Source organism: Sinohyriopsis cumingii, chromosome 6 (assembly GCF_028554795.1).
Source record: "Sinohyriopsis cumingii isolate HCF-2022 chromosome 6, ASM2855479v2, whole genome shotgun sequence".
NCBI classification, from domain to species: domain Eukaryota; kingdom Metazoa; phylum Mollusca; class Bivalvia; order Unionida; family Unionidae; genus Sinohyriopsis; species Sinohyriopsis cumingii.
In genome coordinates this window covers 44,894,222-45,038,400 of record NC_142966.1, presented here as the reverse complement: position 1 = coordinate 45,038,400, position 144,179 = coordinate 44,894,222, and the positions used below count along the sequence as shown (strand labels likewise).

The following is a 144,179-nucleotide window of genomic DNA, read 5'->3' as shown; positions in this document are numbered from 1 at the left end:
ATATCACATATATATCAATTCAAATCATGATAACGTTCAAACTTTGCAACGGCTTTTCATGGATTACATACACAGTAATTTATAGAAAATACGTGCACATCAAACCAGTAAACAAGACATGTTGACCGAACCTAGGATTACCCCAAAGCTTTATGGGGCTTATTTCCAACGGAGTCCTAGTTGTCTCTCAGAATCTCAGGTGCAAATTTCATTGCAATGAACATAAGCAGTTTGAAAGAATCGGTTAAAATCACGCATAAAATATCACAAGTCGTACAAATAAGTTACAGAATACAGCGACAATCAAAACAAAATAGCACACAATCCAACCGGATGGTAATTACTACAAAGTGAACGATCATGGGATTAAACTTGGCTCATGGCGTTCCTTGGAGGGGAGTGGGGTATGTTTCATAAATTCATTATTTGTTCAAGACACAAGGCGGTTACCTGAAATCTTGTTTCAGACATTTCAGCTTGTTTGGGTGAGATTTAGCTGCAATTTTAAGTTTGCTTAAGTTTGCAATTCTTCTAATAATCAGTGGTAAGACATTGCAATCTTTTACTGCATGATATTTGTAAACAAATTGAAAAGGACACGCTATTTATTCATGGTACTACAAAGCTATAATTACTACATCTAAGTGCTACACTAAATGAATCGTCTGTTCTCTGTCTGGCCATTTGATAAATAACCCTTGTGTTCAGTGGTTTCGACTCAGTCATTAATGGAAACAAGTCAATAGCATGCTCTCTATATATTTTGCTGTCATGGTAACAGATCTACACCATACATTTAAATAGTCTGAGCTGCACCCAGACACACCTTTTGAACGTAGCATTCGATGAAACTATAGGAAGCGTTCCAGATTATAAATGGGCCCCTTAAAAGAGAATAATAACAAAGATCAAATAAAACATATACAACGCAGGAATTGCAAACTCCGGAATACGGCCAGACATCAACCGTTCTGTAGTTCCCAGTGTCAATTGACAGGTAAGATCACAAGTACAGCTTACGTACGTGCAAGGTTGCAGTTAGCTGCAACGGCAGAGTTCAGTTGGAAGAGCATCCTATATTTTCTATCTTTCCTATATTAAATTAAGACCTAATATTTTGATAACATATATGCCAAAAGAAGCATCAACACATACCCTTTTTCCGATATTTTGTGAAAAGATAATATCAGTGAGAAGACAGTATTTCTACTTGCAAGTTAACATTGATTTTCAATTTTAAAGTATAACAATTGGAATTCGAAACAAACTATTAAATTAAAATTAGTAGCAATGCCATTTTCAATGTATTGAGAGTATATAAAGACATAATTTACTAGTGTTTCTCGCAAACAAACTTTGCAAAATGGTATGCAAATAGCCATGGTGCAAATTTTCTAATGGTATACAAATAGCCATGGTGCAAATTTTCTAATGGTATACAAATAGTCATGATACAAATTTTCTAATTGTATGCAAATAGCCATAGTTCAAATTTTCTAATGGTATGCAAATAGCCATGCTGCAAATTTTCTAATGGTATACAAATAGTCATGGTGCAAATTTTCTAATGGTATACAAATAGCCATGTTTCAAATTTTATAATGGTATACAAATAGCCATGGTACAAATTTTTTATTTAAATTCAAAGCATAGGAGCAGAGTGGTTTGCAAAATATGTATCGTGAATGAATGGCTTATATGACCCCTTCAATAAATCCAGCTTATGGTCTTACAGTGCAATGGGAACCATAGATCCAGAAGAATTCGGAGCATGTGAAATAATAATAATAATAATAACAATAATAATAATAATAATAATAATAATAATAATGTCTTTATTTTCTTATTGTCTTCATAGAAATGTATGCAAACTACATACTTGAATTTGCAATAAGAAATTTAATTTCTAATTTCATTTGACATTGTATTCATAAATGTTGAATATTGAAGACCTTTTGGAAATCCACAAAGACAACCCCTGTGATTTTATTTGCGTTAATTGCAAATAGTCATTCAGTTATGAGTTTAAACAGGAAGTATTTTTAACTGAACCCAGATTAATGTAGAAGATAAGATTATGGGATAACTAAATAGGTAGATAGAAATATGTTTCTCGTTTGTTTTTAAATGACGGGCAAGATATAAACCGGTCTAAAATATGATGGTTCATTTTTGCAGTCCTACATTATAAATATGACAAACTTTGGCTTGCTTCAATGCATAAGGGAATACACCAGTTTCCAAACAATTATTGAGATATGTGAGAGATGGAGCTATAATTGGTGCAGAAAGCTTCATTGTGTTGGCAGTTATCTCATCTGGCGCGATAGTTTTTTTTTATCAAATCAAGACCAAAACTAAAGCCAATGTCACCAACTTCTAGATCAAGGTTTAGGAAATATCAGAAGGTACTCGTTCTGTTACAAAATCAAAAAAAAGGAGGAAAAGTCATTTGAAGTGGGAATAACCTTTTTATTCAGGCCATTGCTGATAGATACGAAAACTTCAGTTATCCTATATGGTACAGTTTTATTGTTTTATGTAATTTCATCGAGGATGGAGAATTATTTCGATACGTACGTGTCTTCGAAATGCTTCCAAATGAACTTTGCGCCTTCGTTACTAAAACTATAACTACAGCAATTTTTTTTTTCCTGGACAAGAGACGTTGTCCAGTTACTCAAGTTTTATAAGTCTTTCAATCTTCGTTTTGGAGATCAAATTTACACAATTTACAAGTGTTTTTCATATCATCAGTGTACCATTCCATGTGTGTGTGTGTGTGTGTGTGTGTGTGTGTGTGTGTGTGTGTGTGTGTGTGTAGCTTACGCATGTTTATTAAGTAAAGATAAATATCCGAGGCCAAACTTCTAACGCATTGTCCGGATCGAGATCCGTCCTGTTCGGTTGATTATATGGAGAGTTTCCTGTCTCCTGAATAACATGTACACTGTATAAGTAAATCATAGGTAAAAGTTTATATTTGCTTTCACTGCTCATTAACGTCCGTGCTTCTGGAACGAAAACATTCTAAAACTTGTTGGATTAAATATAGAGTTGGACTAATCTTCCAGCTCTGGGGGATTCTGCATGCAGACCAAACAATAATTCATTATATAGACGTATTTTATAGATATCTCTTATCATTGTAAATTGTACACATTGACCCCATGTCAATGCAATACATTTATTTGGAGCGTATAATTTGCAAGGACATTATATAATACCTGGATTGGAACTGCAGAGAGTTGACATACATAATCAGTTCCCTTTTGGTATGCAAATGAGAATCCCTGTTGTTGTTTGAGCAGGGAGATAAAAGGAACAGCAGGGAAGAATTTGTTCTCATGTGTCAATTTGTACCCTGCCGAGATAACAGGTTGGAGGCAGCTCTGACAAGAAAACTTTTCTTCCTTACCTATTTCAAATGAAGGTTTTCTATACTGTTCTCATCCGAACCAACAGCCCCCCCCCCCCTTCTGATATACTGTTTGGTCAATTTAAGATACGTGTGATAAAGATAACCTAATCTTTAGTGAACTTTGATTTTCAATTTTAAACTATCAAAATGGGAAAATGAAGTAAATTCATTGAGCTTAAATAAACAGTAATGTTTCTGTCATTGACGTCAGAGAAAATAAATGCAATCTTTATGAATGTGTCTTCCATGCAATCTTTGTAAAGTAATTAATCAAAATCTTTGGTTAGATTTTTATTCGCAAACTCAAAATGCATTGTTTATATTTCATTTTTTCACATATTTGTTTCATGTACCAATAAATTACACCAAGTCACACTGACCTATTTAGCCAGCAACAGGTTACATTTTTTATGCTGATCATGAAATATATAACAGTGTGGTTTTAGAAAATATGTACCATGTATTTTTGTGTATCTGGTACTACATTTGTACCACGAATGAGTGTATCTGGACCCTTCATTGCATCCACCAAATGATCCCACCGCACACCGGAAACTTCATTAGGTAGATAATTCAAAATCTCCCAGTATGTTCGTCTCAAGTAGTTTGGAGAATCACAAACCATGGAATCCTGACAGAGACACATTCTGTTTCTGTAAATATATTTTAATGCTACAAATATTAACAAATTTGATCGGGCTTCAAGTTTCACAACTTGGAATAAGTCCTACTCTACAATCGATAACAAATTTACATGGATAGCCGAGTACATTTGTGTAATTTCATACAATTATATGGAAACATACATGATTCAAAACAAAAAAGGTATCCTACAGACAGACAGACAGACAAAATTAATAAATTAATGATCGTGGCCGAATTCGGACAAGAGCACATTCACCAAAATGAATACAGTGGCAAAAACTAACTACATTATATCTTTCTTTATTAAAATTGGCAGTAATTCTTTGAGTACATAAATAAAAATTGTAATACACTTTAATTACGTAAAGCGTTTTGTGTCTTTCATACATGTTTGGAACAAGTAAACTAAACTAAATTGCGTTCATTGCAAATTGAGATGATTCGTGTAACAAATTATTTGCAGTAGCTTGTATATAGAGATCATTTAGATTTTGAACCAATTTTCTACGTTCCTCAGTATAGAATTTACAAGTAAAGATGTGATGACTTTTTTTATATCATCACCACAAGCACACAATTGATTGCCTCTCAAATTATTAGAATATAAATCATTATGTACATTACTACAGTTATTTATAATTCGAATACATCGAATATATAATGTTTTTACTGTATAAATATATTTTAATTTAGAGGTATGGACTTTGTAGTCTGAAATAAAGATTTCTTATTATTCTTATTCTTATTCTTATAATGTTATGTCATCAACGAAAGAATGGGTAGGTACTTGTGTCTTTGCTTCCTTTTTATTTCTGAAAATATGATAGTTACTTTCGCCTTTAATGCTGGATCGGGGAGTGCGCTCCAAACATTAATAGAAGACTGTAGGAACAAGGTACTGGCATTTGCAGTCCGGTATTACTTCCAATTAAAGTATTCCTATATCCAAGATCTTACATACTTGACATAACCTCAAGCCCATAACTTAGTTGTCCAGTCTATAGCTGTTATGCGATTATTTAATGTTTTGAAATCCACACTGTTACAAGGCCATACTCTCTCTCTCTCTCTCTCTCTCTCTCTCTCTCGTGTAACAGGTGGAAGATTCATAATGCAGCTGAGTAATTAAATAGGAGGCCATAGGTTAACTTCCATTTGCATCAACTATATAAATCCAGAGTGAAGGACATCTATGGTAGGAGATATAATCTCTTGGCATCCGTCCGTCTTAGGGAGACGATGGTGTAAATTCCGGTTGTGTGTCTGACTCACGGGAAGCTGATTGGCAAGCTTTCTCACATACCCACATAGGCCGCGCCCGAGACTCGAACCCACACGGACAAAGTTGAGATGTCAGTGACCGGTAAGGCAAGCGATTTAGACCACTTGGTCATGAAGGGGATGGGGGCTGGGAGAGAGAGAGAGGAGGACATTCCTTGGTATGCACGTATTGAGTAAAGAATGAAAGTCAACATCCATTTTAAAAAGGCACATACGGGAACTTAGCTGAAACTTGATTTACCAAAGCAAAAAAAACAGTTCACCCACTCATCACCTGTGTACTAATACAGTAACATATGATGAAAACAATACATATTTATGTGAACAAAAAAAGAGAAAAAAAGTCAGTAAATGAAAGTTAATATCAGATCACCGCTCCGGTGGCCCTAGTGGTTAGAGCGTCCGCCTCGAATGCTGGAGGTCGCAGGTTCGAACTGCTGCTGAGTAATACCAAAGGCTTATAAAAATGGTACGAGCAGCTGCCTCACTTGGTGCTCAGCATTAAGAGGTTAGTGTTAGGACTGGACGGGACATGATGTTACATGTTTGCGGCATGATGTCCCAATGTTAGACATCGCTAGAAGATGGGACACTGCAGACATCGTAGCGATGATTGAAACATTCTTATTACAAACATGAAATACAGACTAATTAAAATTTCAAAACAGAATCAAGTAAATAGTTGATAAACAATGACTGAAAATTAGAACGGGTGGAACTAGATGAGATAACATGAATTTAAAAGCCAACGGGTGTATTTTAAAGCCAAATAATTGCTGTCGTTGCTCCAAAAAGTACTGTGTACTACAATTACTTTTTCAAGCAATCGGGTTTACATGGGAAGACATCATTTAAAATACAATTGTTATGAAGGCACAAATTATTTTGCTAACTGTGCCTGTATCTTTAATCATTTCCAGGGACTTGATAGTTATCCATTTCAGTCCTTTGAGAGGGTGTTGGTGAAAGTGCTTGCGGGATATCGTCAAGGACTGACACTTCACTTTGTACATTTTAAACAAGAGACCATAGCATGGCAGAGTTCTTTTTTCCTATCATCATCTTTATTATCAGATGCATTATTGTACATAACCAATTCCAAAACGTTGGTTATGTAACTCCAAAACTTATTGTTACATAGTTCTATCTTGAAAGCGAGTGTTTGATAAGAATGAAAAAGCCCTATCCCACGTGATATTGTTTTAACATTACAATGGGGTTTTTATGGCATTTTTCGATGTGCATTGTTGTTTTCTGTTGGTTTTTTTTATTATGAAAAAATAATCATTATGGAGAATATTATAGCTCCTTTCACTTTAATACAAAAATTAGAGCTTTTTGCAATTGCATAACGTTTGTAAAAGGTTTTCTACTAGTTTATAATGACGTCATACAATAGACAATTCATCTCCTATTAATGGACTGTAATCAAGTGATAACCGACAACACGAGTGTTTGGGTGACTTCTTCTTCGGTTAAGTTATTATAAACGATTTTAAAGATCCTGTTAATATATTATCCCAAGGAATAGCAAGATAGCTTATTTTTATGGTCAACATTTGTGTCTAATAAATACCCCGCATCGCTTTTGTGCAAACAAAGGTTTAGCATGTCGAGACATTTTCGTTAGAGGTGAGATATTCAACAGTACCGTTTTCGCATGCTGTTGTATAAATATGGGCCAGTTACGGTCATTTCAAGCACCATTACAGTTGACATAAAGCAAAGTCTTGAATACAACTAAAAGAAGACACAAAGACACTAATCTGTTCTGAACGAAGGCGACATGTCGCCCTTTTGTAATACTCGTAATGTTATCTTTCATTTACACAAACGTGCAAATGTCATTTTCATCATTAATTTGATCAGGCAATGATAAGCGGACACTGACACGAGGTCATGTTCTGCTGACCTTACAATTTTCCAGGGCAATCACTCTCCTTTCGCATTAAATTTCTAACGTTATGTATCACTAACACGAAAAACTGTTTTATCTGAATTCCCAAAATGACCAGAACATGAATTCAATATGTGGCTGTCAGATGCATGTATTATACGTCGAACTCATTTTTAATGAGATTGATTGCTTTGATGTCATTGGAACTGGCCTTTTTCAGATTTGGTATATGCAACATAATCAAGTATATATTTATCTTTATAACACTTTAAACAAGTCCCCCTGCCCCATTGAATATTTTGTTAGAAACGTGTATGCTGTTTGTCACCAATATGTATTGTATAGCTATAAATATTATATATGCCACCTGTGTATAACAGAAACTTTTCCTTCAAATAGAATTTGCATTCTGTTCTGGAATTTACCTCACGACAGGGTGCAGCAGATGTCAATCAATTACTACATTACAGCTTTCATTCCCATTCACCTCTGAATAATCTGATCACACAGGCAGGTATCAATATTTACCTAACTACGTGAACATCCTTGCTCACATCAACGTGAAATATTTTATATGTATGTATGTATGTATGTATGTATGTATGTATGTATGTATGTATGTATGCATGTATGTATGTATGTATGTATGTATGTATGTATGTATGTATGTATGTATGTATGTATGTATGTGTGTGTGTATGTGTATGCATGTATTTATGTGTGTGTGTGTGTGTGTGTGTGTGTGTGTGTGTTTATACATACACACACTCTATTTGGTGAAAGACATAGTACATTAGCAAGCATTTTTTCCACGAAGAATTTACTTCAAGTTCAGAGCAAATATATCAACAAGGAGGCAAAGTTGTTTTGATTATATAAATGTCATTTTCAGTACGTTTTGAATTTATCTGAGATGAAAATGAAAACGTTCATACATAAATAAATGTTTTCACTGATCCATTTGATACGAAACTCAAATAATTGCCAGTCATAAACAGGTAACCCTTCGATATCTATCTAAAATGAACATCTAATTATAGCGAAATTTCAGTCAGGAAAGGTGTAAGAAATTATTGTTTAATGTGAATGTTTTGTAACCATGGTTACAAAAGATCTTGTCATGACAAACTCGTCGTTCAAAGACAACAATTCAATGAATTTAAATGAATTCAAACATGTTTGAGTTCCTTGTAAAGTAGGTATGTACATTTGTGTTGAGTTTCATGAGGAAATACAGAAAGTGTAGGGGGAAAATGTATAAGTACATCAGCCACAACGAAATGACTGTAACATAAGTATAAGAGGGTTTTTACAAACAAAAATTAATTTAAAAAATATTAGAACATAGTTACGGGTATTGTTTTGGTGCGCATACAAGGGTGTTCTTCCAAGTGGGTCACGTGACATTTTAGGCAGTAGGTTTATATGTACGATTTCAAATCATTGTAACTCGTTCATTTGTCATGAAACTTTCACAGCTTTCTTAAATTTATTCAGCCAAGACCCATATGTTTTTTCAGAGAGAAAGACGGCGATTTCAGATAGGTATTATACTCAGGGTGAGGGGTTTTCTTTTCAAATCTGAGTGGGCAATTAAGTAATACCGGTGCATCTGAGTCGTGCTTTCGTTTGTTAGTTCTCACGCATTGTTATTCGTTGTGGAAGAAAACGACACCTGGAGATATAGGCCAATCTTATTTATACTACATCTGGATGTTTTCCTGTCAGGTCTGTCTTTATGTGCTGCTTTTTTAGTATCAGCTAAAGAATTATCGAGCGTTCGAGCCACGATTTGCTTCAATGACCATTGGTCAGGAATTCCAAATACGACATTTGAGCTGTTTATAGTTAGATAATGGCGGGTTCAAATATCAGACGAATGTGTTTCAGTTTTAGGAGAGAGGGGAATGTTCCACAAATTAAATTTAAGGAATGCATTGGATAGAAAAATAATAGAAAACAAATGAGTCATATCTTAATTATTCTCACTAGAAAATTAATAATCAATACCCTTTCAATACCTCTAGAGACAAGCAAAATGATGAGATATCGGATATGTCCCTCATTTAATTAAAAAGAATGAATTCACCCACAAGATGCCATGAAAGTTTCACTTTGATTTTTTTTTTTTTAACTTTGGTCAAATTCAGTGCCGGATTAAACCCCGTGGAGGCCCTTTGGCCCTTAGGTAGTAGAAATCTTGGGGCCCCCTCGCAAATTATATCCTAATACGTTTTATCAATATTATTTTGATCCGTTGTCGCGGAGCCCCTAGGCCGGTGCCTGCTCTGCCTAACTGGTAATCCGGCACTGGTCATATTAATGTCTGATGCTGGAGAAAATGGAGTGGAGTTTTTTTAACATGTGTTTAGTTAACAGTGAAATTTTTATTCATTTAATTTTGGCTGATGACCGATAGATACAAGTCACATTCATACAGCACATAACAGCACTCTGTTTACTTTTAAAAGGCGGAGAGCCTCAACTACCCTGGTTTCAGGTACAAATACAAATTTTTATGTTTGTATACTTTGTAAATCTGATTGTATATTACCAATGTGATAATTTGTAAAACAATATGTACATAATATATTACGTTGTTCACATAATTAATATACATTGAATCATTAAGTTGTATCTAAAATGTTTAATAAGTTTTGAGTTCTACACTCTGCATATATTGTTTCAGTAATTGTTTCGACTCTTTCAGCTTTAAAACGGTTTCATTTGATTACAATATTCATTGTGTTCTTGTACTTTCTAAGATAATATAAAATATTTCAGTCCCAAAGTTTAGAGGTGGAAGTCGGCATTTGCACGTGCCGTCACAAATAACTGCGAGGGCTCGTCATTATCTATAGGATTTGCTTACAGACAGCAAATTTGTGGATGTAAATTCCACGATTAACTGTTTGAAATTTGTAAGATAATGACGCTCTGTAGGGCTTAGTCTCACAGACAAAAGCTTTAGTTTTCCATAACTTTAAGATATAAGCTTTTAATAAATTGTATCAGAATTGGCAAAACACTGGTTTGAAGACAATTTTTATGTTAGTATTTGTAAAAAAAAATTAATTTTTTGCAACTATCGATTTTACTTGCTATGAGACTCCAACTATAATACCACTATTAATGTCTTGAAGGTTTCAAAATCCCCTAGTGGAAGGTTGTTGTCAATGCTTGGGTTTATTTGGATTTCACTTAGGCTAATCTCTTGTTGATTCTGAATCCCCTACCGACCCTATTTTCTCCTGCCGACACTATATTTAAACAAATATAAAATTTGAAGAAAAAAAACAGAGAGAACAAAATCTACACAAAAAAAAGATGTAACTATGATGGAAGTTATATTCAGGATGCGAATAATGCCTATTTTCTAGTTTATGCTTCGGTAAAAAGTCAGTCTGGACCAAAACATAATTTTTTTAAAAACTAGTTTCTACCGACCTACCTAACATACTATTTGTAATGTATTAAATAAGTCCAAAACGTTTTGTGATCTGAAACAAAAAGCTTGCATAGTTATAGAGACAGCTGCAAAGATCATCATCAAATTCCTTGAGAAAATATTGTCAGAATCTGTATGTGTTTGCATATTTACTGTAAAAAGCAAAAAAGTACAGAAAAGGACTTTGAAATGAAGAAAAATCGGTATAATCTGTACTTCCGGTCATCCTGTTTCTTCTGCTGTGACAAACATCTGGTAAGAATTATCACATTGCTCCTCGAGTAATTATTATCAAAGTTAAGAAATTATTTGTTACCAACATCACATCACCAGAAATCTAAATATATGGGTTTACCCACATTTCTTCATCAAGTGTGTTGATATTGCAATTTTCAATCGATAGGCTGGTTAGCCACACACAGGGAGATCTACTGAGTCATTTCCTGTCTGCCCAGTGACGTACCGGAAATACGACGGCAACTTGTTTCTCGACAAATAATGCTACATTTTTCGATAGCCACATACAAAATAAATCTTATTTCGATTATGTGACAAGGCGTAGTGTCTGAGACGGTAATTATTGAGAGGAACCAAATGAATATGTTCCGCTAACTGCAAAAATTAAATGGCATTAAAGATTACAAAGGACTGCCAGATCCATATTAACTAAAATCAAGACGGATAATATTTGCTATATTTGTGTTTGGTTATTGCAAGGTATATTTTTCGCCTGGTTAAAGTTTATACGGCCATTTTGGTATTTAGATCAAAACCATCGGTTATTATTTGTATTACCTATTGGAATGCTTTTATTTATTACAAAATATTTTGAAGCAGTGTTTCACTACATAATGACGAGGATATAGACTGTTGATGACACTCGTATAGGTATCCTATGCTATTATGTGAGTTTTCTTTAATATTTCTTTTAGACTATCAATATTTCTCATAAAATCAGCACTAAAACTAGTATTTGACTAGGAGTGACCAACTGTAAAATCTGGATTAAGTTCATAGAGAAATTATTATAATAGAAACAACACCATAGTCAATTACAGGGGTATTTCGGGAAATTGCACAACCAACACTCGTATGGTCACTATACAGTCCATTTAATATACTAAGAACATTGTTTATACGCATGTTTGTCAGTATTTTCCCAGTGATATTAATTTCTTGATTTAGTGATATTCTTTTCTTAGGCAATATATACTTGTCGAGAATTTTTCGCGGATTTATTGAAAAACTTAATAGAACCAAAATAGAAGTGTTTGAGATGGACAGTAAACTGCGCCAGCAAGTTCGTCCGATTCTGGTGGCATTATTCTACCTCAGTGACTTACCATCGACACATTTATTCTATTTTTCAAAAGAACTGAGATTTTGGGATCATTTGATTTCAAACCGTAGTTTTGTATTCAAACAATAACACACACACACAAACACACACACACACACACACACATACACACACACACACACATAACAACGTTTATAGAAGTGACTTGACTTTCTCTTCATGCAATTTAAAGGCACTTTTACAATTTTATTTTGTAATAAATATGATAAATAAATAGTATTTCCTTTACCACAACACCACATTTCACATTTCGAATTTGAAAACTCTTCCATGGGTTTCAAAAGTGAAGTGATTGGTAAGCACATACAAAATGTATACAGTGGTTTGCAACTAAACAAATTTATTTTTCAACATAACTGCCTTAAATATTCAACATAAATTACACGAATAAGTACTTACCTTTAGCCAATGAGAGATTATCTTTATTTTGCATGTTAATTAAATATATGGTCAACAAAAATGCATAGCAAGTGCGCTTCATTGAACCTTTCAGTAAGATGAAAAGCTGATTTACATTTAGCTGACAGGCCACCAGCAAGTATATGCATTTAGGTTTCTTACGGAAATCGACGGTATAGTCCATGCACACAGTACAACAAATCTATTATATGTGTAACGGTTCAATCAATAATAATGATATATGATGCAACATATGCATATATACAAGCAAATACACCTACTACATGCATATGTGCACACTTGCACATTACATATGCATATACATATACTCATACAAAGGCACGCACCCACATACATGCATACATACATAGTAATGTCATGCATTTGTCTAACATTCATGATAGATAGTAATGCATGAAGGGCTGTCGTAAATGGCTTGCGATATGGCCAGGTTTTTTTGGGGGGAGGGGCTTCCCTTTAAGGAGTTTAAGGTATATTTCTAGGTGCTTGGGACTCCTAAGGCAAAGGAGCCGTTACCGTCCAGCGCAGTCTGGTGATAGCCCTGAATGCATATATTAAAACAATAATAATAATAATAACAACAACAACAACAACAACAACAACAATAATAATAATAATAATAATAATAATAATAATAATAATAATAATAATAATAATAATAATAATAATTATGTTTATTATTATTATTTTAATTAATTTAATTAATTAATTAAATAATTATTCAATTAATTAATTAAATAAATTGCCCAAGGCAGATTTGATGTAATTTAGTTAAGAAATAAATCTTACATTATTCGGGTTTTCCAAATTATATATAATTCATAGTGAGAATCTAACACAGGGTGCAAAAATTACGCCCTTTGATGTAGTGGGATAGATTGTGGCATCTTCCTATTGTGACCTCTTCCTACTTCCTAATTCGGTAGGTAAAGTATGGGCAGACATCCTTATTGTTAAAGTTTTTATTTTTTAAGTGTTAATAAAGCCAAAATACATATTATTGTTAAGATGGTATCACAATTTTCCATATAATCTAGCTCTTGAAGATCTCCTTACTTACTTTCGATTTCCAGTTTCTAATAAACTGATTAACTAGACGTTGTTTGATCAAAGATACGAAAACCTTTATGTTCCCAACAGCTTGATCTATTCGCACACTACACAGACTAAGACTACTTAATAAATCCCGTGCTAAATATATTCAGTGATACATACTGATCTGTAAGGGTGTACACACCCTAATCCCCATGTAAAATAAATCATTCCGTGCAGAATCTGAACCAACAGAATATTTGTAAAACAATGTTGAGCAACTGTTCAACGGCATTTTTGTTACTTCAGTGCATCTCCAAACTACTGATATTTTTTTTTATTAGGGTGTCAAAATTTTAATATTTTACCTTTATGGGCACATTTCCAAGATTGTATCAAATTTATCGATTGCAAATAACGCCTTTGAAGATTATGTACCTAACGTTTGTCAAGCAAGTATAAAAGAACCCATGTTGTACAATTCCAAAAAATTAAACATTTATTAACAATAGGTAGATCACCTGTGCATAAAATATAAACAGTTGTAGCAAACCTATGGTACCTTGAAAACGGCTGTTTACAAATTATTATTCAATGATATTTAATAAAAATTGAAAATAAAATGGGCGATAGGCACTCTCCTTGGCGTATGCCAATTAGAAATACAAATGTTCCAAGAAGGTATTTGTAGGTTACTGCATTTGTATGGGAAAATGTGAACGAGTTTGTTTGGAATAATACTGCATGATCTTTGGGAGTGTAGTATTATTACGAGAAAATGAGTTCATATTTTCCCATACAAATGCAATAACCTTTTTATTATCTATTCGTTTTGTTATTCTGCCAAAGGCAGAAGTATAAATAAATACACTATAAGAAAAACGTAATGAAATGTATGCTGTATTTTAAAATAAAATACACATCCGTAGATTCATCAATGCACAATAAAATATTAATGCGCAGACAGCACAGTCCAGCGACCTTTGAATTTCTTCACGCTCATAGTAGTATTTTCAAACAGAATTGTCCTTTTGGACTACTTAAAATTAAATCGAGAGTCATATTGTGAATGAATGCACATTACAACAAATTTTCCATTTGATCGGGAATGAATGGATATTGCATTTATGTTGATCAAACCCAATTCTACTTTTCTGAGTATGATGGACTGGATTATTGAGTCAATTCATTTTATATTTCGGTTAGAAACGTGCTCCAAATTTCACTACAGTTTCTATGTGTATTAAGTTTTTGCAGAACATGTCATTCGGATTTGCAGAACTAACTAGGAAAGTACATTTTGAGGAAATTCAAGCTGCTTAAATGCAAATATATTTAATATCATTCTTATTACCAGCTAAAGAAGACATATGTTTCTGTCCTGTCAATTGCATCTCGCGGTTGGAGGGACCTCAGCTATGACCTGTATCATACAGCGCGTGTCTGCCATCGCTAGCCTAAAATTGTATCAAAATAGTTACCTGGTTAAAAAAAAAATGCTAAGCAGCTGTTCTGTGACAATCCATTTAGCCCGTAAAAATAATGCCTTTTCGCCGTCTTGGCCTGTTGGCTATGAGGCTCAAGGTTTCATACCTAAACCTTTAGACCTGATAGATATGTAATAGCCCTTGGCCTCAGTATGCTTATATGTGCTATATCTTTATAGACCCTAGGGAGCACTGGTCATAGTCTGAACCATTCTATTTGCGAAAAGATAATAGTATTTTTCCTAAGTAACTGTTTCAATGATCAGAACGGTATTTTCAATAACCGTGTCTCTCACATTTATTGTTGACATTGCGAATGTCATGTTCATTCGTGTACATGTTTCAAGGTTTTGTTTCTGACTCACTGAACTTGTTAAATTTATCATATATACTTTCAAATGGACGAAACGGCTTGTTTAGTTCATTCACAATAATTATATCAACCAAAACCGAAAGCATCTACTAAACGAATTTGCATGGTTCGTTTACGAAGTAGTTCCTAATACACTATATTATTTTTAGGCACACGTGCGTGCAATATCATGGTGTTCAGTATCGTAAAATACTGCACAATTAGGATAATGTGAATTTAACGGAGACAAAATGAGATAATAATAATAATAATGAATCTCACTTTGCTTTTTTAAACTCAATTGACAAAATGAGTTATCAGTTCACGTAATGTAATGGTGTCAGTTGAGGACATATTTGTCCTAAAACTAGCTTGGAATTTGACAAATACCTGATGATTTAACAAGTCTATAATTTAAGATCCATGTAACCAGTTTACCCATGACACTTTGTTTCTTTTCGAAACACTTGCTGTTTTACTTCTAGAAATTAAAGTCTATTTTTAATAAACTTTCTTATTTTTTGGGGATAAAATAGTATCACTTGGACTTTTTTACACTATGTTTGTGTTCAGAGACGATCCCATCTTGTCACGTTTTCAGAACCGAGGTTAAGGTCTGGTTACATTTTGACCCGAAAAATGACGTAACACGACTCGAATAAATCACCAAAACGGCCAGGCAACGATCGAAACGAAGCATGTTTTTCGATAGAACACCTCCCAAACACAGCCCAGAACGAACCGAACTTGAATCTCGCTCAAGTAATGAAGCCTGGAACCTTACCACATAATGACCTCTGCCTCAAACGTTATACATGATGAACTCTCAGAACGGGTAACCTGATAGCCAGGACACCATAAGGAATGCAAGGGTGTGTGTGTGTGTGTGTGTGTGTGTGTGTGTGTGTGTGTGTGTGTGTGTGTGTTTTGGATTTTTAACGTATCTTCAACGATTTTTCAGTCATATCGCTACGATGTCTGCAGTGTGGCAGCTATAGTGATGTCTAGCACTGGGGCATCATGCCTCAGACATGTAGCATGATGTCCCACCCAGTCACATTATCCTGACACCAGGCCGACCAGACCTAATACTAACATTTTAATGCTGAGCGCCAAGCAAAGCAACTGTTAGTACCATTTTTGTAAGTCTTTGGTATGACTCGGCCGGGGATCGAACCCACGACCTCCCGCATCTGAAATGGACGCTCTAACCACTAGGCCCCCGGAGCGGTCGGGAATGAAAGGGGAAACAATCATTGTAATCTCAAATATGCAGAACATGCTGCACAATAAAACACTTAACAAGGCAAAGACAAAGTTAAAGTACTTATATAAAAATTAAGCCACACCTAATTTATTCAAACGTAGCAAATATTGTAATGGAACCATGAACTTCTTTGTAAGAAAAAATAATTGCAAAACGCCGAATAATTTACTCAATCTGCAATATTAACGGCTCTATGATTTACAACAAAAAAAAAAAAATAATGAACAGTATTGACAAAAAGAAAGATGATCGAAATTAAGGCATTATTTTTATTCTTTAACAACAAAATTCAGCAGATAATACGAGCATTATTAGACTGTCATGAAATAGAAATCCTCAAATGTTACTCTTATTGTGATGAAATGTGTATATATATATATATATATATATATATATATATATATATATATATATATATATATATATATATATATATATATATATATATATATATATATATATATATATATATATATATATATATATATATATATATACCTACAAATCTATCTATCTATCTATCTGGCTCCCTACCTACCCACCTTCCTACCTACCTACATAGGTGTACCGGGAGGCCGAGTGGTCTAAGTCTCTGGCCTTTACATATCAACGACATCGCACCTCTGTCCGCGCGTGTTCGAATATTAGGATCAGCCAACTTGGGTACGTTAGAAAGCTTCCCATCAGTTCTCGTGGGTCAGTAATTCGTCTAGGTATTTTCCGGGTTCTTCCTCCAAGGGATATATTGGCCGCCAATTACCTTTCAATATGTTCAGACAATATTAACACATTACCCCTGGTGACGAGTTTACGTGGCAGGAGGTAGTAGCCTACTGCCGAGCTCCGTAGCGTCAAGGTTATGTATGATACACTAAAGTGGGTGGTAGTATAGAAAGGTAGACAGATATATAGCTCTACAATGATACCAGATAATCTGGAAGTCCTAGTTGCACTACAAAATACAGAGGGAAAAACCTCATTTTTGGACCCGATTTTTTTCCATCCAGAATTCGCCCGTGGAAGGAATCAGATTTTGTGTCCGGATTTTAGACTTTTTGGTCTCAGATCTAAGGCAGACCGGTATGAACTGCAAACAGACAGATGAACCTTTGCAAACAGTAGGATAAGTAGGGCATTTGAAATAAAGATTGGTCTCGATACGAAAATAATTGGTCCGTTAAGCAACAAAAAAATACCCTTCTGCTCATGCGCGACCTAAATAGCCAATGAAAAACGATGTTTCTTACACAACTAGGCATTATGTTATTGGAAAATCACCTGGAAGTTGATTTATTAGGATTTATTCAGAAATAGCTTTCAGAATATGTTTCCTACTCGATTTTCAGGCGAAAACGACAAAAACCTCAAGGGGTTAATGTGTTAAATACGAAGGAATGATGACACCTGAAGATTTAAACTTTGTCGGATTACTGTTTACTGAACTACATGCCGACAAACAAGAAACAAGACAGGAAAGTAAAATGAGAGCAAGGAAATCGAAATTTTCTTTGCTATTATCTGTACCGACCACAAGTGTACTTTCAATATAGAAACTTTGAGACCCATCTGGGTTACAAGTATTCGTGTAATATGACTGTCAGTCCAATCCAACTAAAATGAGGTCTCCTCTGTCCTGCGTGAAAATCATCTGACAATGACCGCTTAGGGGTCATGTTCTGCTGATCTTTGTTATGAACATAATCGCTTATATCTTTGCGTTTGGAAGACTGAGCAGCATGGCTGTGGACCATCAATATGTGCCGAACGATTTTATTTACTTTCAGATTTATGAAAGCTGCATTTCCATTTGCTAATTCAAAGGTCACCTGAACATCTCCTTTAAGTGGACGCTGTCATATCTTCACTTAGGACAGTGGAGATCTGATTTTAATCAGATTGACTGTCAGTCAATGGACCGGTTTGACTGGAAGAATGCCAATATAGCAGTCCCCATTACGTGGCATTGCGATGTTTACCAGGCATTGTGCGCAAGGCCCAACGTACAGGTATATGAAAATAATCTAGCTCGTTGCATCTTGCTTATTATTCATGCAACAAGATAAGTAACGCTCACTATTATGTTATGATCTATTGCACGCAAAATGAAATATCGAATCGAGTATTTTAGCTGATATAGATACATTTCAGTAAACTAGACTGTCCCTGAACATTTTAGTTTTATTTCACTTAACGATTTATAACTGTTCACTTATTACTTATACGTGATATCTGTTCATACTACATCCACCCACCCTGTTTAGATTATTCGCATCAACAATAGAACTTAATTTACACTTTAGAGAGGTCATACTCTTCCACACTAGTCACACTGATCTATAAATCTATTAATGTCTTTATTTGCCTTGCATTCAACCGTCTTAACTTCATATCCTCCTACCGGTCTGTTGGATTAAGCTCACAATTTAATTAAAATCGAAACATATGACATCACGAAGATCTGACAAACACTGATACGAGGTTATATTCTGATGACCTTTGATCAGATTACAGTTTAACATTTATTAAACTGAAACTAAGAATGTATTGTTTCTAACGATAAAGCACTCCCAAAACACGAAATGCGACGTTTTATCTGAAATGTTACTAAAAATAAGTTCACCCAGATTTCCAAAGGTAACCAGAACACGAAACTATACTGGTGTCAGTCAGATTTTATCGATTACAAGTAGATCTCAGTTTCCTTGACCTAGATATGGCTTTTAACTGGCCCATTCTCTGACTAAGTGCTCGTAACATAATCATGTACCTCAATATATCTCCATATTAATTTAAACAATTATGTTGTTTTTGTTAACCCCGAATAGTTCATCTCGAATCCAGGCATGTGCACTCTTTGTTTGTCACCCATATCCACGGCAAAACTGTAAATATCAAGCTTTAATATGCCTCCTGCGTGTGACCTGGAATACGTTTCATTTAATAAATATTATGTTCTCTTCCGTTCTGGAGCTGACTTGGCGACTGGGCGCACCAAATGTCATTTAAACATTCGGTATATAAAAAAATTGTAATTAATCTTTGCCCACTCTTGTCACCCAGATCAGAGTCAATATTGATTTGCACACTCTTGTCACCCAGATCAGAGTCAATATTGATTTGCACATTCTTGTCACCCAGATCAGAGTCAATATTGATTTGCACATTCTTGTCACCCAGATCAGGGTCAATATTGATTTGCACACTCTTGTCACCCAGATCAGAGTCAATATTGATTTGCACACTCTTGTCACCCAGATCAGAGTCAATATTGATTTGAACATTCTTGAGTACACGAACATACTAATTGTATATCCTAATTGTACTAACTGGTCTATTTATTTCAATTCCAATTTCTCTTTCGGTCTCTTTGTGACAGTATAGACAAAGCATCACGGACATAAATGAATGCCAGTTCAATGATTTGTATGATTGTAGGATATCATACAACTAAACGTAATGATAATGACAAGACATACGTGCATACGTGTTTAGTTTTTATGAGAAACTCATCCTTATTGAACCAATTTACAACGTGATAGCATAGAAAATATAGTATTTTAGTAAATTATCAAAAACCTAATGACTGTAGCAGAAACATTAAATAGTGCTGAGTACCTTGGACTGAAAAGTAAAAACGCTGTCACGTTATACCATGTTTTGTTTGTTTCCCAAAGAAGACTTTTCACATGCGAGTGGGTCACTTTGATACTTTGGGATATACACGTCAAATTTCAAATAATTATAGTACGTTAAATTGTCATGAAATCGTCATAACATAGTTAAATTTAATCTGCCAAACTCCATGACTTTGTTTCAGGGAGAAAAATGCCATTTAAACAAATAGCAATGCTTGTTTTGGGACGAAGCATTATTCTACAATCTAAAATGTGAATTAAGCAATACATGTGCATCGTTCAAGGAGAAAGAATAGTGTCGCTCGAGACACAAGTCAAGTTTGTTTTTAGTGCATGTAGAAGCCATGTTAATCTTTTTTTAAGCTATTTATTTGGTATTATCCCCCAGCAGGTGCGGCCACGATTAGTTTCATTTACCATTGATTAGGAATTCAAAATAAGAAAAGTAAGCAGCACCAAACGAATTTATTTTAATTTTAGGTGTGAAGGTCAATTAGAGAAACTAAATTTAAGGAATGCATTTGAAAGAACAGCAGGAGGAGAAATTAGTCATTTGTGTCGTATTTTCCCCTGCAAGTTAATCATTATTTGTGGAGGTAATTGTTCAATATCTATAAGGTCCGTTAACAATAGCCACGTTTGTGCAGGTAATTGTTCACTTTTAAAAAGATCCGTTTATCAACAGCAAGTCGGTGGTTGGGGGATGGGGTGGATATACAACCTAATGACCATCTAAATTCAGCTACTAAACGAGTTGCTCCTCAAAATGGCATAACAATTAAGTGCAAATAAGATCTTGAATCGCCTGTCTCTACTTCTTAAAGCATAACAAAATTTGGCGGAGATAAAACAGCTCGTCATATGATTGATAAACTATCCGTCTCTCGAGAATTCTATGTGCAAAAGACACGTTACATGAGTAATAATTTTCTATCAACCTTAAATTCAACGTAATTCTTGGAATGTTTCCTTCCGTAAATAGGAGAATCGTGAAGGAAATACCCGCTTATTGTGAACCCTGCATCAGTGAAATTTTAAATCACAACGACGCACTCACTCTGGTCCCGATAACTTTTATTTCAGTATGATGTTCACATGTTAACAAATTCATATCTCTTGCATATTTTTACACATTTGGTGTGCATCCTGAAAAAGAAAAAATAGATGTTGTAACCTTTAAACGTTATGTAAATTATTATCTTTTGGATTAAAATGTACATTTCATATATGCCATAATTTTATTAGAATTCATTTATTGAATACATTTCTGGGATCCTTATCGAAGAGTTACATACGCCACTCCAGCGAACACCTGGAAATTGGTTTTTCACGGCATTAAACTAGTGTCCTTATGCTTTCCTTGGTTACCCTGCATTGGAATTTGGGAGAATGAAGTTCAGCCGTTTAGGACATCGGACCAGTTTGCTCCAGCTTTATCTTTGGGTCACCATCCTACACGTCTTGTGCATTTTGTGTTGTTATTTTGTTTTTACTTTAGTCGGGGACTGGGTAACGCTATAGTATTACGGCTATTTCATTATCGTTACATTTTCAAGCAATTATGCCTGTTGCGTATTGCCGAAAATTTTTAATGTAGATTTCTCTGAAAACATTACAGTGTTGGTCATTAATTCGACTAAATACAGTGTTAGTTTCTTAAATTGTGATGTGTACTTAACTCGTAATTTATGTAGATATACTGATCTGCCGAGAAAATTCGTTTGAAGTTTGAACCTTTAAGATTTGGAATTTCTTCTTAAAAATCATAACTATTGTTTTAAAACTTTTACCCGTGGTAGATACAAATGAACTAAAATATGGAAAATACACCGAGAAATCTATATGTCCAGTCATCCTGGATTTCGAGTCTCAAGTTTGTTCTTCCTCATAAAATCTGCGTTAAAAGTAATATCCTAATTAGCACGGAGGTTTTTAATTATAGTTTGGGTTTATGCTAATTATAAATACATAGGTTCATTGAAGTGTCGGTTAGCCACAGATGTTGTTCGTCCTTCTAGTTCGAAGATCACCATGACATCAATAACTGATAAGGTTTCTGAGAGAACATGAAGGGCCGATCAGGACGATTTGTGCTCCGAAGTGAATGTGGCTTGTATTTGCTCGATCAACAAAGGATGTGCTGCATTTCTGGGATTAACGCTTCTAGCGCTTCTGCAGTGCCTATGCAATTCTCTTAAGTTCAACGTCTGTAACTCCAGCATAGATGAGACTGCGCCAGCTGGAGCGGTCTTATGCGAGATATTACCAGACTCAGGGTCAACGTTGAAATGTTTAAAGGATGACTTGAAGGAATCTTTGAAGCGTTTCTTCTGACCATCCTGAGATCTCTCTTCCTCCTTTGGCTTCCCATAGAAGATCTTTGGTAGTTGCTCTGCTAACATTCTGGTCAAGCGGCCTGCCCATCTCAACTCTGATTTCATCAGTAGAGTGATGACGCTTGAAATGCCTGCCCGAGTCAAAACCTTAGTGTCTGAGATCTTGTCCTGCCAATTTACCCTCATTAGACTCCTCAGGCATCCTGTGTGAAGATGGTTTAGCCTCAGGACGTGGTGTTTGTACACTGTTTTTAATCCATTGTAAGGCTTTCTGGTGCAGGTTGGTGTCATACCTCTGTCTTATTGAATCTGACTGTCGGACCAAACTTCTCACAGAATGAAGAGAAGTGGTGCATATTCTGTTGCATGTCAAACCCAGATCTAGTACTCCGGGAGCAGCGGTCTAACATAGTAGATCACAATCACTTCCTCCGCAGAGTGAAGCTCTTACAATCAGTGCGGTATCTGATGTCGATTCCAGTGTCATAGCCGCGGAATTCACCAGTAAGAGTCGCAGAGAATACCATATTAAAGAGGGTTGAGGTCAACATACCGTCTTGCTTGACTCCATTTGTGACTGAGTATGGTTGAGACGCCATCATGAAATTATCGAAACATCACTATGAATTTCCCTGGGCAACCATAACTTGTCATGATCTGACAAGATTCATCCAGATCGATGAATGTCGTTTTCAGATTGGAGTTCTGTTCCTTACATTACTCTTGGAGCTGGCGAGATGGAAAAAAAAATATGTCTTAAATCCCCCGTCCATTTTCCTAAAACCACACTGATTCTCAGGCAGTAGCCCTACATCGAGGTGCTTCACAAGGTGAATCAGCTGAATTCTAGCAAATTTAGACGGTTTTTGATATCTAGGAGATACCCTGATGGTTATCGCAGGACTGTATGCCCCGCATAGACAAGTGGACGATGGGTGAATCATTGTTTTCACAGGCACAGTCACTTGATTTCATGTTAACTGGAATATTTAATGTGTCATGTGCCAGCCTCCGGCTTTAAAGAGATCTGCTGGTATAGTGTCTGCTCCAACTGATTTGCCGTTGGGCAGCTGGTCGATTACTTTCTCAATTTCAGAGAGCACTGGGGGATCAGAAAATAATAAGTTGATTCAACTTGAGGCAGTTCGATCAATTGCTTCCTCAATGAGAGCTGACTGTGGACTAAGGATACTGTTGAAGTGTTCTGCCCATCATTTATATGAAGTATATTGTCTTTTGCAGTGAGCAATGTGGTTCAGTCCTCACTCAGCATTTTAAATGTTCCTGATCACTGTGACCAATAGATTGTCTTCAACGGATCATAGAAGTTCTGCATGTCTTACCTGTCTGCTGTTGTTGTTGTTGTTGTGAGATTTAACGCCATCCTTCAGCACACGATAGGCTATACATGGCGGCCAGTATTAATGGTGGAGGAAGAACCCAGGAAAACCCCGGAAAGAACCACCGACCCACGAGAAGCTACTGGTAAGCTTTCTCACATACCCATTGGACGAATCCGAGACTAGAACCGCCGCAGACAGAGGTGAGATGGCAGTGATCCGTAATGGAGAGCGCTTTAGACCACTCGGCCACTCGGAGCCCCTTTCCTGTCTTCATAGGACTAAATCTCAACTACCTTACTACTCAGCCACGGTCTTGCAACGCTCTGAGTTCCCACTGGACAGACCTTTAGATGTTCTTGATGGCCCTCTTCTTAGATGACGAGATGCTGGGCTGACTCTGGATATTGAATTTAGAAATCGTGAACCTTTGGCCAATCTAATATTGTACATTTGTCAAGGCCTTCATCACTCTGACATCCACCTTTTCTCTTCTCCTTACGTAGTCAACGAAATGCCAGTACTGGAACGTGGGTGCATGCACGTTCATCTTGCACTTTAGCAAACGTGTGTTGGTGATTATGAGGTCATGTCCGGCGCATTTCCTTCGCAGGAAGAGTCTATATAGAGTATTTCCGATCCAATTATCGCCTCATTCAACCAGACCCCTGCACACCCCAGTGACATTTCGCTTGATCGAGTACAGTCTCAAGAGTGTGATTATCCGACAAAATAAAGGAGGCACGGCGATATAGCAGATATTTCTTTCACTTTAAGAGGAATTTATTCCGTAATGGAGGTTAACTTCATATTTACTACTAAATGGGTATATGAGTAAATAAAGAGATGCATGTTTTTACAATGGTAGACGTCAGCTTTGTACTATGTTTTAATAGTAAAACTAAATTTTTCACTCTTTTGGTGAACAAGAAGGTATCGAGAAGTTACAAAGAAATGATACAGTCGAAATTTGGTCTGTTTGCACATGTACACAAAAGCAAAAATTTAAAATAGAACATGTTGGTTTTCAAATATTCGATGCCTAATTCTTCTTGTCCAGTTTTCTTTAGCTTTGCTTCTGGGGGTTGAATTAGTGGGGAAATTTCGAATGATTCGAAAATGAATTCCTGTGGGAGCTATCTTAGCACCATCAGTAATCGAGTACAAATTTAATATAAGATGTTTCATAAATGTGGTCTGATCGCAGATCACCCGTATCAGATGGCATGCAAGTAAAGCTTGATAAATCAGTAGTCAGTAGAAATAAACGAAAGGTAAAACATCTGTATAAGATGGAAAACAACTAACTAGTTTATATACAATAACAGTCCTTTTTATTCAAAATGAGTTCACCACAGATTTCTCGACATTAACATGCTTGGCTAATAGAAGGCAGTGCTTCCGCGGGGAATTGGCCCATTTGATTACCCGTTTGATATGAAAGAAAGATTGCTGCCGATGGCAAATCAACAAATCTGTGTCTTATCGATCAGTTATGAACATCTACATAAAGTAGTTACAGCCAAGTTATGACGTTTATGATTTGTGCGTGGATATTCATCTAACTGATTATTCATAGCGCGAATGTGTAAATCGAATATTGAAGTCAAGCACTGACCACCGTAGTTATACCCATACAAGCCACAGCAACGAACGTCTCACGAAAGTGCCAGAAAAGTTTGAAAACCATAACACAGAAAAAGCGTAATATATATTATGTCGTCTGTATAAAGACCTAACTAAATAGACTGGTCCCCTCGCTCTGTATGAAGTCCCAGCTGAAAAGACTAGTACCCTCGCGATCTTCAGCTGGCACTAAAACTATGGACGACTTGATGGGGTGGATCAGTCTGAAAATAGATAATATCAGTCACAACGTTTTATCAGGAATGTCAACTAAATCAAACATATTCCATATAAAATCTCAAAAATATACGTGATAGGAAAACGGAAAATGGATCCATGTATGACTGTGACATTATATTAGGTGAAAAAGTAATAATTTATGTTGCTGATTTCTACTCCAAACCTTCCTATATTTTGATGTATTATTTAAGCAATTCTTCAATCATGAATGAGTGCTAGGGTTTAATAGATGTAATGTAAGTTGTCATTTACATTATTGCCAGTATGCTTTTACTTACGTTAAAAAACAACAATTACAATGCTGCATACCTGTTCAGAGACATAAATATAGGTGTGACAAAGGCTATTAATTAAGAAAGCAGGTACGGTTTGCTTGTTATGTCTATTTAAATCCATATTTAGCTCAGTCATATTTGTAAACGACTAAAAAAATATAGGAACAGGCAAAATCTTATGGAATGCTTATTCTTGTCGTGGAGTTCTACCATGTTAGTGATGATGTATTATCTGTAGAGAGCTCAAAGGTTGTAGGGCAAATGGAAAGGACCATACATGTCAAATCCTTCCGTATTGCTATAAATGGGAAGTGAGAAATAGTTTCCTCTGGTATAATCATGCACTTGTCAAGACGGGCTTCATTGTATTACGTGAAGTTACAGCGATATATCACCTCAACCGTCCTCATCTTAAAACGTCCTCAACCGTACATATGTCACGCAGATATTCAAATTACATTTAAGCCGATGTATACTTCTGTTTTATTTACTGACGCTAAGTAACTTGTCTTGAGGCCCCACATCACAAACTCGAATCTTTATCATTTTTGCAGATACTACATTTATTTTATTTTGAATCTTTACCAATTCTAGAAAAAAAATGCTCCAAAAAGCAGTACTTTCAGAGAAATAAGACTATATACGTGATCGATCGCCTATGAGACTGCGAATTTTAATCTTTCGGGGTGGGGGCACTAAGATTCCAGCAAGGATATTTGTATTTCTCATATCTCAAGATGATTTTTCAACAAGTGTCATGAACAGAATCAGTTCGCTTTGTCTACAAATCAAAGCATTTATGGAAGCTGATTGAAGGCCTGAATTTTTCTTCTCAAATATTCGCCAACCCCACCCGCCTCCGTTGAAAACTTTAACGGATGTTCACTAAAGCCCTTCACGTACTAGTATCACGTGAGAAGTTGTTGTTGTTGTTGTTCGGTTTAACGGCATTTTTTAGGCTATGCATGGCGGCCAGTATTAATGGTTGAGGAAGAACCCGAGAAAACCCCCAGGAAGAACCACCGACCCACGAGAAGCTACTGGCAAGCTTTCTCACATACCCACATTAGCCGAATCCTAGACTCGAACCCACGCAGACTGACGTGAGAAGGCAGTGATCCGTAACGGAGAGTGTTTTAGACCACTCGGGGTCCCTCACTTAAGAAGTATAACCGGATCTAACTCGACGGCTTTACAGGAAAAACCGTCTGCACTCAATTGACATCCTAACTTAGAATAAGAAATTGCATATCTAACAAGGACAGATTACTCTAAATCTCATCAGGATGTCGTGTTCTGTATTTGTAACTGAAAAAAACTCGTGCAAAGTCGCGGTAAATTCATTTTCGTAAAATCCCACTTTCTTATGGTGGTTAACAGTGTCGACAGCTTAGAGGCTTATTCCACAGGCACTTGATTCCGGGGTAAACTAATGTGTACACTCACCAATTAACACAAGGTAACTAACTGACCCCTCGATGACTCCGATCGAATTTTCCGATACTATCTGCACATTTAGTCACTCATAACGTACACCACTGTCAAGAAGACACTCCACACCTTTCATTCATTACCATTTAAGTAACCTTGCTGATTCTGAAGGGCCAATTTTGCGAAACGTTTATCCGTTGCTTCGTGTCTTCCACACACAGGCGACCATTCCAAAGATCAACTTACGGTCTACTTCGGAGTGAATGCGACTATTGGGCAGGATGGATATAAACAACGAATACATATAAATAAGACCGATCAGAATTAAAATTAAAATTAAGTTCACTTTCTTTCAGGATCATTTAGTTAATATTATTTCGTAGAATTGTTTCAACTAATCCGTTCATTTAATATATTTTACGTGTATCATAGCGGTCACGACACTTTAACATTTGCATAAAAGGAGAGACATCCCAAATTTGATATCTCGAAAGAGGGAAATTCAACACATTTTTTTTTAATTCGGAAATCGCTAAAACCCAAGCGTTTAGCACGACATAAAGCTTAAGAAAATCTGGTTAATACAGGGAAATGGCAGAAATTACAATCACAACGTAGTATGTGCTGGCTAGTAGACTAAAGTTAAAAAATCACCCCCCCCCCATTCCTTGTCAATCACAGGTACTCGATTTTGTGTTGCCAATGTAGCAATTTGTAACTTTTTTTATAAAAATGGGTGGGGTTAAAGTACTGGAAGTTATTGGAACCCCATTTCGAGTTGCCGAATAGATTTACATATATTTCTTGCTCTGATTTATGGACGAAAACGTCTCAATGAACTGTATTATTCTGAGAGAAAAAAAATGTTGATGGAACACCACCACCCCCACCACCCCCACCCCCGCCCAACAATATTAAATTTCCCTCCACTTGTCTCGATCATGTGCCAATGCCTGTGTCTCCGCAAAACTTTTCCTGGTCTATTCTGTGATGTTGTCAGTCCACTTTTTTCTGTCTACCTCTCCTTCTCCCACCCTGGACGCTGCCCTGCAGGACTGTTGTGGATAGACTGTTGGCTCTAGTGACATGGCCATACCATTTCAGCTTTCTCTGAAAATACAAAAATGAAAATATTCGGATATTTTGGTCGCTTTCATATTATTTACTAGCAACCATAATGGTAACAACGAAAAGAAATACACATTTTCATCATTACTCCCTTTTGTCGATTATAAGCGACATTTCTACAAGTTTTAGGCAATAACTGAGGAATAACGATGTTTATTTTCCTAATTGAAAAGAGAAACTGCCGAGGAAACCTCTGTGTGCACGCTGTACAGCTCTAATAAGATAGCGTATATGACCATAGCTAATTCGATAATGTAAATGACCATAGCTAATTCGATAAGGTTAATGACCACAGCTCGCAAGTGTGGAAACGTGTCAATTTCCTTAAGATCAAATGATTTGTCATTGCCCGGTTAGAAACTCGTTGAATGGAACCGTTTCAAGACTGATTCATTCAGTAATTTAATCAATTCATCGGATGAGGTACACAATTTTTGAGAAAATAAATCTGCATGGTTCTTAACATCCCTACTTGAGATTCGTTTGTATCGTGTTGGTGTTAAGCGTGTCATTGCGACATTTTTTAGGGTGCTGGAGAAGACGAAACTACTGCTAACGATGTATGGGTGTAATGAAAAGAATATAACATGTCAGTTTTACACTGAAAAACAATGAATAAGTGTCGGGGGTGGGAGTGAATGACACTGTTAATTATGACATTTGTCACCAAATATATTATTTTACCATTTCATTTCTTGGTCTGAATACCAAGGTAAAACAACAGAATAAGTCTGCATAATCGAATGAGCCATGGCCACGTCATTATTTATGGCCCCAAGAGTAATGCTCAACCAACAAGACAAAATGAGCCCTTTCGACTCGAACGTACACTTTAAACAAAAAAAAAAAATGTTTCTTTCATTTCAAAGAACTGTGCAATACTTGCTTGTTGTTCAAATGGCCATAAGGTCACTTTGATAGAAACCCACACTGCTTAACTTTGCGTTCTATTTTTTTTAAAGTGTTTTCTTCTTATGACCAGTTAGTGGTCACGGTATAGTATTTTTTATTAGCTTCTCTTTATTGTCATTAGGAAAAGAAGTGATGTCCCACGATTCGTTCATTTTATTACCAGCCTGGAACGAGATACAGTGAACAATTTTAAGCACAGTGTCTGCTGTACTAAAAAGCATGACCTGGTATGCAAATAAGCAGCTGAGTATACGTAGATCAAGAAGGAAATAAATAAATATGTAATTGTAAGGCCGCTGCACCAGCTCTTGCCCAGTAAAAATCACCAGAATATACCATTAGTTCCTCATTTCTTCAAAATTGTCCTGGTGGCTCCATCTCCCATGCACCATACAAGTTTAAACGGGCACACACACACACACACACACACACACGTGCGCTTCCTTTCCCCCAGATCGGCCCTTCACGCCTCGCAATTTGCGTACATTTATTACGACTATGTGGTCTTAAACTAAGAAACAGACAAGAGCAAAATCCGACAAGTTTTGAAATATTCAACAAGTAATTTATTTTCCCGAGAATACAAAGTGAAACTTTTTTTAAAAATTACAATATTGTGATTTAGATTCCAAATAGTCATTAAAGTTATATCGCAAGTCAAAATGTATTACGCTCCGATTGAATTCCAGTTGTATTCAAAATAAATTCCAATAATTTATATGTTGATGTGCCTGATGTCTCCAATTTGATAACGTACCAATAGCCTGGAAAGTGATGGTGTGTTAACAGATTTTTTATGTATTACAATAACATAATCCAAAATGTCCTTGTCTAATGTTTACTATAATTCCAAAATAATGTTTTAGTCCAGATAATTCCTATCTTAGACATGATACTCTTTTCAGATTTAGTCGGAAGTCAATATCTACTCCAAGAAGTCACACAGTCATATATAATCTATGTTGGGGTTTTGACAGAGACAAGGAAATCCCAGTCAAGGGGTTATATTATTTGTCACCCCACGAGGCTTGCCCGAGTGGGGAGACATATAATGTAACCCCGCGACTTGGAATTCCTTGTCTCGGTCCAAACCCCAACGTAGATTATTTTTCTCACCCAATAGTTTCCTTTAAAGTATAAAGAATTCATCAGTAGTGTTCACGTCCAATGTTTACATGTGGCGCATGAATATAAATGTTAATGAGGGCTGTGGTGTGACCGTTGCGTCCGAAGTACACAGTTGATACGCGTGAGCAAAGAAAAATAAGAACATAAAACGTGGCATAGTAATGAGGTATTACCACATTTAATATATGGATGTTATATGAAATTGACAATAAATAATTAATATTTATTACAAAAAAAACTGTTTTATTTTCATTAGTTCCAATTTTGAAAAGTTATATTGTAAATAATAAAACGATATTGGCCGCTCAGCTCTACTGTAGTTATACTTAGTACAAGCTGTAACAAAGAGTAACATCTTGCTTTATCATTCATGGGTAATTAGAAATCTGTGTCATTATCGTATATAACTATTCTTTTCTTTGTAGGAGGTGAAACTGTTTGTGACATACTTGTGTTATCCTTAACATTGATTGTAAAATTACCCCCGTGCATAATAGACCCTCCAAAAACGGACTCAGCGGATAACCATGTCCTAAACTTTAAGTTCACATATTCTTTGAACGTTTATTTTTCTTTCCTGGAAATATGGCAAGTGCTACAGTGAAATTTGCTTATGGATTAATGTGATGACGGAAAAATTATTCCTTCTGGCTGGTAAGTGCATTTTTTGTCAATAAATATTGTAGGTATATTTTTGATTCAGCCGGGGCACAATGGAGATGCTTAACAAAATTAGAATAAAGCATGTTTTATATAAACATTTCTGGCTGTTACTAAGTTTTACGTAGTTGTTAAGAGAGTTGGGAGATTATGAAGTGTGCAAGTCTATAGGCTATGTGCATGGATCAGTGTTTTCTGTCATAGTTAATTTCACACAGCATTGAGAATTTTATCCTATCTGTAGCTTTCATTTTTCAGGTCAGCGTCATTAAATGTAGCTAACAGTATATAATTTGTTTCACACGAAGTATTTAAAACTAGTTTGGTAGCTTTAGTTACATTAATGACGCTGACCTGAAAATGTACTGAGCTAGTCCTGTATATAGGATAAAATTGACCATGTTGTGTGGAACCAACTAGCATAATACCAAAAAGCTCGACATCGTATGCGTTTGTGTCTTTGTCTCTCCTGAAATGTTTTTGTATGGTGTGTTCTCAAAGATGGATTTACCTTAAATTACCATGTTTTTGTTATATATTTGTGGCTGTTGTTGTTGTTGTTTGATTTTAGTACAACTACGTCAGGCACAGAACAGCTAGATTTCTCTGTCACATGGGTGAGAAACATTTCCTTCTTCAACACAGATATTAAAAACTATGCAAAATCTGAAGCAAAAAAAAAAAAAATGATGAATATACTTGGAGAACAATAGGGGGTCTTAATAAACGAATAGTTTTGCTTTTTCGGCGCCTGACTGTCAGTGATATCAAATAGGAGCTTTCCATCTGCCCAATATCTGTCATCGGTATCACCAAATGTATAAATGACGTGAAATAGTATTTTACAAACATCGTGCAATAAGTGTTATCATTAAACTGTACGAAACTCCCGAAACTAATATTCCTATGTCTATTTGGGAAATTGTTATTTTAGTGTTATGGCTGTCGCATGATACCGGTCATTTACGCCAAAGTCGAAATGCATCAAATGGTAAAAGAAATGTGGATTGTTAGTAGCAATGAAATCTATCAGGGAAGCTGTGGGGGGGGGGGGTTACCTATTTCAATATAGCAAATGATTTTGTCTTCCCTCCGTCCTTTAAAAGTCATAGTTGAGATCACCAATTAAACAGACATTTTCGTACTTAGCAGTAACAGTATATCTAAATATATACCGAACTGAACGGAAAGTATACCCCTGGATTCTATAGGAGAATGCTTGATAATACAAACAGAATTGTTTTTTTTTTAAATACGAATAAATAACATTATTAAGCAGAGAGTTTTAATTTGTACTCAACGGAGATTCGAACCCGGTTACGCGGGTAAACTGTACATCTCTCTCTCTCTCTCTCTCTCTCTCTCTCTCTCTCAACAGAGTGGAACGTTCTATCCCTTGGTTGCGGAACCACACACCAACCCCAATACCATTTTCACCACGCATACGTAACAAAGTCTACAAAGTCGTTGATACAGGCATTCGTACGTGGTAGATACACCCTCATATCGACCCAGTAACTAATTTATGGATTCCTACGACAGACATCAAGGTATACAGACGTAATTCTAGACAAACACAAACAAAACAGTGCAAATGTAACATATCCCTTGGTATTCCTGGAAAATGCTTGACAAAAATGGCAATGTTCTCTAGTGGTGCCCCTTCTTTGTTTCCGAGAACAGATATTGACAGTTGCCACCCCACCCCCTTAATGTAACTTCTGTGTAGAATTGCCCCCGTTACCCTACGATGACGGTGAAATAATATGTCAATTTCAGATGCAAAGATAAGCTTCCGAAGGCGTCCCCTTCGACTGGCGCCTAAAGGCAACTACCCCATCCCAACCTCTTTGGGTCTCTACTGACTTCATTCTGGACTTTAAAGCGCGTCGAATGGGTAGACAGTACATATGGTACACAAATAGACATCCAACATTACAATTAATGTATTTCCTTTCAAGATTGTACCTTAACCTTCAATAAATTGGCGCTAAAAGAATTTCCAAATTTTAATCTCAAATAACACAAATAGATCTGCTAACTGCCCTATAAGGTAGTCCTATTTGTAAGACCTGACGCTGATATTTATGTTTTGGGCGTCAGGTCTTACAGCCTAACTAATGGCGCTGTGTAGTGTGTTTTGATGTCGACTAACATCGTTATGAAAGTAAAATTTTAGGAATATTTCACACAACTGACAACTAAAATATCGACGCTTTTCTACAAAGTAAAGTTATAATGTTTTAGTCAGACTTTACTTACTATGATGCCTTTTCTCGAATAAATTCAAATTCTCACAAAAGAAACGGACCCGTTTTCAAGTTTCTTTGGCCTACATTTCAGTTGGCTGGAAAGCGATGAAAGCCGAGAATGCCGAAATCGAATAAAGTTGAAATATTATTTTTAACGAAACAAATAAAAAATATATTATGCCTAATGGAACAGTAAGCAACGGTTCGTTTCGTTCAAGAAACATATCCCCAACATGAACCTACTGGAACTTACTTCGGCATACCTCGACTACCGTCGCATTGCAACAAATTAAAATGTATGTCAACGGAACGTGAAAATGCATCCATTTGCTAGTGTCATATTTTCATTCCACCAGGATAAAGACAGTACAGTAAGTATATTAATTACACATAAATTAGTGGGAAAATGTCGATATAGGCTGCCAAGTGTGTGAGATGTTCCTGAAACTGTGATTACTCATTCCGATGTCAATGACATCGAAACACACTATACAAGGCCGTTATTTGGATAGTAAGGCATAGCACCTAAACAAAATCAAAATGTGCTATGTCTTACATGTAGGACTACCCTATAAGGCTGTTACAATGTCAATAAAATAATATTTTAATCCAGATAAAGATATGTTGGATTAGACTAACGTAAATTTCTGATCCACAATGGTTCTGGATCTTCACTCACAACGTCAGCATTACCCTCTTCCGTGCCATCAAAATTCTTTCCGCGTGAATAACTGTCAGTATCATCGCTGAGACTGACGGCATAAAGTGGGATTTTTGCAAGTGATGAGCTGACGTACCGCCATAATCAGTCGAAAGTACACCTATGTCCCCAGAAATGTATATAGGAATATGCGGATGGTGTAGATAGAAAACAAGATTCCCTGAGATTTGGCAACAAACAATTTGTGCATATCCAGGACTCTACATTATCGGCATGGTTTATAAATGGTGCTAAACATAGATACCAACTTGGATGATACCACAGATCACACCGTACATGTTGCATGCAATGCGCTTTGGATTTCTTGTTACGGATTTACTGCAGATATCACAAATATATTCGTTTGGAGCTAGATTAAACGAAACATCTTAAAAAATTAAAATGTGAGAGGGTAAATAGAGAATGGAATTGTCTTTATCTCTTAAAACATTTGAAAAGAATTAAAAAAACAAAGTTTGTGCTCGCACAAAATCTCCTCTTTAAATTTAATATTTATAAGTTTTGTATTATTCTCGCGTTGCAAATCACAAGAGGCAAAACAAAAGATTAGCTGCTTGATAAATGCCTCAAATACAACGCGAAGCAAATTAACCAGATAAATACCTCCCCTACAACGCGAAGTAAACTAACCAGATAAATGCCTCCCCTACAGCGCGAAGTAAACTAACCAGATAAATGGCATGTAGGTTTCATGTTTCAGCTGATGATTGCTGATATTGGTAAATTTGATGACTAGTGACAGAAGAGGGTTATTTGAACGTGTGTTTAGCTCAAGTTGACATTTTGATTAATACTGTCATGACTAACGTATGTCATCTCCACTTAACAATAATTGTCACCTGTGTCTTCGAGAAATCGTTGTTAAGATGCTACTATGAAAACACGAGGTTAATTTTCCTACCATAGATATTGGACATGCATGACGTAGTGTTGACTTACGGAAACCAGGCGTGGATTGTGTCGGCTGAATTCGAATGCAAACGCTATTCTCGCTTACAGCAAACTGGCTTTGCTATGAGGCACCGTAGAGGACAAAAGCTGGTCCAATCAGAAACGTTGCCGCTGAGAATTTAATGTCATATGTCCAGAATTCCAATTTCACGTGCTGTATCAAAAATGCTTGTCCTTAAAATTCCATTTTCTAGTTCGAGATTTTAGATTGTATCTGTTGAATTAAACAGTAGTGGTCGAAAGTTATGTTTTCTATGTCGGTGTTTTAGATTGTGTCGTTGGAGTTTCACGGCGGTGGTTGAAATTTCAACGTCATACGTTGAGAATTCCTAATTTATGTATTGGTTCAAAGAGTTCATGTTAAAAGCTCCATTTCATATGTTGAATATTTAGATTTCATCTGTTGAATTACACAGGGCTGGTTGAAAATTCGATGTCCAATGTCGAGTTTTTAGATTGTATATTCTGAATTACACGGCGGTTGTTGAAATGTTAATGTCATATGTCTCGAGTTTCAATTTAACATGTTCAATCACATTGATTGTGCTGAACGTTCCATTTCGTATGTTGATTTTTTTTAATTGTATCTCTTGAAATACACAGCGGTGATTGGACATTTAATTGTGCTTGTCAAACTTGTTGTTTTTATATGGTGAAATGATGTGTTGGTGCTAAAAGTAATATTACACAACGTCCATTGTAACAATTCAAAATAATGAGTATTAAGATACATCATTTGTGTATTCAATTATTAGTTGCCATTACATTTCATGTATTTACAGTTTGAAAGTTACCATTCACAGATCGAGAATTACAATGAATTTCTTCGCTAGAGGTCGCTCTCGTGAACGGACCGCTTTATTTTGAAACAAGGGGGCTGCTTCTCGTTGCTGTGAAATGCAACAAATGAGATCTGAATATTCGCCATATGAAATGGAACTTTCATCACAAATAGTTACATACAACGTTTGAATTAGGGATTCTCGACATCTGATATTGAAATTTCAACCACCGCTGTGTAATTCAGAATATACACCGTAAAACGTCGACATATGAAATAGAACTTTAAACCGCCACTGTATAATTCAAGATATAAAATCTAAAATCTCGATCTAGAAAATGGAACTTTAAGGACATGCAATTTGATCCAACACGTGGTATTGGAGTTCTCGACATAACGACATCCACATTTCAACTGCAACTTTCTCATTGGGCCAGCTTTTGTCCGCTACGGGGCCTCATACTTTCCTAACTTTGCGGCTCATGTCAGTCATGTGATTAATACCTTGCTGATTTTATTCACTGCTAAAACAAGCACCTTTGCGAAAATCAAGCATTTGGATAGTCGAAGTCACATTAAAGTTTTCTGAAGCTTTTCTGTCGTATTTGGTGTTGTGACAGTACCCGTAACATGCGGTTCACTCATCTGGACTTAACGTCCAATGCATGTTTTTCTCTTATGTTCTGCATCTCACCCAAAATTTTGAAATCACGTTTGAATGTCGCTTTGATTCCTCAGATAATTATCGACTTGGAAATGTGTTTGAACCATTCATTTTTCTTATATTTAATGTTCATTATTTTCAGGTTGACATTAAACGTTTGTAACTTTGCCATTGTTGGAGGTGATAATTCAGTTCTGAGTGCATTCGGTTAAAATGTACAACTATTATTTTAAGCGACTTTCATATTACCTTTCATATTTCTGATTACCTTTGGAATTAGTTAAATAATCTTAGGTTGTATTTAGCTGGTGATTTTTATGAGATTGCAAAGATAATATGAGATGGTGAAATTCTGGCATGAAGTAAAAAGGTAAAATATTAGCATTTTTCAACCATTAAAAATTCCGCATTACCGTAGAAATGTTGTTAATACTGAAAAATGCGATATCAGTCATCCTAGACATCCGAGTCTTCTTACGCTTCAGGTTTCAATAATGTCCTTCCCCTCCATAAAATAATATTTGCTGTATTATATCTTATCAACATAATACAGAATATTGACGATTCAATAGCTTTCCACGCAGGTCTTTAACAGTTTAGGTTCGATATGTTCATTTCACACTTTAAGTCGTTTTAGTCCATGGATTACCCAGTTACACTGTCGAAATTAGGATATTAAAGCATAAGTTTCATAACACCTGATGCTTCATTTCACTACTCAAAAAGGAAAGTAACCTTATGTTTATAAATTGTATGACTAATCGTCCGTCAGAAACATTGAATATGTAACCAACAGACATGTATCAATTGATGGTACTAGGTGACATGGGGGATGATATTTTTCTACCTTGAATGGTTTGTTTTATGGTCCGATTTCATTGTCTTCAAATACCTCTTACTTTGAAAAGATATATATTCTGTTTAGTACGTACACACAAATGCATATATATATGTATGTATGTATGTATGTATGTATATATATATATATATATATATATATATATATATATATATATATATATATATATATATATATATATATATATATATATATATATATATATATATATGTGTGTGTGTGTGTGTGTGTGTGTGCTCTATCTGGCGAAGGGCGTAGAACAATAACAAGCGTTTTCTTTCACGAAAATTTACTTCAAGTTCATTGCAAATATATCAACAAGGAGGCAACGTTGTTTCGATTTATTACCCATTTAATAAGAAATAAATGTCCTTTCCAGTGACAAGTACATTTTGAATTTATTTGACAGGAAAATAAAAACTTTCGGATATAATTAACTTTTTTCGCTGATCCATTTGATACGAAAATGAAATAATTGCCAGTCATAAACAGCAAACCCTTAGATATGGATCTAACATGAACATCTAATTATAGCGAACAGGCATGACTGCCGTTCTCTCTTGGATATCCCACTGTATCTGCTCGGTTATTCGGGAGGCAATTAATGTGGTGAAAATTGAATTTGGGAGTCAAAATTACAAATACCACTGTATTTATTACCCTACTAGACAAACAGTGCCCTGTATGTTGTGTGTTCATTCCTTTGGCAGACCTGGATATAAGCCAATCATTTTACTGTAGAATCTTCAGGGCAAACTTTCTTAAAAATTAATTTTCTCAGGACAATTTACAAACAGCCGATTTTAGTCTAAGGTTTTCAAAACAAGCACATCCTGTAACTACTCTGTTGACTTCTATGGCTTGAGGCCATTTAGTCATAATCCCACATATCGCATTATATTATTGTTTGTGGCGACACGGCGAAAATGCAAACTGAGAAAACTTTGTTCCCCTCGGATTTTTCAAAAAGATATTTTCATCAAACGATGTCTCAAGCACGAGAAGTCCCATGTTCCGCTGTAAACAGCTCAGGGAAAGATATCGCGTGGTAGCTATGAGAGGAACTCAAGACTTCAGGAAGTAGCGTTTTGGGGTGTCATTCATTACAAACAGTTTATAAAAAATCACGTCATCCCATTTTCATTGGCTGTGTAGAGAGAGATTTTAGCGAACTTGAGGATTTAGTGAAAAGAAAACATGTGTATATACAGCAAGATCACCGGACAATCCATCAGAATATTGCTAATGAAAAGTTCCATCATAGGCTTGTTTAGATGAGTGCAAAAGGCAGGAACAACGCCCTTAATTAAATCACGTGTGTTTGGTTTCTGAAAAGTTTAACCGTAAGTAATTTCACATCGCATCAGGGGCATTCCACTTCTGTTGCACAGGAAAGCTTAAAGTTGTCTCTCCAAAGCTTACACTAGAATATATACAACACAGTGTTTTTGTTTATTACACCTCTGTTTTCTTAACCGTAAATAACCGTAGCAAGCCGTAGTAAAGCCTTTCTCGTGTATCTACATAACTTAATTTTGACGACAATGCCTACAAGTTAGGGAAGTGTGTGTCTGTTTGTCTGTGTTTTCAAACGTTTGTTGTTTGTTTTGTTTTTTCATTTATTTTTTTGTATTCTTCACACACAATATTAGTCACTCTGTGATGGATGGCTCACTGTGACGTTTATATATTCGGAGTGTCTAAAGACGTCTTAGAGCTGAATATGGACGTTGAGTCTCTAGTTTTGGATATAAGTATTCGTGACGTTGCAAAAATTGTGTATGATTCCAGATGTCTTACACCAATCAGTTTCCTATATGACCGAATCGTTAAAGAAAGAAGCCCTGTCAATCAACTCCACTGTAATGTTCACCAACCACTGGAGCAGCGATGGCTCAGTGGTTAGCGTGCCGGATTCACAAACAAATGGATGCGGGTTCGAATCATCGGACCAGCCTGTGTCAGCTACCGTGTTCTTGGCACTTTACTCCAATTTCTTCGGCACTGAATAATTTATTTGTGTTACTGTACCGTAAAGCACCAAACTAAATCCACAACCATTTCTTTGCACATTCATGGCTTGAAGAGGAGGCTGTGTGAAGTGACTTCCCTTGAGAAATTTCAAAATTGCGATGAATTGGTGCATACAAAATTTCGGTTAGCTCGATAAACAAAATATAAGTGACTGTTTATTCGTGTGCTAAACAGTGACGTCACTGGAGGGGCGGGGGGGGATTTCTCCCCCTAGAATTTGCATGTGCTGTAAAATTGATGTAGCATATATACGAAAATTAACAAGCCCGTCAAGTTTTGCCCTCCCCCCCCCCCGCCGAAAAAATTGGAATGACGTCCCTGCTCTAATCTGTTATTCAGCCTGAGCCAGCGCGTTGATATTTGTATGAATCAAGTTTTGCCCCCACCCCCACCCCCTTAAATAAGTTCTAATGACGTCCCTGGTGCTAAATAACTAAGAAATACAAAATCATGACGTTTTCCTTCTGCTAAAAATGGTTGGAGGACATAGTTATGGAGTTTCTAAGTCAGTGGCATGGCAAGATTTTCATAACCTCGTCCACTATCCATTTAATTACTTAATTATGGGTCCCCTTCCCAATAACAAAATTTTTGATGGGAATTTTGGGACACCACTGGGCCTGCATTCCCCCACCCCCACCCACCCCCCAGCTCAAATAGTTTCTGAGGTTGCTATGCATCTGCTCTCGAATTTTCGAACCTTACGAATGCATCGTATCTGAATCTCAGAATTGAGCGATTTGGAATCCTCCACAATTTTGATGAACCTAGTGGCCTACTGGTTAGAGCGTCTGCCTCATATGCGGGAGGTCGTGGATTCGATCCCCGGCCAAGTCATACCAAAGACTTATAAAAATGGTACTAACAGCTGCCTCGTTTGGCGCTCAGCATTAAGAGGTTAGTGTTAGGACTGGTCGGCCTGGTGTCAGGATAATGTGTCTGGGTGGGACATCATGCTTCATATCTGCGGCATGATGATCCAGTGCTAGACATCACTATAAACTGTCACACTGAAGACATCGTAGCGATATGACTGATTTTTTTTTTAAAGCTACGTTAAAAATCCAAATCAAACACACACACAATTTTGAACGTCCGACGCAAAAATTCGGAGGTCAGTTATTTAACTCTGTGATGCTCCTTTCAGAGATGTGTATTTAATAATAATTGTTCATGACATCTGAGTGCCTTCCACATTTTTCACTGGTAGCCATGACGGGAATAGGAAGAGATTCTCAATATGCTCCATTTAATGGAATGCGAATGTAAAGCAACATTCTGCACAGACGATGTCACCAGTACCTGATTTGGATTTGTACCCCCCCCGTTGGGGGGGGGGGAGGGAGAATGGGAGGTGAGACTGCTGAGAAAACCATTTCGAGCACTGTTTACATTTGCAAAATAGTTTCTCAAACATAAAAAACAATTACGGGAACGTGTCTAAGATCGAAAAACATTGTGTGCTTGGTTTAGAAACACCTGTGTGAGAGCTAAGAACAGTTATGATTAGCCGGATAACTGAATCAACTCGTCACTGGGATAATACAATTTTTAGGATAAAATATTCATTCGTTTATTTAATATGGAATTAATATTTTTTGATCCGTAGACAGATATACAAAATAAAAATACGCAACATGTGATAAGGACATGGGAATCAGTTTGTTCAGTGTCACCATGTCTAGTTTAATGTTTACATTTTTATTTGTAGGCGGCATCAGTTCGTATGGACAAGTCACCAGATAGGAAAAGTGTCCGAATAATTGTATAGTGCCCTTGATAAGTGTCTGAATGATTGTACAGAGCCTTTGCTGGATTTTTTTTTTTTTTACTTCAATATGATAAATATGGAGAAAGTGAAAGCGGGATTGAAGCTAATATATTGCACCAAATTTGGACTCGAACTATATTTCTCGAAGTTATCGACATGTTGAATCGGGCAATGCGTTGTATTTCTTCCTTTGTGGGTGTGGTGACTGGAAAGAAAGAAAAACAAAATTGTACTAGTCGTATTCCTGCTTTCTGTGTTTGCCGACCAACATGTAAGTCCTGCAGATACAACCTGGAAAATGACCTTTGGCATTTTCGATATTTTCGGATACCATGCAGTACTTTCTTAAATAAATAATGTACATCGCGTATGGCGATTTTGTGATTTCCCTGTATTCTTTTACTTTTATGTTGATGGGAATTGTGTTAATAATATAATCCCGAAACTGCATCGTAATAAGGACTGGCAATAATAAAACTCCTGGGCTAAGTTTGAGTTGATCATGAAATTTTATTTCAACCAATTATTAATGACGTTACTTTTGAAATGTCGTTTATGATTGGATGATTGGCTGATAGTATAAACTCAAACTCAAGAGTTTTAGGATCTCCAATCAAGGGCCCTTACGATATAGTCGTGTATCGAAGGGGAAAAAATACCTCTGAAATAGTTTTCAATGGCACCAAAGAAATGATAAAGGGCGCAAATAGGCATCTCTCAGAGAGAAGAATCAGACGTAAAATATTGATATGGAAATCTAGTATACAATCTTAAATCTGCCGCCAGTGCTCATTAACGTCTGTGCTGAGGGGCCGGTGAACACAGGGTCAGTGTAATTACCCATCTCTCTGGAGTTCGGCATGTAGATAAAACGTCATAAACACCGGTCCACCTGGATCTAGTCATCGTTTCTGATCAACAGCTAAATGTAATAACCAGGTGTTTATGCTTTATTAAGTTACTATTAATGTATCGCGCACATCTACCTACTAACACATTAGACAAGGCAACTTCATCCAGGGCTAGGGCCGGATAAGTAATATTTAAAACCACACACTATAATGTCAATAAGCGGATAAAACCAGTGTTCATGGACCGTAGTTTGCCCACCGCTGCCATAGACCCTAATCTGTCATCACATAATGTGGTAACAGATGATATTCAGTGTTATTCGTTGACACAGTTTAGCAGATTTTATAAAATCCCGATTTTCCGCCGCATTATGTAATCCGAGTCTACGAGTATTATGACGATTATGCAATATAGCGCATCCAGTCTGAGCAGGCCGTGTGTTCTAAGTAAGCGAACGCGGTAAATATAGACAGAGATCGGGTGCCGAATGCAGTAAGACAAACAGAAGGCAAACGACTCTCAATAAGTCGGATTCAACTGCAAACGTCACTGACCCTGATCTGACGTCGCATACTGCGTCTGCAGATCACGGTTTACATTGTTTGTTCTATTAATTTGTTATAACAAACAGCATAGACCCAGATAGACCTGTTCATAATGCGCCTGTAGTTCTGGGTGTGCTGTTCGCAAGTTGGACGAGACTTGCTCGCGATATGTACGGTATTTGTTGAAACAGCAACTCCATTTTGATTTGAATTTTCGTACCTAAACCATCCTTAATTAGTCACCTTTAAATAAGCAGTCGTTGCATACAGTTTTGAAATTGAGTGGGAGTTATTGATTCATGCGCTTGCGTCCCATTTCGTCGACGCTCTTCCATCAACTGTGTTCGTATTATTCAAATAAATAACTTTTGAAAGATTGTAAGGTCTTCCATCTCAAACTGACAAAAACTGTGCTTATAAGTTTAAAAAGGGGAAGCAGCACGCGAACTTCTAAAACTGCAGGAATTTTTTAGTCGTAGAGGCCAATAAGTTGTGTTTTTATTGTGTTTTTTTTTCTCCTTCCATTATTATCTTTATAGTTCAATAGAACATTACAACAAAGTAAAATGGTAAGAAAAGAGGAGACAGAAAATAGGTCTAAATGGAGAACTGATTCGGTTTCAGGAGATAGTTTTCAATGCTTTACCAAATAAACGAGAAACGCTAAACATGGTTTCTAACTTAGGTCAATGAATGTTAGAAAGGAATACTTTTACTGTACTTTGCAAAGCATTCACATAGAATCATAGTAAACATGAGAAAGAAAGGATAAGAGACAGACACATACACAGACATAAACAGGACAGAAACAAATTTACAGCAGAACAGAACTAAACAGAATAGAACTGAACAGAATGGAACAGGAAATAAAATATCGTTACTATTGAGCTAGTAATTCAGCATATACATAACACGTGATATTGGTTGCAGCAGTATGCAAATTATTTTTGTTCTAGTAGCTGGAGATATCTCTGTATCGGACACCTTTTATCACCATTCCTTTGTTTACCCATTGCAGGGAGCGTACGACGTTTCGTTTACTTGATCATTGAGATGGGTAAACACATAAGGCAAACAACGTGTAGAAGACTGTCGCATTTAGCGGTTTGTTTATCGTGCACATTTTTAGTGCAGCGTGAAAATGTTTGCTTTATACACAGGACTGGCTGGTGAATAAACAGGCTCGGCTCTAACGTTAAACAAAATGCAAGATTTAAAATTATCATGTTAATTATTTTTTTGATATATTTTACGTCGCAAAGGTAAATTTATCAAAAGTTTCCATTCAAAAAGTGCCCTTTAAAAAAAAAGAATTGTAAGGACATAATTTTAAAGAACCGTAGTCAGACCCGGAAGTAAACGAAACAATATCTAATAATGTCTCAGTTTTCAAATTAAGTTGCTACGGTGTTGTATTTGTCCTCTTTCATATCAAGCATCCTTTATTTAAACGAGTTCTGTTCCAAATAATCGATCTAGTGGAGCATTCTACTTTCAGTGACATGATGAATTAATCGATTAAAATTGATGTGATCGGTTTTGGTCCAAATAAGTTATGTAGCATCCCCGTTGCTTCATCCTTCAGGTAAAAAACATAATAAAAACCAAGTCTTGGTTCTGACAAGACATCATATGGACAAATTGTTTAATAATTGATCATTGATTGGTTAGCAGAAACTGATAATTGATTGTGACGCTCTAGCTGATTTCCAATACGAACTAAAATAAATAGAATGTATCAGATTTAATTCTTTTTTGAATAATTGACGCGCCATATATTTATAAACGTACATTTTAAATAAGGTAGTGACATTGTCTAATGATGAATCTACTGCTCCGTTTTAATTCTGCCAACAGTTTTCATAACAGCACTTAACGTGAGTATACCCTCCATTCAAGAACCCCTCCCCCATAAATGTATTAAAACCATTCGCTACCTTACTAACGATGCTGCCGCCTAAGTACTACATTTTATAAATGACAACAGTATATATATATATATATATATATATATATATATATATATATATATATATATATATATATGCACACACACAAGAGCCAGGCGATCAGCACTATTAAGTGACAATTTAATTAAAACCCACGCAGTCACTTTCCATTATGTGATACATGATGGTAGAATGTTTTCAAATCACATATTAAATGTTTTAGTGCACGTGCAATTTCATTAGAAAAAAATTGTAACATCTGTGAAGTGAAATACTTAAAAAATAATAAATAAGTGGACACAGATGTTATTATTTTCTTTTAATTACAATCACAAGAAAAGACACCACTAAATAGTATCTATGTCTTATGTAATTACTATGTATCCATGTATTCCGGTATATGAAGGTAAAAAAATAATTTTAAAAAAAACAAACAAAAGTAGTCTTTGAATCTTAAAGCAAAGCCTAGGAGTTCTCTCTCTCTCTCTCTCCCTCCGAAAATAGCTTATGCAAGCATTAGAACTTCGCAAATCGTGTATGGTGTTAATTCCACAAAATCAATCGCCAAATACGTAGATTATTTACAAATTACCCCTAACATAGCACCAGAGGCGTAGCGGGGGGGGGGGGGGGGCAGGGGGGTACATATGTCCCCGGGCGCCAAGGTACAGGGGCGCCAAAATGAGGCTTACAACGTTACATTATAATAAGTAAACAAGGGTAATATTCAAAAATGTGATTAAACGGGCAGGGGGCTGGGGCGCCAATTTTATAGTTCGTCCCCGGGCGCAAAATATCATAGCTACGCCTCTGCATAACACTGTTCAATCATTAACTGTAATTGCAATGTTTTAAAAAAAAAATGTTTTTGATAACAAATCATACCCGGTGAACCAGATAGAACTGGCATAATTCCATTAGAAGACTGATTCTACTAAATGTTTTTGCGTATGGGGGTCCTTGCAGGCGATAAATGCGGCAAATCTGAAAACAGTTTTTTTTAAACGTGAGACACTCCCTTTGTTGTGTAAAATTATAACCACTAAAGACAACTACATATTATTGCAATGGTCTGTTGACTGTCACCTGAAGGACAAAACATGTATGTGACAAATTCTTGGAAATGTATTTTCAGAAAAATCTGTTTGGGACCGCAGATATTGAAAGTGCAACTACAGCTGTTTATCACAATGGAATAAATTAATTTTCAAAGCTCCTATATATTGTATATATTCAACATAAAACAAAACGTTAATGACTAAGAAAAACGAGGCTTACAAAATTCTATTTTTTTTTTTTAAGGATTATCCGTAACTGTGCCATATTCCTATTAAAGGCTACCAAAAATCTCAAATACTTAACATTTCATGTCGACTTATAATTTTGACATCAGCATGGTAGGATGAGTTTTCAGCGGTGCCTGTGTGTGTGTGTGTGCGCGCGCGCGCGCGCACTCGCGCGTGTGTGTGTGTGCGCGCCTGTGTGTGTGATATTTTGATTGTTAACGTAGCTAAAACAACTGGAGTGATATCACTAAGATATCTGCGGTTTGTCAGTTTATAGTTATGTCTAGCACTGGGGCATCATACGGCGGACATGTAACATCATGTCCCACCCAGTCACGTTATTTTGACACTGTATCGCTTGGCGCTCAGCATGAACAGGTAACTGAACCATATTTATAAGTCTTTGATATGACTCGGCCGGGGTTTAGACCAGCGACCTCCGGCATCCGAGGCGGACGCTCTAACCAATTAGGCAACAGGAACGTTATCATAACAGGGAAAATATAAAGCAACACGTCATTACTTACGAGAATGGCAATGAGTTATATGACAAAGCATTATGTTAAAATTAATGATCGCCCATGGGGCAAAGGTGTATGTCAAAGTTACTTGTTGTCCATATGCCAAAGCTATATATAAAATTTAATAGGTGTCTATATTCGTTTTTTTTAATCACTGTCCAGAAGTGAATGAGTAGACCCTTTATGAATCAGATAAAATCACTATCCAGAAGTGAATGAGTAGACCCTTTATGATTCGGATAAAAGAATCACTTCAGCCTCTAATTCTCAATGCATTATACATGCCAGCGGCAGGAAAGAAGAGAGGAGTGTTCTGTTCTACCAAATTATCCATCCGGGAAATGAAGAACGGCATTAAATCCTGGAGGGTTTTAAAAATATGTCAAGATATAAACGGTTTCTTTTACAGCCATACCACAACTTTTGCATGCACCTAATAGTTGCCTATGTGCAGGACTGAATGTATTAAACATGATTTGTTTTTGACAAACCTATTATGTCATTACTCCTGTTTGGAATCCTGCAGAAAACTACAATTTCATTGTTTAGTGTAGGCAGTAAGATAATCAAAACCATATTTTTCATGAACTCATCATCGGAGAATTGTGATATTGCCATATCTACCTCTTCGTTTGGAAACGACTCGTATAAAGAATTTAAACAAAAAAACACCTGTCTCGACATTTACAAAGCAAATGTAGAATTTCATTATCGAAACAACAATATTTTTTCAACACAATTACTTCAACTTGTGTTCCTATACTATAGTCAACTAAGTTCACATAACTAGTAAATTAGAACGTATGCACGATACTAATTGACAAAAAATCAGCACGTTCATCTATATATATATATATATATATATATATATATATATATATATATATATATATATATATATATATATATATATATATATATATATATTAGATAGATAGAAGCATTTTACCATCGCTTTGAAAATGAAATTTATTTATCGATTTATTTATTTATTTATTCATAAATGAGGGGATAACAATTGGTTTTAAAGAGATATGGACCATCTGTTCTGAAAGTACTAGAAGAATGACTAGATATAAACACGGACATTGCAATAGATCTATATTTAACGTTTGAGAAGGAAATCATTATCATGCCGCTGTTTAAAATAATACTGGGCCCAAACAAAGGGTCATAATTGGATTGAAGTAAAGTCACATACCAAACGCACGTTAGTAGGTTGCAGACTGGCCGCTGCATTCCTTCCCAGAAAGACCGGTCTTCTTTTTTCTTCCTCTTCGTGCTTTCTGTCTAGACATGTACATATCCTTATGAAACACCTGATCAGCCGATAGAACGAACTTTATAAATTTCTTATTACTACCTATGTAAAGATAGTCTGATTGTTTTCGAATTTGTTTAACAGAAATAAGCCACTCATTTTGCAATCACGATATCCTCCTTGTCACAGAGGTCCAAGACTCATTCGGAGTGAAGGAGCGAGTATTTGGACAGAAAAGAACAAATTTAATTGTTATCTATTATTGCTATGATTTTGGTTATAAATGGAAAATTCGTAGTCATCCAAGCGAAAACAGATGTCGTATGTTGAAATCGTTTTCATTAAGCCAATCTCTTTAACTTCATCAAAATGAAAATTAGTATAGATTAATCGAATCATGGTATATTGCATCGTTAATACGATAGATTTTTTTTTAGAGGAGATGCCTATTGCTGCGTTCAAGAACATAAGAGCATTAAGAACTGTGTTAATTGAGGCGAAAGAAAAAATTATTTAAAGCCAAAATATAACAACAATTAAGATTAATTCAGGCGCGGCCCTATGGCAAGGCGAACGTGGCAACCGCCTTGAGCCCCGCGCTTTGAGGAAATCAAATCAACTCCACAATGCATTTATTTATTTTTTGCGTTGGGCCCCGCTCATCGCTGGCTGCGTTGGGTCTCGCATGCTGTCTTGGGCCCTGCACATCCTAGGGCCGGGACTGGGTTAATCACTCATCTTTCCTCAAACTCTTCTAATTTTGATGTTAGGATTCGATCTGCACAAAAGTTCGTTACATTTGTAATTCCTTTTACTTAATCGCTATGATACGAAACTCTACGTAGAACAGTAGAATATCCTTAATCGACTCACCTTCAATGTAGACATACACTGCAGAACATCAAACACACACACACACACACACGCACGCGCGCGTATATATCCTCCCACACACACCCCCACTGGAAGAGCATCGAACTCGTAATCCACTCGATACCAGCCCAGACCAGCATCACCTCTGATGCTGCAGTACGTTCTTGGGAATAATATTGTGTGTGTGTGTGTGTGTGTGTGTGAGAGAGAGAGAGAGAGAGAGAGAGAGAGAGGGAGAGAGAGAGTTATGTTTCTATATGGTGCGCAATATCTTCAGTCCAAAATTTGGATTGTGACCTGTTGATTTCTGAATGAGTTTTTCCACAGTTAAACCTATTCCAAATTAAGTGTTCCTGTTTCGAGTGTAAATTCATTGTCGGAATGACCTTAAACGGGACGTAACGTGCTAAAACTAGAAAGAAAAAAAATATAGTAGTTAAAATTGCTTTATGTTGAACAAGCCGTAAGTAAATAATTAAAAATCATGTTTCATTGTTATGATATTTTATCATGGAACAATGACAGGCACATAAATTTGCGTAAACAAGCACGAGTTTGAACCATATTGAATGGCAACTATCATGCTCAAGGTCAGTACTAGGACTTTTCGGTTATTAACGTATTATTCCTCCTAATTTTGTCAAGGTACTAAAATAGAGATTACGCGGTGTGCGAAATTTGATATCCTTCATGTCTGTAATAACTGTGAATGGACATTGTTTTACCGTACAATGCAACACAAGACGCTTAATTGGAGATGTCTATGTCGTCTGTTACCTATTGATGATTATCTGCCATGCAGTTAAAATATACATTCTTTGTGCCAAGAATTCCGGACATTCCAGTGGTATTTTTAACGCTAGCTCTGGCAGGTAATTTTAACAATTATAGCTAAGTCTTAAAAAAAGCATTAATGTGTTTGTATGTTTTCCCAAATGAATTCAAGTTCAGGTCGTATGCACTGTATTTATGCTTTTCCTTACAAAAGGTTGGTTGTGCAATGCATTTTCTTCATTTTTGTCTCAATTGTCACCTAGATATATACATTTCCGTGTATTACTTCCTCATTTTTATGTGATGCAATACTGTTTCTCCGAAATTTTGCAGTGCGAAAGAAAGAATGATCTTTAACATAATGCGGTGTGCTTTAAATACGACCTTCTTAAAATGTCAAGTAAAACGTACAATTCAAAGTTGAGATATCTGCAGTGTGGCAGTTTATAGTGATGTTAATACTGGGGCATCATGCCGCAGACATATAACATGATGTTCCACCCAGTCATATTATCCTGACACCAGGTCGACCAGACCTAACACTAACCTCTTAATGCTGAGCGCCAAGCGAAGCAGCTGTTAGTACCATTTTTATAAGTCTTTGGTATGACTCGGCCGGGGATCGAACCCAGGACCTCCCGCATCCGAGGCGGACGGTCTAACCACTAGGCCACCAGAGCGGGAAGTTGAAATAGGTGCATTTAAGATTTAACAATTATGCATAAATATTGTGATCCTTTTATTTAGTGGATTTAATTACAAGGCACATCTGACCAATACCGCCGGCACTAGGTTCGTCCCTGCTGATTTTGTTGCTACTTCCTTGAGGGGAGGGGTACCAGACAGATGCCCCACCCTAATCCCCCCCCCAAAAAAAAAACAAAACATAAAGGTGTTTTTATTTGTTCATATATCCCCCTAAGTTGTGTGTGTTTGGATTTTTTTCTTCTAAAAAGAATTTTGATCAAACGTTTAGTTATAACTAAAATTTTTGATGGGGTATTTATTGTCCCTAATGTATTCTAAAGGGTTGTTCCTCCGATTTTGGCTTCAATCTGCATGATCGGAATCCCTTCCCTTATACATTCGAGTGATCTTTGCTAAAGATCTCCTATGTCCTGTGTATGTTGTGTGTGTGTTGGCTATATTGTTTGTGTGCTATAGATTTGTATGTAAGGACAGCAATAATATCAAGGTTACTCCCCAGTTATCTTATCATTGAAAAAATTATTTATTTTTTTCGTTATTTGGACATTGTCAGTTTCATTTATTTTGTCCAAAATTTAATTTTCTATCATTTGGTTAACAAATATTGAAATTGAATGGGAAACGGATGCATTCTACAAAAGAAAAACATTCCTAGTGTTTTATATGTGTGTTCATTGTGAGACGTTGCTATTTCCGTCTCTGTTGATGATGTTGCTTCTTCTTCCACCAATATGGCTATTCTAATTAGCGCAGCAGTCACTGTTGCTTCGAAATAGTATTACCGTATGTACTCGCTTATAAGCCAGATCCAACTTCAATCTGCAGGGACCCAGATAATGTGACGGCAGACCTGGATCGGTGCTGTTTGGTAGGACTAATATGTAGAACAAACAACACAGACCCAGATATGCAGGCCGCATTATGTGCCGTCAGATCAGAGTCAATGTTTACAGTGAGACCTGACTTATACCCTAATATATACGGTAATTTTTACCACATGTTAAAAATCTTAAATAATAATAATAATAATAATAATAATGATAAGTATTCCCGTAATTTTTTCCAGCGTTTATTAAGACACACTGATACTACTGGGCATATTTACTTTCCTTTTAACGTTTTGTGTCTTAGACAATGTATTAGTGATTGCCAATGCTACTTACAGTCGGACTATGCCTTTACAAACAGCAAGAAAACATAAGACCAGCGACAGTTCAATAGAACTTTGCATTCAAAACAAGTAATCATCTTAGTACACTTAAGCGAAAAATTATAATAATAACCATCATCTCCCTTAAACAATCACCTGTCGTATCCAGCCAATTCATATTCTCCCTTTTGAAACATGTATTTTGTTCATACAACTGTTTTGTTTGGTTTGTGAGTTTTTTTTCTAGTTGTTTTTTTTTTTTTTGTCTTCTTCTCAGTAACGACCTCCCTTGACAAAGCCAAACGTCTTTCCCAATGCTTAATAAATGTTTCGCTTTACTGACGTTCCCAACTTCACACACTGTACGAGGGAAGTTATCCATAAAAAAAAAAAGTATTGAAAAAGACTGAATCAATCTATCCGAATAAAAACACTACACACAAGAGAGTATGCCGTGTTGTTCTAATGGCGTGGGAATGTCTCGCAAAGAATGCACGAATAAAGCTACATTGATCAATGGACTATAATGCTTTTGATTGGCCAAGAAGTGGACGCTTCTCTATTGCACACAACAATAAACATTTACAGACGGCTGCATCACAGTTTGATCAGCAGACCATTTATGTCTTTTGACTATTCAAATACAGTAAAAGTGACAGCTTGCATTATTTGTGGGATTTTACTTGACTGGCAGTGGTCAAACATTCGTTGAGGACGCTAAGCGCCGAGGTAGGTTCTGCAGCCGAATGTGCATATTGGTGACGGTTCGGCAAACGTTAGCATAGTTTCCTCTTGGACTCTACACCCCGACATTAAGATGGGGTGGGAAGGGTCATAGAAAACTCGGAGTAGGGCAAACAGTACTTTGTTTTTCGTCCGTGATACAAAATTCGATTGCAGGTCATTTGTGTCTTTCACGTTTTCCTGCCCGTTAAAATTAACAGCTTTCAGTTATGTGTAGCTTTTGCTTGACATGATGTGGTCTAACATTTGTTCTGTAAGGTCATTACGAGCCGCTTTGGGTTTTGTAGTCAATCAATGTTTTCTGATTGTAAAAATCTATTGTTAGACCATATTTTTATCAAATGTGTATGATTCAGTGTTTACCCATGACTAAATTATATTCTGAACAGACTAATCATGCCGACTTTAAATAAATCTTATCTTTTCTTTAAGGTCTCAATAATAATAATAATAATAATAACAAATAATAATAACAAAACGAAATCAAATTTTAAAAAAGCAACTTGTGTCAGCTTTGCACATGTTTTCATAAAAATGGGGAACGAAAATGTCTGCCGAAAGTCAGCTTAACCACCTTAATTTGGTCCATTACAAACAATTTCCACAACTGGCCCACGTTTTTTTTTTTTTTTTCTCCAACTCCATGCTGTAATGATGACAATTATACAACTAGGTTGGCACATTCGGTCACGACTCTGGTAGTTATGTCAGAAAGCACCTCGTTATTAGTATTACAAAGGTATAAAGGAAAAGGGCACATAAGGTCGCATAGAGTTTAACGTAATCGAGAGAGATGACCGAGTGGATGTCAAGGTTTGACGTACTGATATATAATTATTACATTTTGCAGTTGTCGGTCATTAGGATGGACGTCAGGGCCAGTGTATAGAAGCCTTTAAGCACCATTGCTTGCATGTAGATGCCTTTAAGCATTTATGGTTGCATAGAGATGCCTATGAGCATATTGCTTGTATATAGATGTCATTAAGCACAACTGCTTGTATGTAGATGCCTTTAAGCACCATTGCTTTGATGTAGATGCAAGCACTATTGCTTGTATGTAGATGCCTTTAAGCACAATTGCTTTTGTGTAAATGCCTTTAAGCACAATTGCTTGTATGTAGATGCCTTTAAGCACAATTACTTTTGTGTAAATGCCTTTAAGCACCATTGCTTGTATGTAGATGCCTTTAAGCACCATTGCTTGGATGTAGATGCAAGCACTATTGCTTGTATGTCCCCCATTACCAACATTTAGGAGGACATCATTCGTATTTCATTGCTTTGCTGTGTAATTTTCGAATGGCATGGTGATTTAGCCGATGCATGATGCTTCGATAAAGTGATCAGAGAAGCTATTAAATAATTAAATTATGATTAATACATACATGCATACACACATACATACATACATACATACATACATACATACATACATACATACACACACACATACATGCATACATACATACATACATACATACACATACATACATACATACATACACACACACATATAAACACATACATACACACACATACACACACATACATATATACACACACAGAGACATACATACATACATACATACATACATACATACATACATACACACACAGAGACATACATACATACATACATACATACATACATACATAGACTGCCCCTCCCCCCTCCACCTCGATCGGGGACGTAGAATAACCCAAGTATACCGTCCTGCATGTCTTACAAGAGGCAGCTAATGAAGGCAAAAGCCGCTGGTGTTTCTTTAGGCAAAGCATGTTACTTCAATTGCCTAGGCACTAAATAACCTGTTTGCATTGCTGATAACATCCAATTATAACTAACCACGTAATGTTAGTCTGGCGAGTTCCATATCCACCCAGCCCAGGTCGGCTGACTTCTTCTTATTGGCAGATTACATTTTTCACGCAAATACATTCATTTTTTTTTTGTTAAAATCAATTTTCTTTTAACTTTCAGGACTTATGCCTTTTGGGACACAAACCATATAAGTAAGTAAAAATTATTTGAGTTCGACAAATGAAATTTGAAAGACATACTTGTATTGATATGTAGATGATATGAAATTTGAAAGACATACTTGTATTGATATGCAGATGGTATGAAATTTGAAAGACATACTTGTATTGATATGCAGATGGTATGAAATTTGAAAGACATACTTGTATTGATATGCAGATGGTATGAAATTTGAAAGACATACTTGTATTGATATGTAGATGATATGAAATTTGAAAGACATACTTGTATTGATATGTAGATGATATGAAATTTGAAAGACATACTTGTATTGATATGCAGATGGTATGAAATTTGAAAGACATACTTGTATTGATATGTAGATGATATGAAATTTGAAAGACATACTTGTATTGATATGTAGATGATATGAAATTTGAAAGACATACTTGTATTGATATGTAGATGGTATGAAATTTGAAAGACATACTTGTATTGATATGCAGATGGTATGAAATTTGAAAGACATACTTGTATTGATATGTAGATGATATGAAATTTGAAAGACATACTTGTATTGATATGTAGATGATATGAAATTTGAAAGACATACTTGTATTGATATGCAGATGGTATGAAATTTGAAAGACATACTTGTATTGATATGTAGATGATATGAAATTTGAAAGACATACTTGTATTGATATGTAGATGATATGAAATTTGAAAGACATACTTGTATTGATATGCAGATGGTATGAAATTTGAAAGACATACTTGTATTGATATGTAGATGATATGAAATTTGAAAGACATACTTGTATTGATATGTAGATGATATGAAATTTGAAAGACATACTTGTATTGATATGCAGATGGTATGAAATTTGAAAGACATACTTGTATTGATATGCAGATGGTATGAAATTTGAAAGACATACTTGTATTGATATGTAGATGATATGAAATTTGAAAGACATACTTGTATTGATATGTAGATGATATGAAATTTGAAAGACATACTTGTATTGATATGCAGATGGTATGAAATTTGAAAGACATACTTGTATTGATATGTAGATGGTATGATTGCAAGTGTACAACAGTTCTAGATAGTTGCTTAATACTTTGGACACCAACATTTATTTGGTGTTGACACAACCACACTAGGTAGACAAATGAAATTTGACAGCATAAGTAGATGACATTTTGATTTTTATGTAAATCGAGCAATATTTTCAAATTTTCGAAAATGTTCCTATTTTTCAGAAATCAACTACTTAGTGGTTGTTATGTTTCCAGTGGAAGCGTGTTTGCTTTACAAACTCAAAACTAGCTGTGTGTTTATGCCTTCAGCACTAAATGTTGTCTTCATAAAGAAAACGATTGCAGAAAATGTTGTCAGAAGCAGTAGAATTTAACAAAAATTAATTACTGATGAGCGATCAGTTCGTGACTATGTGGGTTGAGTGCCTTATTTTTTTCCTAACGTTCTAATAGTAATCTACACGTAGTGGATACAGAGCAGTCATTCATATGTAAATAGGACCATTGAAGACGATGGCTATGGGCTGATCACATATGTGAAATTTTCCACATAATACAAATTTCTCTTCGTTACGAATATAAGGACTGATTGTTGTTATGTTAAAAATTATATCGTCAAACTGGCAATTCCATTTTCGATTTCCTGCATATACGTTTTTTATTTTCAGAACATTGCTGTTATTTAAAAATAATGCAAATCAGTGCGTTGATTTACATAAAAATACCATGAAAAGTATAAATATCACGATTGTTGTGCATTTTCGAAACGTTTGCTCATTGGCTTCATTTCAATTTAGATTTAAACTTAGGATAAAAGGTGGGGATTTAAAAATAAAAAAATCTGTTTCGTTATCTTGCATCCAGTATCAATATGATACCAGTAAAGGTGCAAAGTCGATAGAAGAAAAAAATATATCTAGACTGGAAGCTAGGTGGGTGTGTTGATATGCAATGATATAGTTATATTGTCACCAAGCTGAATAGTTTTAAACCCTGTCAACCCTTTTCTTTTTTGTTAATTAAAGTGTTAGGTGTGATTTGTTTATTGAGTTTATATTTGACATGCATTAAAGTAGAACCATCCAATATGTTCTTAGGGTCAAACCCATGTTTACATTATATAGGTAAATGGTGTAATTGAAATACAATTAACTAAAGTTCGATATGTAAGATAAAAAAATATCAAAGAGAACACTTGTTTCTAGAGGAGCTACATGAAATTGTGCGTGTGTCTTTGGGCATGTGCTGGAGAGAGAGAGAGAGAGAGAGAGAGAGAGAGAGAGGGAGAGAGCGAGAGAGAGAGAGAGGGAGGATCTGCTGCAAGACGTTCAAGCAGATACACGCTTAACACTTGTTATATATCTCCGGTACAACTAGTGATATTGTATGCATACAAAATACTCTCTCTCTCTCTCTCTCTCTGTCTCCAAGGTGGCCGCTCTCCGTCACGGATCACTGCCATCTCATCTCTGTCTGCGTAGGTTGGAGTCTCGGGCTCGGCCAATGTGGATATGTGAGAAAGCTTGCCGGTAGCTTCTCTTGGGTCGGTGGTTCTTTCCGGGGTTTTCCCGGGTTCTTCCTCCACCATTAATACTGGCCGCCATGTATAGCCTATCTTGTGCTGAAAAATGGCGTTAAACCCTATTACAACAACAACAACAACAACTCTCTCCACCATTTCACATACCAGAGTTGATTGTGAAGACTTCTAATGTAATTTAAACAAAATCTTCATTGATAATACTAATTAATTTTAAAAAAATTATAATTCGTTCCTGAAGACGCGCTGCAAGAAAGAGCACCTATTGCTACGTTGGGAGCCGCGGTCGGACTCGTAATCCGAGTCTAGCGAGTGCCATACCCACCCTGACCACTCCAGGTCAACCTCCTCTCCGTTTCATTGGAAAAAGGTACTTAGCTACCATTTCCTTGGCAATATATAGCCAATAATGTGTTGAAAATTCAATTAAAAACACCAGTGCGTTATCCACTCGGCTATTGGCTCCCCAAAACCTTCCCCTCAATCAAAACATTATACAGTTGTAAGATAAACTAAGGAACATGCATGACTATATATAAAAAATTTTTTTTTATATAAAATGGCAAAATTAGAATCAAGCAGACTACTTCGTCCAACGCAGGAATCTAACTTGCACCGCGAGTAACGCAACACATCGCACCAGTACTCTAATTTACTCGGCTTTAACATAGGTTATATAGCGACACGACATTTTTCCAATTTTCAAGTTTTTGTCTCAGTATTTTTAAAAAACAAAACATTACATCCCATACAGGGTGGACGCATGCACGGACAAAGTATTTGCTACATTTACACACTTCTTGAAAAAAAGAAACATTGACATCGATTTGCATATTCATTTTGTAAACGTGTCAGTTTATGTTGTTTATGGCTCTTTTATGCGTATTTATACGGGAAATATTCGTTACCTCGCTTGCTTTGACAGAAAGCTAAGTAACGTACCGACCGCATTCTTTTAGTTAAAACCTTTTCCTTCAGGCCATTCATAACTTTAGCGCCACACGTTCGGTGCGTTTGTGACTGATCTTGACGTTAATTTAGTTACCACTGTATACAAACGAGTAGATCACTTTAATGATTGAGTTATATATTATTGCATATCATCATCTGGGTATGCAAGGAATGTTAGGACTGAGAAAAAAACCGCAATTTGTTTAATTTATTTTTTTAGGTAAAGGGGATTATTGCACAATTTGAGTTTGGAATTTCACGCGGCATAGCGTATCAACTGTTTTCCAAGCCCGACTGGACAAGTGTTTGTTGTTTTCTGCATTTATGAATGGCGTATATCACTGCCTGGGATAAGCGCTATTTTAAGATACAAAATTTCTTCAGTGTTATTTAAGTGTAAAATACTGTCACAAGCTGACAGGTAATAACGAGGACGAACCCTTGTGTACAGAAAGGAAATTCAAATTTAATGAGGTACGCATATCTATTTTTCAGTTGTTATTCGTCTTTTTTTATTATAAAAAAGTATGTAAATGATAAACATATAATGGCAATAAAATAATAGTAAGAACTAATAATGTGAGTACGGTCTTCTTTTTAATTACTATCCATTTTCGTATGCATTTACTCATCACGGAAAGATATTTAGGTACAGTGCAGCTTTTCCTCATTTCGATGTTTAGTTTCCGTACGCGATGAGAAGTGAATCAAAATGGGGTTATAAAAGGAGACGTTAATTTTAGACAGCCTTGAGTTTGCTGGCAAAAAACTGATATGGCCATTCAAGTATAAAGCTGGGAGGAGGGGGTCCTGCGTTGAGACTCAGTAACATGCGGGGTTTTTTTTTGGGGGGGGGGTTTGTTTGCTTTTTTAAAATGGAAGTAACGTTGAAAGCCGGGTAAGTAAATAGTCGTCCTTTATTATTATTATTATTGGTCAGAACATTGCATTCTTTCTTCATATAACACTTGGATAATGTCAAGTTTCCCGTGTACAGAAACAAAACAAAAATGAATCCACTTTCCCCATTGATTTAAATTTCATTAAGCCGTGTTGCCATATTTAAGATAAGATTAAGATAAGACTAAGATAAGATTTAGATTAAGATACGATTAAGGTAAGATTTACGTTTGATACAGCTATTATAAATATCAATTCGGCGGGAGTGTATTCTTTTACTTATCTTTTCTGTTCTTTTTAATACACTTGTTCACATCGAGGCTTGTTCAGCTGATTTCCGTTATTAACTTACATGGCGGTTCATTAAAGTGCACATGCTTTCATCAACGTGTTGAAAATGCCGTTGTTAGTGATACAAAACCTAGATTTTTGTGTTAATATTATATTGAGCACTAATTTTTAAAAACATAATAATGAGATAAAAGTCCTTCGTGGGTAATTATTTGAGGTCCAACATTTATTGCACAATGTAATCATTCTTTGTTTGACAAATTTATGTTTGTTGTCTTCAGTTACGAGCTCCTTAATTTTTGGCGAATTATAGTCCCAAGCCATTGACAACCACGTTTACGTAACCCTTCTGTCTGTATTACGAGAGGCAATTGGATTTATTTAAAGAATAGACACAGGATGAAAGTGACGGATTAATGATATGGGGGGGGGGGATTTGAAAAGGGGGTAATTGGTTTTGCTTAAAATGACCACATTTCTCTGTCAGTTACTGAAAAAAAATTAACTTCAGAAGAAGGGTTTGAACTTGAGGTACTTGTTTAATTAGTAAAGCATTCATACAGAGAAGTGAAGTTGATACTTTTCTTTATTCTTGTCTCATTTTTTACACCTTCATCTTTTTTTTAAAAAAAAGAAAAAGAAAAAAGATCATATCGGTTCAGATATATTTCCCATCCAGGGTCCTTAACGTGAAACTCATGTTTTTTTGGGGTTTTTTTTATGATGTGTGAATTAGTCGAGAACTCGAGATGGTTTTGGGGTTGGTGCTTACAGAAAAGACAATGGGTGCTGTAACCCGCGGACTCTGATTGGGATCCCCGTAGAGTACAAATGAAAATTAGCTAACAGGTATATATTCATCTTGTTTATAAACCCATCATCCAAAAGAAAGTCATGATGACCCAGTGTGTGTTTTATAAATAGGTACAAGTATCTCCTACAACATCATGCATCCATGAGGGCATGGAGGTGTGTTTATAAGTAGACACAAAATAACCATGCGTCCATGACCCAAGTCCGAGTGATTCCCTCTGGCATTGGCAGTTTTAGCACAATGGACATTTTTAATGTCAACAATAATTAATCAATCACTTACTTACATTAGTACAAACGAGTAAGCTAATTTTTAGGAAGTAAATGCTTTGTCATTCACGACACAGGGAAAAATGAGTTGCTACTTATAGGGTCATTATTAAGATTTTATTGCATGCAATAGGGCCAATATGCGCTTGTCAGTCTTAATTATCGCTGTTGTCCTGCAGCCAATGAAAACGCAAAAGGTATATAAGCTCCGCCTATATCGCGGTTTTCGTTGCCTTTGTCAATTGATGTTATAAATAGCTCACAGTGTTAGCAGTAGACGCAAAGCATGTAGATGTGATGTTCATTGGATTGTTTGATAAGAAAGGACGGATGCACTGTGATGCATACTTGCTGCATTGATAAGAAATGGTAAGTCATAATGATTTATTCATTCAATTTTGGATATATTTGATGTGCAACAGCGGTGTCGCGAGTGAAAACGGCGACTGCAGTGAGAGAAGACATTCAATGTTTTGGAAGTGTGCGTGACTCATCTTGCATAATTAGCTCATTCGAGGATTTCCCTGCGCTGGGCCACTGACTTCGGGTTGTTGCGAACGGGTCGTCTGCTTTGACGGGAACTTAGACGGGTAGGCGACATATAGAATAAAGGAATATCCTCCGTCTTTAAATTTCAATGTTTGGACATGGTGTAAATTGTTTCCTTCTTTCGGTATGGGGCCTCAATTTCACTTCATGGGGTCAGGGGAGGGGGGAATTTTGTAACAATATGTGCAGTGTTTTAAAAAGTTAAGAAATGTTAATTTTTGTTTATGACAGTAATAGTTAACAAATGCAGTATCATCCTCCATGATTATGTAACTCGTGTTTACCAGCCATCAAAAACCACGATCAGAAGATTCAGAATACTAACTACAAATTTTAATCACAACTGCAAAATCTTTAGTCCTACATTGTAAGAAATAGCACATGTTTTTGTTTAAGTGCTAACACACGTAATTTGTCTTACGTTGTAAGACTACAAAATCTTAAGAAAACAAATTGATCGCTTTTTAATTTTGAGATCAATATCTACTTAAAGAACAAAATAATTAGGAAAGTGTCTGATGTCAATAGTTTCCCGTTTCTACTGATTAGTGTCTCTGTTTTGGTATTAATTAGAAAAGAAAATCAGAGTTTGCACCTGTATACGTTTTGGTGGCACTCATCAAATCAAAGACTTGACTTACCATTAGGATTGCATAATTTTAGCATGAACTGCTAAAGAAAGAATAATGAATGAAGCTTCGTTTTTTTCCAGTCAAGAGACACCTTCAGTAGACAATAAGTGTACTAGATTTATTATCCCCATATTTTTGTTGTTGGGGGTGGGTGGAGTGTAAATATGATCCTTTGCTTTTTGCACTCATTTATATGCAGAGTTGTCTAAGGCACTCCCCTTCACAGAACACTTACACCTTTAACCTATAGCACATACATGTGAGTTTGAGTCTTGATTCAACCAACGTGGATATGTGAGAAAGCTTGTGGGTTGATGGCTCTTCCTCCACCAAATACACTGGCCCCACCATGATTAGCCTATCATGTGCTGAAAAGTGGCATTTAACCCTTAAAAACACAAAATCCCATTAATTTATGTGCATATTAATTATTTAATACAAAAGTTATGTAGCACCGCTCCTACATAATGCAGGATGGAAACTGTAATCTTTATCTATTTTTGATGGATTGATTGATAAACAGCAACTGGTGCATGAATGAGTATATTTTCTTGACGGTGTGCGTACAAAAGAAAGTGCCTTGACTTAAACAAGTATTCAAGACTCATATCAACAACACACAAATGAAAAGTTTGGCATAACTATTGCTCCTACCCCAACGTTTTACACTTGCACCACTATGTCCAGATCCCCTTCCCCTACATCAGACACCCTGTAAATATTGTATTTTATCAAAGTTGACTTTTTACCTCTATCATTTTTAAATAAAATTATTCATCGAAATCTTCATATTTATAATGTCAGATGTAAATAATGTATATCATATTTATGGAATGATAGTATGACTTTAAAGAGAAGGAAAATTGCTGAATCATCAAAAGTGTGCCGTTTTACCGTATATATCCATTGATAAGCTCTTGTTTGATGATGAGCTCATTCTCCATTTACCGATGCACAGGTTTTCCAGATATTTGGTGGCGATGTTTTTGCCTGATAATAAGCCCTCTCCATATGTTTTAACAAGTTTATTATGTTTATCTCTACTGTTGTGACAAATTTATTACATTTACCCCCATTGTTTAGACAAATTTACTATATACACCTCATGGTCATGTAGTGAAAAATATAATGCTAATTTGGATAATATAGTTAAGTTGAAATATATCATATTCCTTCAGCATCTAGCCTCTGCACTGGTACTGTATCAGGTTGTCTGAGTCACACATTTGTGACAGAACAAATTGGTAATAAAAATGGTGCTAATTTGGTGGACATTGTGGTAGTCTTCTTGAAGTCTTGCTACTCCTACAATATGGTGTTTTCACTTGAAGACTGGCTATGGTGTCTAGTTGGTCGCAAATGACAATGATGCCACCTGGACATCCATTATGGCTACCAGAGTGGCCATCTTGAAAATTTTCTTATTGCTTTTTGCTATCTGAATGGATGATTCCTGTATATACTTGCATATAAGCCCATTCCTGTATAAGCGGCCCCCCCCCCATGAACAAGTATGAACACTAAATTTTCATTTCTCCTAAAGAAGAAAAGTCCTACATAAATAGATATATTGTATGCAATCCCTGGAAGCGATGTTTATGACCTGTGAATATTGTCGTGATGAAATAATTACTAGAAAGAATTTGCTTCTTCACTAAATAAGATGTTAAGTTTAAACATTATTCACATAAATTTATGATTTTTTTCATCTACAGCAATACAAAAATCATAAAATAAACCAGAACCAAAAACAAAACCACAGCAAGAAAATCTTTGGCAATTAATTTCAACCCCAAGAATGATCACCATGAATGCTGTAGCTCCATTCCCACCAAAGAAACTTTTATGCGTCAGCACCTGGCATTTTTATACCATATATATGAACATTAATTACGATTGTTAAATTATTGTTGTTGTTGTTGTTGTGGGGTTTAACGCCATTTTTCAGCACACGATAGGCTATACATGGCGGCCAGTATTAATGGTGGAGGAAGAACCCGGGAAAACCCCGGAAAGAACCACCGACCCACGAGAAGCTACTGGCAAGCTTTCTCACATACCTACACTGGCTGAATCCGAGACTCCATTGTTAAATTAAAAGAAGGAACAAAAATACATACCATGCAGCATATGTGTCCCCAAAAAACTAATTCAGAATACACGTTTTATAGAAAACAATACTAAATGCCTTATGAGCTGACAGTAAGGGAATAAGGTCTGATAACAACAAGGGAAATAGTTGCCACATGTACAGTACTGTGAGGCTGCCTATTTAGGTACAGGTCTTTAGTTCACCAAAATGGGGAATCCTTTATTTGCCAATCAATTGCTGATGCTTGCATAACACACATTAGTGTAGAACGTGGTTTCTTAGAATTATGACGGAGGGCCAATTGTTTTCACAAAATAGTTGCATCGATAATGATTTGCTTTTAATTAGTTGCATCGATAGTGATTTGCTTTTATTTAGTTGCACTGGTATTCTTGCTTGTTTACTTAAGACTAACCTTTAGCTATTGTGCAGTTGGGCCACAGCTGACCAGAATATGAAAATACGGCACATCCTGGGGGAAAATAATGTGTGCCACAGTGAGAAACCACGTGTCATTTGCAAATTATGCCCATATTAGACCTGGAAGATAGATCAGTATTTGGTAAGAACAGGGCTTTAAAAATACTATGAAAAACCTCCCAATTTTAGGTCCCAATCTCTCCGGTGCCATCACTAGGTTGGTGTCACCCAGTAACTCATGGTGTTAACCTCCCCCCCCATCACCTTTCTGCACAAAAATTAAATTTATTTTAATAGACAGTCATTTTGGTGTCACTCCCTCTGATGGTGACATCCGGTGCAGTCCCACCCCACCCTCCATGATGCCACTGAATCTTTTTTTATTATTGGGTTTCCCTACTTGGCTTTTGAAAAGTTGACAGGTATGCCTTGCCCACTGTTTTACAAAACTATGGTAAACTATGGTAATCGTGCTAATATTACAGAATGAAAGGCAATTACACAGTAATGTTCAGTATAGTTGCCAGTCAAAAGTCAGGATAATGTAACTGGCTGGGTAGGGTATGATGTTCCAGTGTTAGATATCACCTATAAACTACCAAACTGTAGTGATATGACTGAAAATTTGTTAAAACGACATTAAAAAAAAACAAAGTGCGCACACACACACACACACGTGGACTGACCCGGGCAGGTATTGAACCTTAAATTACTAGCCAAGATGCTTTTCCATGGAGCTATTAATTCCCATTTCTCAGAGTACCACATACTCACAGATCAGTTGAGTCAAGCTGTAAAACAGAAAGATCCCAATTAGCCATAGCATAATGTGCCTGCAGATCAGGGTTTATTTTATTTGTTCTACTTTTTATTCCTAACAAATTGCACAGACCCAGATCTGCCTGCACATAATGCGATGGCAGATCTGGGTCTGTGCAGTTTGCATCTGGATTAATGTTTTAATTGGGTATATACAGTACTAGTAATCTAGTTTTGCCAGATAATCAATACGTCTCATGCTCATTCATCATACCATAAAAGCTGCAGTGAAAACAGCAGCCTTTCTCTGAATGTTCCATCAATAAATTTGTTGTCTTGTGGGGGTAGGATATCTGATGTTATATTCAGAAGATTTACTAGGAATTTGCTGAATATAACTTTGTGATCATAAATTTGTAGGATTCAAATGTGCGTAAAGCCGCCGAAAATAAGCCTCTCTTAGTCATATAGTCATGCCTAATATATTATCTGGGAATCTTCCTATAGCAAATATCTAAATGTTCACGTTTACATTATATTCTTCTTAAATGTTTAAAATTGATGGTAGACTTTATTTTGTGTCCTGAGGAAGGTGGCTCACTGGTTAAGGAAGTAGTTCCCAACCTTCTTGAGCCAGAATCCTTAAAATATTTTCTTTTCGAGCCTCATGATCCCATTTCCACATTTTGATAAGTTTTGCTACCTTCAAAATAAAATCATGGTGACTCCAGAATGTCCTCACGATTTGGGTCATGACACCGATGGTTGGGAACAACTGGGTTAAGGCATTAGACCTGAAGGGTACATCTTTGACTCAAACCAACAGATTTGTCCCCTTTTACTAATTTGGAGTGTCCAGTGGCAAGGGCCTTTAAATTTGCTTGCCTTGGAATGATAAAACTTTTAAAGTGTTGCTATAACATAAAACTCTGAAGCAAACTCAACCAATACTGCTCCTGTAGCCTAGTGGTTAGAGCATCCGCCTCGGATGCGGGAGGTCGTGGGTTTGATCCCCGGCCAGGTCATACCAAAGACTTACAAAAATGGTACTGACAGCTGCCTCGCTTGGCGCTCAGCATTAAGAGGTTAGTGTTAGGACTGGTCGGCCTGGTGTCAGGATAATGTGACTGGGTGGGACATCATAGCAGTATGACTGAAAAATTGTTAAAGCTACGTTAAAAATCCAAATCACACACTCAAACTCAACCAAACATGTATGAGCATACTCTTTACGTATCGGCAGGAACCTTGCAAGTTTTTCTCTTGGTGGAAAACATGGCCAGATTATTATTTTAATTCTTAAGAAGTGTTAAATGGTATGAGACTTTTTTTTTGTCAAGAAACACCCTGCCACAGTTTTGTGGTACCAGTCTTGCAAGCCAAAATGTCATTAGTTTAAATTCAAAGCCCAGCCACTGTTGGCTGTTGTGATGTTTAAATGGGTTAAACAGTTTACTCCTATTACCATATTATTATATAGCCTTTCATGTGTTGATATATCATTAGCAATCAATTAAAACAAACAAATCTAGAGAAACCAGAATGGTCACATAATAGCCAGGTAACCACCTCCATCATTCCCACATCAAGTTGATCCTTTATTAGAAACATTTTGCTAACTCTTAGAAAACTTGACTCCAAATCTTTCCCTACATTAATCAGACCAGTGAGAATAAAATATTGCATTTGCACTTTATAGGAAAATGTCCAAGTTTGAAGTAAGATTAATTATTTAAAATGTTGAATAAGTTGTATGATGGAGGGGTCAGTTCTCAAACTACAGGGGTCCCTTAGGTACTTATAATATTAGAAACATAATAAACAGAGGCATTCCATAACAAAACAACCTTCTGTTAGGGGATCAGAAGAGAAATTAATGTATGAATGTGCACAAGTACAAGTTCTGTTTACCTCAAGTGACCATACAAGTTCTGTTTACCTCTATTGAGTACATAAGTTCTCTTTACCTCAAGTGACCATATATATTCTGTTTACTTCTATTGAGTACACATGTTCTCTTTACCTTAAGTGACCATACAAGTACAAGTTCTTGTCACTCGTGTTGATCGTACAACTTATCTTTACATATAGCAAGGGGTATTTTAATCTTTAAGTTAACTGTTAATTATAATTAAGTTGTACATTGTAATATGCTCTTCACCCCCCCCACCCACCCACCTCTCTCTCTCTCTTGAGTCAATATGTAAATTCCCAAAACCTTGCAGAATATGTGCCTTGAAAAATAACAATCCTTCTTGGAATGTATTTGTAGGACACCCAGCTAAGTAACCACTTAGTGACCCGATACATGTATTTTTGACCTATGCATGCTTGAGGCCCTGGGTCACTCACAAATAAAGCTTAGGTTTCCAAAGCAGGGACTTTGTTATTGAGACTTGCTGATTTAGTGTAGTAGAATGTTTTGTTGCTTATTGGTGCCACTTTTGTGGCTGTCTAGGTGGGTAGTCATGTGTCATGATAGATATTTATTGATAAATATTGCAGAACTATCTTGTGAGGTGCCTAGTATTTTTAGCCCAAGCTAATGTCACAAAGTATGATGGATTAGTTATTAATTTAAATTTTATGGTGCTAATTTGTGATTCTAAAGTATTCTGATTTACTGTACATTGTTCAAAACTAGCCCTTCATCATCATCAAGACATATCTTGTTTGTTTTATGTGCAAATATCCTAGAATGCAAACACAAGTCTGCATTTCATGTCCAAGAGTTTTCACAAGTATGAATTGACTGTCAATAACTGATATATACTTGCTTATAAGGCTAGTCCAACTGCAAGCTGCACAGACCCATTGCATAATGTGCCTGAAGATCTAGGTATGTGCAGTTTGTTTGGAGTAGTCGGTAAAACAAACAACATAGACACTGATCTGTAGGTACATTATGCTATGGCAGATCAGGATATTTCTTGTATGCAGTCTGACTCGACTATGAAGTGAGTATATATGGTAACTTTTATCTTAGACAAGTCAGAGTTGCATTTCCCAGTGATGGCAGTGCTTTTTCTAAAGCTCACAACTAGTCTAATTTTACAAATTGGACTCCTCATTTTAGAATCCATCAGAATATTTCCAATCCCTAGATATTGCAGAAATTTGTCCTTTGTTAAAATACATGTACCATTCTATTAGACAACATAACCACATGCATCAATATGGTCCATCTCTGAGCTGTAGCTCTTCTGACTGAAAACCACTTACTTGGGGCCAAATATTACATAAAAACTGGATAATCATACTGTTGTGGAAGGAACTGAAAATGACTGGCTAGATGAATATTTTGCATATAGACAACGAATATGATTTAAAAAGCATCATATTTCTACTGGTTATTTATGGCTGTTTTTTATTTACATCTTTGTGATTTATAAAATATTACAGTGAACAAGACTATTGCAAACTGAACTAGATTTGCCATCTTGTTGCATCCCATTTGGTATATTTTGTCACATGAATGCAAGGCAAGATCTTTGTCCATGCACATTGATTATCCAGGGCACAACTTTTGGAGTTAATGCAACCTGTGACCAAGTATCAGCTTCTAACCATTACCACCTTTGTTATGTAGTGTGAAGTGAGTGGGTTGCTCAGATGTTTCCATAAATATTGAGCTTCTACAGTGAAATTTTTCGACTCTTATAGATGCTTTGTCAAATCAAGAGGGAAAACATTATTTCTTTTCTTCCTTCATTTATTACTTTTTGCACCCTCCATTAAGTCATAAGAGGTGACCAATGGGACTACTATTTCTGCCCTGGGATGCATCATTCTGCAATATGTTCCAGTTGAGAAAGTCAAGGAATTATAAAACAGTGCAGTGTATATAAAAATGTTGACTGTAATTATAGGAATTTACCCTTTTTATATGCCCACCTTAAGATCCACCCATTGGCATGTTCCCTATCTTCTCGTTTCTGCAAAATAAAGTTCTCCACCATCCACCATTTTCAGAATTTGTAAATGTCTTACATTTAGGGTAGGGAAGAAACCTAATGATTAAGGTCATGATGACTTGACTGAAATAAAAAAAAAATGATTTTCACATAGTAACATTACCACCAGTGCATCATAGACCTTGAAGTCATAGGTAAAAGCTATTGTGACTGAAAGAAGAAAAGATGTTTATGTTCCATACTGTTTTTCTTCATACTGACCTAACTTAACTACATATATGTGGATGGCATACTCATTGATTTTGTGGTTATAAAGGTCAGTGGTCAAGCACATGCAGAAAAATGATAAAAAGTTTTTGTTACAAAAAAAAATCATTTCTCGGTCATGTACCTTCACCAAAAGTTTATGGATTGCTTTTACTTTGGGTAAGAAAGAAAGCCATTACTTTGGGGTTAAAAGATAAGATCAAGGTCACTTTCAAAGATAAAAAATGGTTTTTGCATAATAATTTTACTTCTAGATCAAGTACCTTGATACAAGTTTGTGGAGGGCTGGCATTTGTTCTGTTGTGTTGTTAAACCACACACACACACACACACACACACACACACACATGCCAAAAAATCTTCAGTAATCAGAATTAATTTTGTTATTCTAGTGACATGGATGTTTGTGCTATAGTAAAGTTAGAAGTGCTACAGACATGAGACATAAGACTTAAAAGCAAGCCTTTCTCCAGTAAACCTGTTTGACAATATTTACAATGATGTGATCAAGATATTAACGTAAATGACAGTTTAAGATACGATCTTTATCTAGAAGTAATCACAGTGTTAAGATTAGTCGATGAGCTTATACTATTTGGATGTAGCCAGTGGCTGTGTGAGGCTTAATATAATAAGATTCAACAGTTTTTCACCTTAGCTGAACCCTTTTTAGCTTGAGGGAGGGAATATATAAATTAAAGTACCTGATCAGTAGGTACAAAATTATCAGTTAACTGATTGTCATGCGATTGATTGAATGTACTATGATGCGAATGTTTATATAATATTGTCTGAAAAGAATGTTGTCACTAGAGTTCTTTCAAAATTAAGAAGTAAACATTTAGCTGGATTTTATCATAGTAATGTGCAGGTTGTGTTAGCAACACTGATATGAATGAATTTAATTTGATAGCTAGGTTTCATAACTGGCAAGGAATAGTGGGGGTTTATGTGCAGTCATTTGTTGCACAAGTTTGAGTTATTGCAGAAAGTGCATCTGTGTTGTCTTGGCTGACATCTCTGTATGAAAGGACACCATCAGCAGTGTTGTTCCAAGACTGCCAATTAGGGCAGGGTACTTGTTGCCAGTCTGCATTTTAGGTGCAATGTAGTCTTTTCGGAAGTCACCATCTCTACCAGAGAAGGCTATTTCATAGTCCACAGTTGCATTGATGACTTTATTTGCACTGAAAGTAAATGGTTAAAGTTATTGATGCCAATTTAATGTTCAGAATGCACATGTTGAATATTACTATATGCTATGTACTGAACCTCCAGAAATCTTGAGACAAAATAGCCCCTAAGGGGGATAGGCTTCACCCAATGGAGGGCAGGGTACCACACTGTCACCTAGGGAAGGCGAAGTGCAGTACCTCCAAAACAGATAACATGAAATCATGTGAAAACTATTTTCCTATTATAATTTAAAGGCCATCTGTCGAATCTACTAAGAACAATATTTTGGGGGTCCTTGAGTGTCATTACAGTCAGGTTTTCGGGCATTTCTGTTTCGATTCTGTCCATAACCTTGATTCAAGAGCACTGAAATTGTATCTTTTAAGTGCTTGACTGTTTAAGGGGTTTCTTTGAGCCCAAATTGCTTTCACGGAAGAATGGCTGGACAACACAATTGCATGTACCTGGTGAACCATGTGCAGCAAAACACAATTTAGTTTTGTAAACATTCAGAAACAGGTGTTTATTACATTCCATTTTGATAATCTATGATTTTGAATACCATAATTATATACAGCCTTGGGTTCTTGTCTCTGTTTTATATACTTTGTGCCCTTTATATTTTTCATATAAACTTCCTTATTAGGAATTCAGACAATGTGAAGGATACAAGTTCCAAGTCTTGTTTATCACACACAACATTTTTAGAATGCAGGTATGGTATGGAAATAATTGATATTTTACTGAAATTATTTGTGTAATTTATTTCTGTATAAGGTGGTCTAATTATATAGTGCTCAGTCAATACTCAGTAGCTTCCATAGACAGTGTTATAATGAGAGTTCTGTCTTAAGTATCTTCATGATTTGAAAGGTCTTCCGTTGTGTATGTCACTGTGTGCAAGCAGCCCTTTAGGTCTTCTATTAAAAAGCCTCCATTGTGTATGTTACTATGTGCAAGCAGCCCTTTAGGTCTTCTATTGAAAGGCCTCCACTGTGTATGCCACTGTGTGCAATTAGCCCTTTAGGTCTTCTATTAAAAGGCCTCCATATTCTGTATGTTACTATGTGCAAGCAGCCCTTTAGGTCTTCTATTGAAAGGCCTCCATTGTGTGTACCACTATGTGCAAGCAGCCCTTTAGGTCTTCTATTGAAAGGCCTCCACTGTGTATGCCACTATGTGCAATTAGCCCTTTAGGTCTTCTATTGAAAGGCCTCCACTGTGTGTACCACTATGTGCAAGCAGCCCTTTAGGCCTTCTATTGAAAGGCCTCCACTGTGTATGCCACTATGTGCAAGCAGCTCTTTAGGCCTTCTATTGAAAGACCAAAACTGTGTATGCCACTATGTGCAAGCATCTCTTTAGGTCTTCTATTGAAAGACCTCCACTGTGTATGCCACTACGTGCAATTAGCCCTTTAGGTCTTCTATTAAAAGGCCTCCGTTTTCTGCATGTTACTGTGTGCAAGCAGCCCTTTAGGTCTTCTATTGAAAGGCCTCCATTGTGTGTACCACTATGTGCAAGCAGTCCTTTAGGTCTTCTACTGAAAGGCCTCCACTGTGTATGCCACTATGTGCAATTAGCCCTTTAGGTCTTCTGTTGAAAGGCCTCCACTGTGTATGCCACTATGTGCAAGCAGCCCTTTAGGTCTTCTATTAAAAAGCTTCCACTGTGTATGCCACTAGATTCATACAGCTCTTTAGGACTTGCAGTTATGTTTTCCTTCTTGTTGCTTTATACAGTTTAAAACATACTGGCAGTACTTATGACCTGAATTGTCGTTTTTTAATCATCAGAATTTTTAAAATCCTATGGTTTCTTGTACATTTTTTTTTTTTACGACTGGTATCTCAATTGTCTGCAATGGAATTCAGTCAGAATTTTTAAAGTCCTGAAGGGCAAGTTTGGTATTACTCATTTTTGTTTGTTTTAAAACTGAAGCTTCAGATTTCTTTTTTTTTAGTACATAATAATTTTGATAAGCAGGAGGATAAAATAATGAACTTGTAAAAACAAAATTCACTCAAGTTTGTTTACAAAGATCTTTTAAAAAAAGCTAAAAGGCAACACACTGCTACGCAAGAAACTTGGATGGAATTATTTAATAAATATATAAGTAGTGAGGAGTGGTGTGAGGTTTATAGCCAGGTGAAGTGTTGTACCAATGATACCAATCTGATCTCTTATAACTTTAGAATAATCGCTACTAATGATTTTCTGAAAAGAATTAACATATTAGATGACAACAAATATACTTTCTGTATGAATAAAAATGAAAGTATTAATCATCTCTTTATGATCGCAATATTACTTCACAGTTTTGGTACCGTTTTATTGAACTTTTTGCACCTTTCTGTCCAAATATTGTACATTTGTCTGGGGAAAAAAAAACATTCTTAGGAAGTGAACAACTGGACAGTTTGTGTAATGTCTTGCTTATTTTGGCAAAATATTATATTTATACTTGCAGATTCAGTATGAAAAATCCTTTTAGTTTTGCAGTGCATAAGAACATTGAAAAATACACTGCTATTGTAAATAACAAATATGACCAATTTCTTCAAACATGGACCTCAATAATGAACATGTAACTTGTCTCTGATTTAATGGTAAAAGTACAGGAACAAAATACTGTAATATCACAATGTCCGTGTCACCTAGATTGTGTGCCATATGCATGTGTGCATGCGTGTGTGTGTCAGAGTGTTTTCTTTTTCTGTAGATTATATTTATTATTCCTAGATTATCTGATAACCAGAAATGTTTGTAAGTTTGGTATTATTCAGTTACTGTATTGGTACTGTGATAAGGAACTACTACATTGCATCCTAGTTTTAGTACACCCAGATTACTCGTGAATCTGCTTGTTACAAGTATGCAGGTTTGGATCACGTTTTTGTTCACCTGCTACAAGACAGAGTGTATTATGTAATGATGCTATCTATCGATCTGTTGGTATGTTACCAATTTAGTTTTATCTGTCTATCCATCTCTCGGTATGTTACAAATTTAGTTTGATCTGTCTGTCCATCTGTCAATATCTTAGCAATTTAGTACAAGTATTTGTTTCACAAAATCTAAGTTGTCCACTATCTACAGTTGGCAAATGTTGTGGATGGTTAGCACTTGGAGTAATGAAGAACTCCATTCAATTTGAGGTATAAAAGTTAAAGTTCATGTGACTGAAAGAAGAAAAATGAACCCAGAGCTTCACAATCTATGCTTATCAAACTTTGTGGATGGCTTAAACTTTGAGTAAGGAAGAAACCGATTTATTTGGGGGTCAATATCAGTGTGATTGAAGGAATACAACTTGTAATCATATAGTATCATTAGTTCTAAATCACCTACCTGGACCAGACATTGCAGATGGCTTGCCTACATTCTAGCTTAATACATTTGTATAACCCAAGTTTGTTTGTGTACTATTCACCTTGTTTTTGAGGGATTTGTTATGAATGTTGGTAAATATTATGGTCATTGTCTGAAGATAAGCATATTGACAACCACGGTGCTCTTGCTGTTTTTATTACAGTTATTGCTCTTTTTAAATACCTGCCTTAAGATGGAGTATACTATGATGGTACTGTCCGTCTGTTACTAATTTCATTTCTGCGTAATAGCTTTCGCTGTCCACCATTGTGGATAACCTTCAGTGGGTTTTAAGGAAGAACCCAGTTGATTTTGTCATTATGGCTGAAAGAAGGAAATAGTTTCTGCATAATAACTCCATTTGATCATCGACAGTTACAAACTTTGTGGATTGATTGCACTTGGATATAAGGAAGAACCCTATTGATTTCATGGTCAAAAAGGTTGAAGTCATTGTGAGTGAAAAATGGTTTCTGCAGAATAACTAAGTTCTCAACCACTTACTGTTGCCAAATTTGTGGAAGGCTTGCACTTGCTATGAGAAGAACCCAATTTATTTTGGATTCCGAAGGTCAAGGCCAAAGTAAATGAAGGAAGAAATATTTTGTTTTGAGAGAATAACTTAAACTATCTACCACAACCAAACTTTGTTGATGGCTTACACTCGGTGCAAGGAAGAACCCTATTGTCATTATTTTGTATAGTTTGGCCTGGTTTGTGTTTTACAGCACAGCAAAACACAGCAATACAAGAGGCAATGGGTGTAAAATGCCTCGTCCAAGTAGACACCAAGGTAAGCAGTTCAGGCTGATACAATGGTGAGAGTCAAACCCATACCATTTCAGTCATGAATCCAGCATGTTTAACCACAGAGCCATCACAGATGGAAAGAATATTGTTTCCATACTTTAGCATTGTTTCTAGGTATCTCAACCAAACTTTGCAGATGGCTTGCACATGGGGTAAGGAGAAGGTTGTTGATTCAAAAGTTCAGTGGTCAAGGTCACTGACTTGAAAAAGCAAAATGGTTTGCACACAGTAACATTGGTTGTACATCACACACCTGGACCAAACTTTGTTAGTGGCTGACACTTGGAGAGGAAGAAACCTGTTTATTTCAGGTCCAAATGTCCACAGTAAAGTAACTGACTGAAAGAAGAAAATGGTTTCTAATATTATTTTTTTAAAAAAAACATTTTGTCTATATTGAGGGCTGTTTAACATTGGGCAGTCATACATGTAATGTTCCATTTATGGTACTCCTGTATTGTAGTTTAATGTGATGTTTGGTGCAATTTTTTAGCACAGCTAGTCTCACAGGGTTTTATGTATTGCCATGAGAGTTGACAAATACTGCGGGCATTATTTGAAGATGCACAGTTCAACAGTGCTTCTGTAATTTGTACAAGCTATTGCTCCTTTTGTCCTTAATCAGAATGGAATGTGAGACAGAATGTTGTGAACACAATACAGATTTTTATGGATCGGTACATATTATTGTCATCACTTAAAGTTTCAGATATTGATGACACATCATTTAGATCCCTGCTTTTGATGTTATTGACCATTTTAACTACAGTTGGATGTAATATATGGCAGAATTTGTGGCCATAACTAATTTTGCATTTCGTATTGACTGCTGTCAAACCTAGTAAAATCTGATTTGCATGACCTCGCTTGTAAACAGCCACCTGTCATTTACAACCATTGTCATCATGCATGGGTCTGTTTTACTATGTAATTTAGGTGCCGTGAGTGACCACCACCTCAGTAATTCATAACCAGTGACCATGATTTGTTTGGCAAAATTTGTGTTTGAACACTGCTATGAATGACCATATTGTAAAACCAGATACATATAAACTCAGATGTTTATTTACCATATATATTCGCTTATAAGTCAACTCAAACTGCAAACAACAAAGATCCTGCTCTGCCATAGCATAATACACCTGCAGACCAGGATCTGTGTTGTTTGTTCTACTGATTACTGGTAACAAACACCACAGACCCAAATCTTCTGGCACATGTGGTGGCAGATCTGGCTCTGTGCAGTTTGCAGTTGGATTTATACTTGAATATATATGGTAATCCTTTGTAAGCATGATAACTTAGAAGAGTCAGCAGGAAGAGTGCAGATTATTCTGAAGCAAGATGAACCAAAAAAGTAGAGAAAAATTTTAGTCTGGTTTATGTTTGTTGTATTTGTAAGGTAAAAATGTATGCTTATGATAGTAAAACCAGGCTTACGTTTTTGTCAGACCGCTGCTGTTGTGCCACAGCCGTCAAACTCAATTACGATTAATTATTCCATGTTTAAAAGATCAGTAATTATGGACACACATAGTTGTAAGGTCTATATTATGCATCTGGTGTGAAAACCATCAAAATGCAAATACTGCCATAATGATAGATTTATTCACCATGCTTTCATTGTGCTGCAGTGAGAAGTACTGCCTTTAATCATTTCTCTGTGGAGTTAAATATGTAATGACAGTGATGAATGTGGTCCTTTTCTTTTTCTCTTATTAAGTTATTTGCATTTTCTATATGTGTTAATTACATAGTCTTTGTAAAGGCCTGTACTTTTTGTTGCTATTATTAAAACGTATCCACTATGTTGGAATAATTCCGTTAACACTCCTATTGTTTGTTTTTTAACATAACACTATATTTTACTCAGAAAGGACTAGCAATGGATAAAGAAATTTATTAATGCATTCCAAATATTCCAAACATTTTAATTTGAAGCATTTAGTTCAAACTTGTCAGTTTATTTCTTCTGACATAAGCACAGTCCATGTTGAATAAAATAGCCTTCAGTCAATATAAACTATGCCATTGGTTGAAGTGCTATATATTCTGTTCACATTAGATTCTGTTCACATTATATTCTGTTCACATTAGATTCAGTTCACATTAGAAATGACATATTTGCTCACTGAGAACACCTTTTTCAGATAGAGCCATGTAGTAGAACACACTCTGGATTAGTCGATAAGCTGCAACCCTTTCATATAGGCACGAGTAATGTCTTGATGGTTAAGATTCAGCCACAAGTTTGTGTCTTGCAGGTTTTGCAGTGTTCACAAAAATATTCTGTTCATTTTTTTAAGTTCGAAACCAGGGAGTAAAAAATAAATCAATTAAATTCTAAACTTTTATTTCTTTAAGAGCCAGAAGTCACAGTCACATCATCTTGTATTCAACCTCAGCTTGATTCAAAGCGGTTCAAGTACACAGAGACATCATATATTGTGTTCGCTTTTAAGACCAACTGCAAAAACTGCATAGACCCTGATAAGGCTTATTAATGCGATGGCTGTCAGGTCTGAGTCTATGCTCTGTGCTATCGCATCTGACTTATAATTGAGTATATACAATAACAAGTGATGTCATATCAATGAGAATAATATAATGATCCTGTCATTTCAAGCCGTAAACATTGCATTGCTGTATCTTGTGCTTTTTATATCTTTCAAATCATTGGTGTTAGAGCATCTGCCTCAGATGCAGAAGGTTGCAGGTTCAAACCCCAGCAGAGTTGTACCAAAGACTTTTAACAATTGGTACTAGCAGCTGCATCACTAAGAGCTCAGCGTTAAGAGTTTAGTGTTAGGACTGGTTGGCCTGGTGTCGGGTACATGTGGCTGGGTGTGGCATGATGCCCCACATCACTATAAACTGCCACACTGCAGACATAGTGATATGACTGAAATTTTTTAAAAGCTATGTTAAAAATCAAAATCCCACACACTCATATCATTATTTGTCAAATGTGAAGTTCTACACTTTCGAACCTAGTATTTCCATACTTGATAATTTGGACATTTATATTGTAAGAACATTTGATGAATGAATCATCATGTATATTCTTATACAGTATTCATGTATATTCTTTTACAGTATTTGTGTAAATTCTTGTACAGTATTCATGTATATTCTTATGGAGTAGTCATGTATATTCTTATATAGTATTTCTGTGTATTCTTGTACAATATAATTTTCTTGGTTCCTTGCTAAGTAAATGATATATCAAGCCAGTGTTGAAGAAGACGTATTATAACACAAAGAATGGACTGATCCTACAATCTGTTTCAACTTCCAAGTGATTATTTTTCGTAAGATACTTTTGTTTCAGTGTTTGCTTTTTCTCATGGAGTCACAGATTTAAAGACTGTGGCCTCCAATGAACTCTAAAATTCATTTAACCCAAATACACTATTAGGGGATCATCCAAATTTAAAGTTAACTCACAAGAAGCATCCTTTGAAAGAAAGCGGCAGGTTTATTCCCTCAAATTTGTAAATAAAAGTAGTGTGTATGTTATACTGGTGAACTGTTGTTTTTACTGGACTGTATGTGGATTTAATGTGAAAAGAGTAAGCCTTGTAAAAAGTGTTAACATTAGCAGTTATACAGGTCAGAATCTTGTTCAAGCAAAGCAGTTACTCAACCCAAAGTTGAAACAAGAATGTAACTTAATAAGATCCTTTATGTCCAGTTCATTGTTAACAATGTAAATAATATCATACTACTTTAATACAATTATGTTATTTACCACTTCATATTTCCCTGTTAAAACATCTGTTAGACTATTTTACTAGGTATAATTACAGACATTTGAAAGACGAGACAAGGTTGTAACTGTTGTTGCAACACCCCACATCACCATCCTGAGTCAGATACTGGATAAAGCCTTAATTTTTACTGCCGAAATTATGGCCATATTCACATAATTGAATTACATTTGAAATGTCCCAAAACCAAATTTTACTTCTTCTCAAATTCTCTTTACTTGCCAAAAGCCTTGTAAAACGTTAAATCTGACAACCCATTATTATCAAATGTTTGAGAAACATGGAGTCCCTGGGTGGCCATGTGATCTGAGGTGCTCGGCATCATGGATCACTGACATTCACCTCTGTTGGCATGGGTATGTGAGAAAGCTTGCCAGTAGCTTCCATTGTTTCTTCCCAGGGATTTCCCATGTTTTTTTTCTCACCAAATATAATGTTCTTCTTGTATAGCCTATAATGTGCTGAAAAACAGGGTTAAACCCATAACGACAGAAACTTGTTTTACTTAAACATGTACAATCTGGAAAAAGTAATCTGTCCTGTTGGCTGCCTAGTCAGATTGGTACTGTATTAACTCATTCGGCCCCAATACCGCCTGTAGGCGTGATGAGGCTGTACCCTATTTCCGAGCTCTGCAGCATCAAGGTCATTTAAGATATGCCAAAGTGGGTGGTATTGCAAAAAAGCAGACAGATATAGCTCTACAATGATACTAAAACATCAGGAAGTTCTAGTTTGCACTACAAAATACAGAGGGAAAACCTCATTTTTTTACCTGTTTTTTTTTTTCTTCACCTGAAATTTGCTCATAGTCGGAATGCGATTTTGTGTCTGGATTTTAGACCTTTTGGCCTCAGATCTAAGGCAGACCGGTCTGAGCTGCACACAGACAGGTGAACCTTTGCAAAAACTAGGATATGGTGGGCATTTTGAATAAAGACTGGTCTCCATACGAAAATGATGGGTCCATGAAACCACAAAAAAATTATTAAAAAACATAATGCAACTTTTACCCTTCTGCTCACACACAAGCAAACTAACTAATGGAAAACAATGTTTCTAATACAATTAGGCATTAGTCTCATGGAAAATCTGTTGAAAGACGATGTATTACGATATATTTAGAAATAGCCCCCAAAATGTCTTTCCTACTCACATTTCAGGCGAAAACAACAAAAACCTCCAGGGCCGAATGAGTTAAGGGTAATGAAAAGGGACATAAAGCAGCCAAAGCTGCCTGCAGTTCCCATTTCTGAAGGAAATATTCCATACTGACATAAATATTATGTCAGTCAGCAATTTCTTTATACTTGGCTAGCACATGTATATATGATGAATATGCAAGTATATATGGTATGTGCTGTACCTACAATTTTGTATGCCCTGCATTTTACTTGTGAACTATCTCAGCAGTCAAGAGTTTGCCAAGACAGTACATTGTAGTTTGCCCTCAATGGTGTACTCATACATATAGATACAAATTAGCATTGATGAAAGAGAAAAATCATCCTTGATGTTTGTGATACTTGTTTGTTAATGAATTTAGTATTTCGACAGTAATAATAATGATTTCCTTAGCTGATCCTGTGCTTTACAGAACATTTCTGGATTTTACACTTGGTGAACATTGTAATTTCATTTATTTTTTGACCTTGTCTTAAGAAGGGAAAAAAAGAGGCTGTAAAGATTTATTACTTACCATCACAAAACAGTTACTCAAGGTTGTAATTTTCATTAATGTTTTGATCTCATCAAAGAAGGAATACAAAGAGGTCTTGAAAAGATTTATTATTGTACATCATGACGATAGTTTTGGTTTTGATTTAATGCACTGAATTTTCAGGATAATTGAACCTGTGTACCTGTTATACTATGGCTGCATAGACAGCCCACTTGTTATGTATTGTCAATGAAAGTTTAAGCGTCAAGTTTGTAATGAATTTAAAGCACCACAACAAATCAATAACGAATACCAGATCTTGAGAATGGTCTTTGGAGTTTATTTAATGATCATGATGATAGGATAGTTACCATATGTACATATTATAAATCAAGTCAGACTGCAAACAACAAAGATCCTGATTTGCCATAGGATAATGCACATGCAGATCAGGGCCTATGCTGCTTATTCTGCTGATTACTCCTACCAAACTGCACATACCCAGATCTGCTGGTGCATTATGTGACAGCAGATCTTGGTCTGTGCATTGGCAGTTGCACTCATAAACAAGTTTTCCCAGGTTCTTCCTCTACCATTAATTCTGGTTGCCATGTATAGCCTATCGTGTGCTGAAAAATGGCATACAACAACAACAACATAAACGAGTTGCACTCTTTAATGAGTATATGCAGTACAATTACATGATTGAAGTCATTTACTGTCATTTTATGTGATGTTTTTGATTCAAATTATCACAGGAACATCAAAAATTTATAGGTTATAATAATATAATCGTACATGTCTGCAGTCATCATGCAGAACATGTTAAAGTTCTTCTTGAAAATCACCTTGTAACATATGATCCAACAAATGTCAAAAGTGGATGGTACCCTAGCATTTCAACCACAAAAATAAACTGTTATCCAATTTAGTAACCTAAAGAAATTTTGAGCCTGTTGGATTTGAGACTATTGTTAGTCCTTGTTATATGAAGTCACTACTTATTCTTTTTTGAAAAATATTTATATTGTTAGTTTTTCCCAAAAATATGGTAGAAATGTATTTGTTTTGAACAGTTATGTAGAAAATGTTGAATATTTTTAATTGTAGCCACTTGGATAAGAATTCAATGTAAGATTAGCCCAGAAACTGTACTGCACAGAGCACAGTATTTGTCAGGCCTTTTTCTAGAACATACCAAAACTAGATCCATCTGAAAACAGCATATACCCAGAGCAGCTGTCACATAATGCATCAGCATATCAAGGTCTATACTGTTTATTTTACAGATTTTTTCCTTTAAGAAAAAAAAAAGCATAGCCCAGAATTTCTGTCACGTATTGCATCGGCAGATCAGGGTCTAAATTATTTAAACATTATTCCTGGAAAACAACATAAACCAGATCTGCTGTCACATAGCGCACTGGCAGATCAAGGTTTGTGTTATGTTTTTTTCTTCAGATTTTTCTTAAAAAAACAGCATAACCCAGATCTGCTGTCATATAATGCGTCAGCATATCAGGGTCTACGTTGTTTATTTTACAGATTATATTTTACTGATAGCATAACCCAGACGGGTTTGTGCGTAATGTGATGGCAAATATGGATCTGGACATGAGTATATGTGGTAAATACATACATTGGCATATTGATCACCTGTTGTCAACTTACAGCGGAATTCCTTTTGTTAATTTTTACGTTTTATGTTAAATACATTAAGACCATTTAACATCTTTGAGTTTTGTATTTTATCCTGTTGTCTTTCATGTTTAGATTTATTTGGAAGAGTTTAACTTCCTAAAGTGTTTGTGCAATTCATTTTGGCATGTTTTTAACTTTACCCTTAGTTGGCATTATTTATCCACTATTGTGCTGAGATGCTGTAAAATGCTACTACATAAATATATTGATTTCATTTGTTATGATATGTATGTCATACTCTAATTGGTTGTAACCATTATAATCTTTTACAGACCAGGATGGTATGTTTCACCTGAAGATTCATGAGCAGCTGGGACTTGGATGGTGGGAGGTGGAACAGAGACACAGAAATTCTAAACTTGGGCTGTAAAGTAGAAAGTGATATGTGAGAATTAGCTCAGAAAAAAATTTCATCATGACCAGCTGTCTTTTAAAAGGTAAACGGTATTTTTGCCGTGAGTGGACATTTAGTAAAATCAACCACTGCCTGGAAAACAGACCCACATCAAAGACATGTGGAGCCCTCATCATGGGTGGTCCCGGATGTGGAAAGACTGCAATGTGTTGTGAGCTTGTTTGGCCAACAGTTGCAGATGGAAAGCAAAATATGCTGAGTCGTCGGCTCTTGGCTTATCATTTTTGTCAGGCGCATGACATTGAAACATTGTCAATCACAAGATTTATTCAAAATATTGTTGCCCAGATTTTACAGTCTGATTTGATCACAGGGTATAGAGAAAAAATTCAGGATCACGTGCTATTCAGTTGTGAAACAAACCCTGATAAAGTATTCCAGGAAGCATTTATAAATCCGTTAAATGAAATCACACCTCCAAATCAAACTTTGTTTATTCTAGTTGATTCAATTGATGAATCTTACTTACAGTGTATCAATGAGAGAGCTGATGGGAGTAAAACTATTGCTGAACTTTTGGCCCATCACCATCATCTGTTTCCCCAGTGGTTATTATTAGTATGTTCTTGCAGGAAACAGAGTAAATCAGTAACAAGACTTTTTACAGGGTTTCGGAAAATAAGTTTAGATGACTTACGAAAGTCTCATGTGATTCGAGATGTTCAACAATATATATTGTGTCGGCTTGACCAGGAAGCAGAACTACGGCAACATTTAAGTAAGGAAACAGCAGAAATGTTAAATCAGCTCCACATAAAGAGCAACGGATGTTTTCTTTATCTGGAAAAAGTTTTAGATGGTGTGGCAGAGAATTTTATTATGCTGAGGGAGATTAGAGAAATTCCTGGCACTCTCAATGGATTATATCTTTGGTTGTGCCAGAGACTTTTTGTAAGGAAACAATTTTCAAAAATCCAGCCAATTCTTAATGTAATTTTGGCCTCCAGGAAACCACTGAGTGATGAGGAATTATTCTCATGTGCAAGAACCAGAAACACCTTGCTTACAAAAGAAGATTTGGACAGGCGCCTTAAATTGCTTTCCAAAATATTAATAACCAGTCCAGATGGGAGGCGTATCCTGTTTCACCACAGCTTTGCTGAGTGGTTGTTGGATGTGAAACACTGTACACAGAAATATCTATGCAATGCTGCTGATGGTCATGCAATGCTGTCAATGTCTGCAACATTGAATTCTTCTTCTCTTGGCCTGGAGGAGGTGCAAGACTTTGCATCACACCTTGTCAGGAGTAATTTTCATCCACCTCTTCAGCATCATCACTTGGTGCAATGGTTACTCTTAAGTGGTGCCAATGTGGAAAACTGTTTGTCTTTTGGCATGCCAAAGGAACAGAAAGTTCTAAAACTATTGTTAGATGCTGGTGCTGATCCCACCTGTGATAAAGAAACTTCACATGTTGATGCTGCATGCATGAAGGAAAGTCTAACTATGGAGACACCAGAGGACACTCCTAAGATTCCCTGTGATATTGATAATTCAGTTGATCAAGTGGATGCCAATGGAAAAACTTTGCTACACACAGCATCCCATCAAGGTAACATTCAGATGTTTAATTTATTGATAGCTAAAGGTGCCAATATTGAGGCTGTAGATAAATCTGGTCAGACTCCTTTGATTCTAGCTTCTCGACACGGTCACAAAGATATAGTGTCAGCATTATTGAAAACTGGTGCAGACACTGACCATGCAGATAGTGATGGCTGGACTGCCCTTCGGGCAGCAGCATGGAGTGGACATACTAGTGTAGTTTTTGAACTGTTAGATCATGGTGCATCAGTTGATCATGCAGATGCTGATCAGAGAACTGCTCTTCGAGCAGCAGCATGGGGTGGTCATGAGGATATTGTCATCAAACTCCTGGAACATGGTGCTGATGTTAACAAGGCCGACAATGAGGGCAGAACTGCCCTTATTGCTGCTGCATATATGGGACATACAGAAATTGTGGAGCACCTGCTTAACTATGAGGCGAATATCAATCATGAGGACTGTGATGGTCGTACTGCTCTTTCAGTGGCAGCATTGTGTATTCCTGCAAGTGAAGGTCATGAGAAGGTCGTAAGTCTTCTGCTTGAGAGGGGAGCTGAGGTTGATCATCAGGATCATGACGGCATGACTCCCTTGCTTGTAGCGGCATACGAGGGTCATCATGATGTGTGTGAACTTTTACTTGAGTGGGATGCTGATGTAGACCACACAGACAAAAATGGTCGTTCTGCTCTTCTCCTAGCAGCCTCAATGGGACATGCAAAGGTTGTAACTCAGTTATTATTCTGGGGCACAGCAGTGGATACAATTGACTCCGAGGGAAGAACAGTTCTCGGCATTGCCTCAGCACAGGGTAACATTGGTATCGTTCAGCAGCTACTTGATCGTGGACTTGATGAGTTGCATAGGGACAACTCTGGTTGGACTCCTCTCCACTTTGCGGCCTATGAAGGACATAAAGAGGTATGACATAATATAATGTTTACTTTTTTACCTTTCTTTAACTCTTTTATCTTGAAAATTATGAATAGCCTTTTTTAACTTTGGTCAGAATCTTTCTAGAAAAGAAAGCCTATATGAAAATTCCAGTGCCATTAACAAACAGTGTATCTGCTTGAGGCCTCAATAGATTAACTGTGGAAGTGCTATGATTCAGAATGTACACTTTTCAGTAAATTTCATGAACACCAAATTTATGGATTTTAAGTCTGAGTTTATAGTTTAGTTTAAAAAGTTAGTACTGGGTCAGTTATGCACACATACCGAAAGGTATACTGAAGACAAGTGACCATTCAACCATTTTGGATACTTCATGTAAATACTTTACCACTAGAATGTATACACCTGAGTGCAGTTTATCATCTTTAACCAGTAATATTCCCATGCTTAATGATAAGCCCCTCCTCCAGTTTTTATAAAACATTGGCAAATATTTACCACAGATATCTTTGATAGACTACACCCTCATAATAATGTTGTCCATAGCATCCATGACCATCCTCACTATAGAAACTGACCACTAATTTTTGGGGTTGGAGTTGGCTGGGATTTTTTTAATAAAAACGTTCTGACCCCAGTATACTGTACCTTGAAGAAAACAAATTTGCTTTGATTTTTAGGAAAAATATATCCATTGTATTAGTAGAAAAAAACTAATTATCTGAATTTTAAAACAAAATCGAGTTTGAAAAGAAAATCACAGGCTGCTATGCTTTGAAAATTAAATCATTGGTCCCATGTAACAGGAACTGTGTTATAATAAGAGGTCTGATAGTCAGAGAGATGGAGAATTGTAACAAAGAAGCTTCTGTCAGCAAAATTTGCATGGTGGTGGCCATACTCATAATGTATTAGATTCAGTAAGTATTATTAAAGAAACATTTTTATCTCCAAAAATTGATTTCCATGAAATCACATGTTCATGTAAAAAGAGTAGCAAATATCCAAAATGCCAGTATCATATATGGCAATTAACATTCTGTGCTGTCCGTAGTTCAGTGCATAAACATTACGGTGTACAAGTTTGCAAAAGCAAGACTTGTCTGCTGTGGAATCCACCTGATGCATTTGAACCACATCCTCTAGAAGCCACATTGGCTCAGTGGTAAGCAAACCGGACTTGCAGCCTATAGAGTGGGAGTTTGTATCCTGCCATTGGAGTAGGCCAGGTTATCAACTGGTGTGTAGTGAGCAATGCAGTTTACTCCAGTTACCATAGCACTACAAACCTACATAGTACATGTGCTTGAGTTTGAGTGCATTAAAGAACCAAAGGACACCAAACCAGACCACATCATGATTAGGCTGTTGTATGGCATTGCTTCATTTACCTCTACAGAGGACTCCGTACGATATGAAATCATCACACACAATTTAATGGAATGAGGTGTAAGTGGAATTGAAGACGGAATGTTCGTATCAGTCTAGAGGATCATTTTTCTGTTGAAAAGCTTGATCCTCCTCAGAATGATACCTGACCCTAGCTATGGATTATTCATTTATCAGCCTCCATACCTTGTGTAATCAAGTCTGTATGTGTTTGCTTATAAGTAGAGTCAGACCGCAAACAACAAAGATCCTCATCTGCCATAGCATAATGCACCTGCAGATCAGGGTCTGTGTTGTTTGTTCTACTGCATACTCTTGGCAAACTGCACAGACCCAGATCTGCCAGCAGATTATGCAGTGGCAGATCTGGGTCTGTGCTGTGTGCAGTTGGACTCTTCTTATAAGTGAATATATACAGTAGTTCTCCTTGGATGGACTTGCCTAAAACTCTTTTCAGTGGTTCTCCGCAGCTATCATTTCCAGCATGATTAGTGTCCTGACATCAGACCTAATTGATTTTTTTACTAGTTCTTTTATAGAGAGAAATACATGATTGCATGCATTATGATGTTTAGATAGTCCATCGATTATTAGAGGGAAATGAGAAATTACTGATGGAATGTTTTTGCAACTGAATTCTTTATCAGTTTCATGTAATTAATTGGAAGCAAGCAGATGAATTAGATGAATAGTATTTGAGTAAGGCAGGACAGAAAATATCCAACAACAAATTAAAAAATAATAACAAAATTCTGTTGCCAACTGGTTTAGAATGAGAGTATCAAGAAGCCCATTTAAATAGACATTTCTGGGAGCTATACAGTATCAGTACTATTAGTTATAAAAAATATCGGTTTCATCAAAAATATAGAGGTGCAGCAGCAGCAGGGTTTTGGGCCTTCCATACTGTGAATTTTCTGGTGCTTAAGTAACCATCCCTCTTCAGTTTTATTTTGGACACTTCAGTGACCATTTTTCCCTCCCTGTACACTACTTTTTAGATAAATGTAGCAGCATTTTTGCTGAAGATTTCATCTTCTCATTTGTATATGTTTTGTATCTAAAATCATTGATCATGTGTTCTAATTTGGTGACCAACGAATTCCAAATCAGTAAGCATTTCAGTCTGCCAATGAAATTCATCCTCTTATACTTCTTTGGCAAAGAACATTCTATTTGTTAAGCCAATTTTGAATTTATTGGATTCAGCGAGTCAAAAATCATCAATAACAATCTTGTATCTCTATTTTCATTACCCTGGCTGTCATAGAGGCAACTTTTTTGTTCAAAATGTGCATCCTAAAATGAACATGCAGTGTAGATACAGTGTACCTTGAAATCATCTTGCAAAGTGATTAGCAGGTGCAGATGTTGCATCATAAAAATCACTGTGATTGGCTGATAACTTAAGTGGAGGGGATGCATTAACCTTGTGACCATGATAGAGTTCACTGCAGTTAATCAGCATCCATTCTGCTAGATTAATTGTTCTACATGCTGCACCGTAATGATTCAGATGATATTTTAATCATTGTTTCAGATTTAACATTGGAAATATTTTAACACGTACACATATTTGTTGGAATATTTTAACACATTGTCTATCTCCACACAAGATTTATTTGCATTTTGTCATAAGAGAAAAACAGCATTCAGTGTTCATCCAAGATTTCTGTTTAAAGTTGTGACTTGAAATAAGCTGTTTTGTTTTTTTTTAAGTTAACAATTACAACAAGGATATTATGAAATCTTGCTGTGTAAAAACAGTGAGAAGGCTGTGTGTATAACATGTAAACCGCTACAAACTGCATAGAGCCAGATCTACTGTTTGATGTATACAGCTGAATTGAGTCAGTGCTACTTCTTGTACATAGTAGTAGCTGCAGATAAACGACTTAAATTCAAATTCAGTACGACTCGGTGCTATTCACAGTTGACTTTGCATTATTCTCCAGTGACCGGTATTATTTCATTTCAAAAGCACATGTCATCATTTTTAAAACTTTCTTTTGTTCTTTTCTGTATGGAGTAGAATACAGATTCAGGCTTATAGTTTATGGAGGCATAGAATATTGATTATGCAGATAACAAATAATGATATGAAGTGGTTTCCTATGTTCAGTATGAATCACCTGACATAATTTTGATCCAGGTGAGAGGTTTTCACCTGGTTAATGGTTTAGTTCAGTCAATCAGCAACACTAGTCATTGGCCCTTTTATTACTGGCCTCTCTACTTTTAAAGCAGACTGTAGAGTGACCAACAGTGTCACTGAGCTCTGAACTGTAATAGTGGAAACCATCTTGAACAATCCAAATAATTGCTTTTTCCTGTCTTGTTTTTGATCAGTTTACTGCAGTGGGGGAGGGGGTATGCATGCTTATATAATATTTAGAAATAATAATAAAAGATTTGAAATTTTAAATTGAGATGAATTGGATAGGTTTATTTATGTTATATTATCTAAATGGTGTGTATTGATTTGACCTCTGTATACTAGGGTTTCAGGAAGACATCAATCAAATATACCATCCACATGCAGTTTACTCTAGTGAGCTAGCTGTTAGTCATTGTTCCATAAGCAATTTTTCTAAGACAAAGATAATTTCATATCTTATACAAAACAGTATCTGGTTTAATGCAAAAAAGATGATTGGGTCTAAATATATTTTCCACAGATGAGTACAACTTGTTAGAATGCAATGTTTATTTACTTGTTCCCTTGGGAGAGCAGCACAAGATTACCTGTTTTTAGGTTAAAAGTCTTACTAATGACAAATCTTTTTTTATCCCTATGCTTTAGTAGGGCACATGGTGATGCTTTGCTTCTGTCTGTATATCCAACCATCTATCTGCTCAACTGTACCATATGCACTTGCTTATAATTCGAGCCAGACTGCAAACAACAAAGATCTATGTTTGTTCTATTGATTACTCCTAACAAACTGCACAGACCTAGATCTGACAATGCATTATGCAACAGCTGATCTGGGACTCTGCAGTTTGCAGTTGGACTTGACTTATAAGTAATTATATATGGTAACTCAGTCTCCTTCTTAACTGATAAATGGTAATTCAAGACATTGTACATGTAGTTTGCCCATGTGATGTCCGTCTGTGAGAGGTGTAGTTTTTAGGTCCCTCCTGTAGGTTATTGAGTGGAATCAGAAGTCAAAATAGTCCTATAAATAAGACCTCACACTTTTTCATACTGGCAATTAGTCCTACAATGTAAGACATAGCACTTGTTGGTTTTGTTTTAGTGCTGTGTCTTACTATCCAGAAAACAGCCTTATGTTGTTGACATCAGAACTAGTAGTCAAAGTTTCAGGAATATCTCACATATTTGGCAGCATATATCAATACTCTTCCACTAATTTATGTGTAATTAATATATTTACAGTGCTGTCTTTATCCTGGCGGAATGAAAATATAACACTAGCAAATGGACACATTTTCATGTTCCATTGACAAACATTTGAATTTGTTGCAATGTGACAGTAGTCGATGTATGCTGAAGTATGTTTAAGTAGGTTCATGTGACGGATGTGTTTCTTGAATGAAACAAAACGTTGCTTTACACTTCCAATAGGCATAATATATTTTTATTTGTTTCATTAAAGAATAATATTTAAACATAACCCAATTTTGGCATTCCCAGCTTTCATTGCTTTCCAGCCGACTGAAATGTAGGCCAATTAAACTTGAAAACAGGTCCATTTCTTTTGTGAGAATTTGAATTTACTAGAAACAGGACATCAGGGTAACTAAAGTCTAAGAAAAACATTATAACTTTACTTTGTAGGAAAGCATCATTATTTGTTGCCAGTTGTGTGTGATATTTCTGAAAATTTGACTTTTGTTATATAGTACTGTTTGTCGACATCAAAACACGCTACACAGCGCTGTTATTTAGGCAGTAAGATCCATCACCCTCCAGAACAAAACTATCAGGTGACGCATCTTACATTGTAGGACTAACCAGTAATGGGTATGTGTGCCTGTCAGTATAAAAGAGTGTGAAGTCCTTTTTTTATAGGCCAGTGGTAAAAATACAACAGTTGCTTTTACTGTGTGGCATTTAAAAAAATACTTCTTACCAGACTTTAAACATATAGCCATAGTATGAAGGCACTTAATGCTGTGACCCTTGTGTCTTGGATGGTAGTGGGGGCAGTAGTGGTAAGGTCTTGGGGATTATAACCTTATTGTCCTAGGGTGGGTTTGGGGTGGGCGAAAATAGTAGTTGCTGTAGGGTTTAACGCCATTTTTCAACACAAGATAGGCTATACATGGTGGCCAGTATAAATGGTGGAGAAAGAACCCAGGAAAACCCAGGAAATAACCACCGACCCATGAAAATAAAAAGCAAGGAAATTTACCATGGCATGCCATAGCAGTATAGATCTAGTTCTGCAGTTTTGTTTTTACTGCATTGCTGCACTTCATTATTGTTAATTTAAATATGCTTACTAAATTCAATAAAATACTTCATGGCGCATGTAAATTTTGGATAAGTTTCACCAATGAAATAAATGAAAGATGGCAGAACTGGGAAATGCACAAAACTAAGCTTTAGTCAGTAATACACCTAGCTTGTTCTAATAATTCAGTTAGTAATGCTTATTGAAAGTTAGAAATTGAGACATTTGTGGGAAATGTTGAATTGGTTAAGATTGTGATAATCATAAAATGAATGAAAAATTGTGTAAGACACAGTTGTAGTACTAGACATGGTTATTATTAAGTCTTCAACCACTCCGGTAGCCTAGTGGCTAGAGCATCCATCTCGGATGCAGGAGGTCGTGGGTTCAAACCCTGGCCAAGTCATACCAAATACTTGCAAAAATGGTACTAACAGCTGCCTCACTTGGCGCTCAGCATTAAAAGGTTAATGTTAGTACTGGTCGGTACGGTGTCAGGATAATGTGATTAGGTGAGACATCATGCTACATGTCTGCGGCATGATGCCCCAGTGCTAGACATCACTATAAACTGCCACACTGCAGACATCATAGCGATATGACTGAAAAATCATTAAAGCTACGTTAAAAATCCTAATCACACACATATATTATTAAGTCTTCATTACTGGAGTGTTAGTGTTCTTGATACTCAGCCAACAGTGCTCAGCTTGATTACCATATATACCCACTTAAAAGTTAAATTCATCTGCCAAGAATATAGATCCTGATCTGCCATTGCATAATATGCTGGTAGATCAGGGTCTACCAATTGCTCCTAACAAACTGCATTGATCCAGACTTGCTGGAACATTATTTGACAGCAAGGTTTGGGTATGTGCAGTTTGCATTGGGACTCCAGTTGTAAGAAAGTATAAATGGTAGGTATATATGCTAATTTTAACAATGTTTGGGGAGTTTATACCCAGGTTCATGTAGACATTTTCACATGGACTGGTACATGTTCCAGCTAACAGGCTACAGGTATCTGGCTCATTTTCTTCTCACTTCTAGCTGACAGTGCAGAAAAGAAAACCACAGCATGCTATCAGTTTTCCAACAAGATACTGCCACTCACTAATCAGCTTGGATAAATTGTTGCCATGGTAACCTTAGTGGCAATTTATTGACCTTTATCTCTTTAGTCATTCTGATCTTAGGATTTGCTAACTGTAATGAAATTTATATGGTAGCAAACTACCACTTGCCTAGATCTGCTGCCTTTCCCAGTGTTATGTAAGACACTTTTGCAGTTGCTCTTTATTTCCATTGAATAGTTTTAAACTAGCTGTTTTCACTGTACCTCATTCCCAGCATGAAACAGCCATTTAAAATTTGTTTCGTTTGTGAACAACTAAATACAATAGTTCTCTTTGTCATCGAACTCTTTGTCATCGAATAATATCCTGAAAATAGGAGTATTTATTCTCACAAAAGTAATGGGTGCACAATTAATAAATTAATAATTGATAGTCATGACTTGAAATTAATTTGCTTGAGAAATGGAAAACACAGCTTCATGCATCACAAGCTAGATTTCATGTTTTCTACTCTATTCATAAAAGCTGTTTGGAAGAGGCATCATTGTTCAAAGTGAATCCCGCCCCTCTCAATGGAGAGGCTAGGGAGATCAAAGGTCACCCCCATATTCTGATAGTATTGATACACGTTTAATGCAGTGTATGCATTTGTCTTTCAATTTATATTTGGAAAATTGTACAAGATGACATTTAACTTTTGTTTAAAGCCAATATTACCCCTGATGCATGCCAGTGTGTCTGTCCTTAACTCTTGGGGCCAGACCTTGGTCATATTTTGGTAACAACTGAGAACCTCATCAACCATACATACACTTTCTTGGCATGATAATACCAAGTTGTTCCTGTAACCATCATTGGCCCTAGATCTCCTCCAGTCTTCTTAGGAACAGCCCCTGCGTTGTAACTTGGAAGCTGTTAATAGCCACACCCAGAAGTATGTATACACTTGACTTTGTAATAAGGGAATTGTTGTTGCCATTGTTAATGGTTACCTGCCATTTGTTAGCACATGATGGGCTATACATGGTGGCCAGTATGTTTGGTGGAGGAAGAACCTGGAGTAATCCCAGGAAGAATCACCAACCCATGAGAAGCTACTGGAAATGACTTTCTCACATGCCCACTTTGGCCAAGTCTCAAACCCATTAATACAGAGGTGTGATGTTTGTGATCTGTAAAGGCAAGTGCCTTAGACCTCTTGGACACCTGGGGCCTTGGCACATTTGTGAGTGTCAGTCTCATGTTACGACCAGAAATAAGAAACCCTGTTTCAGTTTTATGGCTGAGGATCCTAATGATAGATGAGCAATAGTTACTATGGTTACCACCAGCCAAACGTTTTATCCAAGACATTGGATGCAGATGACATTGTCATAAGATATCTAATGTCTTCTTGTGCTCTGTGTCACATAATTAATCCTTTATTTGATTCTCAAATCCAAAGATGGTTAGAGTCAGCTAATGATGACATTGACATTTGCATTCATTATGGTTGGAGCATAGAAAGAATATTGTATTTACTGTGGGAGTCTGCTAATGATGGTGTTGACATTTACATTCATTATGGCTGGGTCGTAGAATATTGTATTTACTGGGAGTCTGCTAATGATGGTGTTGACATTTACATTCATTATGGCTGGGTCATAGAATATTGTATTTACTGGGAGTCAGCTGATGATGGTGTTTACATTTACATTCATTGTGACTAGCTTAAAATACCACATGTACTCACATATAAGATGGATCCACTAAAACACTTGTATGTTCATTATTACTTTCAAGATTGGACTATTGTAACTCAGTTCTGTCTGGTTCATCTCAGTATCTACTTCAGAAACTTCAAAAAGTTAAAAACTCAGCTGCTCTGATCATACTTAGAGTATCACTATCAGAGCATACCTCCCCCCTGCTCTGTACCCAACACTGGCTATCCATTCGATCCAGAATCAAACACAAAATTTGTTCTCTGTGCTCCATTTCACTGACAGACTCCAGTCCAACATACCTATCTGACCTCACCCATGTGTACACTCCAGCAAGATACTTAACATTTCTCTTTTGACAATCATATACTCATTATTCCCACTACGAAAATGAAATCATATGTACAACATTCTTTTGCATACCAGGGCCCAGCAACATGGAATGAATTGTCCACTGAACTTAGACACCAGGACACAGTGATCCAATTCAAGAGTGCTATTAAAACTCACTTATTTCAACTGCAAGAACAAACTTAAAGACCTGATAATGTTCCCTACCTTAAGTATTTTCAGCATATATTGTAATACTATCATTATATGTTTTTTTATCTTATAGGTGTTGTCAAATTTTGTAAAACCCTTATAGCTTTTAAAGATTAGGCGCTATATAAAGTCCTCATTATTATTAATATCCAAACTTAAAACAGTTGGTCTGGGTCTGCTCTTTGTTTTCTATTCTTCTGAATTTGCTGACATCATTTTTACAGACGATGCAACTATATTTGTTTTTCAGATACTGTGACTATATTTGTTTTTATTTGTAAACAAAAACTGATGTGAAAAATCTGAATCACTTGCTCCTGACAGTTAAACTGTCTCTCATGGCTCAGGAAAACCACTCATCCTATTGGCCTGTTCAGTAAGCGTTTTACCACCCCTGACAATAGGCTCCCTTGAAGAGCTCTTTGGTACAATGATATCAGAAACCATGTGCAAGAATTTACAAGCCCTATTTCCAGCAAGCGATACTCCCGTTATGCATGCCTCAACTAGCTAGTTGCTAACCCTAAGCAATACCAACTTTTTATTTTGCAGTTTTACACATTTCTGTTGGCACATATGGCTTTAGAGTGATGAGGAACATGTAAATTGATATAAGATTTGTCATAATTGGTGGTTGTATACAATTGGTATGACTTATTTGCCTATACAGAAAACGTTTGTACCAGAAGGCATTAGGTGAATGGATGGACAAATGAAGACGTATTTAATAAGACACATACACACATTATATACTGTTGAATAGCTTGAATTCTGTTCTTGAAATCTATAGTTTTAGCATTGAAATATGTAGCACTATGGCAAAAAGGCAAGGGTAGAGGCACATAGCATGGATAAGTAGAGCGGTAAAGTCGCTAACCCTAAGCGATTTTGAATAAAAATTACCAGCTATTTTATTTTTACAGTTTTGCACATTATGTTGGCATAGATCAATTTAGAGTGATGAGAACCATATATTTTGATATCAGATTTGTCAAAATCAATTGTTGTTTACGATTCATTTAACTTATTTGCATATACGGAAAAACGTTTGTATAGGAATGAGTTCGTCACACGGATGGACAAATGAAGATAATAAGATACATACATATTATATACTGTTGGACTGCTTTAGTTCTGTGCTTCAGATCTATAGTATTAGCATCAAAATATATGGCACCATCACAAAATTTCAAGGGTAGATGCACATCGGTGAAGTAGCTAACTCTAAGCGAATTGGAGTATAAAAAATACCAACTTTTTTATTTTGCATTTTTATACATTTCTATTGACATAGATCGATTTAGAGTGATGAGAAGCATATAATTTGATATCAGATTTGTCAAAATCGGTTGTATACAATTGGTATGACTTATTTGCCTCTTTGGAAACATTTGAATAGGTAGGCATTCAGGTGCACGGACTGACAAATAAAGATGTACTTAATAAGATACATACACACATTATACACTGTTGTATAGCTTGAATTGTATGCTTCACATCTATAGTATTAGCATCAAGTTATGTGGCACCATCCCAGAATGGCATGGGTAGACGCATGCACAGCGTATCAAGGATATGAAGATCGGTAGCGTTTGTATGGGAAGACAGTAGGGGCATGGACAGACAAATGAAGACGTACTTAATAAGCTTGAATCCTATGCTTCACATTTATAGTATTAGCATCGAAATATATGGTATCATCACAAAACAGCATGGGTAGATGCACGTAACCTGGATATAAAAATCGGTAAATTCGCAAGTGATACTGAATAAAATATACCAACTTTTTTATTGTGCATTTGTAAAAATTTATGTTGTAACAGATGGCTTTAGAGTGACGAGAAACTTAAAAATTGATATTAAATTTGTAAAAAACGATGATTGTTTATGATTGGTATGACTTTTCTGCTTAGAAATATTAACGTTCATGTATGAATGCTAGGTGCATGGACAGACAAATGATGACGTACTTAATAAGATACATACACATAATATATAATGTTGTGTATCTTTAAGTCTGTGCTTCACATCTGTAGCATTAGCATCAAAATATGTGGCACCATTGCAGAACGGCTTGGGTAGATGCATGTAGCAAGAATATGAAGATCGGTAAAGTTCGTATAGGAAAGCATTAGGTGAATGGACAGACAAATGAAGAAGTAATTAATAACATATCTACACATATTATGAATTCTGTGCTTCACATCTATTGTATTAGCATCAAAATATGTGGTACCATCACAAAACGGCATGGGTAGAAGCACATTGCAAGGATATGAAAATTGGTAAATTCCCATGTGATAATGATTTTAAAAATTTTTACAAATTTATTTTGCATTTTAACACATTTGTATTGGCATAGATCAATTTCGACTGATGAGAACCTTATAAATTGCTATCAAATGAAGACGTGATTAATAAGATACATAGACCCATTATATACTGTTGAATAGCTTTTATTCTGTGCTTTGTTGACCTCCATGGATTTGCTCACTGGAAGAGCATTGCATCATGGGTAAATTAGGGGAATTAATAAGTCATGGGATGTAGCAACCGTTATCGAACAGGCCTATTGTCATGGCCAGAAAAAATTGGCTGGGCCAAGTAAACACTTCATCAAAAACTCATACATGTGACAAGTAGATGCAATTTTGCACCTTTAGGATAAATCTGAATGCATTTTCTATCTTTAACACATTAATCCCTGGTGACAAGTTTACGTGGCAGGATGTAGTAGCCTACTGCCGAGCTCTGTAGTGTCAAGGTCATGTATGATTCACTAAAGTGGATGGTATTATAGAAACGTAGACAGATGTAGCTCTATAATGATACTTAATAATCTGGAAGTTCTGCTTGCACTACAAAATACAGAGTGAAAAACCTCATTTTTTTTTACCCAATTTTAATCCACCCAAAATTCACCTGTGGTTGGAATCCGATTTTGTGTCTGGATTTTAGACTTTGGTCTCAGATCTAAGGCTGACTGGTATGAACTGCAAACAAACAGATGAACTTTTGCAAAAAGTAGGATAAGATGGACATTTGGAATAAAGAGTGGTCTCGATACAAAAATAGTGGGTCCGTTAAGCAAAAAAAACCCCAACTTTTACACATGTGCGAGCCAAATAGCCAATGAAAAACGATGTTTATAATACAGCTAGGCATTAAGTTATTGGAAAATCACATGAAAGTTGATTTATTAGGATTTATTCAGAAATAGCTTTCAAAATGTGTTTCCTACTAGAATTTCAGGCGAAAAGGACAAAAACCTCCAGGGGTTAATGTGTTAACAAGCCCTGAAGTCTACTATCACTTTACTTTTGCTGTGCATCATTTGTAGATAATCTAGGCCTAATTTACTTACTTGCTGTCAGTCTAGAACATGTTGCAAAGGAAGTACTTCAGTTTTTATAGTTACACAGGTACTGGATGTAAGCTTGACAATAAAATGGGTAAATACTATGGACATCTTATGTTGCCATTTCACACCTAGCCCTTGATTTCTTAATGACATTTGCATTTGCAGTGACACTTTTCAGTAATTTAGGCATCATTTTATTGTGGAGAAAGTTTCCCTTTCAAAGAACCACAACACATCTGTTCAGGTCAAAACTGAGATGTAATTAGAGACAGAGAATGTGAAAATGTTTTAATTGGTCAGGCAAGGTTACAATTGCCCCCAGATAACCAGTATTTTCAAGACTGAGTTATTGATACATTGTCAGCCAAACAGAAGATGCCAAAAGATATTTCTTTAAGTATGTAAAAACTTTTCACAAGAAAAATGTTGCCAGCTTAACATTGAAAAGGAGTATTTTAAGAGTCGTGGGCAATTGTAACCAACTTTAACACAATACATGTGGTAGTAATCTGTTTATAAAACAGAATGTTGAGACAACAAATGACTGGTCAAAATCTTGACAGGGTAATGACTCAGAAATTCCCCAGATCTTTTGGCCAATCACTAATCTTCCTTTTTCATTTTGCCTTTGTAGCTCACTAGACCAGAGGCTTGACGAAAATGCATTATTTAGAACAAAAGTTGGATGATATTGAAACTATTGGAATGATACTTACAAGTTACTGACATTTTTCACATGAAAAGTTGTTGTTGTTGTTGTTATAGGGTTTAATGCCATTTTTCAGCACAAGATAGGCTATACATGACGGCCAGTATTAATGGTAGAGGAAGAACCTGGGAAAACCCCGGAAAGAACCACCAACCCACAAAAAGCTACCGGCAAGCTTTCTCACATATCCACATCGGCCAAGCCCGAGACTCGAACCTATGCAGAGGTGAGATGGCAGTGATCCGTGACAGCACTTTAGACCACTCGGCCACTTGGGGCCCCCTCATGAAAATTAATTACATAGATAAATATCTGCCAGTGATCTGGGGCAAGCATAACAATGTCTGACCAGAAGAAAATGATAACATTTTGACTTTCTTTGCCTCTTAACTACCCCTGTATCTAACTTTTAAAATGTGAGATGGCTCATTGGAAAGATAAATTGTGACACCCAGATTGCACAAACATTTCACTGTAAATGTGAAAACTACAAAGAAATCAAGAGCTATGTATGCAGTTCTAATTTTTTGAGTTACAAGCCTTGCCTCTTACTATGTTTATCTAAAGAATTGTTATTAGAAAATACCATTTTGTGGTTTTGACCCATTTTAGTATTACCGTAAGTTTTCATCAGGTATATATGGTTGTGTTGAGTATATTGAGGACATCGACAAGTAAATCTTACAACTCACTTGTCCCAGGGACTAGTGTTTGGGATTTTTTTCCCCCCTAAGCCCTGCTCTGTTTACTCTGTGTAAACATCCCTCCACTCCTTGTAAAGGGTGTGGGTTGGCAGGCAGATTGTACCTTCTTTCAAGGTGTCCACTTTATTCGGTTCTCGTTATCTAGGAAATGATCGCCCTCGATGTTATTGCCCGGATCGAGTAAACTTATAGGTAGAATAAATAGAGATTTGAGCAGATATATAGAATAGAATGACTCGAGCCCCCGTACATAGAAAATCAAAATTTAATCAATTACATAAAAAATGGTGATAATACAATACATCAGGGAGATACACTTCTTTTGGAATAAATCAAGACAAATATAAATATAAAAATAACTGATCTGTTTTACTGATAGAATTAGTTCATCATATGATCGAGTGAACAATCGAAGTCATTGCCTTGTACAATTGCATAACCTGCTTAGCTCTGGTTCACTCCAGTTTCCCTATAGCTGTTCTCTGTCCTTTTGACTTTTCTTTTTCTTCCTTTTCCTTTCTCTCTCCAACCTTCCTACTGTTTCGCCTCCCTTCGGCCCTCAGACTTTGTGTGGGTAGGTGGATATGTGCATGTAGATACACAGATACTTGGATACGTTAGTGCATAGGTACATCTGAGGATACGTCTGAAGAGCTATTTTCCCCTTTTAAAATAAACAGAACAGCCTAAATTTTTCTGCCAGTTATTCTACTGGGAATTGATCATTACTCCCCTCTCGTTATCAGATCTTACTATCGGTATTGAAACATATACCAAAGCTATTAGTCGGCCCATGCATGGCAGACCAAAACAATCCTAGCTTCACAAGATTAATGTGCTTCCTAATGGCTGATTCATCACTTCACATTAACACACGAGACTTAACAGTTCCGCTCTCATCTCACTTACACAATGAATGAAATTTGCTACCTGGCTTTCCGTTATATTTAGTGAATACGCACGTTCAAGTCTTTAGTTTACATGAAATCACACTGCATGGCTTAATAACGTTAAATTTCAGTCAATATGTACTCCAGTCTTTATCATACGTGAAATTACCTGAGATCGGTGAATTCACACGGATTCTTGTAACTCACATCAACTTAAGTAATACATGAAATTCTTAGAACCTAATTCCTATACAAACAAGATGACTAATTCAAACAATCTGACAACCTTATATAAAGAAGATTATTGTACTAATTCATATGTACAGTGATACTCATATCAAGAGAATTGATCTACGAATTTAAACAAATAAATTAATGCACATATTATCAAATAATTCAAGCAAAACATTATATTAGTATCAAAGAATCTCATGAATTTAACGCAAATACCTTTTGTGCTTTCAAGCGCTGTTCGTTTATACTGTCAAAATTGTGTCCGTTGACCTTCCAGGCATCCAGTCCCTTGGACAAATGTTTTACAAGAGAATTTCTTTCAAATTGACTTTTGAAGTCCCCTGCCCCTTTACTCTTGCAGCAAAGCTTAGACTAATTAGATTTTTTGATGAGGGAAATATTTACAGCTAGGAAATTTCGTGTGGGAAACATGCCCCCTATTTAGCGTAAACAATCACGATGAAATATATTTTCCGCCTTTTATCTAGGCGCCAAAAATTTGGGGTCAATTTGACCTAGGTTATCGACTAATGGTTTGTGGAACTTTTCAAGTTTGATAGTTCCACTATGAAATCGAAGTTAGCCATGTCCCAAATAGTCCGTCTCATGGTTAAGTAAACAAATGCTTAATTTAAGAATCTCTGCCTCTGCTGACTAGACATTTGAAATCCTTGCAGTATAGCGATTTGACAAGTACCTGTCTACATAAATCTAATTAATTGTTCTTTGGCCCAAACTAATGTGCTTTTTGTAGATCAACAGAAATTTGCCCCCTCACACTCTAAAAGTTTGTCTTTGTCGAATGGTGTCAAGGATGTAAATTTATGGATGACATAGAGAAAAAAGGAAGACCTTAACCTGCTGGCTACTGATCATACAACAACATTATGGCCATATAGTGAGAATACCTTATATTGAAGTATATGATAATTTTTTGTTACATTATAAAATGGGATTGTGTTATAATGATAGGTGCTATAGTGAGTTGGGGCTTTATTTGATTAATCAGCATTTTGGGAATGCTTCAACAAAATCATTATTTAATGGGATGGTGACTAAATATCTAACTTGTTTTGAACTGCATTAGTTCTATCATCAGACCTGCAAAGTGTGTGAAAATGGGTATGACAGGTCCATCCAGGCTGCCCTTTCTTATCTTAAAGACCGAATACATTGTATATTTCCTCTTGGATATGCTAGAAAAGCTCTGAAGAGAAGTGACAGAACTAGTCAGATTTACACTTTCTGGCAGCTGAGAGAGATCATACATGTAGCTCTAAAACCTATTGTCTGTGCTTCCTTAGCAGATCATCTTTGCTATGGAACTTAATTCAATAATTATATCACTATTATTGAAGTATGATACTACACACATTTCTCTGGAAACAGTATCTACTGTCAAACAGATGAACTACTGTTTTGAACCATGGCAGATAGAAATTATTAAAAAAAGGGAAGCAATATAGATTGAGTTTATAAATGGGTGTATAAGGTAATAGCCCCCCCCCCCCCATGATGCATGCAGATTGGCAAGTTCCTTGAATTCTTCACACTTCATAAAGAAAAAGGTAAAGTGGCCACTTTTCACCTTGTTGCAAAGGGGTGGGTGGGGTCATCACTTGCTTCTACTTTTGCATTTTTCAGAAGTCTGAGGTATTTTCTTTCAACATAGAATGGAGAATATTTCAAAATCATGTTCTTTTAAATAATTAATAATTTCAGAGGGAAGATTTGATTCTTGGTATTGGGATTTATAATGAATAAATGTAGTGAATATTTTAATGCTATAAAATTATACACACATTGTTGGTGAAACCAGAAGCTGTCATGTACATCTCCAGCTGTACACTGTAACTATACACTCTTGTGAACACCATCTCAGGTTATCATATTATATGGTACATTTGTTACTTGTTGTGCCAGAAGACGTGAATAGCAGTAAATTCTCATTCACAGTGGAAATGTTAGATGAAATAAAGAAAGAACAAATATTCTCACTGCCCCCCCCCCCTCCAGTTAAAAAACATTGGTAACTTATTGATCAGAGCAATGTTTTTAAACCCATTATAGTACTTTCTATACAAATAAAAGGATACATTTGTGTTCCACACATTTTAAACCCATCCTTTTTTTGCAACAGCTTTAAAATTATGGAAAGTGACAGATTTGAAAACATTGTAACGGTCAGAACATCACATGCTCTACTAAATTCCAGTATGCATTCAAAGCCATACTGATTGAAGTGTTTGTTTGGTATTTTAGGGCACAAAAACTCAAGTAGAGGATATATAGTGTCAAATCAGTTGAAGTAGAGTGCTTTCCATAGGATAGCCAAAAATGGACTGATCCAATGATAGGATTTGAAACCACACCTTTTTGGTCATAACTCTAACAACCTAACCACTAAGCCACCATGGCTTCTGAAAATAAAAGTAAAGAACCCATTTTCATAAAAAACTCTTCAACCTGAGTGCACACTTAAACTCAAATTTTGATAGTGTAGATTAAATAAATTAATTTTAATGCAAGATATTTCAAAGTAGCTATACATTTAGATACTGATGTCTGTTAAATATGTATAATTTATTTTCTTTAACAAATACAAGCCTTATGACAAAGGCAATTTTGAGTTTGAGCACAAAAGTTGAAGGGTTTTGTGATGACAGGGCCATGTTCACTATCATAGAACCACTTGGCTATCTTAAAAAGTTTTAGTATTTTTTTAAAAATCCAAGCACTTTGTTTAGGCATTTTGGAATTGCAGAGTACGTAATAAACTACTTAACCTCCAGAATTTTAAGAGTTTGACACCTTGCAAGAACTACTTACCTCCAGAATTTAACTGAAGAACAAGTGTTCCAGTGAACATATTTAGTTTCCTGCTTTACAAAAACATAAACATGTTTGTGTGAAGAATTCGAATTAGTTCAGATTACAGTTAAGATATACAGTATATCATTAGGGCTCAAATTAGCCCTCACAACAAAGTAAAAGGGTCAGGTGTGTGGAACTGTTTTCAGGGATGCTACATTCTGTCTGTTGAGTTACTTGGCTTAGGAATACAATATGCAAAAGAGTATTGTGGACTTCTAGATAGCAGTAGGCACTTTACATGGTGGCATTGGTGCAGAATGTGTAAATATAATTTATACTGCAAGTTCCTCTTGGCTCACCTCTGTCCATAAAAAGACATTTTTAATCAAGAGTCAAAATGAATGGGTGGGTTCAGTATGCAAGTGTTGACTGGTCCTGCAGACTCTTGGCAGACATCTTGGCAGCATCCTTCAGAGAGTTTAGACAGATGATAAACACAGTCAGAATTCCAGTCTAGGTTTGTTATTATGTCAGGGATAGAGGTCAATGCTTGTATAACCTTCATAGCTAATGACACCCTAGGTAACTTAATCAAATAGTCATCTAGACTCCATAGGAATATGACCATTTTTTATGAGCTTCCTGTCCTCAACTTTGGGTTATTTCTTATCAGAACCATGGTCTGTAGAAATATTTAACATTCATGAGAGATAGGGTCAGTTGCTGTCATTGAAGAATTCAAAATCCTCAAAAAAATATTATAATTTCTGAAAGCTCTCTTCAAATTTTAGCCATGATATAAGGCACTAAAAGTGAGATAATTCTGAAATTTCTTGAGCCACTTAATGTGCACAAACTATAGCTCATTCTTTCCTTAAAATAATCATTTTGGAAAACAGTTCTTGGGTGACATCATTATAAATTTTGAAGGACACTTTTTTTTTCTTCAGGCTCAGATGGCAAGAATCAACAATACCAAAATGTTTCATCATCAAATCAGGAACATTTAACAGTCTAGCAGGCAAATAAGATGGAAGTAGAATGTCAAAAAAGATGTTAAAATATTGCAGTATTTTAGCACTTATTGTTTGATAGGTGATTTTTCATCTGATCTTTTGCATGCTCAGAATTTGGATAATCCAGGTCTAGACAGTTCTCTAAATTAACTGTTACTCCATAGATGGGTGTTTATACCAAGTGCAGTATTTATTGTTGATGTCAGATGCAGTGTCCAATTTCTGGTGGAAGAGATCTATATGTGTGAGAGAGAGAGGAAGAGAGAACAGATTGAAAGAAATTTTAAGTTGCAAAAAAGACACAAATGAACATGACATAAAAAGAATCTGAGTCAACTTTCTTAAGCCATTGCTCCATGAATGAAATTCAGAAATAAAGTACACGCTACAGGAACTCAAGAAAAGTTGACTTTTTTCAGTTTCACTTACTTCATCTGTCTAAATTCTGCAAAGCTCATTCTAGCAGCATACATATACATGCCCCAGAAAATAAAGCAGTGTAATATTTCCATGTAAATTTAAGTTACACTGTTAGAATGTTTGAACTTTGAAGTAAAATTTCATTCAGCGTATAATATAATGTCAGTTTTCCTTAAGGGTTTGACCATTAGGGGAGGGGGGGATTATTTTAAATACAAAATTTTCAACAGATTAATAGCTTGACAAAAATATTGTTGCTCAGATTTGTAGAAAAATGTAACTTGTTATATATAATTGACTATGTTCATGACTTCCGTGACCCACACATGAGCAGGTGAAAATGATTATCTACATTTATATTGGCTTCTTGTCTCGATAAATGATTTATCATTTTTATAAATAGAAGAAAAAAATAAACCCAAGTGCCACAAATTAGGTATATAATGGAAACATATGTGACTTGAGTAAAATGAGAGAGCTGATCATATAAAAATCAGAAAGTCACATAAGTTTGATAATATTTTGTCATGTGCTACTAGGTATGCCATAAGGTGGAGTCTCATTAGGTATTGATGGAGAGAACCTAGAATGCCTTAGATTTGTCTACCAATACCCTTTTCATTGCCCCACCTAACATGATATTTGTTGACTTGAGGTACTTAAAGGACTGTCATTATCAGGAATAGGATATAACACTTGAATTGAATTATATTAGTAATGCATGCTTTTTCTATATTTAAATATTTTGTTTTTTAATGTATCATTTGCATATATTTCAGTTGAAACTAAAGCAATTGTTCCAGCCTTAGTCACAAAATTAAAATGTTTTTGAAGTCCATAAGGGTTCATTTTAAGGTACACATTTATTACTAATAATGACCTGGTTAAAAGTGAAATAATGTCATCACTAAACCAACAGTAATGGCTGACAAATTGCAAATGTTTCCATTTTTTATATTACACAGAAGATATAAGCTTTGCTTTAAAAAGAAATAGTTGAAATGTCAGTGTAAGGAGACAGAATAATCATGCTCTCGCAGGAGAATGGTTACCTCGTATGTAACAGGGACATAACCAGACAATTTGATTTTGTACACACTATAAGGGGACTAGACAAAGGGTGTAGTGTCCCTCCTAGTACTTCACAACAAGGTATTTTTATTTTTCTCCCTTACATATCTGCATCTGGACATAGGCCTAGCTATGCCACTTGATATGGTAATTACCAAATCACAAATACTTTGGGCATGTGCCTGCACGTAGCTATACAACTTGACATGGTAATTGCTGAATCATATCTGTATCTGGAAATATGCCTACATGAAGCAATGCTACTTGACATGGTAATTGCCAGATCACATCAGCATATGGGCATATGCCTACAAATAGCTATGCCATTGACATGGTAATTACCAAATCACATCAGCATCTGGATATATTCCTATATGTAGCTATGCCATTCACATGGTAATTACCACATCTCATCAGCATATGGATATATGCCTATTTGTAGCTATGCCATTGACATGGTAATTACCAAATCACATCAGCATCTGGATATATGCCTACAAATAGCTATGCCATTGACATGGTAATTACCAAATCACATCAGCATCTGGATATATGCCTATATGTAGCTATGCCATTGACATGGTAATTACCAAATCACATCAGCATCTGGATATAGGCCTATATGTAGCTATGCAATTGACATGGTAATTACTAAATCACAAATACTTTTGGGCATGTGCCTGCATGTAGCTATGCAACTTGACATGGTAATTGCTGAATCACATCATCATCTGGATATATGCCTACAAGAAGCTATGCTACTTGACATGGTAATTGCCAGATCACATCAGCATATGGGCATATGCCTACATATAGCTATGCCATTGACACAGTAATTACCAAATCACATCAGCATCTGGATATATGCCTATATGTAGCTATGCCATTGACATGGTAATTACCAAATCACATCAGCATCTGGATATATGCCTACAAGAAGATATGCCACTTGATAAGGTAACTAACAATGTTCTTGAATTTCCAACCATCATTTCAGTAGATGTGATAATAAATGACAGATGATATCCCAATCCCCATACTTTGCACTAAGAATTAATTAAAGTTTTATCACATAGAAAACATTGATATATATTAATTTTCACATTTGATAGTCATAATTAAATCCATTTTGATGGTGGTTGCATTGGATGGTATGTTACACATGTACAAAAAAAGGCCAGAATGGGTTTCTAAAAATAAAAGGCAAACTTCACAAGTTCCAATGTTTTTCAAAACTGATCACTTATATTTAGGCATTGTGGGATTGAGGACAATATGCAAGATTTAATTATCTCTAAAACTGGTGAGCTGATTTTCTTTCCTTTGAAATTGAATAGCTTAACAACATGCAAAACTATGGACCACCGAAATTGAGGATCTGACAGAGGAAGTGCTCCAATATGCATTGTCAATTTTAAATTATGCAAAAATGAATGTTAACAGATTTTATTTATGAAGAATTAAACTTAGTTAAATAACGGTCAAAAGATATATTAGAATGACCTTAGCAAGTCATAAAAATAAGTGAAAGAATGGAACCAAATGTTTGGAACTATTTTGTGAATCTGAACCTACAGACATGACCTCAGTTAATCGGTGTAGGGATAGTTCCATAATTGGATAATATATCTCCAGATAGCAGCGTCGCTTATTTAGTGGCTAAGGCACAGAGCAAAATGAATGACTCAGATCTTGTAAATCTTGTTTTATGGATTTTTACTTGTATTGACATACTTTATTACAGGTTATTAATTTGGGTCAGTTATATAGTGCAGAGCTGGCAAAAATTTATCATTATGCTGTTATTGGGTTACATATTTAACCAGTGGTATTTTCAGCTACTGTATAATCTGCCAGTTTTAATTGGAAAAGGCATAAACAATCCCAGTCAGGTAAACTGGACCTTCATCAGATTCCTTAGCAACTTTTCATGATCATGGCAATGGTTTTGTTAACAAAAATAACAGAATTTCTCAGTTTTTTGCCCAGACTCTTCGATTTTTTACTTCCCAGTTTTCTTTTATAAGAAACAAAAGAAAACAAGATAGCCAAACATTATTTTCTCCTTGTGCATATGAATCTTACTACTGTAATTCTTTTTTGTTTCAATACATTATAGGGACAACTTTTCTTAAAAACATTCTTAGCACTCCATACAGGAGTTAAAAAAATGCATCTGCTTTTTTGCACAAAACATGAACTTTACATGTATTTAACAGTTCTTATAAATACGTTAACATCTGTACTTGCTTATAAGTCCAGCTGCAAACTGCACAGACCCAGACCTGCCATTGAAGATCTGGGTCTATATAGTTTGTTAGTAGTAATCAGTAGAACAAACAACATAGACCCTAATCTGCAGGTACACTATGCTATGGTAGATCAGGATCTTTGTTGTTTGCAGTTTGATTCAACTTATAAGCAATTATATATGGTACAAGTTAAAAGTACTGTATAAATTGTATGTGTAATATTCTCATTATACGTTGGGCACTTAATTATATCATCTCTGCCAGGATTGTGGTGTGATGTAATAAAGATGATAAATCTCTTATTGTCATGGTATAATAAAACCACTTTAGTATTCTCATGTGTTCCACACCATGCGATTAGACAGAAATAAATATAATGTAACATCCAGATAGCCTCGTGTTGCTACAAGTATTTTTTACTTTGGATGACTTGTCTCCCTTTCTGCATTGTCCAAATCCACATGGGACCATCATTAAGTATGTTCATCATTGTAATTTCTGTACAGAATACAAAATTAAAGTAAAGACAAATAGTGTATGTATGTTTGTCAATTTGTACATCAGGATCCTGCATGTGGTCTTTATACAATGCTACACATAAACATACATCATGTGAAGGAAATATACATGATTTCTACTCAATTTTCATCATTATTTCTATCTGAAAATTACTTTTTCAATCTTGTAATGGTAGTATTGAGGAAAAGTTTTAGATATGCACATCCAATATTACCTTTTTGTGCAAGTTTATTTTATTTAAAAAAATGGTAATTGCTTCTCGATTCAAACAGAATAAACATATCTGAAGCACAAAAACCCAATGCTTAGATCCAAGGTTTAATAACAGATGTCTTCTTGAATTATAAAAGATGTTGAACCAAACTTGCCTAGTGTGCACATGCAGTCATGGTATTTATTTGTTAATTGTCTGCATGGTTTGGTCTGTAGACAGCATTCTGAGATTGATTCCAAGAACATGAGAAATTCAGTTAGGTCTTGTAAAAGTACCTGTTGTAAATGTTACTAATGACTTCCACATGCTCCCACTTTCTTGGAATCCATCCCAGTATTTACTTTCCCAGGGGCTTGGGTTTCCTGTGTAGTAACTGGTCTTGCAACATAAAGCATGTACATAGTACCTTGTCCAAGGCACTTCCTCATAGGGTATTGTTAGAGCCCTTTAGAGGTCTTAAAAGTCACTCTCAGAAAGCACTTTTAACATCCAACTTCTGCCACAATCCCAGAATTGATCCCTGCATGTTCTTGACTATCTGAATCCATTCAGTTTGTTTGGAGTAATCAGTAGAAGAAACAGCATGGACTCTAATCTGCCAGCACATTATGTGACAGCTGATAAGATGTTGTTTGAAGTTGGACCCTACTTACAGGCAAATATCTGTCTATAAAGGACTTTCAAACGACCACACATATTTAAGCACGTGTCCTTGATATAGAGGTTAGTATCATTATAATTTTAACATAAAACACATTATTTTTCTTATGATCAAGTGTCTTATAAATGGCGGTATAAGACTACAATTTCTCTCGCATTCTCTAGTCTGCAAAATCTGACAATTTAATGGTATAGCCTTTTTGTTGGTGAATTTTGGAGCTGGTATAGGATTGAATAATACATTTAATCCGTGCTAGAAATTTCCTTTTTATGATACAAAAAAAATCATGCTGGTACTGAGGATCATCTAATTAGTTGATTAATTAATTAATTGAGAGAGAGTGAGTGTGGCTAACATCAATTTTTTATGTTTTTGTAACAGACATAGTTATCTTGCAAGTCTTCTTCATCAGACATTGTTATCTGATACGGGAATTGTGGTACAGGTCTTAAGGATGGCAACAAAAAAAGAAAGCAAAGATTCTAATGGGAACAAAACAAAATATTTCACTATCAGCCCAGTCTGAAGGTGCTTGTTACTTGATAATAACAGTCTGTCAGGTTGAATGTTGAGACAATGGCATAGTTGACAGATTTATGTCGGTTTTTGGTATAATATTATAGTGTAATTAATAATGTTTATTAAATAGGAGTCCTTTACAGCAAGATTGGCATGAAAATTGTTTGAAAGGCATGCAGAGTTCAGAAGTCAAATGAAAATTAGATTAACACTTTGGGGTTTATGATCCTCCTGAACAAAGAATGAAGTTTGCAGTGAGGGAGACATCTGCGACCATGCTGCTGCATGCATAAATTCTCTCATCATGTGTCATGTCGTGCAGTAACTGCACCAGAAAAAGTTTAAATTACAGTCTGCATCTCACAGCAGCAGTATCTCTCCCCATGATGCATCTGGACCAGCTTTACAAAATGTTCAATTGTGCAATCTGAATAATTGTTGATCTGCTCAAAGTGCCTGTCTTCCTCTTCCCAGTACACAATGGAACTGAAAAAATAGAGCTATTCAGGATTCAATGCCAATTATTTCTTAGTAATTGGACTTTGAAAATGATGACATGAATGTATTACAGTCATAAAAGGGGCAGAAAAAACTTAGGAGCATTCTGGTCATCATTCACTGCATGTGGGGCAAATTTGACGCGGTGATCAGACAACCCAACATCAATGAAAACTTACTAATTATGAGGAGAAACTAATTATTACAACCCATTCTTCGTAACCATGTCCATTTTTTAAATACACTTTAGCAAGTTCAAATGTGAGTCCAGTAGACATTGATATGTTGACCCAAAGAATACAGTCAAAAATACTGATGCATACTGCATAGACCAGCCAGACAATGCATAGTTAAATGATATTGCATTCCCATTTAATCTTATGGATTTATGTCTGTATCACACACCTTGCCTGGAAATATTCAACTGTTTTCAAAGACGTCCCTGTATCAATATTCATAGATGTACAAAATCAAGCATATTTATAGTTAAAAATATCTGGAAAGTTTTCAGAGGGAATGTTAATAAATATAAAAGCACATTCATGTTTTGTTCAATGTCAGGGGGAAAGTACTCTTGATGTGGTGTATTGATCTTTTCCTGATGGCCGTGATAAATCACAATCATATGGTAGTTTTTGTTGATACCAACTGAAAACAAGAAAACATAATTTTTAATATTGCTCTTATAGTGGGAAGAAGTTGGTAGAAATCTGCATCATTCAGAAAATGTTATGTGTCAATGACAATCCAAATGGAGAAAACATTCCACAGAGGAAACATCTGTACCATTACATGTCACCTTGTGGATGTTGCAGTAGTAGTTATGTTTTAAATCATTGTGCCATTTTGGCATGGACAAAAGCACACTTGTTATTTTCATTATGTGGCTCAGGATTCTTAATTGGACACTTTACAATAAGGTGTGTTTTTTTTTTGTAGAGATATCAAGATAATGATTTGCATGATCCATGATGACCTCATGATTGCAGCATAGAAGTCTTACGTAAAAGAAGATCAGTTTTTTGTTCCTAATAATTATTTGATCTCTACATCCATCTCCAAAATGTTTTGAATCATGTTCCACCAGTCATTACTCCAAGGTACATGTCCATGAATTGGTAAAAAAAAAACAAGAAGGCAGAGAAGAGACAGATGGCAGATGGGTAAAAAGCCATCTGTTCAAGTGAAATCATCCTTATGTGAATGGATAGGCCAGCTCATTACTGTCTTAAATTATAAATGTCTTTAAAAATATTGAAAAGAAAGGAAATTTGTCATTCTTTTTATAGATCTTTAATTGATGGTGACTTGTATAAAAATTTGCATTTTGGATGAGCAATAAATTTATTATATTTATGCGATTATGACTGACTCATTTACCATATAGATGCATCTATGACATGACTTGATTACCATATAGATACATATATGACATGACTTGATTACTATATCTAAACATGTATAGCATTATGCATTTGCCAAAATCAGTGCATGTGACATGACTTGTTTACTAATTCATTGTACAGTATGTATGCCATGTATTTAATTTCTTGGGCTATGCAGCTCAAATTTAAATGTGGGGTATACACAAGTAGAAATGGTAGAGTCAGGCTTGCTGGTGGTCACTTACATTACATAGGTAATTAGCTCTCTGACTGAAGAAAAGAAAAAGAAAAAAAAAAACATTTACCAGGTTATCATTATATGTGTATCCCCTGAGCAATTTATCACACCAACTTTCCTTCCCAATATTTGCCAGACTTACTCGTTACAGTTGGTAATAATTAGGTAAGAAAGTCAGCTGGATGCTTGTTAGTGTACTTGTTGTATGTGTATACTGGCTCACCTTGCAACAATTTCCTACCTGTGAAAAATGCAGTTTTCTCATTAAATTGACAAAATGCTTTTTAAAAATATGATCTTCAGTAGTTTAAAGGTCAGATATAGATGTTTCTGTTGAAACTTAATCCTAGATGTGTGGTTTTTTAAATCAAATTCTGTTTTATAGTTTACCTACTTCTATGGTTAAAAATGTAAGCATAACTTAAGTTGTAGCAGACATTGCCTCCCATGTTCTTGTCCAAAATTGTTTAATTGGGACAGTATAGAACTAAATTATGAAGTAAAGATTTGGGCAGAAGGTACTTGCAAATAGGCCATACGATAAACAGTGATCCTGTGGAAATTAACAGCATTGTGAAGATGAATGTTACATATACAGTCTCTATAGTTACCAGTGACAAATATAAGAATTTGGCTGGCTTGAGCTTCTGTTTCTGTGGCACTTTTGGCACTTTACTGACAGTATCATAGAAAAGAAATGGTAGCCAAATACCTTTCCCAAAGACACATTGATGCAGCCAACCCAGGCTGGCAATACATATATATTACTCCCCCCAAAAAGAGAAATCAGCACAAAAGAATGATGACAGTCAAAAATTTAAAAAATCTTTTTTCTGATGCATTAAGAAAGTCTCTGATTTTTAACGATGTATTTTCTAACCTTTATCATATTATTGGGTAAACAAATATATAAAAAACAAAAGTTAATTTGTTTGGTCAAATTATCAATCAGTGCACTGTAACTCTGGGAATTAATCACAGCTATTTAAAAAAGTATACAGTTAATCCACATTAAATATTATCAACCCTTGAATTTTATCAATCTTGCATCATAATTTACTTGATATTGACTGTTTTTGTTTCTACTTTGTTAATTGGAAAAGCAACAAGTTGAATGTGCTTTCACTTTTAATTTCTATAACCCTATCCTGTCAGTCCATTGCTGTCAGATATGGCAATGCTGGCATTAAAAAAATGTTGCCTTAGTCCAGTGCTGTCTAACCTTTTTGACACCATGGGCCACTGAAAAATGTTTTTCTTGAAACCGAGAGCCACTGCAGAAAACTGAAAAGCAACGACTATATAGCTGCTCGAGCTCTGGCGGGCCATTTAAAACCAGCCGCGGGCTGTGGGTTGGACAGCACTGCCTTAATCCACGTCTTCATCAGTTTAAAAGGATTTGTGACTGTGTTGCCCTAATCATTGTCTTCATCAGTGATTAAAACCATTTGCGTTGCTTTAATCCATATTATAATCAGTGTTTCAAAGATGTGTGACTGTTTTAATCCCTTGTCAATGCTTATAATAGTAAGCCTAGAAGAAAATCTGAATGAGCACTGAAATTTTAAATAAAAGAAAATGTGTGTTCATTTCTTTTTATCATGGGTTGTAACTGAATGCCGTAGAAAAAAACAGTCTTCACTTGAAATTACTGTTCCATCAATATAAATCGAAAGAGAAACATAGGTTAGGTCAAAGGAGTTGACGCAGTCAGTAATTTTTGACTGCAACTCTTTATTAATTTTAGTGGTAGATTTTAGTAAAGGTTTTTATGGATTATGAGGTAAAAATAAACATACAGGAATGTCTTGGAGATAGTGCTGGCATAATAAAGCAAACATGGTGGGGTGGGGTGGGAGGGGGATTTACTAAAATCTGGCACCCACTTTTGTAATATGACCTATGTGTTGACATGCTGTCAACTTTGTGAACTAGAGTGAAGCTGCTAGCAACCTTCTTGTAATTTCCTTCAGGATCTGAGTTGGCACCAACAAATTAAGATTGTTGGATATGGTGCCTTTCCTTAAGTAAATATTTGATCTACAGGCTCAGTCACATCACTCTTAATATCAGTCAATCTGCAAATGAAAGCAGGGCTAGCACTGCTAAACTTCTATACTTAAACATCTTTTGATGATTTATACCATGTTAATGTACTGCAGAGGTAAGAAAAGACCATTCGAAAGCAGTGTGAGACACCCAGAAACCAGCTGAGACTTGGTTATACCCAGTTTTGCTGACAACATTCTGTAGCTGTAATCATAGTGATCAGAACTGCAGCAACCCACAGTACATGAAGGAAAATAATGATTCTATTGATAAGCAAGATTTAGGAAATATAATCAAAATGTACTTAGTAGCATAGCAATCACCCAAACACACACACACAAACACACACACAGAGCAACTGCATCAGTTGACCAAAATTCCCATCAAACAACTTTTTTTGGAGGGGGATCATAAGAATTAAGTTTTGCATGAGGAAGGGGATGTAGAATTTCTTACTACAACACTGGACGTACTGTTTTCACATAAAAAAGTATACCTTTGGGGCATAATTAATAACATGTTTAATCAGCAATACACAAACTAATACACTAGCCAGGACCCATGTCAGGCCTGTCACAGGTATTTCAACAGTTACCACATTATCATGCCAATTAACCTTGTATCTGTATCATGCCAATTTTGTATCTGGAATGATAAAACTTCAGTACACCTGTCCTTCTCAAACAGTGGTGGGTTGGTGAGTGTTAAAATACACTGAAGCCTGGTGATGAGATGCAGCATTATACTTTGCTAGAACCAAGGTCCTTTTTGTAACAGTTCCATACATTTAACAAGTGTTCTAGGTAATGGGGCCTGCCAGCTGCCAGTACATGTCTTGGAACAGTGTTATGATGTGGTTGTGTTTTTTGCTTTTATCAGGCAAGACATTAAAACTATACATAGTAAAGCAGGCAACTGGCTTAAAGTAGACATAGACAACAGTAATACAATTTACACCAAATTTACATGAACTGATGCAGAAAATGACTTTCAAACTTGTATGATAGAATCCAAGACATCAGATTTTAGTATATTTGCTAGATATATAACAAAGTTTTGGCACATTGTTTGATTTTAATAGTGGCAGATGTAGAAAGTATGAGTGTCAGGAAATTTTAGATAGCAAATACAGTAGATTATGGTTAATTGGGCCATCTTTTAATAGGGCAGCCATTTATTTGGGACAAATCTTAAAGGACAAAATACATGTATATCTTTTAAACTTCTCCACATAATTGCTTATAAGAGTTGTGCAAATATTGCTATCATGACAAGATCTGGTCAAAGTGTTGAACTAGCAAATACATCCAGTGTTTGACAGACCTATCCACCAGTAATTGTGTTACACATGGAAAAATACACATACTTCTGGAAAGGGTGAAGGACTCTAATTAAGGGTGAGGATTCAGAATTCTACCATCAGATCAGCCCAGGTTGATAACTTTGTCCTTGGGCAAGGCACTTTATTCCAGTTGCCTTAGTACTTAATAACTTGCTGCAAAAACACCAAACTGAAATCAAACTCTGCATCTATATCTTTAAAGCCACTCTCTATGTCACTTACTTTAAAAACATGCTGCAGTTAACTTCAGTTTTTGTCAGTAAGAAAAAGTTAAATCAGAATTCTTTTGCAAGAGGTGCCGTTAGAAGGCCTCAGTGTTAAGTGCATGCTGTTCTTTGTAGTAGATTTGTTTTGCCATAATTGAAGATTCTTATCACCCACCAATGCACCATTTTTTTTCAGGAAATGAGGCCATGGTTGTGAAAACTTGCAGAAGAAAATGCATTTTTTAGGCACTAAATTCTCTTTAATTTAAAGCAATTCAGTATCTCACAGTTTGTCACTACTGAACCACACTTGGGTGGCTTTATTTGAATAATGATGGAATGTCTCAAAGGATTGTAGGCAAAATTTTAAAGAATTCATTTTTTTTTTTAGGACTTCGTGCAGACTAGCTTTTCTGTTTTGGCATGGAGTTTTTTCTGTCTTCATTGAAGGGCACCTTGCAAAACTCAGGAAGTCTTTGTGTGCAAATTCCTGTAATCTTTTCTCATCTGGCACCCTCTCAGAGACTGCTAAATGCAGGCAGACTGACAGTTGTATGCATGCCACAATCAATGCTCACTTTTTAACATGCTGCAGTAGGTGCCCATTATAAGGACAGCAACTGCAGAAAGCATTTTTATTAAGAGACAAAGCAGAAGGCAGTGGTTAAAATAGGCAATAGACTTGGCAGTCGTATTTAAACTTTAGGACTTGGAAAGATGCCAGCACATTGTCTGAATGGTCTAATTTAATGCTTAGCTTGCTTTTTGACTTCCATTACAGGCTGACAACATAGATTTTTTTTAAAAACTCTTTTACTTTCATCTGCATTTAAAACTCACATATAGAGATATTCATCAGAATGGAAATGTATTCCAACTTAATTTCTAAAATTGCTGTTAAAAATAAGGAAGAGTTAAATTGTCCTTAAATTACTGACTGTATTATCTCCCTTGACAAAGGCCCTCATATGCTGTTATGTGTGATATTCAAAAACAGCCCACATAGCCACTTAAGTGTATTGATTGTTCAGTCATTTTAAAGAAAAATGAGAGATTTTATGCAGTATATGGACACAAATTGTGATCAAAAACAGAAAGATGATTCTTGTTTTCCTTTATATAATTCATACATGAAGTAAAATAGAGAAATTAGGTATGTACCAATTACGTTATGTCAAACCAGGCAGTATTGTGAAGCTTGTTCAGGTAGGTCCTAATGAAGATTCTGATTTTTTTGGAAGCATAATAAAAGTGGTCAAAAATTATAACAAGTCGTTCTAAATATTGAGAAAATTATATAGATATACATAAAGACAAGCATTTGGAAACAATGAAAGAGCAAGTGGGGGGTAGGGATCAAGAAGAAAAATATTGAAAAATAAGTTATCCCCTTCCAGATGGTCAAGAAATTTTAAATGCAAGTATTTATCTTATGTAAACTTATGCTTTATGAATTTGTGAAATAAGAGCAGGACATAGGTAGAACATGGTGAAATAATATGGTGGGAGATAAGGGGTTACATTTAAAATGGGTTTGGAGCCTATGTACCATTTCGAAGAACTAGTTTATTTTTTAAAAGTTATTGGTGATAATTTTGACTAAAAATAGGTACCTGATGTATTATTTTTTTTTTGTGGCTTATGTAAAATAAAGAACAGAAGCATGTAGAGATCATTACTATGTATGCATAGTATTTTCCTCATTTTTCGAATAATTGGCATCATTTCTTTTCTTCCTTTTTTTTAATTCATGATCTTGCCAATTACCATATTAACTGTAGATGTAGTATTTCATTACTTAAAGTCTGCCAGCATGACATGACCTTTAGTTTTTATGGGAAACAACGATTAAACTTGTATGTGTTGATTAAGCAGGGATTGAGAGTTGGAAAAAAATTAACAAGAATGCTTTTTTTCACATCAAGTTACATGAACCGTATATGCTCACTTATAAGTCTAGTCCAAGAGCAAACAGCATAGATCCTGATCTGTCGTAGCATAATGTACCTGCATATCAGGGTCTGTATTATTGGTTCTTCTGATTACTCCTTACAAACTGCACAGATCCAGATCTGCCTGTACATTATGTGCCAGCAGATCTAGGTCTGTGCATTGTTGCAGTTGCACACATAAGTGAGTATATATCGTATACTTTAGATGGCATTATTGAGGCAGCAGCAGCAGCATTGAGTTTTTGCATTTAGTTCCGTTTCTTGGACACATTTAAAAGTATTCTTGAAACTTGATTGCTGTATATATATCATGGAAGGTGCTGCTCATCACAAACAAAAGAAGATCACAGTGACCTACTTTTCATGCTCCAATGCTCTTAATGGTCATTTAACTTGCATCTTAGTTTAGCAGGCAGGACATAGTGTTTACATATATTTGATTTAATTTATATTTGATTTAATCTAATTGTAAGTTTTAAAATCTTTTTATATTTAATTTCATTACATGTCAATAAATGTAGTTTTTGTTTACTAGAAACTTGATATTTTTTCAGAAAATAGTTTGACATTGACACTTTAGTTGTAAACAACTAAAACTGACCTAATTCCTGATGTTAACAGTGAGAGAAGTAAACAACTTTTTTTTTTTTATTCTCCAAGTAAAATGGTTGGTTTTTATCAAGGTCATACTGGGGCTACTTGATTTTTTATATGTAAACAGCCTCCATTTCACAGTTCTGGACTTTATGAAATTGTGCATTAGTTAGTTTTAATAGTAATGTTTGGAGAGAGATCTTTCAGTTTGGCTTTTTTCTTTACACTGGAAAGGGTCTGTTGTGATCATTTTGGAGTTATAATTTTTATTCAAATTATTTGGATTCTAAAAGATGAATTCTTTTTCTGGAAACAGTTGAGTGCTCATACAGAATTCTTGGACAAAGACATCTATTTAAATTTTATTTGGAATTCAAACACCGGAATATTGTTTTCTATAGTTCACAAAGGACTGTACACATCAGCTTTTTACTGACTACAGTATACGTCATTGCCTTCCATTTTGGAATTTTCATTGGGTCTTGAACTTGAATTCATTAGAACATTTCATTTTTTATAGTGTTTTTCCAGGGAAATAAATTATTTGTTAAATTTTGCAAACTTTGTTGTTTTCACTCTGTTGTTACTGTTTATTTGAGCCTAAACACATAACGTAAGAATAGCCTTCTGCAAAACTCTTGTTAAAGAAAAAGCAGCTAATGGCTTCTTAATTTTCAATGTTAATACCATTTCCAAATCACTGGACAAAACAAAATTATTTTAAAAATGTATGGAAGTTAGTTGATAGAACATCACACTCATAATCCAAGGCTTGCAAGTTTGATTCTGGTCCAGGCTTCTGTAGGTTCATATGCCTCAGTGTGTCCTTGGAAAAGGCCTCCATAGGTTGATATGCCTCATCGCATCCTTGGAAAAGGCCTCCATAGGTTCATATGCCTCATTGCATCCTTGGAAAAGGCACTTAGCTCCCATTTTCTGGGCATGATGTAACAAATAACTTGTTAAAGTTGCCATTAAAACTAACAAAATAAAATTTTTAAAGCCATGTAAAAGCCAGACTTGTACATATAGGACATACATTTGCGTGTCCAGTCAGTGAACAGAAGTGAACAAGTTGTTCCAAGCTGATAGTGGATATCAGGTGGTGCTGGTTCCTCTTGCCTCAACTCAGTACCAGGTGTAGTAGTTGTGGCATCTGTGATGAGCTCGTTAAATTAGATGCACAAGGTTACAAGTATGTATTCATCATGTTCTGAATAGTTTCCAACTTGAGTTTGTACCACTACCTTATTTGTGGAATGGACAAAAGCGCACTGATTGGAGTCAGACAAAAGTCCCCCCTCCCACCAGTTTACATTTCTTAAAATCAAATAATTGTATTATAGTTTTTCATTATTTACTATGAATCACAACAATTTCAACATGTAATCACTGTGTTTGATTAAAATAAGAAAATATTTATAAACATTTTCTAAGTAATATAATTGTTAAAATAGAATCTTTTATTACATGCTTGATATTTTGAACAAAACTTCTGTCTCAGATGCGGGAGATTGTGGGTTTGAAACTCAATTGGGTCATACCAAACACTTATAAAAATGGTACCAACAGCTGCCTCATTAGGCGCTCAGCATTAAGAGGTTAGTGTTAGGACTGGTCAGCCTGGTGTCAGGATAATGTGACTGAGTGGGACATGATGCTACATGTCTGTGGAATGATGCCACAGTGCTTGACATCACTATAAACTGCCACACTGCAGACATTATAGTGATATGACTGAAAAATTGTTAAAGTATGTTAAAAATCCAAAACATGCACACTTATTTTTCATTATATAATTCTACACCTGGGGATGTTTAAACAGCTAGCTGTTTACAGCTGCAGTTATCCAAGCTGATTGTCTTTGAGATCAATGTGTAATGAACCAGAACTGGACAATAAACTGCAATTGCTGTGTTCCAGTAACACATATGACCTACTTTTTTTGAAACAGCTGTTTTATATCAAACAGTGCAACAATCACAACAATTATTTCCATATAAAATTACAGGGAATCTGTAGAGTAATGATTTATAGCCTAGTGCGAGATACATAGATGGGTTTAATCATTTGTTGGTTTTTTATATTTATGAAAATATGCCTGTATTGTATGGAAGAAATACATAAAATTTTATAAAATTGTTTTTAGTTGTTAAACAAGATAAACATTACATTACACATGATAAAAATTTACTAAAGGGTTCAAGGGAGATCATTGTATAAGATATTAAGTATAGTTGCATTAAATAAAATCACAATCAAATGCATAAACATTTCTGTAAGAATGAAAATAATGTAAATATCAAATATCAAGAGGATTTTGTCCCTCCCCAAGGTGGCTTTTGCCTTAGGGGGCATTTTGTCCTACCCATGTCAGGGGATTTCTGTCCAAAGGTGCTTTTGTACTGGAATCACTAATTTAGGCAATAGAACCAGTATCTTGTTACCATGGTTATTATGTCTGCTGAGTTAGTAGAGGCTTTACTAATAAATACAAAATAAGTTTGGTTTTTTCATTAATTTATTTGGCTGTATTGCAATTTTTAAAAATTTTATGACAGTTGTATTTGTGATTGATTTGAATTTCCCAAACATTTCTTGTTGGCTTGTAAGAGAAGCTTTTTTGTCTGTAATATATAAATGGATTTAGATCAAATTTAAGAGATTCTTTCTAAAATATCTAGATATGCCTTGATTTACAACATTTTATTGTGGAAGGCCTGTTGTTCTGAGACCCATTCATATTCAGTTTGATTCATATTTCTTGTGGAAGGCCCGTTGTTCTGAGACACATTCATATTCAGTTTGATTCATATTTCTTGTGGAATGCCCATTGTTCTGAGACACATTCATATTCAGTTTGATTCATATTTCTTGTGGAAGGCCCATTGTTCTGAGACACATTCATATTCAGTTTTGATTCATATTTCTTGTGGAAGGCCCGTTGTTCTGAGACACATTCATATTCAGTTTGATTCGAAATGTAAACCCTGCTGGTGATGGTTGTCATATTTTAAACACAGTTCAACCTCTTTTATCCAAACATTGTACAAGACCAAAAAATGTTCAGATTAATAGGAAGTGTTCAGATTAATGGGAGTTCACTCAAGAGTTTTGAAGTTCAGATGAATGGATGTTCAGATGTCATATAGTTTAGGAGTACAGTAAATTCAGGTTTAGATACATGGGAGTGTAGACGAATTGTAGTATTGAATTCACATAAACGGGGGTGAAGATGATTGGGAGTTTGTGAGTTCACAATGGTTTGTAGTCTGGGAATTCAGATGATTGGGATTTAAGCTGAATGAAAATTCAGATAAATGGGAGTTAGACGAATGTGTTCAGGCCAGTTATGTTCATTGCTCTCTTAAATGGACTATGCCATTTCTTCCATAAATTTGAAACCAAGATTGATTTAAGCTGATTGCACTTAAGGCCAGTTTTTCAGACATGATCATTGTCTCCTTATGGATCATGATTGTTGGTGCCAGATTTGGGGGACAGAAATGTAGTTCAGATAAATAAAGAATTTTATTAAAAAAATGAAGATCCAGAAAGAGGAGTTTCAGCTTTAACTATCTAGTGTAAACAGAAAGTAAATGATGAAATATTGGTACATGTTTCACACATATCTGTCCCAAGTTTCATCACTGGCTTCAAATTGTAGACAGTTAGTGGTTTCTGATGGGTTGGTTCTCCAGTTTTCACAATACCATACTAGTGAACTATATTCTTATACATGTACTTAGGATGAATTGTTACCCACCTAGCTGAAGTTTTGTATTTTTTAACTAATGATTGATCTCGGTTTGTTTCAGGTCTGTGAACTACTGATTGAACATCTAGCCAAAGTAAATGAGATTGATAATGAAGGTCGCCATCCTCTAATCCTTGCTGCCCAAGAAGGGCACCTGCCAGTTGTCTCTACTTTAATTGATTATGGAAGTCTTGTGAATCACCGTTCCCATGATGGGAGGACAGCACTCAGAGTGGCAGTTCTGGAGGGTCACCGTGATGTTGTGGAGTATCTCCTGAACATGGATGCTGACATCAATTACAAGGATGCTGATGGAAGGTCGACATTGTATGTTGTGTCCCTGGAAAATAAGTTTGAAATTGCTTCATTTCTGCTGGACAAAGGTGCAGATTTTGAAGCAGTAGATCTAGAAGGTCGAAGTTCTCTTCATGTGGCTGCATGGCAGGGCCATTATGAGATGGTTGAAATTCTAACTCAGCATGGAGCTAATGTAAATGCTGTGGATAATGATGAGAGATCAGCACTGCAGTCAGCTGCTTGGCAAGGACATGAACGTGTGGTACGGCTTCTTTTGGAAAAAGGTGCTGCTGTGGATCATACATGCAATCAAGGTGCTACAGCATTGTGTATAGCTGCCCAAGAAGGACATGAAGATGTGGTGCGAGTTCTTCTCCAGTTTCGTGCAAATCCCAATCATGCAGATCAGTTTGGCAGGACTCCTATTCGTGTAGCATTGAAAAGTGGACATTCTAATGTGGTGAAGATTTTAGAGGACTTTGGGGCATCACCAGCCAGTGGAACAAAGAGTCGAAGTTCGTCATCAACATCTAGCACAAATAATGACATAAAACCTTCTACATCTCATGCTGTGACTCGTACTACTTTCTCTTCAGGAATGAACCACCTTGCTGGTTCCAGTGCTGTTGCTACAATTTCCTCTGGTGCACCTGCTGTACTTAATGGCCACCATCTGAATAGCTCCCCTTCAGATTCACCAGAATCAACCTTTGATCGTAGGAAATCCATTATGTCTAACAATTCTTCTAAGTCATCCAGCAATATGACTAGTTCTACAAATCAAAGCTCCACCCTCAGTAGTGCTCAAACTCGCCCTGATGGTGAATGTTTGACTTTTACCCAGCAACTTCAGCAGTGTTCCCTAGGAAGGAACAGAGGACGACCAGTCAGCAGAGTGCTTTCCCCTGTCAGTGAACCTCTCAGTCCTGTGCAATCGCCCATCGGATCTCCTCTGGTTGCTGCACCCCACACAACAATACCGAATTTAGGGTACAACATATATTCTCCTGTATTGGAGAAAAGTTTGAATATGTTTGCTGCTAATCAAGTCAAACATCCAGATGCAATACATGATCACATTACTACCATAAACATCATTACCAATCCAAATGCTGATATTTCAGATGATTCGATTTGGCAACTGAATCCTTTGCATAGACAGAGTGTTAAAAACAGTATTGCATTACTGGAAAGTAGGCGGAACAAAACACCAGACCAGCCCTCTAAAACTATCATGGGACAGAGTGCTTTAGAAATGAGGTCACCTGAAACACGAACAAAAAGAAATGGTATTGTCACCAATCCAAATCTGCATAAACCAAAGGTTTTGAACACTTGTGTCAACAGTAACATAAATATGAACACCCACATGAATAAAGTTGGCCATCTTGAAAATGGACAATGCAAAGTCAAGATTCTGAATGGATCAAGCTCTAATGGGGTTGCCAATGGACACCATGCCTTTCCCGACCACCACAAAGGGCCTATGCGGCCCAGTGGACTACCACTGAAAAAGGAAACTCCATTGTAGGTACATACAGGCAAGTATGAGGAGTCTACAAGCCAGGTCATTTTATTGAAAGTCTTGTCTTAGTTGCATAGCACAAACCAAAATAGGTATCACTTTTTTGATATATTCGGATGTTGATTTTGCCATAGAAATCAGCATTAAATTATTTGAATAGCAACATCTCTGGAGTTATATTTTGTCACCTGATCTTATGTAAATATAATCACTTGAAGCACACCATCTTAAGTATTTTCAATAATTGATTGAATAGTCTGCAGAATTAAAAGTTGATGTGAGTGAGATTGTATAAGACAATAAATGGAGATACCCATAATTATTAATTGCAGGAATTCTTTTCTGCTGTTTGAGGAAAATTTAAACAAACTACTGAGGCTTTATTTATCCCCAGAACAGATTGAGAAGTTAATGAGTAAGTTTGAATGTTGAAATTGTGCAAGAAAGCTTTTTAATACATTTTGATTAGTTTCATACTTTGGACACTTTATATCAGATGTGATCTTCAAAAATATTATATCACACTCATCTTAAATCATCTGTGGCATAATTAATTATGAAGCATAAGATGTGTGTCTGTGTGTGTGAATTTCTATTTTTTCTTGCAAGACAATTTTTTCCCCAGAAAATTAACTTCGTGGCCATATAGTTGTGAAATTTAAGATTAAAACATTTAGAGGTGATATAACAAGTTGAGACCAAAAGAAAATTTAATATTAAAACATTCAAAGGAGATAAGACAAGTTGAGACAAAAATGAAAACAGTGATATGCTCTACTGAATTATTAATTGTGTCATTTTCTGTTCTAGATTTGCTGCTGCTTTTGTGTTAGTATTATCTTTTCATGATTCACTGGTTTCTTCACAAATTTACTATTTGTAAAAAAGTAATTTGTTCTTTCAAACAAACTATACTATGGATTTTTATCCAACAACACTATTTTGTTCCACTCTTGTGAAAATGGTTCAGCCTTTTAAATGGGCTCCCTCGAGAATCTGATGAGGATAAGATGGCAGGACAGAGTCACAGACACTGATGTTGTCACACTGGTAGACATTCCAAGCATCCACATTTCAGAATAGATAGCCAGGCTATATTACCAGGATGTTAGAAGAATGACAACGAAAGAAGAGCTTCCGCATTGAGCTCAAGGATGGAAGGCAATCTCAGAGTGGTCAGGCCACTTCTGTGTTTATTTCTGTTTTACGTCCATGTGCGCGTAGGTTTTGTTATGATCTACTACAAACACACACAAGGTAGCTTTCATGATTTTCCAGAAGTGAGATGCTTGTATCTTATCAGTTATGTACTTTAGTATAAAAAGGAAAGGTAGCAATCAAACATTTGCCAATCAAAGATGGTGGTTTCATCATGACTGTTGTTTGTAATATTTTACTCTAAACATGTTAAATCAGGAAGATGCTGGAAAAGGGCAGATCTTTTCTGTTAGTCTAAAAGAGGATAATGAACACATCTTACAAAATTATGCTTTACAAGTGGAGGAAGGCCAGACCTCACAATTGTTAGAATGCATGTGCATTGTGAGTGCTCGATGCAGATTGCAATGCTACTATGCCAGGTGTCTCTCTTGAGGGTGGGTGTCTAGAGTTTAAGAGGGCACTTATGATTAAGAAAGAATACTATTTCTTCTTTCATGTAGGAATCATCTAAGGTCAGTGAGTCTCCATTTACCAGCAGTAACAACATTGAGAAAATTTGGGTCATTTATAAACATTCATATAAAAAATATTAAACCCATCAGAGAATCATCAATGGCACCGAGGCAGTTGGAACTACGCTATCGTGACTAAATAGGGTCAGACCCAGATAACTGGAGCAGGGGGACTGGCTACTGAGAAATTACCTAATTGATTCACTTTTCAGTCACAAAATGGGTTTTGCAGCTCCAGGCCAGGAATATACGATTGACAAAGAAATATATAATGCAGTAAGTGCTGCAATATTTTACAGACCTCCCAACCTCACTATTATGAGCACAAGGTATGTGACCCTTTCAAATTTAATCAGAGAAATTAATTTCTTTGATAATCACAGTAAAGAGTAATACTTTACACAAAAATACAACAACCCAGGCAAGTACCACACTTGCAAAGGAACAAATTAAAAGGTCATATCCAAAATTTGCACCAAATTTTGATGTATCCATTTTTGTAAGTTTCTAAAGAATGAGTTTATTGGCCAGAGCCGCCAAGGACCTGTTGAACAATGTTGAAATATGTCACTCACCTTCGGAATATTCTAACGGACCTGAATGAGACAAGTTTTATATGCAACCAGTTTATTCTTCTGTTAAATTTCTTGTGTGTGATTTTTTACCTTGCTTGCTGATACATTTTAAAATTTTTGATGGATGTAAAACAAACACAAATCAGACAAGGCCTCAGAAGAAATGTTTCAGGTATTTCCTCTAGTTGTCCTTGAAACACTTTGGCATTGACCCTTGGGAAGATTTCAGTTAGGATTGCTGGACATCGTACAGTCACATCTATCCTGGAGCTCCAGACTTTGAACTAAGGAGAATAGCAGAGGCAGAAAAGAAGTACATGCAGCTTTCAGCCTCAGAACTGTAGTATGTCCTCCATTGATTAGGCAATGCAAGCATGGTCTGGTGTGTATTGTGCCACAGAGAGTTCAAAGCACAAAACTCCCATGGTAATGTTTTAATTTGAAGGAGAAATAACATGTATTGCACTCAACTGTTTTAAAAAATGTCTTATTAATTGAGAACAAGCTGTCACACTGTCATGATTCACTGTCATTTCCGGTAAAGTTATATTTTTAAGTTTTATTGAATCAGGTCTCTATGTATGACTTGGAGGATGATAATGTAAGTTGCAGATTCTTTCTAGTATCTTTATTCTTAATTCAGGTGTAGACTTCACATATTATGTTATAAAGGTATCATCTGCTGATACAACAAAACATGAACTACTGGTGTGAAGGACTCTTGTAATGTCTCATGTTCATAAAATCTTTAAATTATATTTTTTTAGAAGTCCAAGAGATAGGCACTCACATCTCTTTTGTCTCATGTTTTTTGGCAGTTAGGATAAAACTGTGAATAGGTTTGTTGGGCAACAGCTCTATGGATTGTCAGACCAAGAAAGAAATGGTTGATATATTGAAAACTCCTGTGTCTTATGTAAAACAGACATCCTGAAGTTGTATACGCCAAACATTGGTCCTAGGTGAAATTTTAAGTATCATTATAACAAACTATCTTTTATTTTTTGATCCATTGAACTGTAAAATACACATCTTAACAAAGTAAAAATTCCAAGGTCACTGGGTCAAGTATTCAGATTGTCCTTTGTTAGGCGGTCAAAAAAGCTGTTGCCACTAAACTTGATTCATAGGGGACATAGTCTGGTTTAGTTCCAATTTACATTAAATTTATTTCTTGGACAATTAATGAAGGTGTTGCCAACTAAATTTGTTAGGTAAATTTTTTTCCTCAGCTGTTTATACACTATGAAGCCACAAAGCATGAGATAAAAGATCTATGACAAATTAAGAAAATGTCCCTCTATAATTGAAGGAATTCACGATGGTCAGTACTGGAGAAAACATCACTTCCTCATATCTCCTGCTTTTTAACTAATTGTGATGCAGTGTGTCAGCACATCATACGTTTGGAATAAAATATGTTAAGCCTAAATCTGAATTAAGAAAAACATTTTTTTTAGCTACTACAAACTACTGTTATTATTATAATCCAGGATTTTTTTGGGGCAACTGACTGAATAAATCTTCACCAACTGTTTGTCAATTATTATTTTTAATTTTTATAAACAGCATAGTGCAATAATATGCAGTTGTCTGTGAAAATCTAATGTATGGGTTTTTGAAAGAAAAAAATATTTTTTTTACAAATAATCAGTTAAAGGAAATTATTTAATCATGGAAATATAACACAAACACTAAAGCACTGTACAGTACCAAAAATGACACATTTTCCTGTATATATTTAATAATTGGGTATATCAGTGTTCTCTTTTTGTTCCAACTTGTTATGTCTCATAAATATTTTATATTCATTTTCTGAAATATATGCCCCCACTTAAGGTTTTTTCAGGTAAAAATGTCAGCAAGAGAAGTTAAAATTTCAGGGTCACATGAATTATCCATGATTATGTTCTATCCTGAGCTGTAAAATAAACATCATACCAAAGTAAATTTCAAAGGAGAAAAGGTCTTGTTTACAGATTGTTAGAAAATAAAAGTGTCACAAATAAGCTTGATTCACCAGTGACTAGGTCCAGTTTACAGATTCTTCTTTGTTGGACAATCAATAGAGGTGTTGCCGACTAAGCTTATTTGGTCATTCTGTTTTTACAGCTGTTTATATACTTTTTAGCCACAAAGCATAAGACAAAAGGAGATCTGAAGTGTTATTTCTGGACTGAAATGACTCTATATTTGAAAGCTTGTCCCCATGGTCAGTACTGGGGAAAACATGAGTTCCTTACACCTGTTGCCTTTTGACTAATTGTAATGTGGTGTGTCAGCACGTCCTAGGAAGAAAATATGTTAAGTCCAGGCCTGAATTAAGTAAAAAAGATTGTTGCTTCATCAAATCACTTGCATTATTCTAGTCCAAGATCTGTTTGGGCAACTGATGAAATAAAACTTCACCATCTGACTTTACTGTAGTAATTATGCTAGGTGTCAATTAGTATTTAATTTTTATACACAGTAGAGTGGAAATAAAATGCACTTATTATGTGAAATTCTAATGTATAGGTTTTTGAAAGAAAGAAAAATGACTTTTATAAATAAATAGTTTAAGAATATTTTTTATTCATGGACTGAAAATATAAGCAATAAAGCAGCCGCATATCCAGAACCAAAAATGACATATTTCTCGGTACATTTAATAATTTAGTATATGTTTTCATTTTTTGTTACAACTTGTTATATCTCATTTAAATGTTCTGTATTAAATTGCACAAATATAGCAAGAGTTAATAGAGTTTCAGAGTCCCACGAATACCTTTATACATGGTTTTGTTCCATCCGATTTGGGCAGGTGTGTTTAGCCAAGAGGGTATGAGGGTTGCTGCATACAGACAAGCAATTTGTACTGTAACCCAATGACTTGCTTTCAGATCTCACTAGGGGATGGGTTAAAATTCTCAATTTTGTATGATAATAATTTCTTTCTCTATTTCCCTCTCTCTCATATATATAAGATCTGTTACCTTTCTTTGTTTATTTTGACGGTCTTCTTTTCTTCATAGGTCTTTGTATTGATTTGTTTTGTTCAAATGTCTTGAGGTAGTAAAACTTGAACTTAAAGTTCTGGAAGGCTGAAAGTGTGAACCTTTTTGCTGTCGTGGTGGTGGTTGTTGTTTTAATTTGTTTAGTATTTACATTCCTTTAATAAAGACGTGAAAACTGAGTTTCTTAATTTCTTTTTTCAGATTCCAGTGCTGTTAAGTGACCTGAAGGTATCCCCAAAAGCTGATTTTTCCTGTGGAACAAATCTGCCATTACAGCAAAAAGGACAGTTCAAGCAGAATCTTATTCCTGACCTGCAGAGTTATTTGGCTCTGTTTTGTACAGATTTAATTCATGAAATTTTCAATAAAATTTGAACATGCCATGATTGCTGTAGCAAGATGCCATGTCATGCTCCCTGATGGTATATGAATAAACTGTGCAGGTGCTTTTGACAACCTATGGAACTTAAATCTCTTGGTGCAAGGACTATTTCGGATTGGATATACACCACTGTAGCAACAAGAGGTGGAAAAAAGAAAGAAAACAAAAAGTTTGTACTTCATCAGAATGTACATACATGTATTTGAAGATTTTTTTTTTTTTTTTTAGTTAAGGGTTTTCTTTATAATTGCTTATGAATCGTTAGCAAGTGACAATATCTTTAAGTTGCCTAACAGTGTCAGCAATTTTTCAGGGCCACTGGACAACAAAAGGCCCTTTGAAGTGTATTATTCTGTTAATGGGTATTCACAAGATTGTTTGCAGTTGATGACTAAGCATGCTTGTCCAAGTCTGCAAAATATGTAAACAGTATTTTTCTGTACCGCTCATACCTGTAGAATTTGTTTACATGTTCTCAGGACTGTGCTAGTATTTTTGCTGGTATGACTGCTATTATCTTTGTTGATATGACTGTACTGGTATTCTAGTTGGTCTGACTGGACTATTCTTCTAGTTAGTATGTTGCTATTGTAGACCTCTCATCTTGACTCATGCCAAACGTAGCTAGTACTCATGTGTATTTTTTAAAAATTTATGCAGGAAACACATTGTTAACCAAATTACACATAAAATATGAAACATTTTTATAAAGAATGAAGCACAAAAGATCTACACTATTCTGAGAAGGAATGGACAAGGGGAGATAATCAGCACAACAGAATTGCAAAGAGCTGTAGTGGTCAGACCATTCACCATAAATATTGTACATGTGTAGGAGAACCATTTTAAGTTCTTTGATTGCAGGTGAATATTTGAAGATAATACATCTTTCTTTAAGACCATATTATCTAATGAATGTTGAAACCTTATTTTCGTCTAATCATTTAAATGAATAAAAAGGCCTAATTACATCATATATAATATTTATAATGTTACCTTGTTTTCCATATACCGTTAATTTCATGTATGTAGTTTTACTAGCCAGTTTTTATAGCATGATCAGGCCTAATACAAAGCATTTCATTTGTAAATCTTGACAAATTTTGTCTTTTTTATACATGCACCATAAGGCAGAGTTACAATGTTGTCTGTCCATCTGTTATCTATGTTGTTTCTACTCATTAAATTGAGCTCTCCACCACATAGCATAACATTTTTGTAAAGAACCATTTGGGACAAGAAACAGACCTGTTGATTTCAGACTCAAAAGGTCAAAACTCAAGGTCATAGGGACTGAAAGAAGGATAGCTATTTCCACACAATAACTCAACTTGTGTATTAGATACCTTCAACAAACTTTTATAACTGGCTTGCATTTGATATTTAAAAAACTACCTACTGATTTGTGTTCAAAAGGTCAAGGTTAGTTCTTTATCACCAAGTTTGAGCAATTGTTTTGATGGCTTGCATTTGAGATGTGGAAGATACCTATTGATTGGGTAAAAGGTCAAAGGTTAAGTTCATATGGACCGAAAGAAGGAAGAATTTCTTGCAAAAAGTACTTGAGTTTTGTGCCACAGTACCATGGCTAAACTTTCTTGATGGTTTGAGATGAGGAAAACACCTGTTGATTTTGAGATATACAGATTGAAGGCCAGCGTCGGAGGGACTGTAAGAAGGAATATATTTTCCACAATAACCACAGTACTGTGACACAAACCATAACCACAATTTGTGGATGGCTTTCATTTGGAACAATAAAAGCAATTGTTGATTTTGGTGGTCAATAGAGCAGTAGTCAAGTTTGCTTGTACTGAAAGAAGGAAAATGGTTTCTGCAGAAATAATTATTTTACTTTAAACAAATTTGTAAATGGCTTGCATTCAGGATAAGAAAGACATCAACTGATTTCAGATTCGAATTGATTTACATTTTTAAAAGTATAAAACTATCATTTAGCACATGGCTGAGATATAAGATATATTTTTATGGTACTCTTGTTTAATATTGGTTTACAGTTAATACCTAATACTTTTTTTCTTCCCATGATCGTTTTATTGCCATTTAAATTATTAAATATTACCACTAAAAATTTAATTTGTAAATTTAACATCACACAGGTGATTAATTGTGAAGGAGTCTATGCATCTGATATAGAACTAATGGGAATATTTCATTTAATGAAGGGAAAATTATCCAGTTATTACCAACCATGATCTTGGTGAAGTGAATTTATTTTAAGAAGTAATGAAATGAAAGAGTTAGACATCAATTGGAACTTAGTTCATTTGTTCTTTTTGAAGGGCTTTTCTGCTTACACAGATGCAACAAGGCCACTGTCATATCTTATTTCACTGTGAAGTAATCAACTTTATTTACATAAAATCATTGAATAGAACCTGTATAGTGCATGGTCTAATTTCACTGATTTTGTACATGCAATATGCAGTTTGTCAATCTGTGCACTGTACAAGGAAAGTTTGCTCATTTTGCTTGTATATTTTGCAGCAAACCATGTTCTGCAAGTGAGCTTCACCTGCATGTATACCTTTTCAGGGGAGATAATTCTTTATAAATATTTATCACATAACAAGATTCAAATTCATTTTTCAGTTCTTATACCAGAAAAAATGTTTAGTTCCTATGATGTCTATGGTGTCTGCAGGTAAATCTCACTATTTTAAGTGGATTATTCAATGCTTACTATTCTTAAGTGTTTCAGGAGAATATATGTTATTGTGATATAGTTGTTTAAGTACATTTTCATCATGACAGGTTCTGAAACCACTGTGTTGACATTTTTATCCAAATGGCTTTTCATGCATATATATGGCTTTTCTTAAATATATCAACCAAAACTACATACATTTTACATGGAATTTTCGTAATATTGTTTCTCTGTCTTCATTTTGTCGGCATCTAGACTGTGAGAGCCTGGTTCATTTACATTTGTATTCATAAAAAATGTATGAACAAAATATAATTTGCACATGTATCGGGTCCAGAAACAAACAAAATAGCTTGTTGTCTGACAAAGCTTAATGCACTGGCAGATAAAAAGCCTTTGTTGTTTATTCTTTTGATTCCTTACAAAGAGGACACATCCAGATTTGCCAGTGCTTAATGCCTAAACAATTCTGGGTATATGCAGTTTGGTTTTTGATCCAGTTTGCTCACAAATATATATGGTAACCCTTCTTAAGTGTCGAACTGACAATCATTTTGATTTCTTGAATATTTCCATTCCTGTAGCATATTGCCTTTCTCTACACATTGCCCTCTTTCTCCGCATGTTGCCATTCTTGTAGCATATCGTCTTTCATGTAGCATCTTTAATGATGTTGATACTTCAGTTGCAAATCTTGTTTACCCTTTTCAACATAAGGAGTCTTTGTTATGCTAGTCACTGTACATCAATATTTAATATTGTACAGGATTTTGTGCTACATTAGGTAGTATTTGTGATTATATGTTTGCAATTATGGTGTTCTAAAATATCTTGTATGTTGCATTGATAAACAATCAGAAATTTGAAGTATGTGTTCATATTATGTTCAAACCTTATCACATTCCTTTTCCAAATCAGCCAGATGCTTACAGACGGACATTTGTTGATCTGACATTAGTACCAAACCACGATTGATTTCAATAAAAATTTAGTTTCATTATTGTTATTTTTGCATTTTCTGTTTGGATTTATCATTCTGAGCATTTTCTTTACAGGATGCTATTAAAATAAGTCTTTCTCAATTTACTAAATTTTGTACATTCTGTCTGGCTTCTTGAAAAATGGAGTGAATTTAGAAGAATGAAGGTGATTTTATTTGTTTTGTTGTTGTTCTTGGTTTTAACAACACTTTTATAGTGGTATTTGACTATATTGTGTCAAGGAAATGGGAGTCAAGTGCCTTTCCCATATATATACTTAGGCCACTGACCAGGGCTGTTCTACATGGGTATCAAACCCAAAACACTTGGATTACAAGCGCAAAGCTCCACAGAGCTACCATGACTCAGAATCAAGGAGAAAAAGATTATGTGCAATATGATAAAAATCCTTTCAAAATATCACAACTTGATCTCTTGTGTAATATAGCATTGTAAAATAGCTCATTAACACAATGTGTCATGTCTTAATGTCTTAATGGCATATTGTTTTGCTGCTATGCATACATGCTTATTTCTCTGCATATCCCAAATCCATTTTAGTATGATTGTGCAAAAACTTAGAGCCTTGAAATTTTACACTCTTTATCGTGGTCATAAGTAGATGACTTGATGAGATGCTCGGGTCATTGCAACAGCCTTGATAGTTTTCCTACTTTTTACAATATCTTAGACTTTATTTTTTTTTATTTTGTAAGTGCATGATTAAGCAAAAACCATGAAGTTGTCAAATTAAATTTCTTTGGTTTCTTTGTGTACATATGTAGATGTCCTGATTAGATGTTTTTGCTGTTAAAGCAATTTCAGACGTTTTTAAAAACAATTTTTGATATTTATTTTTACATGGAATTTTTAACTTTTACAAAGTACAGGAGAGCCTTGTACTGACCCTGGTATTGAAATTAGCATCTGTATATAAAGATGTATACATATTTATAGTCTCAGTGCATCTAAACCATTCTACAATTCTTTCTTCCTCTATCCTGCATGACAATTTAATGTGGACTTCATGCCACCTCCCCACTGGCGATGGTATTAAAAGGACTAATCTTGCACATATGTTTTCGTTATTGCTCCATTTTTGCCAAAAACTAATGACCATATAGTGTTTTTCCTCCTATACACATACTGGTATACCTGGAATTATGTTGTGGGGATTCATCTTGATGAGTACTACACCTTCACTACAAAAATAGGTCACTGTGATCTATATTTCATGCTTCACCTACATTTTTTTTTCAGGCTTTGTTCCTACCAAAATCACGAATTTTTATAGTCATATGCATGGCACTAAGTGCTACAAACAAGAAAATAGGTTAACTGCAACCTACATTTTTACTGATGGCTTTGTTTCAGTTTTTACATTAAGCTCGTGACCATATGAGTGTTTGTCACACTGTATTCCTACTGTCATGCCTAGAATAATGAAACTTACCGGTAGGTGTTACAACTTGATATGTAATATATTTCTGTTGCATAAAGATGTATCTGTAACCCATAATTCATGCTTCAGTGATTTTGTCAAAAATTTGCAAATTGAAGTTTGTTTCTTGCATGTTGCTTCTTGTACAATCATGAAACTTGATAATTGGATGCATCTCTGTTAGTGTGACACCCTTACAGCCAAAGGTCACTGTGACCTACATTTTATGATTTGTAACATAGGTTAAGTATATGTGTTTCACTAAGACAGCTTAGATTTGTCCATGTTATACACATACTAGCCAACACAGACCAGTGCAGTTGAAAGTTGTAATAATCGTTATGCATAGTAACATCATCATGTTACTGTCAATAGGTGAACTGTCTATTATTGTACTTGTGAATGAGTATTTATTACAAAAGCATGTATGTTATGTGAGGTCTCAGCTGTAGTGGCTAATCAAGGTAATTATTGATTCATGAACTGTATTTCTAATAATTGTCGAACTGGCTGTCACTTTAAAGGTTACTCAAAGCCTGTGACTTCCATCCTGTAAAATCTGGTTTCTGGGAGTGGACAATTATTGTCATGGCTTCTAAAGCAGATTTTATGGAAAGATTTGAAGGGAGAAAGAAAGAAAAAAAAATAGAAAAAGTTAATTTCTGGTTTTGATCAACTCATGATATTATCTCTCTTTTTTTAATGTCATTTCTTGGCTTGATGTCTTCTATGCCCTATCAAAGGGACAGCATTTCATTGGTCAGTATCACTCAAGTCGGAATGTATTGTCTCATCATAATTAATGTCTACAATGACTTGGAAACTACTAAGGCTTGGTACATGCAATTTACTGGTGTGTAATCTTTGATTACATTTCGTTTTGGACTGCAGTGTTGGCATACATGTTTTTAGCTCTACTGGTCATAGGCCAGAAGAGCTTATGGGATGGTCTGTTGTCTGTTATCCAATCGTCCAGTGTGTGTTTTCACAAGTTTGTTATTGCTACTACTCCTAAACTACTTAGAGGGTTGCCATAAAACTTTATACATACAATCATCCCATGGTCTGCTTGGTTCTAGATGAAAGTGGTGATGTTTACACTTCCATTATGCCTACCACAGTGGCCATCTTGAAAATCATATTGCCACTTCTCTAGATGGATGGTCATATATGGTGAAAACCTGAATGAATTTTTATGGTGTCTGCTTGGTCCTAATGAAAATGGTGCCAATCTGATATCCAGTATGGCCACCATAAAAGCCATCTTGAAAATCATATTGCCACTTCTCTAGATGGATGGTCATATATGGTAAACACTGGGTTTTCAATGAATGAATTCTTATGATGTCTGGTTGGTCCTAATGAAAATGGTGCCAATCTGATATCCAGTATGGCCACCATAAAAGCCATCTTGAAAATCTTGTTATCACTACTCCTGATCAGCATGTAAAACTCTTATGTCTAGTTGGCCCCAAATAAAAATGGTGCCGATCTGATGTCCAATATAGCTGCCACAGCAGCCATTTAAAAAATCTTGTTATCACTATTCCTGAATGGATGATTATCTCGACATGGAGTTGTCACTAAAATATTTATTATGAGGTCAAGTTAGTCCTAAATGAAAAAAAGAAATGGTTTCTGATCTAGGATCCAGAATGGTCACCTTGAGAATCTTGTTATCACTAACTTTTTTATACAGATAGTTATATCAGCTTGGGATATTTACTGAAAGACTTCTTAGGATGTCTAGTTTGTCTTTTAATAAAAATGGTGCTCAACATAAATCCAGAATGGCCGTCAAGTCAGCCAACTTGAAAATCTTCTTATCGCAACTCTCCTGAACAGAAACTTATATTCACATGAGGTTTTCACTGAAAGACTTCTTATCATGTCCATTTCCATTTGGTCTTGAATCATCATGGTGCTGATCTGACATTCAATATGGCCATCACTCAGTAACCATCTTGAAAATCTTGTTATTGGTATTCCTCCTGAATAAATGGTCGTATCAACATGAGGTTTTTCTAAAGACTTTATGATGACTAGTTGGCAACTTGGCACTAAATAAAAATGGTGCCTATCTGAAGTCCAATATGGCCATCGTCATGATTATTCATAAACTACAAATAAACAAGAACTTGGCTGTCATAGCCATCTTCGAAATTTTGTTATCCTCTCCTAAAGTGGATGGCTATGTCAGCATGGGGTTTTCCTAGATGAAAATGGTGCCAATGACTGTCTTAAAAATCTTGTCACTACTCCCTCTGAATGGATGGTCATTATAACTTGAGATTTCCACAAAAGACTTCTAATGATGTCTACTTTGTCCTAAATGAAAATGGTGTCAATCTGACAACCAATATGTGTATCACTGCATCTCATTTGGAAATCTTGTTCATTCTGAAGAATTTCAGAGATGGTTTCAACACTCTACAGTGAAAAGGAAGAAATGGTCTGTTCTTGAATAAGTGTAAATTCTTTTTGCCCCCAAGAGCATCAATATTCAAGAGGGGTTCTTGTTTACAAATATGAAGCTAGTTGGGTTTTCTTAATTCCATGAATGAAAGATAATGCTGTACTGATTTTTCAGGTGGCATTAAACCCCACAAAAACAAACTGTCCAAATTATTATTGAATAATGGTGCAACTGAGCTGAATTATGAATTAATTTCCATACAGAACCCCACTAAGCATGCGGTAGTGTATGGTAGCTAGTGTCATTTAGGCTTCAGTTTTCCAAATTGTGTTAACCTATGGTATAAGTTATTGATATCATACACACAGATTGGTGTACATGACATTGTTGATAGATTTATGTACATTATCTCAGAAGTTGGTTTTGCCACTTGCTTGTAAATTGTACAGTCGGTGATCAGCTTATAACTTCATGTTACAGCCAACTCTCAGACTGACTTGTGTTATATACATTGGTAATTTAAAGTCCAATAATGCCATTTCTGATTATTCATAAAACACAAAAAAAACTCTAGAACTTGAATTTTACATTTATGTACAATAACAGCATGACATTTTCCCAAGATGTTAATTGTAAATTTTTTAACCAATGATATCTTAGTTCTTACAACACCAATTACAAGTACAGAAATCCGCATTTGATTACGTGCTTGTGAGAATATTAAAATCTGTCTGACCAGTAAAATTAAGACTTATTGGAGGCCTTTTTCTTAGCGTGAAATTTCTCTCTCTCTCTCTCTCTCTCTCTCTCTCTCTCTCTCTCTCTCATGTAATTATTTACTTCTGTTAAATATTGGTCAGTTTAGATAAGATTTAATATCAGTGAGAAGTTGATGTACGGAGTAAATTGATTTCAATTACAACACTTATCCAGATCGCATGTGGACTGGTCAGATTAGGGTATGAATAAACCTTGACCAGTCCTTTGGTCTGGATATTGTACTCGTTTCTAAAAGTGCAGTCAGCATCTAAGGTAATTGGTTTGTTTAAAGAAAGAGTGGCGCATAATTATTGTACCGTACTCCAGTGAGTTCATACTTTAAGTTTGATACAAGCAGAGCGTAGAATAATGCCATGTAATTTTATTCACATGCTTTGGAGCCAATAAAACATTGAAACTGAAGAGTTTTTTGTGTGCATGTTTTGTCTTTATCCAGTATTGTGCATATTTTATGTTTTGTAGTCTGTCAAAGTTAATGAAAACCTATTACCCTGTATCACATGAAAAACAATTTGTACTCTCAATCCCCTCGACACAGTCATGTTTATATAACACAATTTCCAAAAAATCACATCAAAACAAAAGACCTTTCTTGAAACGGCGATGTTTATTAATAACCAGTAGCTTGTTGAAAGAGTAAGCAGCTTCAGTCTACTGTTCATGGAAAGCTCACACAACAGGTCAATTTATACAGTTAATTGTCATGGAGGTGATCAAAAGACAAAAGCAGTCAGAGATGAACAACCACCATTACGATATACTCGCTTATAAGTCGAGTCAAACTGCAAACAACAAAGATCCTGATATGCCATAGTGTAATGCACTTGCAGATCAAGGTCTGTTTTGTCTTGTTCCAGTGATTAGTCCTAACGAACTGCACATACCCAGATCTTCGATTCATTATGCGACAGCAGATCATGTTTGTGCAGTTTGCAGTTGATTTCGACTTATAAGCGAGTACAAATGAATAGTCGGATTTCTTTTTGTCTTACAATAGCACGGGCAATTTCTTTTTCAGGTCCTTTCAGCATTGCTGTAGAACAGTCCATTAGGTTAATTTGGATAAGTAAGGTACACTAGGGGAACAACCCGATTCGTTTGAAGCTAGATAAATCAGGTATGTTTGTTGAAGAAACAAAACTTGCTAAATTTATACATTGCTGACTGTAATAAAATTGTACACGCCACCTTTTTAAAGATGTTGGCTAGTTAATGACCCTTTGCATTGAGAGCACAAAACACATCTTAAACAAATACAACCACCAGCACAACTACTACATGTACTAACGTTATTCAGGGCGCCCTCAGAATTATTTCGGGGTGGGGTGGGTGGCAAACATGTAGTAATCAGCTACTGAGTTTTACAGATGCGTGCCAAAACATATCTAGAGGTGAAATCCGGAGGGAGGGGTAAGTGGTTCAGGCGCACATAATGTCATTGGTGTGTTGCCAACGTGTATGTGGGGAAAGGTGAAAAAGAACCAAATATAAAACTGGTTTGCAAATTTGAGACTGCATACTTCATACTACTCGCTTAGAGGATTGCATGACAAGATATAGGTATTACTTTTTAAGCAGGAACATCGTCCTAATCATCAGTGTTAGGTATCAAGTGTAAACATCTGTACAAATGTTTGCAAATCTAATACAGAAGACAGAGTGAGGAGGCATCATCGCACAGACCTAGGTAAGACGATGTTTTCCGCTAAACGATTGTGTGTGGTCTGTGTCAGTTGCAAGATTGGAACCATTTACCACATAATTGTTAATTATTCTAAATTCCTTGCAGTAATTGTGTTAGTTGCATTTATAAAATGTGTGCTACATAAACATATGGAAGGATGAACAGGTGATTATGCCCTATCCTCATGTATGTTACGTATACAGACATATCAACATCTTAACAGTCGATATTTTTCTACCTGACCTTGGGAAAGTGAGAAGTGTACATTTTACACAACCAACACCTTCAGTCGAACACCCCAGAATTTAATTTCTTGTAAAATGTATTCCAATTCATTTTGCTGAAATATGACATGTTGGTTAATTCCAATTTAAACCAGCAGCCTAGTTATGTGCCATTAGGAGACAAGTATTGTGCTACGTCTTACATGGAGATGCCACCTGATGTACATAGCATAATCATTAAGAAAAACAACAACATAATACTAATTAAATGTACATACCAGTATGATTATTCAGAACGCATGTAAATATGTATATTGTGCGCTACTCAAACCTCTGTTTACAGGACAGCTTTGGTCAAACCATATACAATATTCATGTTAAATGTTAGAATATATTTCTCAAATCTGGAATAATTGTTCTGCTGATGATTCGGATAGATAAGAGAACAAAAATTGCACCCATTTATTGCACTTGAGATCTTTTTTATGCAGAAGTTTCTTGGTAAATTCTTGAGCAAAGAAGGGAAAACAACTTATGCATATTGTATTTGATCATAAATACTCAAGTACCTGACTAAAGCAACCTTCTTCCACGACGGAGATATAATGAACCTCATTATGGTCTAGGTAACACCTAAAGCATCACAGCCATTCCATCAGACTTCAGTTTTGTTGTTGTTCTTTTTTAGACCTCCTTTCTTCCATGTACAACTTTTCTTTGGGACTATCTCTCAGAATATATCCGAAAGCTCCTAATATTTCTATGTTTGAAAACGCTTATCTAATTTAGCTAATGAGCCTATCATCGTTTTATGATATTGTTAAAAACGTTACCGACATATTCTACATACTGAACTTGAATTTAGTTGACTCTCCCATGTGTGCTTGTGGATATGACAGTGAAGATGACGAGTACTGTTTGTTCTATTTCCCCTTATTTAATTCTCAGTGATCTTTGGCTCTATCTTGTAACACACACACGTTGTGTAACTGGATTTAGTACTGAGAGGTGAAGTCGAATTAAGAAAAGAAACAAAATCTGTCATACTACTACTAACTGTTCAGAAATACATCCACTACACGGAACGCTTCTACTGCTTAAAGTTAAATAAGCGAGATGGACAAAAGTGTATGTAACCAGTTCTCTCTCTCTCTCTCTCTCTCTCATTGTTTATTTAATTAACTACATACCTATATGTGCATTATCTTTACTATTGAAATGTTTCGTGTCCTGAAATGTATGAAAAGTTTGATAATTATTTAATTGAAAAGTTTGATAATTTTTGGATTTACTTAACGTTTTGTAAAATGAATGTCATCGTTGGATCATTTTTTATGTTTGGGGAAGGATATAGGTTAGTTAGATAACTCTAGTCATAATCCCATATTGTTTAATAAAACGACAATAAAATACGTTTCTTTTGTTTTAAACATATAGCATTGCTTTCTGCGCGAGATATTGCAAAACTGGTCTTGAAATCGACTTCGAAATGGAAATTACAGGCTTTGACAGTGTATGTTGTGAAATAAACGATCACAAGTTGAAAGAAGCTGTGGACGGTTATGTGATAGAAGAAAGCGGTAAACGAGAAATTAAGATGCCGATAATGTACTTATACTTGTACGCTGGGTATAAAACTCGCAGAACACAAAAGCACTACGAACTGAATACATCCTCTCTCTTTCTGGCTCACTCTCATCTATAGTTTTAACATTCCCTCAAGCAGCAGAGAGGGTGAACAGACCATAGAATTCCGACAAAACAAATAAAACAAACAAATAAATCATCTCGTAGAAAGGTCAAGATTTTACAAATGAACTTTTCCTTGAGATGTTTATTTTTGCAATGACCGATTGTGCTAATAAAACCTCAGTTCGAAATAGTAGCTGAAAAAATAAAGTACTCTACGTGTTTATTTATTTCTTGTTTATTTGTTTGACGACCAACGTTGGTAGGTACCCTCTCTGCTGCTCCCCCTGTTACCCAAATATTTTATCAATACCCACACGATATCTTGTTCTTGGATCATGTAAATTTATTGTTATAAATCCATGCGGGGTAGCTTGCGCTCGTGAGAAGAAATTTTTGAATTTAATTATATCCATGTCACCACCACACCAAGTTTGATGAATATTTCGCAACGTGTGTGTGTCTACGCCATTAAACACAACTAAAATGTTGCAGTTGTCTCTGATCACATTCGGAATTTGTGTATATCGTTGAGTAACATAGATCACGTCTGTATTTTTATGTCTCCCTCGGGAAAATATTCTGGCTGGATTTGATTGTTTATCTAGCATCACATCGTCGTATACAACTAAATTATTAATAAATCCGTCTATGGAATCTACGGATGGTGCTTCATCAATATCGGTTATAAACTCTATAACATCATTATCCTCATCCAGTAATCGCGCGTTTTCATTGAAATCTTTAAGTACATCATAACATCGTTGATCATCAACGGATGGTGCTACTAAATACAACTTATCCCATTTCAACCATCTCATTATCAGATTAAGTAATAATTGCGTCTTACCCGATCCAGATGGTCCTATGATAATCATTCTGATGGAGTTCGGTAGCGCAGGATGATGCTTAACTGGCTCTCGTTGCCGAGTTGCTGAGAAATCAATTATATCCATATATATTATAACATGAATTTATATTGTTTACGCTGTAGAGTTAAAACTCCAACTATTGATTTAGCTACAGTTACAACAAAAAACAAAAAAATAGCGTACGGTGGAAAATGTTCTGTATGCTGTAGAAAGAAATTTTCGTTTTTACCTAATAAGCGTGGTGGTGATATTGCTAATTTGATGTCAAAGTTTCCAGGTGCTCCATGGGCTAAATACAGCGGAGAAAAACATCTACCAGGATATAATTATTGCGGTCCTGGTACCAGACTCGATATCAGGCTCGATAATCAAGATCAACCAAAACCAGGCGAGGAACCAGTAAACGCTATCGATCGAGCTTGTCATGCTCATGATGTAGCTTATAAAAGTAAAAATCTACAAGATAGGCATATTGCAGATGTAAAATTAATTCATTCATTAAATTCTATAAAAAATAAAAATATTAGAGAATCATTAGCTAATTGGTTAGTAAGATCCTCGATGAAAGGTAAATTAGCGATTGGGGCTGGTAATTAATAATGGAATCAATTTATTATTCACCGAGAGGATACTGGAGAGGCAAAGCAGCAATTGGTAAACTCGCTGATGCAGCATCGGTTAAACATTCTACTGCTAAAACGTGGTTATCTAAACAAGCAATATGGCAAATTTATCTACCACGTCCTAAACAAATTCAGTACTCGTATTTCGATGTCAGTGTTCCTAATGAAGTTCATCAAGCTGATATTCTGTTTTTACCGCATGATACTGTGCGTGGAAAAACGTACAAGTACGCGCTAACCGTAGTTGATGTTGCAAGTAGATATAAAGAAGCAGAGCCGCTATCGGCGAAAACATCATCTGAAGTAGCCGATGCGTTTGAACGAATTTATCAACGAGGACTCGGACCACAAGGTGGTCTACGATGGCCGCAGCTACTACAGGTTGATCCTGGTAAGGAATTTCTTGGTCCAGTATCATCGCTGATGAAACAACATAATACCAAAATACGACGAGGTCATACTGCAATTCACCGTGATCAGGCAATTGTTGAGCGATTTAATCGAACACTTGCTGAACGGTTATTTGGATATCAATACGCGAGGGAATTTATTCAGGATAAAAGATCTCGCGAATGGGTTGCAAGATTACCAATCGTGATAGCTGCATTAAATAATGAGATCACACGAACAACCAACATGAAACCCATTAGCGCGGTCACAAAAAAAAATATACCAACACAACGGAAAGATGCTGGAAAACAAAAAATATTAGGTGATGTCACAGTCAGATATTTATATGAGCCTGGTGAACTTGAAGGTGGTAGCGCGAGAGCAACTGATCCTATTTGGAGTGTTACCACACACAAAATATCTACCGTGACAAGATCCACTGGAAGAAACGTAGGTGTTTCCAGACCTGCAATCTACAGATTAGATTCTGCTGCTCCTCAACGTGGATTTACACGTGAACAACTACAAATAATTCCCGCGGATACACAACTACCACCGCGATCACTTCGGTGATTTCGATCACTTAACTAGCACTAGTGCCAGCACCCAAGGCGCTAGCGCCTCTACGTCGATTACACTCAAGACAGGTTAACATGGTATTTTCTCGTGTATGACCGCGACTATTATCTTTTCTATCTACGGTAAATTGTCTTGAATCATTACTCGAATATCGCCATAACATTATACAATTACAACTTGTGCAATGATTGTTCTGCTGCTGTTTTAACTTAATAATAAATTCAACATCAAGATCAAAGTCACGTTTATTTTTTTTGTCAGATTGTTTGTATCCGATTAATTTTTTTCTTATTATATCATCATCGATGATGTTAAATTTATCAACGATTTCAGGAATTATGATTCTACGTAATTGAGATATATTTCTGACCCTCGATACCGCTAAATAAACTAAATTTGACCACTCGATGCGATCGTCTACAATCCAGACTCGTGTATCAGAAATAGTTAATCCCTGAGACGAGTGGATTGTCATGGCGTATCCCAACACCCATGGAGATTTGTCAGCACGTAATGCATCTTCGACCACACTGATATCAACAGCGACAATATCATTTAATACGAGATTCTGTTTCCTTGACTCTGTCTGTCCTGGAATATCAACATTAATATTCTGTTTTCGTGTATCTGATGGTCTATAACACAACGGTACGGGTAATTCTGAATATTGTTCTTTATGTAGTTGAAATAACTGTTGTTGTAAAGCGTCTCTGATTATTTTTCTACTTGTTACGATCAAATCGGTGGGTCTCCATGAGTTCAAAAAATCACTCATTGATGTCTCTGAGATCACTCCACGTAATATTTCACACTGAATTTTGTTTGATTGTAATCTGATTAATTTTTTAAACTCCTTCAAATTTGCATCAAGAGCTCTATGATCATCATCTATTTCTTCGTAATAATCAACGAAATTTTTTAACCAATCATGTGGAGATGGTCCAACAAAAGGCGGAGGTTGACCATGATCGCCACACATTATTATAGCGGTATTTTTCGTCAACAACCAATCAAGAAACGTTTTTAATGTATCCAATGACACCGTGCATATCTCATCCCAAATAATTATTTTAGGTATATATTTTTCTCCCATTCGTTCAGGTGTCCATGTATCTCCGCGCCACCGAAAGAAACTATGATACGTACACGATTGTACTTGCCGCTGTTTCATCTCACGTGCAAGTCTATGTGTGGGTGTCAGCACGATTATATCTGAATTTCTAAAAACATTAATCGTTCGAGTTGTTTTGCCGCATCCACCAGGTCCATTGAGATATACTGTCTTATATCTGGTTATTGGATCACTCAACGATGGTGCTTTCGACATTTCTGATATTTTATTACCCTCACGATAAAAATCTCTCACTGGAACATCTGCTGATTCTGTATAATTGTGTAATAGTTCCTTTTTTATTCTCCACGAACCCCATCGTTCATCATTACTTGTAAATTTCATAACAGGTTCTAAATATTTACTTGAAATATAAAACGAGTCCGTTGCGACTCTGACTGCGGTCTTGGGAAATCTATTAATCATCGATAATAAATTTATAGAAACATAAGCCAACATGGAAGATCTTAGATGAGTATATTGCGGGGATACGTCATTTATGTAACTAACGATCGTACCTAATTTTGTTCCGTCGGATAAATAAACACTCTCTCGATTTACAAATGTATTTTTCGCCGTTGTATCAGCGATTATAAAATCGTACTCGGCATCATCTAAAATTAATCGTGCGTGATGTCTTTTATAATCATATGCACCACCTTGAGTAAATTTACCTATAATTTTTCTACCGAGATCTTTTGCGGTTTTGAGTTTATTAGGAATATCGTCCTTAAACTCGCTGATAACTTCAGAATCTGACATGGGCAACCAAACTTTGGTCTGTGCATGATATGATATAATTGCCTCACTGACCACCAACGATGTCAGTATCATACAATCTAGCATATATCGCAACAAAACTATAGGTGCCCAACGTTTTTCACAAAAATGTCTGCCAAACCAAACATAACAAATCTTGTGAAGATTTTCGTT

General features: G+C 35.7%; 1 protein-coding gene and 1 long non-coding RNA gene across 6 annotated transcripts; one reads left to right on the top strand and one right to left on the bottom strand.

Moving 5' to 3' along the window:
* Positions 1-25,076: 25,076 nt before the first annotated feature.
* On the bottom strand, positions 25,077-47,809 carry LOC149796832 (uncharacterized). Of its 2 annotated transcripts, none has more exons than XR_016421739.1 (3): positions 47,709-47,809; positions 28,447-28,603; positions 25,077-25,771 (listed from the first exon to the last, which is right to left on the bottom strand). It is a non-coding gene; the product is annotated as an uncharacterized LOC149796832 (long non-coding RNA). The 2 variants fall into 2 exon arrangements; XR_016421738.1 differs by lacking the exon at positions 47,709-47,809 and adding an exon at positions 33,584-33,664 and having other exon boundaries at positions 25,078-25,771.
* Positions 33,865-136,476, top strand: LOC149796831 (uncharacterized). Of its 4 annotated transcripts, XM_089961476.1 has the most exons (5): positions 33,865-33,944; positions 54,002-54,033; positions 81,208-83,822; positions 120,403-122,165; positions 127,609-136,476. In XM_089961476.1, exons 3-5 carry the CDS (start codon positions 81,351-81,353, stop codon positions 127,622-127,624), a joined length of 4,251 nt encoding a protein of 1,416 aa, XP_089817602.1. In that variant the 5' UTR covers positions 33,865-33,944; positions 54,002-54,033; positions 81,208-81,350; the 3' UTR covers positions 127,625-136,476. The 4 variants fall into 4 exon arrangements, with proteins under 4 accessions (XP_089817602.1, XP_089817601.1, XP_089817604.1 ...); XM_089961475.1 differs by lacking the exons at positions 33,865-33,944; positions 54,002-54,033 and adding an exon at positions 60,063-60,182; XM_089961478.1 differs by lacking the exons at positions 33,865-33,944; positions 54,002-54,033 and adding an exon at positions 60,063-60,182 and having other exon boundaries at positions 120,403-122,179.
* Positions 136,477-144,179: the final 7,703 nt, after the last annotated feature.

Coding starts and splice junctions, on each gene's coding strand:
- LOC149796831 (XM_089961476.1), top strand. CDS start 81,351: ATGACCAGCTGTCTTTTAAAAGGTAAACGGTATTTTTGCCGTGAGTGG. Junction 83,823..120,402: donor CCTATGAAGGACATAAAGAG/GTATGACATAAT, acceptor GGTTTGTTTCAG/GTCTGTGAACTACTGATTGA.